A 136,999-nucleotide genomic window follows, 5' to 3' on the forward strand; every position below is an offset into this window, starting at 1 on the left:
ACAAACTGTTAGAGCTAAACTGCGGCCTTTTGATATTACGGCACCCATTGACTGTAGTTCCCTCCATACAAGGCATCTTTATAAATTCTTAACTTAAGCCTGCCACCAGCCACACTAACGTCTGAAAGCTCATATCCCAACCTTTCTGGGCTACAGAAGCAGCATGGCAGATGTGCACCATGGAGCTGGCACACACAATGGTTTAAGAACCAACAAAAAATTCTGCAAGAAGCTCTCACTGAAACTCCTGGGATAAATGTGCCAATGAGCTAAAGATGCCAGTACAAGAACAACAGACATCCTGCAACACCATCCTTTGCCCTGCCCACATTTTTTTTTTTCCTCCCCCACGCTTCTTTTTTTAAAGCTACTTCCCCTAGCTAGAAACAAAAAATTGTTGATGGCACATTAATGATCATTAGACGTGTGCAACACGTGTTGCACATATACAATGTATTTAGCATTCCTACTGTCTAAACAACGTACATTCAATGTGCATTCTTGGGTCAAAAACACTAAAATACAGCCTGTTAAATAACATACAGTATTCTCCTGAATACTTAGGAGAATGGAGTGCTAGCGTCAAGTACGTATAGGCCACCGGTTCAGCTGTACACACACTCCTGGCAGAATGGGCCTTCACATAAAGGTGGACTGTTATGCTTATAAAAATCTCTTTTGAACACTAATGAGAAACCAAAATCGAATTTCCTGCACATTCTAGACATACTTTATTTCCATCTTTATAATGCAGGGAAATTTCATCCACCAGCTCGAAATTAAGGGGGGGCAGGGGGAGGAGGAGCAGGGGGTGGCACCAACCAAAATCCAGATCTCTGAAATGCAGTAGAAACTAGAATCGATAACTGAGTTCATTTATACTTTGATCAATTCCACTGCAGCAGAAAGTTGATTCGGCTCCCAGGGGAATCACAAGAAGGAAAAACACAAAAGATACGTTCCATAGTTATTGCATACGATTTCCACTGAAATAAAACAGTAAGTTCAAAAGAAGTCTCACTGTATCACTTGCAGGAGGATGTACAAACAACAAGTACAGCCTTTGGAAATCCCAGGTTCCAGAAACCAGCTGGAAAGACTGAAGCAAGGAAGATGTACCCTTGGTGGAAGAGGGGCAGGTCAGGGAATACTTCAGCAAACTGGACATACCTAAGTCCCTGGGCCCTGATGGGATGCACCCACAAGAGAGAGATGGACATACTGGAGACAGTCCAACAAAGGGCCATGAAGATGGTTAAGGGACTGGAGCATCTCTCCTAAGAGGAGAGGCTGAGAGAGCTGGCACTGTTCAGCCTGCAAGAGAAAGGCTCGGGGGAAGCTCATCAATGGATATTAAATACCTGAAGGGAGGGTCCAAAGAGGACAGACACAGGCTCTTTTCAGCGGTGCCCAGTGACAGGCCAGGAGGCAACGGGCACAAACTGAAACACAGGGTCCCTCTGAACATCACGAAACACTTTTTGACTGTGAGGCTGACTGAGCGCTGGCACAGGTTGCCCAAGGAGGTGGTGGAATCTCCCTCTTTAGAGCTATTCAAAAACTAGCTAGGCACGGTCCTGGCCACCTGGCTGTAGGTGGCCCTGCTGAAGCAGGGGGTTTGGAGAAGATGACCTCCAGAGGTCCCCTCCAGCCTCAATCCTTTCGTGATTCTCAGAATTTTATTCTTATTTCTCATTCCAGATGGCACAAGGCTACTCCAGGACTGCATTTTGAAGAGCTCAGCTTCTATTTAGGTAATTAAGGCGAAGCAGACAATTTTTCAGAAATGTTTTACACATACAAGCTGAAGTAACAGGAACCATTTTTCCAGTCTGATTACTCCATTAATCAATATCTCAGTCATAACTGATTTCTAGAGAAAGTTTGTCTAGGGCAAGAAATCTGCCCAGGATTTATTGTTCATTATCACTACATTTTATCAACACTATTTTACTCATTTTTATCTTGTATTCAAATTTTACACTATGAGACAATGAGAACTTCCACCTTATTTTTAGAAGCTGACAGTGCACACAAGATACGAGCAAAGCAACAAGATAGGGTTGATGGAAGAATTTACCTGTCACTTGGGGGATCATCGTCTGCCTGAGTATTTTTTTGTGAATTGCGTTTTCGCACTTTTGGAAAAACATTCTTTCTTACAAACTGCCGATCACGTGGCTTCAAGTCTTCTGCTGACACAGTGTCTTCAATAGCTTCAAGCACTGGTTCACAGGCAGCAGGCATCTTCAAGAAGCATTAGAGAAGACTGGTATTAGCAAGCATTTGAATACAAAGCCAAGGCCTAGTATCTACTGCATATGTTCTCATAAAGAAAAGTCAGATGTATTTCTACATATACCTGCGACAGATCATATAGATGAGGGAAGGTGAGCACATAAAAACAATCAACTACCCAGAGATATTTCCTGAGGCCCTCTTCCCCCGAGATCTCAAACACAGCCAGGGAGAAAGCCACAAACCAGAGAGAGTTTTTTAATTTTTTTTTTAATAATCTGTACCTTGCCATCTTCTAACTCAAAAACCCTGCAGCTCCTCTGACGTGACATATCCAAGATACAAGTATTCTTAACCATGTCAGGCAGCACAGTGGAATACTGAGTTCATGTTATGCGATAGATATGCTTCCACTCACATCACAGAAGAATGAAAGACACAGCATTCAAGCGCCTCCTTCAGAGGTTGTTCTGGCTCTTTTATTTGTGTGCTGAAAACAGGTGCACAGTATTTCAATGTCTTCATAGTCCTTTTGAAAAGAAACCAAACTATTCCTAGAATTCCCGATCCCACAGGACTTTCATCTGAATTACTTCATCCATTAGGACAGCAAAAGAAAAATTCCTGTCCTCAGGTACAAGGTGTTAAACAACTACACCTAGCTAACATCAAATAGCCAATTACCATCTGGCTCATATAATACACGAGAAAATCATTACAATCTATTTATATTTTCCACAAGAAAATAAATATACACGCATCTATAGCTCCCAGCAGATCTCAAGATCCAGATCAGTTGTCAGGAAAGGAAAAAAAAGTTATTTACTAAAGGAGCCTGTGAAAAACAAAACAAAGCTATGCATTAATTACACGCCTCACACTGTGCTGTGTGTAATTCTTCATCAGAATAATGTCTGATTTAGCATTGGAAACTTGGTTTTGTACATGTCTCAACAGTTTACTAAGGAAATCACACAGGGGCATTTCACACAGTTTACAGGGAAAACACAACACTTTCCTAACTGGCAGTGAAGAACAAAAGAAACAAGGCTTTCATTTCTTTAAAACCAGATTTCAGGAACAGAAATCTCAGGCTACTGGCAACACCTCAAAGTATTTTGTACACAACTGAATTACTCAAGGACATAAGAAGTTAAACACCTGTGCATTTTCCCCCGGTGTGAGTCCTTCAGTCCATCTTGCAAAGTACACTTCAAAATCAAACTTCATATAACTTTTATAACATTTAACTTAAAAAGGAATATGATGATGTCACAAAGAGGATGCATCTGACAAAGATATAGAAGCGTTTAGCATTCTTCTAGATCAAAAATCCCAGGATCGCTAAAAATGCCACAAAGGATGAACCAAAATAAAAAGCTGTGGAAAGTCTAGCAATAAAGAATACTGGGGGGGGGGGGGGGTGAGGCGACATCTCTTACACCACTTTATACTGTTGTAAATATTCTGATTTTTTACATCAAAATATGATTATATACTTTATACCACTAACAGTATGTACAAATAGGTAAAGTTATCTACTCAATACAGGGAAGGAAAAAAGGTTTTGATTTGTTGTTTTTTCTCTCTTCCAGAAAAATACCTGCTATAATGGAGCAGCTGCAAAACAAAGCAGCTTAGTTTATTTCCGTGGCCCCCAAAAGAACGAATACAGCCAAAAGAAAAGTCATACCTTCTGAAGCAAGGTCTAAATCCTCTTGGAGAATAATCCTGGGGAAAAAAAAGAACACAAAGCCATGGCAGGAACGAGCAGAACTAGCGGACAGAGAACCATGAGTTCGTGTTCTTGTCCAACAAGCATTCATGCCCCCTTTGCAGAAACGCGTTTCTTGCTCACTCTGACCTCCTTCAGACCGGGTACACACGCTGACTCGCTGACGGCACCCGACCCCCGGGCAGCAACCCGGCCGCCAGAACCTCTGGAGGCTCCCGCCAAAGGGGCCACCCCCCCCCGGCTTTAACGCGCAGCCCAGAGGAGGCCCCGCAGAGGACGGGAGCATCGCGCGGGGGGGGGTGGGGAGAAGGAGCGGGGGAGGGAGTGGGGGAGGGAGAGGGGGGAGAGAGTGGGGGGAGAGAGAGGGGGGAGAGAGTGGGGGGAGGGAGTGGGGGGAGGGAGGGGGGGAGAGAGTGGGGGGAGGGAGTGGGGGGAGGGAGAGGGGGGAGGGAGAGGGGGGAGGGAGAGGGGAGGGAGAGGGGAGGGAGAGGGGGGAGAGAGTGGGGGGAGAGAGTGGGGGGAGAGAGAGGGGGGAGAGAGTGGGGGGAGAGAGAGGGGGGAGAGAGTGGGGGGAGGGAGAGGGGGGAGGGAGAGGGGAGAGGGAGAGGGGAGAGAGTGGGGGGAGGGAGAGGGGAGAGAGTGGGGGGAGGGAGTGGGGGGAGAGAGTGGGGGGAGGGAAAGGGGAGAGAGTAGGGGGAGGGAGAGGGGGGAGGGGAGAGAGTGGGGAAGGGGAAGGGGCCTCCACGGCGAGCCCCGGCTCTCACCCCGCCGGGCCCCGCACGCCCTCAGCAGGGCTCCGCCATCGCGGCCGCCGCGCCCCGCCTCAAGCCCCCGCGCGCGCGCAGCAGCGCCGCGACGGCGGTCGGCAGCGGCCAAACCGGTGCACGCGCTCTGGGACGCAGCCTCGCGAGAGAGAGCGCGGCTGCGCCGCCCGGCGGGGTGGGCAGCGGCAGCGGCGCGGCAGCGCGGGCCTGCCCGTCCCGCTGCGCGACCGCCGAGGGGTTTGTCCGCATGGTTAGCTGTGAAAATTGGCCATTTTATTGGAAGAACTGTCAGTTTTAGCACTTGCGTGCACTCGGAGGCTGCTAGGAAGCAGTGGCACAAGCCCAGCCTTCTCCTGAGCAGTCTGTCAGCTGGGCCCTGGAGTGCCCAGGCACGGGGCGTGCTGCAAGGGAACGGGACGGGACGGGAGTAGCACATGGTGCCGTGCACAGGGCACCTGCTAGTGCTGTGGGGATACCCCCATTCCCTGCTCCTCCTTATCTGGCCTCAGTGAAGAGGTGGGCTGCCGCGAGGACCCACTGTGGGCTGATGAGGGACCCTCCGCACAGATGCCCTGTGCCCGTTTTCCAGGGATGCTGGATGCCGATGATCCAGGAGGGGCCAGGTCGCTGGCTGGGCATCTGTGCCACCCACGACGCGTGACATGCCGTAGTGAGAAGCCATGGGCCGGAGCGCACAGGTCCCTCTGGAAACAGAAACTCCTTACTGTCCTGCTCGAGGGCTTGCTGCTCTTCAGGCTACGAGTCAGCCGTCTTCCCGCTCCACATGCCGTTGCGTGGACAGCAAGGCCAGGGAACCCCGTGGGGCGTGCGTGCATCCACCCCTGTTTCTGCTTTGTCCCCGCAGGCCAGTTGTGCCAGCAGCATGGGTGCTGGCAAGGAACTGAGGTTCCCAGGTGGGGTTCAGGAAGCTGTGGCGAGGCTCAAGGGAACGAGCAGGCACCCTCCAGTGACCCCCATAAGGGTTGCCCAAGTTCCCAGTCAGAGCCTCGGGCCACTTACCCACATGTGCTGTGTGCAGGCCAGCACAGGGCCAGCAGGACGAGGAGGGGGAGCAAATTCATCGCTGCCAGCAACACGTGGCAGCTGCAAGAACGGAGAGCTCGTCGCCACCAGTGCGGCAACCTTGGTTCCGGGGCTGATGTCACAGAGTCGCTGGTTCCGGGTGCTGGGCGTGGTGGCCTCCAAGCATGAGGGGAGGCAGAAGCTGGCATCGGACACCCCCGACAGACCCTCCCCCTGCCAAATGCTGTGCTTGTGGGATGAGGGCGTGCAGGCCCCGTGGCAGGCAGCAGCGCCTGGGTCCAAGCACTGCCTGCTAGTAGCTGGCAGGAAATAAGTGGGGCATCATAGCCTCTTTGGGAAGTTCACTGCCACCCTGCTCCCTGCAGCCGTTTGCCACCAGCTCCTTCCCAAAAAGCATACGCCAGAGAACAGAACTGCTCCAGGCAGTAGGCACATGTCTGGACATTGAAGAGCCGGTCTGGTTATAGCCGCGGCACGCAAGCAGAGATGTGCAAGCCAACTAAGGCAGGCGTACCCAAGCAGTGTCAGCCTTCCGGCACAAAGCCCAGTGAAACGCAGACGCAGCACAGGCCACCCTGAAGATTTCTTCAGTGCTGTACCTTCAATATAAATTTAATTTCTAAGTTACCTCCAGCAATTATTCCACAAGTGGTAGTGATGTTTTACAGGAATAATATATGGAAGTGGTAAGAAAATCTAACTACTTCAAAAGAGGGGATTGATACCAAAGATTTAAACAATTTAGCTGTAAGACAAACCCTTTTGGATAAACCTTATCAGAGAGGGAAGTTACCAAACCTTAAACGGTGATCATCTATGCCCTAACTACATTGCTGAATTGTTACAATGAACACAGACTGAACTCATGTCTCAACTACTGGAAAGGTCCTGGATCTACTATGCATGAGTTAACCAACTCCTCCGTCAGAGTTTGACAACAACAAGAAGAGAACCATTTCAACAGGACTCTTAAAGGCTGTATTATTGCATAATCAAGTTAAATTTGAAATATTATCTATTTCTGTTTCTTTTCCAGGTTGTAAGAAGATGGGATAGATTTGAGGCCTAATTAGAAAAGTGACAAATGCCACCACCTTCTGTCTAAGTGGTGGAACCTAAGTAAAGGGAGATTGAGACTTATGGTGTCGCGTTAAAGGAATGCAGTTTCGAAATTTGTCTGTCAGAGTCCCAGGGCTTTCACTGACCCATTTATCAGAGCCCCAGCAAGAGGACTTGCACTGAGCAGATGCACAAAAATTGAAATGAGTTATTTTATTGAAAGCGACAGAAACAGATTCGAGATTGCCGTTGATAAATTCACTAACTACAACAGAGCTACTAATTAAGGGTAATATTGCTAGCAGACTTGATAGTAATACAAGAACCCGGGGATAACTGTCACCCAGAGGGTGAGAGGCGCAGCGCTTACCCAGAGAGGCGTCCCTGCCTGGGGTGGAGGGAGAGAACACAGCCCATCGACTGGTCCGTCAGGTATCGAGGTTCTTCTCTCCCACCTTAACAATCATTTTCTCTTGACTGTTATCCCCAAAACGACGAGGTGTCCCCCCCATGTGTGACGTGTAGCATGATTTGGGTGGAGAGACGAGTGCTATAGTCATATATGTTTAGCATGACCTCTATAATCTTCATTAGCATATGCAGGGGTGTGAGTTGTAATGTGCATTTCACAGGTAATGAGGCAAAGGTCAGTTATCGGACACGAAGCCTTTTCAAAGAACAAAGGACCTCTCACATTCCTGTTATCTTACTGTCTTTGCTGACCATAAGCAGGGCTGTCCTGCCTCCACAGGACCCCCTCCTTATCTGCATCCTGTGTTAGCCAGGCAAGTCTCCATTCCCCCGGGTCGCACAAGAGATAGCAAGGGCAGTCTTAACAGCTCTTTGTGCCCAGGAATCCCACCTCATTATCCAAATTCCACATATGGGAATTATAAAATATATCCAGAAGTCTCCAGGGGGGAAATGTTAGAGAACAGCTTGAAACACAAGGTCAAAAACAAGTGAAAAAGAATGGAAAGAGTGGAAGGAAGATACTTCCTAACGCATGCACCTGGTATTTAGACATGTTAAAGATAAAAACTGTCTCCACTAACTTTCCACTAACTAGCAGTAACGATTAACACAAGGACCAATTTGAGAAAAATAGAACAGAGTGCCAAAATAGTGCCCTGAAGTTAACTTGCCTCATTATAATCTCACGCTCATGTGAAAACCACACCTCCTAGCTAGAAAAAGCCCCCAACCCAAAGAAGGCCGCTACTCTCTGAGCATGCGTAGAGAATTCAAAGAGAACTGTAGCTTTAAGATAAAGTAAGAAAAGTAGTAACCAATAGTTAATTAAGGGGTAGCACCAGGAAGCGTGACTAACGTTGTTAACTGTTTTAAATACCTGTTACGATTTTAAGCCAGTGTGCATGTTAGGAGGAGAAATCCCTCATGCACCCAGCGCTGCAATGAACCAATGTCAGCTTTCTAAACTATCATTTGGTCTGGAGAGTTTTCTTCGTTACAGTTTTGGGTAACAGTTGGCTTATGTGTGACTAGCTCCTCGATCCCCTTGATCCAGTGTTTCCCCGGGAGATTTAGGAACCTTTGTGATCTAACGCATTTGTATCCAGGCTACATTACTCATATTCTTGCTATTTGTACCACCTTTGTGGGCAGTAGTTCTATCACCGGCAATCCAAAAGAGCTTCTGCATCTGTTCCTTTAATAAACTACACTATTCATTAATCTAGCCAGAAGAGTTCTCATTACACACAACCAAATTCCTTAAGGGTGGCCGTGATAGTTCAGGCAACGTGGTTAGACTGAAAGTGTATGGAGTTACAAGTGCATCTGTAATTGTTGGCATTATATATATGTGTGTGTGTGTCTGTGTATATATGTGTGTATATATATATTTTGAACACGATCGGTCTTGTAATAGAGGAAATTGGGCATCACTCAGAATCTAAGCCTAGCTGCCCCCAGCCCCTCTGATATCTGAGGACAAGCTGGAAGCTTTAACGTGACAAACATACACACACATCACTGCCCAGATTCGCAAGCACAGCATGTTCATGGATCCCTTAAATATTAGCATGGGAATTAAGTTCAATTAAAATCCGTGGCTGGCTGTCACACTACTTACCCCGTAATTGGCACAGACCTTGGGTCTTTCCAGAGCTGTATCTCCTCTTGCTCGTGAAGTGGTGCAGCTTCAAGTTCCCAAGTGAATTGCACACGCACACAGCGCTCCCACCAGTAGCTGGCCCTCGACACTCGGTGTCTCCAGCTGCTGGGTCCCTAGGACCTGTGTTCCCTTCTGCCATGGCTAGCAGGCAGGCCTCGGGACCCACCTCCCCACCCGGTACAGAGTGGGGCCACACAGAAAAGGATTTGGGAGCGCTCTCAGAAAGAAGGTAGGACAGACGGCGGGGATTAGGCGCAGGGCTCAGGCAAACAAGCAAATCAACCAGCGGTTGGCTTATGTGTGACTAGCTCCTTCATCCCCGTCTTCTCTCCATTTTCCATGCTTATACATCCCCCTCATCTTCCTCAGCTCCTCTCTTTCTCTGCCCTTGGCTGCTCCCAAGCAAGGGACCTACCCCCCGTTATTTTTCCCCCCTTGCTCCCAGGTTTGCTACATCCGTAAACAGATTTGGTGTTGCAGGTGCTCTTAGCTAGGTCACCCTGGACTTCCATGGCATTACTGATGCGGTTTCCTGGGCACTGCTGGCCCTGGCAGATCCCTCTCCCCAGGATGACGCCAACTCTTTGTTCAACTACCTGTGAAGTGTAGCATCTCTCCCATCAAGCCCCCTCAACTACCCGTGAAATGTGGCTCTTCCTCATGGCCCTGTAACTGCTGTCAGCTTCTCAGTCTGTTTGCTCTGCTCAGCAATTTCTCTTGCCATGCTCAGGCGTTTCCCACAGGCTGTTCAGGGAGCTAAGGCTTACGCCAGGCCCTAGGCATCAGCCTGTGTGCCTTAATGCCTACCCCCAAAGTTGGCTGCATGTCCCATCATTTTTTCCTCTCCCTGTTCTAACTTCAACGTGCCAGTCTTCTCCACCCCATGGTGGCTCTGAGCACCCTCCTCTCTGACCAGGCCCGGTTTCAGCCCTTTTGAGTGGCTCTTTCCCTTTGTGCCCTACTTGACCGCCTGCAGCCTCGTTTTGCAGGCGCCGGGCGTGGAAGTCCTTGCCTCGCACGGGAGACTGAAAGGGACTGAAGCATGGTTTGCTGTGAAAATTGGCAACTTTATTTCAAGCGCTAAGTCACCTTCAGCATTTGTGTGTCCTCGGACGAGCATGGACAGGACAGAGCAGGCCTTTGACACTGAGGCTGCCTTTGGATGAGCAGCCATTGCCGGAGAAGGATCCAGTGCTGCTATGCTGCAGCCTCCACTGGATCCTGCTCAGCCTGCTGCTCAAGCCTTTCTTCCTCTCAGGACCTGCAGGAGCTCCTGCACCCAAGTGAAGAACTCCACCAGCCTCTGGAGTGGAAATGGGCAGGAGCTAAACCTGCCCGACTGTGTTGGTATTGGGCTTGGCCTCTGAAAGGGAGTTGAGGCGGTGAGAAAATGACTCCATGCCCGTGATGTTGGACTGCCCCTTCCTGCTGGGCGCAGTCCCATCTGTAGCAGGATCCAGTCGTAAAAGTGCTGAGCGGAGGTGTAGACTCCGGGCTATTTTGCTCTCGCACAGCCTTTCCTCCAGCTGGTCACTCCAACGAGCCAGAAGTAGTCAGCGTTGTTATCTTTGCAGGTGAGAGGACCACCGCCGTCACCCTGCAGCGGAGGAGAGAGGATTAAGTTCTTCTTGGGTGGCCTCTGTCAGCACTAGATTTCTCTGAGTTACCAAAATATAGACAATAGAAATAGCTACTAGTGTTAGTAGATACATTTTCAGAATGCTTTCTCTTGCCACACCAATCGGGCTAGAGAGGTTGTTAAAGCATTCTATTAAAGGAAATAATCCCTAGATTTGGGATTCCTGCAGTGCTATCTTCTGACAATGGGCCTCATTTTGTTTCAGAGGTGGTCCAGGGAGCATCAAAATTTCTCCAATTTGAATGGGATTTACATACCCCATGGAGGCCACAGCCTAGTGGGAAAGGAAGGAATAAAATGAACCAGACTCTTAAAAGGCACATCTCAAAATTATGCCGAGAAACTCGACTTCCATGGGTGGATGTTTTACCAACTGCTTTAATGAGGAACAGTAGGGAAAGTGAGATGGTTAAATAAAATACTTCACGGGATGGGGTTCTCCTTAATGGGTTGGTTACAGAGCTTAGTTCAAACTCTGATTGTGTTTCTAATACTGATTGTAGTAGTTTGTATCGTTTTTGGATGTATCGAGAGTATAATCGTTCGGGCTGTAATGTCACGATCCTCACCCCTAATGATAACCACAACTCAGGAAAGAAAAAAGCCCCTTCCTCACAGGATATGCGCAGGAAAAAGAGAGGATGCTGTGACTTCAAGTGAAGACGAGGCACCTAAGAGGCAATGGGAACGAAGGCAACTAAGCTCAACTGTAAAAAGTACTGGTAACTGTTGCTGGGAACGTAGAAATGCTGAACCGTGTGTTTACCGAGGGGTGCTAGCCTTGTGGAGTTACCACCTAGCACCCATCTCTGCGCAAACATGAAATAAACTCGCCTCTGTGTGTGTATCGGCCTCTTGCACACCGGGTAAAGAACCCAACTGCTGGGACAACACTGGGAGCCAGCAGCTCCCCCCCACAGGCGAGCATCTCTGCTGCAGGGCCGGTGGCCCCACAGCCACCCCTGGGCCTGAAGCGCTGGGGGCTGCCTAGTCTGAAGAAAATAAAGGGAAAGTCCGGTGAGAGTCTGCACGCGAGGAAGAGGGTGGCAGGAACGTGATCTCTGCCTCTCTAGTACCACACACCTCTCTCCAGCTTCCGCCTGACGTTGCTCAGACACGGTCTCTCTCACTTGTTTGGGTTTCTGCCTGTCGCTTGCAATATTTGTCTCTTCTTCTGATTTGCTCTTGAGAAGCGATGGGTTTTCTTGAGAGACATTGCCTTTTTTCCCCTCACGCCCATGAAGCTTTCTCCAAACAGAGATAACATCCAGCCAACACTTTGGCTCCTCGAGACAAGGCTCGAGGGGGGAGGGAGAGAGGGGAGGGAGAGGGGGGAGGGAGAGGGGGGAGAAAAGAAAGCTTTATCCTGATAGAAGGTGTTTTGGACGATTGCTTGGAGCAAAGTGTTAGAATGGAAGGTGGGAGAAGAAAAATACTGCTGCTCTGTGACAGTGAAATCAGCCAGCAGGAAAGGAAAAGGATAATGAATACTCACATGCATTGTATGTTGGTTTTGGATTTTTTCTTAATGAGATGGATGCCTTCCAGTCCATTGGTGATACCGTAAATCCTCCTTTTTTGCACCTTGAGGACCTCTGCCGCTCTGTTCAAATCTAAGACCCCATCAGGAGATTGGCTCAGCAACTGAATGAACTTCTTTGTTAGAAGGGCAAGTGATGTATCATACCGAGTCTTTTCTGAAGGAGATTTTGGAGCTTGGCAAGAAAAGAGAAAAAAAACCAAAACAGGGAAATCAGTTTTCTCATTTTGGTTCCGAAAGCAGCATCCAGAAATGAAAGGATACATATTACAGATATTTCTTTCATTTTTACTACAGAAATCTCTCAAACCTCTGCATTAAGACACAGCTTACCACTGGGTATTTATTTGTATTTCAAGCTGCACTTTTCCAAAAGTCACAGGTACATGAGCAAAGCCATACATTTTTTTAAATGCAAGTATTTCCATGATGGATACATATATGCAATATTCTACTTAGGTTTTCACTATGTGAAGTCTTAAGAGTATTTTTAGTATCTATTTATTCTGGCAGCAATACCAAAAATTCCCCTATGACTCTCCTCCATCAGGCTGATAGCCAGCTTTCATCAGGGTTTGATTTTCCCCTCTTGTAAGACGAGTGTTTCACATGCAATTAAGCAGGACTTGGGTGTACTTCAGTGGGTGAACACAACGACAGATTCCATCAGCGCCAGACTCCACGGCACGGCGTACAGAAAACTCAAGTGAATTAGAGGAGATTGACGCAAGACACAATGTATAATCATCATTTCCCCATAACCAAACAATGCTCAAACTGGGCAAGAGTCTCCCTCCACTTCTTTTAAATTAGAAGTCAGCACACGGCTTGGATCTTACTAGACAACGCGCTCTTTTCACGCACAAATGTAGCAACAGATGAGCTGTTAAAGAGTTTAAATATGGAGATCAGAATAATTTTTAACTCTAAATGTTTGAGGACTTTGTGTCAAGGGAAATGAGCCAGCCATTATTAGAAGTCTGCTGGGCTGGTACATCTCAAACCTTTCATTTGCTTCAAGTATTACGCAGGATGGATCTTAGGCTGATCTGGTGGTCATTTTCATGTTTTCAAGGTTCAGGTCCCCCACTTGATTGCAGAAGTCAGTCAAAACTGAAATCCTACCCGAAAGCAAACCTTTAGGCTACCCTGAAACATTTTGAAGGAAATGATGGCTTTTCAGTGAAAACCAATTCATTGCCTCTTTGCAAAGAGAACCTGCTGTATCTCATTCTTTGGTAGCTTCAGGGCTTGTCTGCATGGGGAACTGGAGGAAAATTCCTATCAATTAGGCGACATTCTGAATTTAGACCAGCATGATTGTTGTTTGTTTGTTTTAATTTGGGGTTTGGAAAAGAATGAGAGGGTCAGAGTGAGAAGGGCAAGAGGCTACTTGACCCCCAGCTAAACGGGGATGTGCTCCTGGTCATGCAGCAAGGGGGTTCTCTGTACGGCCTTAGCAACACTGCAGCAGCACCCTATGCACCGAATGGTACTGAACTTCTGCGAGAACGCACTTCGGTTTAAAACGGACTTCATTTAGCTTAACGAAGTTCAGTTTAATGAAGACAACTGTGCTTGTGTAACTTGTCCGCATTAAGTTCGTCTCTTCAGCTAATTTCACTTTTCCCATCTGCCTCAGCAGAAACAAGACTTAGACTGGTGAGGAGGGACAAGCACCCTCCACACCTCTTGCTCTCCCATCACTACCACTGCTGCCCCAGTCCTCCTCTTTCCCCATTCCCCTCCCTCTGCAAGCCTAACTCTCCTGCTGAAATCCCCCAAACAAGATGGCAAGGCTACACCCCCAGCGCCTGTTGCAAGAAACCTACTGCCCGAGGCAACGCAGGCGTGCAAAAATGAAGACTTGCAGCAACTAAGCAGCGGCAGTAGTAATCTAGTCGTACCGCAGGGAGAGAAGGCAGCTCACAAAAAGCAGGCAGCGTGCAACGCTGCTGGGGCACAGCTACCGCTCTTTGCAAATCCCTGCCTGGGGGAATAAGCCCTGCCCATCAGCTGCTGTAACTCCAGTGAGGAAGGAGGCGGCTGGCCCGATTAGCCCTGCCTAATAACTGTGCGTTTGAGCCCGTCGCAGTATCTTGATTCCTCAGCATCTACCTCTCCTAAGCATCCCCCGCTTCGTGTCCTTGGGTGAAGAGGAGGCCCTGGATGGCGAGGCTGCAGGCTGCCCGGCGGGCGGAGGGACAGAGCTGGCAGCCAGGAGCCTCTGCGGCCTCTCAGCGGCTCTGCACCAACCGATCGACGCACGCCGCAAACCCGTTGCGTGCTGCTGGCTGCGGGGGCGAGGATGTTGCACACACATCCGGGCGAGGACAGTAATAAACACGCGTCTTTAGCTAGGTAACGCAGCCTGTCGTGCTGGTTCACACTGATCTCAAGCTAGTAAAATCAAAAACTCTGTGCCATACAGCGTGTTACCAGTTCCCTTACTTGTTGGACTATCTGGACTTCTTGTCGCAGCTCTTCCTTTCCCCTTTGGAGTCTTTAGTCCTTCAGCCAGATACTGGTGGCCACTTCCTCCTAGCTCCAGCCTTCGTTTTGCCTGTTTAAAAAGAAAAAAACAGTAATTTTTTTTTAATTGATGGGTTGTTAAGAAGTGTATTTTGCTTTATCAAACACAATATTGGGCTTACAGGAAAGGTGGACAGCAGTGAACTTTTCGCAGCAAAGTTCTGTATCAGTACAGGTTCATACCTCATATTCATCACAAGGGAATCTGAATATTTATGGGAACCCAAAGGCAGGCTTCAATGTTTCACTCTCAGAGGCTAGGTTGATGGTTTTGTTTGGAAAATTTAGCAATTTTTTTTAATTTGAAAAGCTGAGTGACAGTTGTATGACCCGCTTCAGTCCAGTCTGGACCTTTTCAAATACATATGAAAAATGTCTACCTCCACTTGAGTTGAGAACGTTTCGGTTAAGAAAACCAAAGACAAACGCTCAAGCACACAGGTATGCACCCAGAAATCTACATTTCTTCTGAAAAACTCCTTACGTCCACTGAAGTTTGGGCACAGGTAGTGTAAGTGCAAGGGGAAGGAAAAATGTAACTTGAAAGGATGGCTTTGAGAGGACGAGTAACTTCCACTACTGTAAGCTTTCCATCAATGACATACGAGACGTTACATCAAGAGCAGCATTGGACAACTGTTCTCCTCTGCTCGTCAAGAATTCTTGTCCTCATTGAAAGCACAACCACTACATTTATTTCATATTAACTAGCACGTTTGCATTAAAGCTGCCTACATAAAAGCAAGGTGGAGCAAAAGTAGTATCAGAAAGACGATGCCTGAAAATCAGCTAAATGTTGCATTCAGCTCAATGGAAAGCTGTGTACACCTTGAATAATAAAAATCACGAATGACACTGTTAAACTGTGCAACACACAAACTGCAATCAAAACCACCACCAATATGAATTTTGTTCCTAGACAGAAACACAATCTACTATCTTTGGAAACAATTCTATACCCTGCCGTGCTACTCGGGTTACTGAAACTAAACCTGGGGATACTTGTTATCCTAACAATAGGAAGGACATTACCTGGGAAGACACAGGAAAAAAAAGACAAAGAAGTTTTATGTCTAATGAAGTTTAGCCAAATAACTGTTTCCAAAGAACGTTGTTTATTCAATTAGGTAGAATAATTCAGAGTATTTTATTTGCTTGCTCTTTAGACTTGCCCCAAAGGGCTGGATCATATTCTGCTCCTCAGTGAGCCAAGATAAAATAATACATTCCGCCATGGAGTTGGAGACAGATATTTCCATATTGTGGATTTAGCTTGTGTGTTTTACTTAGGGTCTGTGACCAAGAGAAGGCTCTAAATAAATTAATTTATATGCGTTATTTATGGATAGCTCACTAACATCTTTGTACTGGACTCCGTTCGCAAACCTCAAACTTATTAAAAGGTGAGTTAAAGCACATGAAATGTGTACAAGCCCTCGGTGTAAAAGCATGTACAGAGTGCTCAAGCCACTCTTCTGTATATTTTGTGCGAAGGGGCAGGGCACTAATTCCTCGGTGACAGAGCAAAACTGAACTAACTGCATCCTTCTAACCAGCACAGGCACTGGGCGCCGGGCAGCCCATGGGTGGCAGCTTCTCACGGCGCACAACACCTCTGCTCCGCTCCCCGAGGCATTGGCTCCGCCATCCAAGGACACAGATTTTAAAAAGCCGGCTGTTAACAAAAGCGTCCAGCTAATGTGTTTAGCCAACGTAATTGGATTAAATTACGATTACAGCTATTCCAGACAGAGAAATACATTTCACACTTTTTTTAAAGTAAGTGTTTTTCCACCCTGAACACTGTAAGAGCAAAGGCTCCTGTGAACTTCAAATAATCACGTTTGGTAGTGAGAGAAGACAAACAGCACCTTTCAGCTGTGCGCAGCAGCCCAAGCCTGTCCGAGTGTGTCGGGCTGTTACAAACAACCTGCTCTCGCCGGTCTCACCAGCGCGCCGTAGCTACGGGCAGTACCGGACTACTGAGCGGCTTCTGCAAAAATACCCAACGGCAGAGACAGCACTACAGGATAGTTATTGTGTAGGGCACAAAGCATATGGCAAACCTGAGAGAGAGATACAGAGCAAAATATTTTAGAAGAGTTTAAAAGAGCTTGGTGAAGTTACCGAGAGGCGATTTTAGCAAACCCCAGGGGATGTTTAATTTCTGGCCAGATGCTACACGTCACTCAGCAAGTGCCTTCTTCCCCTTCCTGTTTTACAAACTTCATAACAAGATGCAGGATTGAAGTGGCATATTCTCTCAATTTCTTCTTCCCCGACTGTGCTGGTTTTGGCTGGGGTAGCGTTAGTTTTCTTCATAGTAGCTAGTATGGGGCTGTGTTTTGGATTTGTGCTGGAAACAGTGTTGATAAAGCAGGGATGTTTTCATTACTGCTGAGCAGTGCTTACACAGAGTCAAGGCCTTTTCTGCTTCTCACACCGCCTCACCAGCGAGTAGGCTGGGGGTGCACAAAAAGTTGGGAGGGGACACAGCTGGGACAGCTGACCCCAACTGACCAAAGGGATATGCCATACCATATGACGTCATGCTCAGCATATAAAGCTGGGGGAAGAAGAAGGAAGGGGGGGACATGCGGGGTGATGGCGTTTGTCTTCCCAAGTAACCGTTACGCGTGATGGAGCCCTGCTTTCCTGGAGATGGCTGAACACCTGCCTGCCGGTGGGAAGTAGTGAGCGAATTCCTTGTTTTGCTTTGCTTGCCTGCGCAGCTTTTGCTTCACCTATTGAACTGTCTTTATCTCAAGCCGCGAGTTTTCTCACTTTACCCTTCCGATTCTCTCCCCCATCCCACCTGGGGGGAGTGAGCGAGTGGCTGGGTGGTGCTTAGTTGCCAGCTGGGGCTAAAGCACGACATCCATGGCTTTGGTAAATCCTGTATCAGCCTCATCTCCTCAGTCTACCTTCTAGAGCTGTATGGTGGAGCCTTGCTCCCATGCTGGAGTGCGGGGCAGTCACGGGAGGAAAGAAGGAACCAGCCCCGTGCGTTGCATTTGCTGAGCAGGGCTAGGTCCCTGGAGGATAGAGAGCATTGGATTGAAGAATGACAGTCTCAAAGCTCATGATAGGTGCGGGGGCTTCCCGCTGCCATTCTCTGGAACAGCTTTTCTCCCAGCTGGTGATTCTAACGAGCCAGAAGTAGTCTGCCTTGTTGTCTTTGCAGACGAGAGGACCACCGCTGTCACCCTGCAGCGGAGGAGAGAGGACAAAGGTGTTGTTGTTGGGTGGCCTCTGTCAGCACTACGGCTGGCTCCTTCTCTCCCACAGCACCGGCCAGAGCTGTACTCTGCGGCACAGAAAAGCCCCGCTTAGGTGCCAGGGCGTACAGAAGCTTGTGTGGGAGGGGGTCATGGGCCTGTAAGGTAGGGTTCTCTCTCATCTCTGCAGAGTGACCCTGCACGTGTGGAACGCAGATGTTCCAGGCTTGGGCTGTGGACCTGTGGGCTGCCAAGAGCACTGGATGGGCTTTGTGGGCAGAGTCGCAGGCCTCTGGGGCAAGGGGGGCACTGGGCAAGGAGCTGCAGGTGGGGAAGGGGAGGTCAGCCCCAGCAGCGGTGGGAGGGTGACTTGCCAGGCAAAGCACGCGCTGGGGTCTGCGTGGGACGGTTGTGAGAGGGCTGCCCGTGCTGCTGGGGCTTGACTCGTAGCACGCTCCTACCTGGCAGGTGTCGATGCCACCCTGCGCATAGCCAGCACACAGGTTGTGGGTGTGGATGGCCCCTCTGTACCACCCGCTGCTGTTACAGAGGTTGACATCAATGAGGCGGACCTTGGCCTCCTGCAGGACATCAGTTGATCCTCCAGCTGCGAGCACAGAAAGGAATTAACACCAGGCAGCTCGTTGCCATTTCTCCTCCCCTGTCTGGGTGAAGCCCTTCCCTAGGGCTTGGCTTTGCACCTTGAAGGCACTGTACCGGTGGTCCCCTTGTGCCTCCCTTTGGGGAATGGCTCAGGCCCATCTCTCTAGAGGCATGCGTCCCCGCAGCCTGACTCTGGCTTTCGCCTCTGCTCTCAGGAAGGCCAACCCGTCTCCCCTGCGTGCCAAACTTGCGCTCAGGACACGAGTACTTTTTGGGAACTCACATCTTGCAGTCGTGGAACCCCAGCCGCTGGCGTAGCAGGTTGTCAGCTCCGACACTCTCAGCGAGGCGTCGGGCACACAGGCAAGCTGGATGGAGTAGCTGCACTGCACAGGCTGGTCCAGTTCCAGCAGGGCGATGTCGTTCCTCTGCGTGATGTTACTGTAGTGCTTGTGAACCAGTAGCCGCTTGATATTGCGCACTTGGGCCTCAGGGCCCAGCTGAGGCAACCGGGTGGCCCCGATCACCACGCGCCACATGGTGATGTGCCTGGAAGGCAGAGGGAGAGAGGGGTGAGAGGGAGCGGAGCCATGTGCTGCAGCAGCCCTGCAGTTGCCTGTCTTCTGCTTCATAATGGAAAGGGGAAAGCAGCGCTACGGAGGGCGTGACTGCCATAAAGGGCTCCTATAAAAAAAATGGTGAACCACTGCAAACAAGCCCAAGGGTGAAGCGCTCCGAAAGCCCCCCAGCGTGGAGCGCTCCCAAAATAATACCAAACACTGCAGGGATCCCCCACACACAAAAAAAAGAATGGTACAGGATTCCCCCAAAAAGGTAATGGTGACAAGCTCCCAAAAGCCACAATGGTGAGGCACTCCTGCGGGGCTGCACTCCAGAAATCCTAGGTATTGTAATGTTCCAAAAAACAGCAAAACCATAAAGAGCTCCCAAAAAGCAAGATCGTGAAGCCCTCCAGCAAGCCCCAGGGTGCTAAGTTCCAAAAAAGTACCAGGCTGCAGAGCTCCAAACAAGGTCCAGGATTCCCGACTCCCGAAAATACCAAACGCACATTGCAGAATCTCCCCCCAGAAAAACCCCAAATGGTGCAGGGACGCCTTCCAAAACACCACCAAACGGTGCAGGACTCCCCCCAAAAAACACCCAACAGTGAAGGACTCCCGCAAAAAAACACCCAAAGGTGCAGGACTCCCCCCCAAAAATTAACGGTGAACGGCTCCCAAAAATCCAAATGGTGCTGCACTCCCCCGGAGCAGTGACATGAAGGCCTCAAAAAATCCCGCGTTTTGTAATATTCCAAAACATAGCAAAACCATGAAGGCCTCCAAAACACACAATGGTGAAGCCCTCCAAACAAGCCCCAGGGTGCAGAGCTCAAAAAAAGTGCCGGGTTGGAGACTCCCAAACACCCCAAATGATGCAGAACTCCCTGAAAAACATGCAAATGGTGCAGGAGTCCCCCCCAAAAAAAACCCTACATGGTGCAAGACTTACCAGGAAAACAAAAAATAAACAGTTTGCCCTCCTCTGGGGTGGAACAGTGAAGCACTCCAAGAATTCCCCGTTTTGTAATATTCCCCAAAATAGCAAAGCCATAAAGGGCTCCAAAAAACAAAATGGTGAACCACTGAAAACATGCCTGTCACGTTACAAGGACTGAGCAATTTGGCAGAAAATAAACCCCCGTGCGTTCCAGCTTGTCCTCAGATATCAGAGGGGCTGGGGGCGGCTAGGCTTAGATTCTGGGTGGTGCCCATTTCCTGTATTACAAGTCCGATCGTGTTCTGTATAAACATATACACACACACACAGAGTCATGTATAGATAGATAGATATAATCTTAACGATTACGGATGCACTTGTAACTCCATACACTTTCAGTCTAGCCACGTTGCATGAACTAGCACGGCCACCCTTAAGGAATTTAACTGCGTTCAATGAGAACTCTTACTGCCCACAAAGGTGGTACAAATAGTTTGAATATGAGTAATACAGCCTGGCTACAAGCGCGCTAGATCACAAAACACGTGGTATAGCCAAGTGTTAGTATGCGAAAGATAGCCACCTACAAGCGCATTAAATCACAAAACAACTCTACAGAGGTTGCCAAATCTCCCGGGGGGGGACACACTTGGTATAGCCAAGTGTCCAAATCTTACTCAGAGGCATCCCTCTGGGGGGGAAGAGAGGTTCAGCCCGTCGACTGATCCCAGATGTCAGAGCAGGTCTGCGATGGTATCTTCCCTAACATCCCTCCTCTCTTAAGCTTTTATACTATTCTTACTTTACAGGTGGAGCTTGAGTGACTCTAGTCATATTTGTCTTTGTTGTAATTGGTGTAAAAGTTTCTCGCTTTGCTTTTAAAGGTAGAGACCAAGAAAAATTCAGAGCGCAGGCTCAGTGAGGGGTGGTCGCACCTTGGAGGTGGGTAGCTTTGGGATGGAGGTGCGTTTTTTAGTATTATAATGAGATTATAATGAGTATTTTGTCAAAAGGTGAGAGACTGTCGGCCCATTCCCAGGCACTCCGCTACACACCATTACACGCACTAAATAGGTTATTGTATCTTTGTACAATAGCATTGTCTTTGACCAGGTACCTATCCTAGTTATCAGGGTGAGTCTCCATCGCATTGTTCCATAGCACCTTCCAGTTCCTGTCTTATCACAGAGCCTGGCCGCGGTGTCTCTACTCTGCTCCACCCTCTGTACAGTTTCTCTTAGAGTCAGCACACCAAGCTCCCCTGGCATTGCCAACACCTAAGGTTGCCTAGGGAACTTCTGCGGGATGGAACTCTTGCATGACCACCCCGAAAGTTTCTTCAGTGCTGTACCTTTCCTAAAAATGCAAATATACATTTAATTTCCAAGTCACCTCCAGCAATAATTCCACAATGCCCAAGGGTGAAGAGCTCCGAAAACCCACCAGGGTGGAGTGCTCCTAAAACAATACCAAACACTGCAGGAGTCCCACCAAAAAAAAGATGCAGGAATCCCCCAAAAAGGTAACGGTGACCAGCTCCCAAAACCCAAAATGGTGAGGCACTCCTGCGGGGCAGCAGGCTGAGGCACTCCAGAAACCCCGGCTTTTGTAATGTTCCAAAAACCAGCAAAGCCCTAAAGGGCTCCAGAAAACAAAACAGTGAACCCTTCAAACAAGCCCCATGGTGCAGAGTCCCAAAAAAGTACCGGGCTGGAGAGCTTCAAAACAGACCCAGGGTGCAGGACTCCACAAAATACACCAAACAGTTCAGAAACTGCCCCCAAAGGGTGCAGGAGTCCCCCAGAAAAACACCAAACGCTGCAGGACTCCCCCAGAAAGATAAGTGAATGATTCCCAAAAAACAAATCGTCAGGCACTCCTGCCGGGTGGCGCGGTGAGGCACTCCAAACATCCCGGGTTTTGTAATATTCCAAAACGTAGCAAAACCATAGAAGGCTCCAAAACCCAAAATGGTAAAGTCCTCCAAACAAGCCTCAGGGGGCAGAGCTCCAAAAAGGACCGGCTTGGAGAGCTCCAAAAAAGCCCCAGGCTGCAGGACTCCCAAAAAACCCACCAAACTGTGCAGAATTTCCCCCAAAATAACCTTAAAATGGTACACTACTCCCTCCAAAAAAACACCAAACGCTGCAAGACTCCTCCAGAAAATACTAACTGGGAATGGCTCTGAAAAACCAAATGGTGAGGCACTCCTCCAGGGCGGCGTTGTGAAGGCCTTCAGAAATCTTGGGTTCTGCAATATTCCAAAAAATACCAAAACCGCAAAAGGCCGCCGAAAAACAAAACTGTGAAGCACTCCAAACAAGCCCCAGGGTGCAGAGCCCCCAGACACACAGAGGGTGCAGGACTCCCCAAAAGAATACCAAATGGTGAACAGCTCCCAAAACACCAAATGGGGATGCACTCCTCCGGGGCAGCGCAGGGAGGTGAAGCACTCCAAAAAATCCCGGGTTTGGTAAAATTTCAAAAAATAGCAAAACTGTGAAGGGCTCCCTCCCAAAACAAATAAAATGGTGAAGCCCTTGAAAAAAGCCCCAGTGTGCAGGGCTCCCCCCTAAAAAAAACCCAAATTGTGAAGGACTCCCAAAAGCCCCAAACTGTGAAGGACGCCCAAAAAAACAAATGGTGATGCAGTCCTCCAGGACGGCGCGGTGAAGCACTCCAAAAAATGCCAGGTCTCCTACTATTCCATAGAATAGCAAAACTGTAAAGGGTTCCCAAAATACAAAATGGTGAAGCCCTCCAAACAAGCCACAGGGTGCAGAGCTCCAAAAAAACACCAGGTTGGACTGCTCCCAAAAAGCCCCAGGGTGGAGAGCTCCAAACACCACTACGAGGGAGGACTCTGAAAAAGCCCAGGATGGAGCACTCTTAAAAAGCACCGGGGTTAAGCGCTCCAAAATATCCAACTGGTGAAGCAAACCAAAAAAGCCCCGCAAAGAGGGCTCCCAAAAAGCCAAACAGTGACAGACTCCCAGAAAAACCAAATGGTGAAGCACTCCTCTGGGGTGGCGCAGTGATGCACTCCAGAAATGCCGGGTCCTGTAGCATTCCAGAAAATAGTGAAACCATGAAGGGCTTCCAAAAAAACGAAATGGTGAAGCATTCCAAAAAAGCCCCGGGGTGCAGAGCTCCAAAACACCCAAGTGATGGAGCGCTCCCAAAAAGCCCCATGGTGAAGCGCTCCCAAAAAGCCCCCGACAGAAAGCTCCAAAAGCGCCACACAGTGCAGGACTGCGAGAAAAGCCCCACGGTGCAGTAAAGCACTCCTCCAGAGCCATATGGTGATGTGCTCCTCACATGCTTCAAAACTAGCGTGGGCAATCCTAGATTGGGGGCAATCCTAGAAAACAGCAGTGGAATAGGTATTTTTATTCCCTTTCGGAAATTCCCAGCCAACAACTCTACAATGCTCCTGCCAATCTCCTAAAGACAGTCATTCCTAGCAAGTCCTGTCAAAGTCCTTGAATGCATCCCAATTCTTCATCTCCTAGGGGTTCCTGGGAAATTCCTCATTTCTCCCTCCTTTTGCTGTGCCAGAGAGCCACGCTACACATTTCCACAACGGAAAGGCTGCCTGCACAGAGCCAGACTGCACCTGAGGGGGACACAAATGCCACACCTCTTCCCAGACCCCTGCTATTTATTGCACAGGGATTAGTCCATTCTGTGGCCAACTGCTCTTCATGCTTCCTAGAGAGCTTTCACCCTTCACAGGTGGCACCTCCACAGGGGCACAACCCACTTCTCTGCCTTTGAGGAAACCCGCAACCCACAGGCGGCCCTTTCTCGCTGAGATACAAGGTGGCCCCCAAAACATTCCCCTCAGCCCCTTCAAATGACCACCTGCAGAGCTCCCAGTTCACCTGGGAGCCACCTCTCTGCTCCTCTGGTCACTCTCACCTCGCCCTCGCTGTTCACCTGCTACCCAAGCAGCACAAAGTCCACGTCCGTGGCAATGCAGAAGGCTCAGCCGAGCTCCCCAGGCTGAAGCTAGAAGACATTCAGACAGCAGAGCCTCGGCGGATGGACAAAAGGGTTGGGACTATGTCCCTGCTTGCCATCTATAGCTTGACTAGAACTTGACAGTATGTTACCTGCCTACACTCAGAAGAGTCTGGCTGAGGGGTTTGCATCCGTGAACGGGGCATAAACAAGACAGTATGTATTTTACACGGAAACAAAAGAGCCTCACCTTGCTTAGCTGAAGCTTGCTTCATTTCCTTTACATTGTCTGTACATTGCATATATTCTACATACGGAACAAGTCCTGCATTGCCCAAGCGAGGCAACTTCTGCCTGCATGTAAAATACACACAGCTAGGACACCATCTAGGTACCTTCATACGCATAGAATATACACAGAAAACATGCAGCAAGTATAAACAGAATATAGATGGAGAGACACAGAGAGATGCATCCAAATACATGTCTTTCGTCAACACAGAGAAACACCCCCACCCCCCCCGCACGGTCTATACAGAACATCCACAGACATGATACACTATCTGCAGGAAGAGAAGCCTCAGCTGACCTCATCTCACTGAGGCTTTTTTCCTCTCTCTATTCAGAAGACAGAGTATCTACACATAAAAATAGTATACAGACACAGGAAGCACAACCATGTAGATGCACTCTCTGCACAGAACACACACATAGAACGTGCAGAATAGACGTACAGTGTGTCAGCTGCATACGGACTGCACAAAGCAGACAGACAGGTGAGGGGAAGTTACGCTTTATGTCCAGCATGAATGTTGATGTCTTTATGTGGAGTCAATACTGTCTCTACATGGAACGCAGCCATTTTCAAGGCCAACGGAGGAAGGGCATTTCTCTCTGTGTGTGGAGCGTATGCTGTCCTGACTTGGAACACATGCACATGGATACACATACTTTACGCATACACGGAATATACGCACACAAGGTGATGAGAGGCTTTTCTGTCTGCACAGAGACTATATGGGCTAAATGTAATACACGTACATAGAAAAGCAGTGCCTCGCCTACCTCGACATCGAATACCAACCATCTGCGTACACGCAACATACCTGCAACAAGGGGAAGCTTTTCTGTTGCTATACAGACTACATACTGTCTTCCTCACCACTGCGCATGGACAGGCAAAGCCAGGCTTGCTTTCTCAGCATGTATCAGGCTATACTCTGCCTATCAGAAAAGAGACAGGGAGGCTTTTCTCTCCAGATACAGACTGTATTTTGTCTGTAGATAGACTGTATGCAGGCAAAGCATGTCTAGTCATAGACTAGATACTGCCAAGGCAGGGCTTTTTGGTCTGCTTATACAGTGTACGCCGGCCGTATAGAGGACAGAAACCAACAGAAGGGTGAGGTGGGGCGATAGCTTTCTCTCACCGTACAGACTGTAAAAATGGCTGTACGGAGAATACACATGGAGAGCACCGCACTCCACTGCCCTGTCAGGACACAGACCGTATGCCGGTTACGGAGCAGAGACGGGCCAGGTGAGGCAGGGCTTGCCCACCCACCCGCACAGGAAATCTGGGGAGGCTGGGGGTGGAGGGGGAGCGTCTCTGTACATCAGGCACGCTCTGCCTACAGAAGCACACAAACAGGGGAGGTGAGGCTTTTCTCTTTGCAGAGCAAACACTCGGTGCACACCGGTAGTAAGTACGGGGCTCTCTGCCTGTATGGGGAATAGAGGCTGTTTATGGAGTAGAGACGCCTCTGTACTTAGAACATGCACTGCTCATCTGCACAACAGACCCAGAGAGGCAGGGGAAGGGGGGGGGCTCCTGCCCCTACACAGGTGATGCCCTCTTTGTAGAGCACAGGCAGAAGGGTGAGGCAAGGCAAGGCTGCAAGAGGGCTGTCAGTTATCAGAGCCCTCCTCTTGCAGCTACGGAGAGGCATCCTTCTGCCAACCTGACCTGAAGTCTCAAGTGGCTGCAGCTCACTGGGTGCTCAGGGCCATGCTGCTCCAGGGAGGCTGATGAAGCTCATCAGGCCCTCATCCCCACAACATCCAGGGGGAAGAGCCCCTCACCCTGGCAGGGCTGTCCTCAGGAAGGCTCAAGTAGGAGCAAACACATCCTGCTGCTTAGCACCATCGGGCTGGTGGCACAGTCAGGACTTCGGCTCCTATGACCACAGGACCCTTCTTTGAGGAGCACAAGGAATAAGGACTGCTGGCCCAGGGACAGGGCTTCCTTGACTGAGCAGGCAAGAGAGTCTCTGCTAGCATATGCTTTGCCCAGCAATACCTCAGCGCAAAAGGCAGAGCTGACAGCCTTGACGAAGGCGTTAGAACTGAGCGAAGGAAAGAGAGTAAACATTTGGACTGACTCAAAGGATGCTTTTGGTGTAGTACGTGTCCATGGGATATTATGGAAAGAAAGAGGACTATTATCCTCTCAAAGGGGCAAACATCAAATACAAAGAGGAAATACTGGAATTGTTCCAAGCAGTCCAGAGACCGATCAAAGTGGCAGTCATGCACTGTAAAGCACATCAATCAGGAAACACGAAAGAAGCTACAGGGAACAATTAGCTGATAGAACAGCTAAAGGAATAGCACAAAGGAATGCCTTACAAATGGCATTAATTCCTACAAAGAACATTACATTACCAAAAGAGAAACCTCAATATTCGGAGGAAGATGAGAAACTAGGGAAGTTATTAGACGCAAAAAGGAATTTAGCAGGATGGTGGGTCACAGTTCAGGGACAGGTAGTAATTCCCCCACTTCCGATGAGAGAAATATTACAAACAAAACATAAAGAGTGCCATTGGGGTCCAGAAGCATTAGTCACCTTTTTAAAGAGATATGTGGTGTCTCTAAGAATGTTAGAAGTGGCTCAAATGATTTCTGCCAAGTGTGAGATTTGTTTGCGAAACAATCCGGTGGTAAAGAGAAGACTTCCAATGGGAACCTTGAAATCGGGAGTACAACCTGGAGATTATTGGCAACTTGATTTTTCAAAATTACCCAGACAAAAAGGGTATCGATACATTCTGGTGGGGGTTGATACTTTTACAGAATGGCCTCAAGCTTTTCCTTGTCAGACCAATCAAGCAAAGAAAATCATTAAATGGTTGTTACAAAAAATAATTCCAAGATTTGGAGCACCTATTGGAATATCTTCTGATAGAGGCCCACATTTTGTTGCAGATGTAGTACAAAATCTTAGCAAAGTTCTGGGAATTACCTGAAATTTACGTACCCCCTGGAGGCCTCAATCGAGTGGAAAAGCAGAAAGAATGAATCAGACATTAAAAAGGCAAATTAGCAAAATACATCGGGAGACAAATTGGCTACTACAACTAGTGAACTGGCTAAATTGCAACAGCCTTTGCAATCTTCCCTATTGGCTTTAGAAACTAATCAGTGGCTGTTGTCAAACATAGTACCAAAATGGGAAAAGGTGAATGGAGACGACCAGGAAATGATTGTAGATGGACTCGGTGTGGTCCAAGATAACCTATCTTTGGCTCCCAGTTGTATCCAGGCTCAACTGTGGGCGCAATCAGTAGCTGCTTCAATCATAAGAGAGGGTGAAGAAGGCACTCTCCCCACCAAGATTCGAAAAATAATCTGCGAGAGTGCCACTAATTTAGAGAAAAAACTCCAGTCCTGGTGGAATTTGGTAAACTTTACCTACGATCCCGTCACAAGTACAGCCACAACTTTTGTATGAACTATACACAATGCTTCAATATATTCGACTTACCCTGTTATTGCATTAGGATTGAATCACAATGGAACCATACTCTATCCATTTGAGCACAGAATATGAGCCCAAAAAGTGGGACAGAAATGACAAACTCTAGATTTTGAACAACAAGGGTTGTTGTACGAGAACAACAAGGGTTCATCTGTGAAGGTAATGCAATCACAGGTCGGGATATCTGTTTAGATACTGAACAAAATGTTTGCCATTTTGAGACTCGCCCTGACGAAAACCCTGAAACACTGTTTATATATATATATATTGGTAAGGGCTGTGTATGTTTGAGAACAGCTTGTGATTTTATATCCGTAGATGATGTAGTTATAGATACTAGGAATCACTCAGATTTTTGCGTTTGTAATTTCACTGAAATCATGGGACGTGATTTTTAAAAAAATAAAATTAAAAAAATAATCACAATATGATCATATAGAAAGGTTAAATTTGATTAATAAATAAAATAAATAAAATAATAAAATACAAATGCATAAGTTAGGATTCTTAAGTTAGAAACAATAACCAGAGGAACCTCACCAGGGAGTCGCTGTTCTGTACTAAGGAACCAACAGTGACGAGATGGAACGATGAAGAATCGAATAGAAAAGTCTTGTTTGAGTCCTGTGACAATGTGACCTGATACGCACCAGTGATGTGGCTTGGAAAATTCCTTACCTTTCCCATCTTGATTCGAATATCAAGAATGCCAATCAATAAATATTAATAGAAATAACCACTGATTAATTTAAGTATGGATATTGAGAGAATAGTATAATCCAGAGAGCGATTAATAAAAATTAAATTATATATATTCTGTATGAAGGTAACCAGGTATGATTTATCTGTGATTCAATCATAAACTAACTGTTGAACAATGTAGCATTGTGAATAGGTAGAATTTGCCTGTCAAGAGAACGATAAGTTACAGGCCTGGCCCCTAAACCGAGGAAAACTTAAGAAGATTCCAAGAATGGGATTTAGCATGCGCAAAGATGGGGTTCAACTAGAGGACACCATGAGGAAGACTATGGACGACCACCAGAGGACCTTAGACGACCACCTGCGTACCTGAAGGCGCATGCGTCACGAGCATTTACATAGACTAACGAGTTCTCGGAAACTCCATGAATATGTTAACTGTTTCTTGGAAATATGATGAATATGTATCCTTTGATTGTCTATAACTTTTGTAGCAGAGAAACTAAACACGCACACTAGGTGGTGCGATCCCCTGTGCGTCCAGCGCTGCACTAAAGAAGTGCCTGCTCACCTACATACACTGTGTAGATGAGTTTTTATATTACAGATTTGTAACAGGCTGGCTAACCCAGGGAGGAACTGCAACCACATACACCAGCATAGGCTTCTCAGACTCTGCAGGCAGGGTGCCGGGGGCAGTGAGGAGGCGTCCAGGGGACAGCAGCATGGAGCAACATCATCTCACACCCCGTGTGTGAAAGCAGAATGACGGGGCACCCGTCTCCACCCTCCGCTGGACTCCTTGCCCACAGACATGGAAAAAACTGATCGAGGACGCAAAGTTCAAGGGCACGCTGGGCTGCAGCCACCATTCGGTTGTAGAATTTAAAAACCAGAGAGAAGCGAGCAAACCAGCAGAATCACAATGCTGGACTTCAGCAGAGCAGACTGCTGCTTCCTGAAGAGCTTCTAGGCAGGAGCCAACAGGAGACTGGCCTGGAGGGCAAAGGGGAGCAGGGCAACGGGTTGAACTTCAAGGACAACAGCCCCCACCTCCCCAGACACCAGAAGGGTCCATGCCAAGACACAGAGTTGGTCACAAGTAGCAGAAGGCCAGCACTGACAGACAGGAAACTCCTGACCCAGCTCAAACACCAAAAAGGAAGAACACCCAAGGCGCACGCAGAGATGGGACACCCAGGACGAACAGAGAGACACTGCGCAAGCATGCAGGGATGGACTGTGGAAAGCCACAGCTTAGCTGGAGACAAACCAGGAAGAGAGGAAGGACAACAGGAAGGGCTTCTGGAAGCAGAAGGAAGCCTAAGGGAAACACAAGCCACTGCTCAACAGGAAGGGAACTTACTGGCAAAGGACAGGGGAAAAGCTAGAAAAGATGCTACCCGGGGCAGGGATGTGTGGGCAGGGGGGGTGTGGGGGTGTTTCTGGGTGGGATTCTGACTCAAGACAAGGAAAGGTGCTCACCACGAGGGTGCCCAAGCACTGGAACAAGTTGCCAGAGACGATGCTGAATCTGCCTCCTTGGAGATACCCCAAACAGGACTGCACGCAGCACGGAGCAACATGATCTGACTGGACCTGCTCTGAGCAGGAAATCAGACCAGATGGCAGCGGGAGGACCCCCCCGGCCTACCCCAGTCTACGAATCCCCAGTGATTTCTCATGTCACTCCAGTATTCCCCAAATTCATCACCAGCAACTGCTCATGTTAAGAGCTCTACAAAAGCGTTTGCAGAGCACTATACTTGCTCCTAGGACACCCGGGGACTTGCTGAAGACAGCAACCCTTGCCTTCCATCGCTTCTAGAGAACCAAAGCACAGCAAGCCTAGGGCACACTAAAGCCATTGCAGACAGGCAACAGAAACGAAGGCAGAGTTTAAAGGCTAGGTCTTCCCATCTGAAGCCATCTGAGGCCACACGGGGGCAAGTAAAGCAGTTCTAGAAAGCACAGGGCTGGCAGGCACATGAGAAGACACAGGAGAGTTCCTCCTGGGGAAAGCTGGCCATGTTCAGCTCAAGTTCCTCCCCCCACCTTTCTCTCCCTGGGGAGGAAGAAGAAACCACATTCAGCTAAACTTGCTTTCACCCTGTTGTGGAGGGCACCCAGTAACTCAATGAACTGGTCAGACTCTTGGGCGGTATCTGATACAGAGACATCCCCCTTCGGGCTCAATAGAAAAGTCTTTATAGCTAGACAATAGAAATCTACATACAGGTATCAGTATTTACAGACTTCTAAACTATCAGTACTTTTACAGAAATAGCATCCATAAAAACATTCCCATTTAAGTATAACTGCGGGCAGGACTACGCTTCAAGCACAGAGAACCACACAGAGCAAAGGGAAAGCACGTTGACCCACGACAGCTATCTCAGGATGGCTCAGGAGCGATATTACTCTGCAAGGGTCCACAACAACTAGAAACCTTGCTACTGGCCTCCCCACAGGGAACAAGTGTTCCACGCTTGCTTTTCCCAAATGCAAGATGCTACCACAAGTGCCAGCCATGACGCCGTCTTTACCAAGCAGAAAGGGGAATCCCTCCACCCTACTAAGTGAATTCCCCTTGGGAAGGCAGAGAGGAAGGAACCAAGGAGATTGCCCTTCAGGAATGCAATAAGCCTTGGACAGAACAGGCTGATCTAAGAACAGACAGGAATTTTTATGAAATACGTCAAGTGGAAGGTGGTTTGGCCTTGGCCTTTTCCCACTTGCTAGCAAGAAGTAATGCATTTCAAAGCAAAGGCTATTCTAGAATAATCTGAGGTGCTGCTGCTAAACGTCCCCATTTCGCGTGGCTGGGTGCAAGCGGACCTGTCAGACAGACAGACAGGAGCTGTCAGGTACCGGTACTTGGAGGATACGCATATAGGAAAAGCTAGGAGAAGGCAGAACAGGCTACACGTGGCTTTCAGTCGGGTCAAAGCATTCCGCACCATCACTAAGCACGAGTGGGAACACGAGCTACCACTACACTAGCTTGTGAAATCTGGACTAGGTGTCAGCTAAACAAGGCATTCCTTTCTACCAGGTTTTGCTTCCATTCAACTTCTCACCTCCAGAATACTCTTTCTTTGCAACTCGTGTTTCTTACCATCAAGCTTGAAAGACATCTAAGAGCGGATCCCTGCCCTGTATCGCAGAGAAGCCGACTTGGTGACCAGTCTGCTCTAGTCTCCTCACCTTAGTTTCAAGCTTGTCAGAAGATCCTGCAAGAGACGAGCGGCATTACTACACTGTGATACAGAAGAACAATAACACAGAGCGACTCACTTCTGGGTTGCCAAACGTAACGGTTCTTTGAATTAGAGGTGGATTTTTCTTTTTTAAAAGTACAGATACTCCTGCGACAGCTCTTTAGAATACAATACATCATCAACTAGCTGTCCCTACCTGTATTTCCTTGTTGTTAGTTTAGACAAGATCTTTCAAAACTCAGAGAAAAAAAGGAAGATGAAAAAAACCAAACCCCAAACCCTAAAAAACTCTCAAAATCCCAAACTACAAGCCCAAAGAATCTGTTTCTTCAAGTCATAATAAAGTATTGAAACAAAATGTTATCTTACCTTCCAAAGTCCTACTACGAGTCCTGGATTCAGACTGAAGAGCTGGACAAGCTCATCAGCACCAACGGCTACACTACTTTCAGTCAGGTTAGCAAGATGGTATTCAGCAATTAAGGAACGTCGACGAGGTCTTTGAAAAGAAGAGACAGAATGTAGCAACAAGACTATGTCTCCTTATTTATGTAAAAGTTCAGCCCAATTTCATTTTTCACTCTGAAGTCTGACCAACAGCACATGATGGAAACAGTTTGGAAAGCATTCAGCATGCACAGCCATAAAATCACTTTTAAACAACTACAGCATACGAGCAGGATCTCAACACCTAACAACTGAAATGCACAAAGGTGAACAACATTTCACAAAGGTGAACAACAATTCTCTCTTTTCAGAGCTCTACTGCTAGGGGGTTTGTGTAAGCAGCATGTAGCCAATACTGTATGTATTAAAATGACACGTAAGACAGAGACATGTGGAAAACTCCTTGACAGCAACCTGTGGAGGAATGGCTTAGTAACAAGGGACACGATCTGGTTCCCATGAGCAACTCAGTCTCTGATGAGAGGAAAGGCTCAGAGGGAACCGCTAACTGTCCTTGAAAGCCTGATGTGATAAGAGACAGTGGAATGGTAAACAAGAAGAAGGAGCTACATCCACGAAGAGGAGAAGTGCTCCTGTGCGTGCACAAGAGCACTGTACCAATCACACTCGCCACCCTGGCGCGTGAACAGAGGCTGTAAGCCAATTATACAACTGTTGCGGACGCGTGTTCTTGGCATCTGTCTATATATACTCTGTAAACTTGAATAAAGGGGAGAACGACTATACTCATATTGAGATTTCATCGTTACTCCGGGTGGTTCTCCCTCTCCAACATCTGGTAGCAGAGGATGGTTCAGTTCGACTGAGGTCTCCGTGACTGCGGTAAGCAGCTAGAGGAGGGGAGTGGGAAACCACGGCTGAGGGAGGTGCTGCTCGGGCACAAGAAGTGCGGCAGACACTGGTGTGTGAGGTCGCTCCTCATCCCTCAGGCGCAGCTATGGAAATAGAAGCTGCGGCCACCTTGCTTGCAGGAATCCTCTCCAAGAGAGGGATTGAAGCACCTGTAAAGCGGCTGGTTAAGTTAATTAGATTGGGACAGCGATGGGGTCATTTTTCTGACACGCATGTGCTGTTTTCTGTCTCGGAATGGCGGGACTTTGGAGGGACAATGTGGCAAAAAACGATTGAGGGGAATGAAAAAGATGAATAAGAAATAAAGATTGTCCGTGGACTGTGGAATGACGTGTTAGCAACATTGAAAGCGATGAAAGCAGAGCGGGAAATAGCCTGTGCCGCCGCTCAAATGCTAGGCTCAGGAACGGCTGCTCTGAAACCGCAAAGTAAGCCGGGACCTATTGCGCGGTTCTTTGGTATGCCTGTGGTGAAGGGCATGTCCGGGACTGTTTGCAAAACTGTTGCTGATATTCAAACTTATGAGACCCCTGACCCTCCTGAGGAAAGAAAAAGCCTGCCGCGGAGCCCCGTGCAAGACGCGGGAAAAGCGGAAGTGAGCGGTTCTAAGCCAAAACGGAGAAATAATACGCATGCGGAAGTGCCTCCTCAGAAAACTCTGACGGAGGAGGGACCTGGGCCACCTACTGAGCTCATCGATTTGGGACATTAGGCATTCGGGAAGAAAAAATCCGCGCCAGCACGTGGCGCGAAGTGGGGAGCGGGGAGGGGGTGAACAACTGTCTGCCGCAGCCCGGGCCCGGTTGTGCCGCCGCCGCGCGTGCGCCCGTCCTGCCCTGCGTGCGCCCGGCGCCCCCCGCCTCCCCGCCCTCCCTCCCTGCCTCCGGCCCCCGCCCTCCCTCCCCCGAAAAAAACCCCTCAATTCAGAAGTTGCAGCATTCTCAACCCCCCCAGTCTCTTCCGCACTCAAGGAAAGCATCACCTTCGTGCTTCTGAACACAAACAGGCAGAAGCAATAGATAAAGTTAGTTATAAAGGGTTACTGCTCAAAATTTTATTTGACAAAATAGACTTATAGAAAGCAATTTGTATTAAGAGGTTTGAAAAGTAACTGAAGTGTTTTCTCCAGGAGAAATCACGAACAACTCCATCAGGAGCTTATGTGAAACAAAGAATGAACCAGTCTGTCAAGTATTTATCCCAAACTTCAAGTTCTCCCACATACTTCAGACATCACAAATCTTGGTTTCTTCCAGCAACAGGTACGAAGGACAGGCTTGGCCTGGTTCAAGGATCCACACATCCTCTAAGCTTAAGTTTAGACAGTTCCTGCTCGTGTATCATTACATGGATGATGTTTTGGTTGCGGGGAAAGATTTAGATGTTGGAAAAACATTGCAAGATTTGACAGTTACGGTAGAGAGAAAAGGTTTAAAAATTGCACCTGAAAAGGTTTAAAAGGGTCCTCCATGGCATTATTTGGGTTGGATCATCACACAAAGTACTGTGAGGCCACAGAAAATACAGCTGACCACGCAGATAACAACATTAACAGATGTGCAGAAATTATTGGGGGACATTCGGAGGAATGGCTTTTGTCTTCCCAAGTAACCGTTACGCGTGATGGAGCCCTGCTTTCCTGGAGATGGCTGAACACCTGCCTGCCGACGGGAAGTGGTGAATGAATTCCTTCTTTTGCTTTGCTTGCCTGCGCGGCTTTTGCTTTAATGCCTCTGTTAGGGACTTCTGCATCTGCTGATGCATCGAGAACTTTGTCGATGCAGCAACAGCAAGCTTTGCAAAAGATAACCGAGAAATTAGTCGACAGGGTGTCACAACGATTCATTACAGACCTACCTATACACTTATTTATTGTTAATTCCAGTAAAAGTAGGAACCATGTTTTAGGTCTCCTAATCCAGCAATCACCAAAAAGTGTCATACTATTAGAATGGCTTTTCTTGTCGTATCAGCCTAAGACAACAGTGTGTACTAGAATAGAACTGCTTGCAAATATCATCATAAAGGGAAGGCGTCGCAGTATTGATTTAAGAGGGCAGGATCCAGAACGAATTTGTATTCTTATTAAGCAATCCTATTTAGATTGGCTTTTGTCCTCTTCTGATATTTTACAACACGCTTTTGCGGAATATACTGGTCAGATTACTAATGCTTACCCACCTACAAGACTTTTACCGTTGTTACAGGACCAAGCGTTTGAAGAATCTCTGCAATTATCAGAAACGCCTGTCCCAGGGCTTACTGTTTTTACCGATGCAGGAAAAAAGTCAAAACGAGCCGCTATTACTTGGTGTGTTCAGGGACAATGGCATTCCCAATTGCTTACAGGTTATCCGCAAGATTCATTGCAAATGTTGGAGCTGAAGGCCGAGGTTTGGGCTTTTCAGAATTGGACAACTCAACCTGTTAACATTGTCTCTGATTCCTTGTACGTAGTGGGTACTGTTAAACGGATTGAGCGATCTATGGTACGTGAGGTGAAAAACCCAGTATTATACCAGTTGTTGTTACAGATGTTGCATTTGTTAAATCAGCAAGCCAATCCTTATTTTATTACACATATTCGCAGCCATCAGTTTGACTCTGGTCTGGCCATTGGCAATAACAGAGCAGATGACTTAGTTGCTGCCACTTCGGAAATCGCCAAACTAACCTGTTTGAGCAAGCCCGGAGTTCCCATGAATTTTTTCACCAATCGGCTAAAGTTTTAGCGAGACAATTTATTCTTTCTATTTCTGATGCCCTTGGCATTGTACAATCATGTCCGGACTGCCAAATTACAGGTCTGGGATTGGGTTTAGGAGTCAATCCTCGTGGATTGCATGCTTTACAATTGTGGCAGATGGACGTCACTCATATTCCTGAATTTGGGCGTCAAATCTATGTTCATGTAAGCATTGACACATATTCTCTGGCTATGTGGGCAACGGCTCACACAGGTGAAATGGCAAGACATGTGATTAGACAGATGTGCGCATCCGTCGCTGTGTTAGGTGTACCTAATGAAATTAAAACCGATAACGGTCCTGCTTATGTTTCGCAACGCTTCGCACATGTTTGTATCCAGTGGGATATCCGTAGGTCTACGGGTATTCCACATTCCCTGACGGAACAGACCATAGTAGAACGTGCTCATGCTACGCTGAAATCGCTTTTGCAAAAACAAAAAGGGGGAGACTCATCCCTGTGTCCAGCTGAACGGCTTGCAAAAGCGCTGTATGTGTTAAATTTTTTACACTTAACGGGCGACCGCGAGTCCCCCCCAATAGTGATACATCATTTATGGCTGAAATCTGGCCTGCAGCCCTCGACACCTGTGTGGGTACAGTTCAAGGACCCAATATCCGGGGAATGGAAAGGTCCTGATGAAGTTAAAATGACTCGGAGAGGTTATGCTTGTATCTTAACAGATCAGGGTCCACAGTGGGTCCCAGCGCAGTGGATTAGACCATGGAAAGAACCTCCTCCTTCGATTGACCCCGTTCCAGTTGAATGACAACTGAATACGTGCACTGTGCCACCTGCGGACAACAAGAATTTCGTTGTCGAGGATTAGCGGGACATTGGTGTCATGACTGTTTAGAAGGACAATACCAAATCGGTTCGCAATGCTTCTCGCATCGTGGTAGCAACAGGTCACGAGCCTGAGGCCAACTCTGACAGACTGCTCCAGCAGTCTTGGTTATGGTATACGTGGATCTGGTAGTAAAAGAGTTCCGGGAACTCATCCACATAAGACTGCCCTTTTGAGAATCCTGATGAATATGTATGATTTGTTTCTGTATATGAACTGAGGTGTTTTGCTAACCCGTTGGAGCACTCATGGTGGACAAATCCCCAGTGCTGCCCAGCGCTGTATTAAAGAATGCCTGCTTAATAACAAACTAGTTGTTATTAGGTTATTAATCTCGGAAAACCGTCCTGATCGCAGGCTCGGTACCGACTTTGTTGTTTCAGTTTTAGATGGGACAATCTCTGTCTGGCTGCAGGAACCTCTGAATCGGCGACTCTCTAGGCCGGCCCCGGAGATTTCTCTGGAGGGACTCACCGATTCAGCGGATCCTCGCGGGGACAGACAAGGACCTCTGGTAAGAATAAGGCATTCATTTTTGTTAGGGACCGGTTATTTGAAGCTGCTCATAACTTGTGGTTTGTGAGAACCCCGCCTGGTGACATACAATTGCATGTATGATTTGTATTAATCACTTGGTTACTACGTTGCATGATTTGTATTGATCATTTGGTTAGTATGGTCATTTGGTTGTGCATGAATGGGAACAAACTAAATCAAAGTGTGCTGATTTGTTTAAATATAATCTCTTAATTATAATAGTTATAATTACTGTTTTAGTATGCTTAAGCTGTGCTACATCTTGTATAAAAAGGTTAATTTTGCAGCTCGCTCACCAAGCCTGAATTGCTCAAAAACAAGAAGGGGGAATTGTGGAGGAATGGCTTAGTAACAAGGGACACGATCTGGTTCCCATGAGCAACTCAGTCTCTGATGAGAGGAAAGGCTCAGAGGGAACCGCTAACTGTCCTTGAAAGCCTGATGTGATAAGAGACAGTGGAATGGTAAACAAGAAGAAGGAGCTACATCCACGAAGAGGAGAAGTGCTCCTGTGCGTGCACAAGAGCACTGTACCAATCACACTCGCCACCCTGGCGCGTGAACAGAGGCTGTAAGCCAATTATACAACTGTTGCGGACGCGTGTTCTTGGCATCTGTCTATATATACTCTGTAAACTTGAATAAAGGGGAGAACGACTATACTCATATTGAGATTTCATCGTTACTCCGGGTGGTTCTCCCTCTCCAACAGCAACCTAATACGTACATACCTCAAATACACACTTTTAATTTAAACATCTTTGCTCAGAATATAATGCCAGAAGAATACAGTACACACTTAAGTTACAAAACAACAGCTATCCCACATTGTGCTGTGGGCTATTTTTTTTATATGCATACACTTATATTGTACACGCAGCCAAACACCAAGTTCCCTACATTCACATACACACCTCTCCAACAGAAAAAAATAAACCTTAGTAACAGAGATCACCCCATTGTAGCCATCAACAGTTCCACTCTCAATGTCTCACATTAAATTCTCCTAGATTTACATGTTTGTTTCATGCTCATTTCGAGCTATGCCTTAGATTCAGCTTGCCAAGGCAGGACCTATCAGTCTGTATCTTGCATGCCAGTAGCTACATTAACCTATGAATTCATGTCAGAGCTTGCTGCATTATACCTATCTCTTGCTAAAAAGCCCTACCAATGAAGAGAAGGACACAGGCTTTGGAAGAAATATTACAGAGAAGCTTTCTAAGAAACAGTTAACTTGTTAAGTCAAACCAAGGCCAGATAGCTCCTACAGACACATTATCAACCAGTTACACCAAAACCCCCTCAAAAATCCTCTATTAACACTCGCCCATTCTTGCTGGGAGCTCTGCTTTGGTCCTGAGAACCCTCCTCTCTGACCAGGCACGGTTTCAGCCCTTTTGAGTGGCTCTTTCCCTTTGTGCCCTACTTGACTGCCTGCAGCCTCGTTTTGCAGGCGCCGGGCGTGGAAGTCCTTGCCTTGCCCGGGAGACTGAATCGGACTGAAGCATGGTTAGCTGTGAAAATTGGCAAGTTTATTGGAAGAACTGAGTCAGCTTCAGCCCTTCAGCACTGCCAAGGAAATGGCGGTGGTACGCTGCCGGCTGCACTGGATCCTCTCCATCCTGCTGCTCAGGCCTTTGTCCCCCTTAGGAACTGCAGGAGCTCCTGCAGCAGTTTAAAGAATTGCACCAGCCTCTGGAGTGGAAATGGGCAGGGTGTAAATGTGCCCGATTGAGTTGGTATCGGTCTTGGCCTCTGAAAGGGGCTTGAGGTGAAGCCTGGCTGTGGCGTTGGAGTAGCCGTTACTGCTGGGCGCAGTCCCATCTGTGCCATGATCCAGTCGTAAAAGTGCTGCGTGGAGGTGTAGACTCCGGGCCGTCTTGCTCTCGGCACAGCCTTTCCCCCAGCTGGTGACTCCAACGAGACAGAAGTAGTCTGCATCGTTATCTTTGCAGACGAGAGGACCACCGCTGTCACCCTGCAGCGGAGGAGAGAGGACAAAGGCGGTGTTGGGTGGCCTCTGTCAGCACTACGGCTGGCTCCTTCTCTCTCACAGCACCGGCCAGAGCTGTGCTCTGAGGCACAGAAAGGCCCCGCTCGGGTGCCGGGGCCTAGAGGAGCTTGTGTGGGAGGGGGTGGTGGGCCTGTAAGGTAGGGCTCTGTGGAGGAATGGCTTAGTAACAAGGGACACGATCTGATTCCCATGAGCAACCCAGTCTCTGATGAGGGGAAAGGCTCAGAGGAAACCGTTAACTGTCCTTGAAAGCCTGTTGTGATAAGAGACAGTGGAATGGTAAACAAGAAGAAGGAGCTACATTCGCGGAGAGGTGCTCTTGTGCGCGCACAAGAGCACTGTACCAATCTCACTCGCCGCCTTGGCGCGTGAACAGAGGCTGTAAGCCAATCAGACAACTGTTGCGGACGCGTGTTCTTGGCATCTGTCTATATATACTCTGTAAGCTTGAATAAAGGGGAGAACGACTATACTCATATTGAGATTCCATCGTTACTCCGGGTCCGTCTCCCACTCCAACAGGGCTCTCTCTCATCTCTGCACAGCGATCCTGCGTGTGTGGAACGCACATGCTCCAGGCTTGGGATGTGGAGCTGCGTGCTGCCAAGAGCACTGGATGGGCTTTGTGGGCAGAGTCGCAGGCCTCTGGGGGAAGGGGGGCACTGGGCAAGGAGCTGCAGGTGGGGAAGGGGAGGTCAGCCCCAGCAGCGGTGGGGACCCAGCGGTGGGAGGGTGACTTGCCAGGCAAAGCACGCACTGGGGTCTGCGTGGGACAGTTGTGAGAGGGCTGCCCGTGCTGCTGGGGCTTGACTCGTAGCACGCTCCTACCTGGCAGGTGTCGATGCCACCCTGCGCATAGCCAGCACGCAGGTTGTGGGTGTGGATGGCCCCTCTGTACCACCCGCTGCTGTTACAGAGGTTGACATCAATGAGGCGGACCTTGGCCTCCTGCAGGACATCAGTTGATCCTCCAGCTGCGAGCACAGAAAGGAATTAACACCAGGCAGCTCGTTGCCATTTCTCCTCCCCTGTCTGGGTGAAGCCCTTCCCTAGGGCTTGGCTTTGCACCTTGAAGGCACTGTACCGGTGGTCCCCTTGTGCCTCCCTTTGGGGAATGGCTCAGGCCCATCTCTCTAGAGGCATGCGGCCCCGCAGCCTGACTCTGGCTTTCGCCTCTGCTCTCAGGAAGCCCAACCCGTCTCCCCTGCGTGCCAAGCTTGCGCTCAGGACACGAGTACTTTTTGGGAACTCGCATCTTGCAGTCGTGGAACCCCAGCCGCTGGCGTAGCAGGTTGTCAGCTCCGACACTCTCAGCGAGGCGTCGGGCACACAGGCAAGCTGGATGGAGTAGCTGCACTGCACAGGCCGGTCCAGTTCCAGCAGGGCGATGTCGTTCCTCTGCGTGATGTTACTGTAGTGCTCGTGAACCAGTAGCCGCTTGATATTGCGCACTTGGGCCTCAGGGCCCAGCTGAGGCAACCGGGTGGCCCCGATCACCACGCGCCACATGGTGATGTGCCTGGAAGGCAGAGGGAGAGAGGGGTGAGAGGGAGCGGAGCCATGTGCTGCAGCAGCCCTGCAGTTGCCTGTCTTCTGCTTCATAATGGAAAGGGGAAAGCAGCGCTACGGAGGGCGTGACTGCCATAAAGGGCTCCTATAAAAAAAATGGTGAACCACTGCAAACAAGCCCAAGGGTGAAGCGCTCCGAAAGCCCCCCAGCGTGGAGCGCTCCCAAAATAATACCAAACACTGCAGGCATCCCACACACACAAAAAAAAGAATGGTACAGGATTCCCCCAAAAAGGTAATGGTGACAAGCTCCCAAAAGCCACAATGGTGAGGCACTCCTGCGGGGCTGCACTCCAGAAATCCTAGGTATTGTAATGTTCCAAAAAACAGCAAAACCATAAAGAGCTCCCAAAAAGCAAGATCGTGAAGCCCTCCAGCAAGCCCCAGGGTGCTAAGTTCCAAAAAAGTACCAGGCTGCAGAGCTCCAAACAAGGCCCAGGATGCCCGACTCCCGAAAATACCAAACGCACACTGCAGAATCTCCCCCCAGAAAAACCCCAAATGGTGCAGGGACGCCTTCCAAAACACCACCAAACGGTGCAGGACTCCCCCCAAAAAACACCCAACAGTGAAGGACTCCCGCAAAAAAACACCCAAAGGTGCAGGACTCCCCCCCAAAAATTAACGGTGAACGGCTCCCAAAAATCCAAATGGTGCTGCACTCCCCCGGAGCAGTGACATGAAGGCCTCAAAAAATCCCGCGTTTTGTAATATTCCAAAACATAGCAAAACCATGAAGGCCTCCAAAACACACAATGGTGAAGCCCTCCAAACAAGCCCCAGGGTGCAGAGCTCAAAAAAAGTGCCGGGTTGGAGACTCCCAAACACCCCAAATGATGCAGGACTCCCCAGAAAAACATGCAAATGGTGCAGGAGTCCCCCCCCAAAAAAACCCTAAATGGTGCAAGACTTACCAGGAAAACAAAAAAGAAACGGTTTGCCCTCCTCTGGGGTGGAACAGTGAAGCACTCCAAGAATTCCCCGTTTTGTAATATTCCCCAAAATAGCAAAGCCATAAAGGGCTCCAAAAAACAAAATGGTGAACCACTGAAAACATGCCTGTCACGTTACAAGGACTGAGCAATTTGGCAGAAAATAAACCCCCGTGCGTTCCAGCTTGTCCTCAGATATCAGAGGGGCTGGGGGCGGCTAGGCTTAGATTCTGGGTGGTGCCCATTTCCTGTATTACAAGTCCGATCGTGTTCTATATAAACATATACACACACACACAGAGTCATGTATAGATAGATAGATATAATCTTAACGATTACGGATGCACTTGTAACTCCATACACTTTCAGTCTAGCCACGTTGCATGAACTAGCACGGCCACCCTTAAGGAATTTAACTGCGTTCAATGAGAACTCTTACTGCCCACAAAGGTGGTACAGATAGTTTGAATATGAGTAATACAGCCTGGCTACAAGCGCGCTAGATCACAAAACACGTGGTATAGCCAAGTGTTAGTATGCGAAAGATAGCCACCTACAAGCGCATTAAATCACAAAACAACTCTACAGAGGTTGCCAAATCTCCCGGGGGGGGACACACTTGGTATAGCCAAGTGTCCAAATCTTACTCAGAGGCATCCCTCTGGGGGGGAAGAGAGGTTCAGCCCGTCGACTGATCCCAGATGTCAGAGCAGGTCTGCGATGGTATCTTCCCTAACATCCCTCCTCTCTTAAGCTTTTATACTATTCTTACTTTACAGGTGGAGCTTGAGTGACTCTAGTCATATTTGTCTTTGTTGTAATTGGTGTAAAAGTTTCTCGCTTTGCTTTTAAAGGTAGAGACCAAGAAAAATTCAGAGCGCAGGCTCAGTGAGGGGTGGTCGCACCTTGGAGGTGGGTAGCTTTGGGATGGAGGTGCGTTTTTTAGTATTATAATGAGATTATAATGAGTATTTTGTCAAAAGGTGAGAGACTGTCGGCCCATTCCCAGGCACTCCGCTACACACCATTACACACACTAAATAGGTTATTGTATCTTTGTACAATAGCATTGTCTTTGACCAGGTACCTATCCTAGTTATCAGGGTGAGTCTCCATCGCATTGTTCCATAGCACCTTCCAGTTCCTGTCTTATCACAGAGCCTGGCCGCGGTGTCTCTACTCTGCTCCACCCTCTGTACAGTTTCTCTTAGAGTCAGCACACCAAGCTCCCCTGGCATTGCCAACACCTAAGGTTGCCTAGGGAACTTCTGCGGGATGGAACTCTTGCATGACCACCCCGAAAGTTTCTTCAGTGCTGTACCTTTCCTAAAAATGCAAATATACATTTAATTTCCAAGTCACCTCCAGCAATAATTCCACAATGCCCAAGGGTGAAGAGCTCCGAAAACCCACCAGGGTGGAGTGCTCCTAAAACAATACCAAACACTGCAGGAGTCCCACCAAAAAAAAGATGCAGGAATCCCCCAAAAAGGTAACGGTGACCAGCTCCCCAAACCCAAAATGGTGAGGCACTCCTGCGGGGCAGCAGGCTGAGGCACTCCAGAAACCCCGGCTTTTGTAATGTTCCAAAAACCAGCAAAGCCCTAAAGGGCTCCAGAAAACAAAACAGTGAACCCTTCAAACAAGCCCCATGGTGCAGAGTCCCGAAAAAGTACCGGGTTGGAGAGCTTCAAAACAGACCCAGGGTGCAGGACTCCACAAAATACACCAAACAGTTCAGAAACTGCCCCCAAAGGGTGCAGGAGTCCCCCAGAAAAACACCAAACGGTGCAGGACTCCCCCAGAAAGATAAGTGAATGATTCCCAAAAAACAAATCGTCAGGCACTCCTGCCGGGTGGCGCGGTGAGGCACTCCAAACATCCCGGGTTTTGTAATATTCCAAAACATAGCAAAACCATAGAAGGCTCCAAAACCCAAAATGGTAAAGTCCTCCAAACAAGCCTCAGGGGGCAGAGCTCCAAAAAGGACCGGCTTGGAGAGCTCCAAAAAAGCCCCAGGCTGCAGGACTCCCAAAAAACCCACCAAACTGTGCAGAATTTCCCCCAAAATAACCTTAAAATGGTACACTACTCCCTCCAAAAAAACACCAAACGCTGCAAGACTCCTCCAGAAAATACTAACTGGGAATGGCTCTGAAAAACCAAATGGCGAGGCACTCCTCCAGGGCGGCGTTGTGAAGGCCTTCAGAAATCTTGGGTCCTGCAATATTCCAAAAAATACCAAAACCGCAAAAGGCCGCCGAAAAACAAAACTGTGAAGCACTCCAAACAAGCCCCAGGGTGCAGAGCCCCCAGACACACAGAGGGTGCAGGACTCCCCAAAAGAATACCAAATGGTGAACAGCTCCCAAAACACCAAATGCGGATGCACTCCTCCGGGGCAGCGCAGGGAGGTGAAGCACTCCAAAAAATCCCGGGTTTGGTAAAATTTCAAAAAATAGCAAAACTGTGAAGGGCTCCCTCCCAAAACAAATAAAATGGTGAAGCCCTTGAAAAAAGCCCCAGTGTGCAGGGCTCCCCCCTAAAAAAAACCCAAATTGTGAAGGACTCCCAAAAGCCCCAAACTGTGAAGGACGCCCAAAAAAACAAATGGTGATGCAGTCCTCCAGGACGGCGCGGTGAAGCACTCCAAAAAATGCCAGGTCTCCTACTATTCCACAGAATAGCAAAACTGTAAAGGGTTCCCAAAATACAAAATGGTGAAGCCCTCCAAACAAGCCACAGGGTGCAGAGCTCCAAAAAACCACCGGGTTGGACTGCTCCCAAAAAGCCCCAGGGTGGAGAGCTCCAAACACCACTACGAGGGAGGACTCTGAAAAAGCCCAGGATGGAGCACTCTTAAAAAGCACCGGGGTTAAGCGCTCCAAAATATCCAACTGGTGAAGCAAACCAAAAAAGCCCCGCAAAGAGGGCTCCCAAAAAGCCAAACAGTGACAGACTCCCAGAAAAACCAAATGGTGAAGCACTCCTCTGGGGTGGCGCAGTGATGCACTCCAGAAATGCCGGGTCCTGTAGCATTCCAGAAAATAGTGAAACCATGAAGGGCTTCCAAAAAAACGAAATGGTGAAGCATTCCAAAAAAGCCCCGGGGTGCAGAGCTCCAAAACACCCAAGTGATGGAGCGCTCCCAAAAAGCCCCATGGTGAAGCGCTCCCAAAAAGCCCCCGACAGAAAGCTCCAAAAGCGCCACACAGTGCAGGACTGCGAGAAAAGCCCCACGGTGCAGTAAAGCACTCCTCCAGAGCCATATGGTGATGTGCTCCTCACATGCTTCAAAACTAGCGTGGGCAATCCTAGATTGGGGGCAATCCTAGAAAACAGCAGTGGAATAGGTATTTTTATTCCCTTTCGGAAATTCCCAGCCAACAACTCTACAATGCTCCTGCCAATCTCCTAAAGACAGTCATTCCTAGCAAGTCCTGTCAAAGTCCTTGAATGCATCCCAATTCTTCATCTCCTAGGGGTTCCTGGGAAATTCCTCATTTCTCCCTCGTTTTGCTGTGCCAGAGAGCCACACTACACATTTCCACAACGGAAAGGCTGCCTGCGCAAAGCCAGACTGCACCTGAGGGGGACACAAATGCCACACCTCTTCCCAGACCCCTGCTATTTACTGCACAGGGATTAGTCCATTCTGTGGCCAACTGCTCTTCATGCTTCCTAGAGAGCTTTCACCCTTCACAGGTGGCACCTCCACAGGGGCACAACCCACTTCTCTGCCTTTGAGGAAACCCGCAACCCACAGGCGGCCCTTTCTCGCTGAGATACAAGGTGGCCCCCAAAACATTCCCCTCAGCCCCTTCAAATGACCACCTGCAGAGCTCCCAGTTCACCTGGGAGCCACCTCTCTGCTCCTCTGGTCACTCTCACCTCGCCCTCGCTGTTCACCTGCTACCCAAGCAGCACAAAGTCCACGTCCGTGGCAATGCAGAAGGCTCAGCCGAGCTCCCCAGGCTGAAGCTAGAAGACATTCAGACAGCAGAGCCTCGGCGGATGGACAAAAGGGTTGGGACTATGTCCCTGCTTGCCATCTATAGCTTGACTAGAACTTGACAGTATGTTACCTGCCTACACTCAGAAGAGTCTGGCTGAGGGGTTTGCACCTGTGAACGGGGCATAAACAAGACAGTATGTATTTTACACGGAAACAAAAGAGCCTCACCTTGCTTAGCTGAAGCTTGCTTCATTTCCTTTACATTGTCTGTACATTGCATATATTCTACATAGGGAACAAGTCCTGCATTGCCCAAGCGAGGCAACTTCTGCCTGCATGTAAAATACACACAGCTAGGACACCATCTAGGTACCTTCATACGCATAGAATATACACAGAAAACATGCAGCAAGTATAAACAGAATATAGACGGAGAAACACAGAGAGATGCATCCAAATACATGTCTTTCGTCAACATAGAGAAACACCCCCACCCCCCCCGCACGGTCTATACAGAACATCCACAGACATGATACACTATCTGCAGGAGGAGAAGCCTCAGCTGACCTCATCTCACTGAGGCTTTTTTCCTCTCTCTATTCAGAAGACAGAGTATCTACACATAAAAATAGTATACAGACACAGGAAGCACAACCATGTAGATGCACTCTCTGCACAGAACACACACATAGAACGTGCAGAATAGACGTACAGTGTGTCAGCTGCATACGGACTGCACAAAGCAGACAGACAGGTGAGGGGAAGTTACGCTTTATGTCCAGCATGAATGTTGATGTCTTTATGTGGAGTCAATACTGTCTCTACATGGAACGCAGCCATTTTCAAGGCCAACGGAGGAAGGGCATTTCTCTCTGTGTGTGGAGCGTATGCTGTCCTGACTTGGAACACATGCACATGGATACACATACTTTACGCATACACGGAATATACGCACACAAGGTGATGAGAGGCTTTTCTGTCTGCACAGAGACTATATGGGCTAAATGTAATACACGTACATAGAAAAGCAGTGCCTCGCCTACCTCGACATCGAATACCAACCATCTGCGTACACGCAACATACCTGCAACAAGGGGAAGCTTTTCTGTTGCTATACAGACTACATACTGTCTTCCTCACCACTGCGCATGGACAGGCAAAGCCAGGCTTGCTTGCTCAGCATGTATCAGGCTATACTCTGCCTATCAGAAAAGAGACAGGGAGGCTTTTCTCTCCAGATACAGACTGTATTTTGTCTGTAGATAGACTGTATGCAGGCAAAGCATGTCTAGTCATAGACTAGATACTGCCAAGGCAGGGCTTTTTGGTCTGCTTATACAGTGTACGCCGGCCGTATAGAGGACAGAAACCAACAGAAGGGTGAGGTGGGGCGATAGCTTTCTCTCACCGTACAGACTGTAAAAATGGCTGTACGGAGAATACACATGGAGAGCACCGCACTCCACTGCCCTGTCAGGACACAGACCGTATCAGGCACACTCTGCCTACAGAAGCACACAAACAGGGGAGGTGAGGCTTTTCTCTTTGCAGAGCAAACACTCGGTGCACACCGGTAGTAAGTACGGGTGCTCAGGGCCATGCTGCTCCAGGGAGGCTGATGAAGCTCATCAGGCCCTCATCCCCACAACATCCAGGGGGAAGAGCCCCTCACCCTGGCAGGGCTGTCCTCAGGAAGGCTCAAGTAGGAGCAAACACATCCTGCTGCTTAGCACCATCGGGCTGGTGGCACAGTCAGGACTTCGGCTCCTATGACCACAGGACCCTTCTTTGAGGAGCACAAGGAATAAGGACTGCTGGCCCAGGGACAGGGCTTCCTTGACTGAGCAGGCAAGAGAGTCTCTGCTAGCATATGCTTTGCCCAGCAATACCTCAGCGCAAAAGGCAGAGCTGACAGCCTTGACGAAGGCGTTAGAACTGAGCGAAGGAAAGAGAGTAAACATTTGGACTGACTCAAAGGATGCTTTTGGTGTAGTACGTGTCCATGGGATATTATGGAAAGAAAGAGGACTATTATCCTCTCAAAGGGGCAAACATCAAATACAAAGAGGAAATACTGGAATTGTTCCAAGCAGTCCAGAGACCGATCAAAGCGGCAATCGTGCGCTGTAAAGCACATCAATCAGGAAACAGGAAAGAAGCTATAGGGAACAATTAGCTGATAGAACAGCTAAAGGAATAGCACAAAGGAATGCCTTACAAATGGCATTAATTCCTACAAAGAACATTACATTACCAAAAGAGAAACCTCAATATTCGGAGGAAGATGAGAAACTAGGGAAGTTATTAGACGCAAAAAGGAATTTAGCAGGATGGTGGGTCACAGTTCAGGGACAGGTAGTAATTCCCCCACTTCCGATGAGAGAAATATTACAAACAAAACATAAAGAGTGCCATTGGGGTCCAGAAGCATTAGTCACCTTTTTAAAGAGATATGTGGTGTCTCTAAGAATGTTAGAAGTGGCTCAAATGATTTCTGCCAAGTGTGAGATTTGTTTGCGAAACAATCCGGTGGTAAAGAGAAGACTTCCAATGGGAACCTTGAAATCGGGAGTACAACCTGGAGATTATTGGCAACTTGATTTTTCAAAATTACCCAGACAAAAAGGGTATCGATACATTCTGGTGGGGGTTGATACTTTTACAGAATGGCCTCAAGCTTTTCCTTGTCAGACCAATCAAGCAAAGAAAATCATTAAATGGTTGTTACAAAAAATAATTCCAAGATTTGGAGCACCTATTGGAATATCTTCTGATAGAGGCCCACATTTTGTTGCAGATGTAGTACAAAATCTTAGCAAAGTTCTGGGAATTACCTGAAATTTACGTACCCCCTGGAGGCCTCAATCGAGTGGAAAAGCAGAAAGAATGAATCAGACATTAAAAAGGCAAATTAGCAAAATACATCGGGAGACAAATTGGCTACTACAACTAGTGAACTGGCTAAATTGCAACAGCCTTTGCAATCTTCCCTATTGGCTTTAGAAACTAATCAGTGGCTGTTGTCAAACATAGTACCAAAATGGGAAAAGGTGAATGGAGACGACCAGGAAATGATTGTAGATGGACTCGGTGTGGTCCAAGATAACCTATCTTTGGCTCCCAGTTGTATCCAGGCTCAACTGTGGGCGCAATCAGTAGCTGCTTCAATCATAAGAGAGGGTGAAGAAGGCACTCTCCCCACCAAGATTCGAAAAATAATCTGCGAGAGTGCCACTAATTTAGAGAAAAAACTCCAGTCCTGGTGGAATTTGGTAAACTTTACCTACGATCCCGTCACAAGTACAGCCACAACTTTTGTATGAACTATACACAATGCTTCAATATATTCGACTTACCCTGTTATTGCATTAGGATTGAATCACAATGGAACCATACTCTATCCATTTGAGCACAGAATATGAGCCCAAAAAGTGGGACAGAAATGACAAACTCTAGATTTTGAACAACAAGGGTTGTTGTACGAGAACAACAAGGCTTCATCTGTGAAGGTAATGCAATCACAGGTCGGGATATCTGTTTAGATACTGAACAAAATGTTTGCCATTTTGAGACTCGCCCTGACGAAAACCCTGAAACACTGCTTATATACATATATTGGTAAGGGCTGTGTATGTTTGAGAACAGCTTGTGATTTTATATCCGTAGATGATGTAGTTATAGATACTAGGAATCACTCAGATTTTTGCGTTTGTAATTTCACTGAAATCATGGGACGTGATTTTTTTTTCTTATTTGACTCCAGTCACACCTCACCAGCTCTTGCAATCTAATTATACATCAATTCAGGAACTGTTGCCTACACCCATTGGATTGAATCTCACTTTAGTGAAACAATTGCTACAACACCAGGATTTAATCAAAATTTTGAAAAAGGTCAAGGAAAATGGACAAAGAACTTTAATAACTCTTCATCACAATGTAGAAGAAATACACCGTGTTTTAGGGAGGGTGGAAAAGGATGCGGAACATAAATGGCGGGACACTCTTTTCGGGTGGTCACCTACTGCTACAGGCATCCTAAATAAGTTATGCCACCCTATCGTTGTTCTCCTGATATTGATTTTTAATCAGTCTGGTTTTATCAAGAATATATTATAAACTGGAGGATGATGAATCGATTAACTCGTTTGGCATCTATACTTGATGCACATAATCTACTTAACTGATTAAAATCAAACTACTGAAATCATTTTCAAAACTTTCAAAGGGGGGAATTGTTGTAAATACTCTGATTTTTCTAAAATAATCACAATATGATCATATAGAAAGGTTAAATTTGATTAATAAATAAAATAATAAAATACAAATGCGTAAGTTAGGATTCTTAAGTTAGAAACAATAACCATAGGAACCTCACCAGGGAGTCGCTCTTCTGTACTAAGGAACCAACAGTGACGAGATGGAACGATGAAGAATCAAATAGAAAAGTCTTGTTTGAGTCCTGTGACAATGTGACCTGATACGCACCAGTGATGTGGCTTGGAAAATTCCTTACCTTTCCCATCTTGATTCGAATATCAAGAATGCCAATCAATAAATATTAATAGAAATAACCACTGATTAATTTAAGTATGGATATTGAGAGAATAGTATAATCCAGAGAGCGATTAATAAAAATTAAATTATATATATTCTGTATGAAGGTAACCAGGTATGATTTATCTGTGATTCAATCATAAACTAACTGTTGAACAATGTAGCATTGTGAATAGGTAGAATTTGCCTGTCAAGAGAACGATAAGTTACAGGCCTGGCCCCTAAACCGAGGAAAACTTAAGAAGATTCCAAGAATGGGATTTAGCATGCGCAAAGATGGGGTTCAACTAGAGGACACCATGAGGAAGACTATGGACGACCACCAGAGGACCTTAGACGACCACCTGCGTACCTGAAGGCGCATGCGTCACGAGCATTTACATAGACTAACGAGTTCTCGGAAACTCTATGAATATGTTAACTGTTTCTTGGAAATATGATGAATATGTATCCTTTGATTGTACACAACTTCTGTAGCAGAGAAACTAAACACGCACACTAGGTGGTGCGATCCCCTGTGCGTCCAGCGCTGCACTAAAGAAGTGCCTGCTCACCTACATACACTGTGTAGATGAGTTTTTATATTACAGATTTGTAACAGTTATCACAAAAAACCAAGCATACTTAACTGCTTCATCCATCAAAATACATTCAAGAAGCTTGGGCCAAATCCCATCCACTCCACAGAACCAGAAACCTATAGATGCCAACAAATGCTGATATGACTACCCGCTTCACAAGTCAATTCCTTCTATGTCTGACTATACACGTTCGGTTCCATTTTTTGGAGAGAAAGTACTGTTAGGTGGCACACATACTGAATTCCCTTCCCAAACAAACATTTGGCTCGCGGTATTTGAGAGCTCCCAGCTCGCCTGATTCCTCTTTTTCACAGGAGGCATTACTTGTCTGTACCATGGGAGTTGCTTCCTCCAGGGTGTATCTGAAAGGGAGCACTCTAGCAGGTCTGCAGGCATATCTAAACTATACAGGGAGTCACGCTGCCAAGAAACCAAAACCAGTTTTAGAACCAATAAAGCCACCATCAGCTATCTAGTTTTCAGAACATGAACAAGTGCCATGGTACAGCCCTAGGCTGATTGCATCTGGTCCACACATTTCTGCATGGCTCACACTAACAAAGGAGCTTTGTGTTCCCACAGGATGGTATGCAAGATTTGTTGAGAACACTGCCTACCTTCACACTGTAAAAGCAGATACAAAAATAGGTTCAGCTCTTCTGCTGGTTTCCCTTTGCCTGTTTTTAAGCTGATGCAGTTCCTGATTTTTAATCAGCACCGCTGTTACCGCACGCTCTGTATATTGCAGATTCACGCTGCGCTCTCCCCCCAGACAGAGGTAGTCTTTGCTGTGAAAAACTGTAGCACAGCCCTCAGTTTTCACCTTTGGATAGAGCCACTCTTGAAAGCAACAAAGGGTTCTTGTACAGAAAGAACATTTTTGAAACAGGTGAAAGAAAGGCAAGGAAAAAAAGAAAAGAAAAAAGACTTCCGCGTCTCTTGAACAGAGTTCAAATCAAGAACAGGGTAGAAAATCCGCGCAATAAACAGCGATAAGGAATAATATTAGAATAAGATTTTTGCAACAAGTCACAAAAACTTATTTCTATCATTAGAAGACATCATTATACCTATGCCCAGTTTCAGCTAAGCCAACTTACAAGGCAGGTTGCATTGTTACAACTTCTAGTTCGCAATAAAAGACTATCCGATGTGTCTTTTCTACCCTCTTTTTTTCTTCAATCTTGCAGTTAGATAGAAGACACTAGAAACAGTGCTCGACCATTTCCCTTATAGTGAAGCAGTAACTGCAAGTAAAGGTCACATTTTATTTACTAGAACCAGAACTTCACTCCAGCATCTCTTCAACAAGTGTGGTTGACTCTAAAGCTTAGGAACATACAGGAAACAGGCTAATCAAAACACTTACTTAGGTAATAGCTGTCCAAGATGCTGTGACAACAGACAGTCTTTCACCTTAGTGAGTATTTCTATCTTTTCCTCAAGTTTATAACAGTTTTACATTAAACTAACAAATTCTAGCAACAGAGAGAGGCATCGATTTAGGAAATAGCTCTTGCAAAACTTTTTTTTTGGTTATTTTGTGCATAGTGCAAACAACGTTAATTTCAAGAAATGGTTGAAATTTGGATTACGTAAGCAATACCTACTGAGTAACTACTTCACTGTATAGTACAAAAAAGATTAAATCCCTTCTTGACATTCTAGCTGAACTTCCCAGATGACTCACTGTAAAAAAAATAACATGCTTCCTTAAAAAGGGACTGATGAGAGATACTCGAGAAATGTTGGAAAACTTTCTATATTGGCATTTCCTCTATCAAAGGCATGAGCATGAGCAATAAGTTACGCACTGGATGCTAAAAATCTTAACTGCCACCTTGTCAAGGGCAAGACTCTGCTGTCCTTTGTTTCACTGCACACCTTTGACAAGTGATTGACTCCATTTTCTCTGTACCTTCCTACTGGCTATTCCTATCTGCAACTAGGATCTTCCATGAGCTCTCTCTTCTTAAGGCTGAAGAAACCCGGTCTCTCCTCATACATCGTGTGCTCCCAAACCATCTTGGTGGCCCTCCGTCGGACTCGCTCCACTACATCAACCTCTCTCGTTTTGGGGAGCCCAAAACTGGGCGCAAGCTGGCTCACTGGACACAGCACTCCAAACGCTGTCTCACAAGTACCACTAGAGCTGAAGGATCACTTTCCCAGACCTGCTGGCTACACTCTTGCTAGCACAGCCCAGGATGCAGTTTGCCTTTTTTTGCCTCAAGAATACATTGCTGACTCATGTTCAATTCTTGGCTACCTGAATCCCAAAATCTTTTTCTGTAAGTTACACAAAAGCATTCAGACAATAATTCTCCACTGAAACACAACATCAATCTGTGTTTTCAGCTTTCGGCAAGCTTTTCTTTCAACACATTTTTCATTAAGGAGATGAAACGTGGCCAGCACAACCACAAGTTTGGGGGGTTTTTTTAGGGTTGGGGAGGTGGAACAAGACGACAGGGAGTGTTTTAAAGTATTTGGAAGGAAAGGAAAAATAGCATCTTCAGCCCTTTCAAATGTACAAGATACAATCCTAGATCATCCCGCCTCCATCATACTGATCATCCCTCCCAAAACAAAGGATCGTTCACATGGAGTAGTTCACCTCTGCTCCAGCAGCAAACACACTCATCACTAAGTGACAACACTTCTCCTTCCTCTCTCTCTCTCTCTCTCGCACTTGGGTTCCACCAGTTACAATCAGACAACCAGCTAGATTCTGCCCAAGAATTAAGATCTTTCCCTTCCACTCCTACGGAAACTTTTCAATTCAGTTTAGCAAGCAAAATGCCCACAAAAGGCACTGCATGACATCTATCAGATGGCTGCCCTGTCAGGAAAACCTAACCATTCTGAAAGCCCTCATCTTGTAATCATTCTCCTTAATGCCAGGAAAACACTTTACCTCCTCACCTTCAAATCAGAAAGGGATCAAAGGGGCATTTTAAAAAAGTGTAATTAAGACTAAAAACATTCAACAACAGCTTGACAGCTCTGAACATTCACCCCAAAAAACTGAATTATGCGACTTGTCCCATATTGTTACCTGTAATTTCGTATCCATATGCAGCCAGCTGTCCAGCCATATATGCACCATCTGAATTATTGTGAGAACATCCCCATGTACGAATCCACATTTTCTGAGCACCAGGAATAACGCTGTTAAGGAAAAATTAACGAAGAAGTTAAAAGATGAACAAGCTTCCCCATCAGGCCCACTGAACAGACTCAATTAATTGTAGTTCTTCAACTATAAAATAAGCAACACAAACAGTAACAACTCCAAAACAGGCAGGGAAAAACATTATAATTATGCGAGTTTAGTGTAGCGGGTAATAGATCTGGCTGGGATAGAGTTAACTTTCTCCACAGCAACCCGTATGATGCTGTGTTGTGTATTTATGACTCAAACAGTGGTGATAACACACCTGTGGTTTAGCTATTGTGGAACAGTGCTTGCACAGCATCACAACCTCCTGTTGCCCACCGTGCTCCACCCCGCCACAAGCAGGCTGGAGATGGACAAGAGGCTGGGAGGGAACATGGACAGAATAGCTGACCCAAACTGACCAAAAGGATAATCCATACCAGATGACATCATGCTCAGCAATAAAAACTGGTGGTTTGGTCTTCCCAAACTAACCATTGTTCTGAGACTGATTGGGCATCAGTCTGCTTGTGGGAGGTGGTGAGCAATTGCTTTTGCATCCCTTGAAGTTTATCCTTACTCTTGCCTTCACTTAAACTGTCTTTACCCCAACCCACAAGTTTTCTCGCTTTTGCTCTTCCAGTTAGCTCCCTCAGCCTACTGAGAGGAGGGCTGAGCAAGTGGCTGGGTGGCTGCTCAGTTGTTGGCCAGGGTCAAGCCACCACAAGTGGCAAGAAAAGAGTTTTAGAACGGAGAATGTACAAGAGCTGTAGGATAAGAAGAGATTCAGTACGCTGCAGTTGTATTTGAAAAAACAAACCAAACAACTCACTTTCTGAAAATTATCATTTAACAAGGGACCTTCAAGTGACTGCACTGAAATGAGGCCACCAGCAAACAAACTGTTAGAGCTAAACTGCGGCCTTTTGATATTATGGCACCCATTGACTGTACTTCCCTCCATACAAGGCATCTTTATAAATTCTTAATTTAAGCCTGCCACCAGCCACACTAACGTCTGAAAGCTCATATCCCAACCTTTCTGGGCTACAGAAGCAGCATGGCAGATGTGCACCACGGAGCTGGCACACACAATGGTTTAAGAACCAACAAAAAATTCTGCAAGAAGCTCTCACTGAAACTCCTGGGATAAATGTGCCAATGAGCTAAAGATGCCAGTACAAGAACAACAGACATCCTGCAACACCATCCTTTGCCCTGCCCACATTTTTTTTTTTTCCTCCCCCACGCTTCTTTTTTTAAAGCTACTTCCCCTAGCTAGAAACCAAAAATTGTTGATGGCACATTAATGATCATTAGACGTGTGCAACACGTGTTGCACATATACAATGTATTTAGCATTCCTACTGTCTAAACAACGTACATTCAATGTGCATTCTTGGGTCAAAAACACTAAAATACAGCCTGTTAAATAACATACAGTATTCTCCCGAATACTTAGGAGAATGGAGTGCTAGCGTCAAGTACGTATAGGCCACCGGTTCAGCTGTACACACACTCCTGGCAGAATGGGCCTTCACATAAAGGTGGACTGTTATGCTTATAAAAATCTCTTTTGAACACTAATGAGAAACCAAAATCGAATTTCCTGCACATTCTAGACATACTTTATTTCCATCTTTATAATGCAGGGAAATTTCATCCACCAGCTCAAAATTAAGGGGGGGCAGGGGGAGGAGGAGCAGGGGGTGGCACCAACCAAAATCCAGATCTCTGAAATGCAGTAGAAACTAGAATCGATAACTGAGTTCATTTATACTTTGATCAATTCCACTGCAGCAGAAAGTTGATTCGGCTCCTAGGGGAATCACAAGAAAGAAAAACACAAAAGATACGTTCCATAGTTATTGCATACGATTTCCACTGAAATAAAACAGTAAGTTCAAAAGAAGTCTCACTGTATCACTTGCAGGAGGATGTACAAACAACAAGTACAGCCTTTGGAAATCCCAGGTTCCAGAAACCAGCTGGAAAGACTGAAGCAAGGAAGATGTACCCTTGGTGGAAGAGGGGCAGGTCAGGGAATACTTCAGCAAACTGGACATACCTAAGTCCCTGGGCCCTGATGGGATGCACCCACAAGAGAGAGATGGACATACTGGAGACAGTCCAACAAAGGGCCATGAAGATGGTTAAGGGACTGGAGCATCTCTCCTAAGAGGAGAGGCTGAGAGAGCTGGCACTGTTCAGCCTGCAAGAGAAAGGCTCGGGGGAAGCTCATCAATGGATATTAAATACCTGAAGGGAGGGTCCAAAGAGGACAGACACAGGCTCTTTTCAGAGGTGCCCAGTGACAGGCCAGGAGGCAACGGGCACAAACTGAAACACAGGGTCCCTCTGAACATCACGAAACACTTTTTGACTGTGAGGCTGACTGAGCGCTGGCACAGGTTGCCCAAGGAGGTGGTGGAATCTCCCTCTTTAGAGCTATTCAAAAACTAGCTAGGCACGGTCCTGGCCACCTGGCTGTAGGTGGCCCTGCTGAAGCAGGGGGTTTGGAGAAGATGACCTCCAGAGGTCCCCTCCAGCCTCAATCCTTTCGTGATTCTCAGAATTTTATTCTTATTTCTCATTCCAGATGGCACAAGGCTACTCCAGGACTGCATTTTGAAGAGCTCAGCTTCTATTTAGGTAATTAAGGCGAAGCAGACAATTTTTCAGAAACGTTTTACACATACAAGCTGAAGTAACAGGAACCATTTTTCCAGTCTGATTACTCCATTAATCAATATCTCAGTCATAACTGATTTCTAGAGAAAGTTTGTCTAGGGCAAGAAATCTGCCCAGGATTTATTGTTCATTATCACTACATTTTATCAACACTATTTTACTCATTTTTATCTTGTATTCAAATTTTACACTATGAGACAATGAGAACTTCCACCTTATTTTTAGAAGCTGACAGTGCACACAAGATACGAGCAAAGCAACAAGATAGGGTTGATGGAAGAATTTACCTGTCACTTGGGGGATCATCGTCTGCCTGAGTATTTTTTTGTGAATTGCGTTTTCGCACTTTTGGAAAAACATTCTTTCTTACAAACTGCCGATCACGTGGCTTCAAATCTTCTGCTGACACAGTGTCTTCAATAGCTTCAAGCACTGGTTCACAGGCAGCAGGCATCTTCAAGAAGCATTAGAGAAGACTGGTATTAGCAAGCATTTGAATACAAAGCCAAGGCCTAGTATCTACTGCATATGTTCTCATAAAGAAAAGTCAGATGTATTTCTACATATACCTGCGACAGATCATATAGATGAGGGAAGGTGAGCACATAAAAACAATCAACTACCCAGAGATATTTCCTGAGGCCCTCTTCCCCCGAGATCTCAAACACAGGCAGGGAGAAAGCCACAAACCAGAGAGAGTTTTTTAATTTTTTTTTTTAATAATCTGTACCTTGCCATCTTCTAACTCAAAAACCCTGCAGCTCCTCTGACGTGACGTATCCAAGATACAAGTATTCTTAACCATGTCAGGCAGCACAGTGGAATACTGAGTTCATGTTATGCGATAGATATGCTTCCACTCACATCACAGAAGAATGAAAGACACAGCATTCAAGCGCCTCCTTCAGAGGTTGTTCTGGCTCTTTTATTTGTGTGCTGAAAACAGGTGCACAGTATTTCAATGTCTTCATAGTCCTTTTGAAAAGAAACCAAACTATTCCTAGAATTCCCGATCCCACAGGACTTTCATTTGAATTACTTCATCCATTAGGACAGCAAAAGAAAAATTCCTGTCCTCAGGTACAAGGTGTTAAACAACTACACCTAGCTAACATCAAATAGCCAATTACCATCTGGCTCATATAATACACGAGAAAATCATTAAAATCTATTTATATTTTCCACAAGAAAGTAAATATACACGCATCTATAGCTCCCAGCAGATCTCAAGATCCAGATCAGTTGTCAGGAAAGGAAAAAAAAGTTATTTACTAAAGGAGCCTGTGAAAAACAAAACAAAGCTATGCATTAATTACACGCCTCACACTGTGCTGTGTGTAATTCTTCATCAGAATAATGTCTGATTTAGCATTGGAAACTTGGTTTTGTACATGTCTCAACAGTTTACTAAGGAAATCACACAGGGGCATTTCACAGAGTTTACAGGGAAAACACAACACTTTCCTAACTGGCAGTGAAGAACAAAAGAAACAAGGCTTTCATTTCTTTAAAACCAGATTTCAGGAACAGAAATCTCAGGCTACTGGCAACACCTCAAAGTATTTTGTACACAACTGAATTACTCAAGGACATAAGAAGTTAAACACCTGTGCATTTTCCCCCGGTGTGAGTCCTTCAGTCCATCTTGCAAAGTACACTTCAAAATCAAACTTCATATAACTTTTATAACATTTAACTTAAAAAGGAATATGATGATGTCACAAAGAGGATGCATCTGACAAAGATATAGAAGCGTTTAGCATTCTTCTAGATCAAAAATCCCAGGATCGCTAAAAATGCCACAAAGGATGAACCAAAATAAAAAGCTGTGGAAAGTCTAGCAATAAAGAATACTGGGGGGGGGGGGGGGGGGTGTGAGGCGACATCTCTTACACCACTTTATACTGTTGTAAATATTCTGATTTTTTACATCAAAATATGATTATATACTTTATACCACTAACAGTATGTACAAATAGGTAAAGTTATCTACTCAATACAGGGAAGGAAAAAAGGTTTTGATTTGTTGTTTTTTCTCTCTTCCAGAAAAATACCTGCTATAATGGAGCAGCTGGCAAAACAAAGCAGCTTAGTTTATTTCCGTGGCCCCCAAAAGAACGAATACAGCCAAAAGAAAAGTCATACCTTCTGAAGCAAGGTCTAAATCCTCTTGGAGAATAATCCTGGGGAAAAAAAAGAACAAAAAGCCATGGCAGGAACGAGCAGAACTAGCGGACAGAGAACCATGAGTTCGTGTTCTTGTCCAACAAGCATTCATGCCCCCTTTGCAGAAACGCGTTTCTTGCTCACTCTGACCTCCTTCAGACCGGGTACACACGCTGACTCGCTGACGGCACCCGACCCCCGGGCAGCAACCCGGCCGCCAGAACCTCTGGAGGCTCCCGCCAAAGGGGCCACCCCCCCCCGGCTTTAACGCGCAGCCCAGAGGAGGCCCCGCAGAGGACGGGAGCATCGCGCGGGGGGGGGTGGGGAGAAGGAGCGGGGGAGGGAGTGGGGGAGGGAGAGGGGGGAGGGAGTGGGGGGAGGGAGTGGGGAGGGGGAGAGAGAGGGGAAGGGGAGAGAGTGGGGAAGGGGAGGGAGTGGGGAAGGGGAAGGGGCCTCCACGGCGAGCCCCGGCTCTCACCCCGCCGGGCCCCGCACGCCCTCAGCAGGGCTCCGCCATCGCGGCCGCCGCGCCCCGCCTCAAGCCCCCGCGCGCGCGCAGCAGCGCCGCGACGGCGGTCGGCAGCGGCCAAACCGGTGCACGCGCTCTGGGACGCAGCCTCGCGAGAGAGAGCGCGGCTGCGCCGCCCGGCGGGGTGGGCAGCGGCAGCGGCGCGGCAGCGCGGGCCTGCCCGTCCCGCTGCGCGACCGCCGAGGGGTTTGTCCGCATGGTTAGCTGTGAAAATTGGCCATTTTATTGGAAGAACTGTCAGTTTTAGCACTTGCGTGCACTCGGAGGCTGCTAGGAAGCAGTGGCACAAGCCCAGCCTTCTCCTGAGCAGTCTGTCAGCTGGGCCCTGGAGTGCCCAGGCACGGGGCGTGCTGCAAGGGAACGGGACGGGACGGGAGTAGCACATGGTGCCGTGCACAGGGCACCTGCTAGTGCTGTGGGGATACCCCCATTCCCTGCTCCTCCTTATCTGGCCTCAGTGAAGAGGTGGGCTGCCGCGAGGACCCACTGTGGGCTGATGAGGGACCCTCCGCACAGATGCCCTGTGCCCGTTTTCCAGGGACCCTGGATGCCGATGATCCAGGAGGGGCCAGGTCGCTGGCTGGGCATCTGTGCCACCCACGACGCGTGACATGCCGTAGTGAGAAGCCATGGGCCGGAGCGCACAGGTCCCTCTGGAAACAGAAACTCCTTACTGTCCTGCTCGAGGGCTTGCTGCTCTTCAGGCTACGAGTCAGCCGTCTTCCCGCTCCACATGCCGTTGCGTGGACAGCAAGGCCAGGGAACCCCGTGGGGCGTGCGTGCATCCACCCCTGTTTCTGCTTTGTCCCCGCAGGCCAGTTGTGCCAGCAGCATGGGTGCTGGCAAGGAACTGAGGTTCCCAGGTGGGGTTCAGGAAGCTGTGGCGAGGCTCAAGGGAACGAGCAGGCACCCTCCAGTGACCCCCATAAGGGTTGCCCAAGTTCCCAGTCAGAGCCTCGGGCCACTTACCCACATGTGCTGTGTGCAGGCCAGCACAGGGCCAGCAGGACGAGGAGGGGGAGCAAATTCATCGCTGCCAGCAACACGTGGCAGCTGCAAGAACGGAGAGCTCGTCGCCACCAGTGCGGCAACCTTGGTTCCGGGGCTGATGTCACAGAGTCGCTGGTTCCGGGTGCTGGGCGTGGTGGCCTCCAAGCATGAGGGGAGGCAGAAGCTGGCATCGGACACCCCCGACAGACCCTCCCCCTGCCAAATGCTGTGCTTGTGGGATGAGGGCGTGCAGGCCCCGTGGCAGGCAGCAGCGCCTGGGTCCAAGCACTGCCTGCTAGTAGCTGGCAGGAAATAAGTGGGGCATCATAGCCTCTTTGGGAAGTTCACTGCCACCCTGCTCCCTGCAGCCGTTTGCCACCAGCTCCTTCCCAAAAAGCATACGCCAGAGAACAGAACTGCTCCAGGCAGTAGGCACATGTCTGGACATTGAAGAGCCGGTCTGGTTACAGCCCCGGCACGCAAGCAGAGATGTGCAAGCCAACTAAGGCAGGCGTACCCAAGCAGTGTCAGCCTTCCGGCACAAAGCCCAGTGAAACGCAGACGCAGCACAGGCCACCCTGAAGATTTCTTCAGTGCTGTACCTTCAATATAAATTTAATTTCTAAGTTACCTCCAGCAATTATTCCACAAGTGGTAGTGATGTTTTACAGGAATAATATATGGAAGTGGTAAGAAAATCTGACTACTTCAAAAGAGGGGATTGATACCAAAGATTTAAACAATTTAGCTGTAAGACAAACCCTTTTGGATAAACCTTATCAGAGAGGGAAGTTACCAAACCTTAAACGGTGATCATCTATGCCCTAACTACATTGCTGAATTGTTATAATGAACACAGACTGAACTCATGTCTCAACTACTGGAAAGGTCCTGGATCTACTATGCATGAGTTAACCAACTCCTCCGTCAGAGTTTGACAACAACAAGAAGAGAACCATTTCAACAGGACTCTTAAAGGCTGTATTATTGCATAATCAAGTTAAATTTGAAATATTATCTATTTCTGTTTCTTTTCCAGGTTGTAAGAAGATGGGATAGATTTGAGAATGTGTGAAAAGGCCTAATTAGAAAAGTGACAAATGCCACCACCTTCTGTCTAAGTGGTGGAACCTAAGTAAAGGGAGATTGAGACTTATGGTGTCGCGTTAAAGGAATGCAGTTTTGAAATTTGTCTGTCAGAGTCCCAGGGCTTTCACTGACCCATTTATCAGAGCCCCAGCAAGAGGACTTGCACTGAGCAGATGCACAAAAATTGAAATGAGTTATTTTATTGAAAGCGACAGAAACAGATTCGAGATTGCCGTTGATAAATTCACTAACTACAACAGAGCTACTAATTAAGGGTAATATTGCTAGCAGACTTGATAGTAATACAAGAACCCGGGGATAACTGTCACCCAGAGGGTGAGAGGCGCAGCGCTTACCCAGAGAGGCGTCCCTGCCTGGGGTGGAGGAAGAGAACACAGCCCGTCGACTGGTCCGTCAGGTATCGAGGTTCTTCTCTCCCACCTTAACAATCATTTTCTCTTGACTGTTATCCCCAAAACGACGAGGTGTCCCCCCCAGGTGTGACGTGTAGCATGATTTGGGTGGAGAGACGAGTGCTATAGTCATATATGTTTAGCATGACCTCTATAATCTTCATTAGCATATGCAGGGGTGTGAGTTGTAATATGCATTTCACAGGTAATGAGGCAAAGGTCAGTTATCGGACACGAAGCCTTTTCAAAGAACAAAGGACCTCTCACATTCCTGTTATCTTACTGTCTTTGCTGACCATAAGCAGGGCTGTCCTGCCTCCACAGGACCCCCTCCTTATCTGCATCCTGTGTTAGCCAGGCAAGTCTCCATTCCCCCGGGTCGCACAAGAGAGAGCAAGGGCAGTCTTAACAGCTCTTTGTGCCCAGGAATCCCACCTCATTATCCAAATTCCACATATGGGAATTATAAAATATATCCAGAAGTCTCCAGGGGGGAAATGTTAGAGAACAGCTTGAAACACAAGGTCAAAAACAAGTGAAAAAGAATGGAAAGAGTGGAAGGAAGATACTTCCTAACGAATGCACCTGGTATTTAGACATGTTAAAGATAAAAACTGTCTCCACTAACTTTCCACTAACTAGCAGTAACGATTAACACAAGGACCAATTTGAGAAAAATAGAACAGAGTGCCAAAATAGTGCCCTGAAGTTAACTTGCCTCACTATAATCTCACGCTCATGTGAAAACCACACCTCCTAGCTAGAAAAAGCCCCCAACCCAAAGAAGGCCGCTACTCTCTGAGCATGCGTAGAGAATTCAAAGAGAACTGTAGCTTTAAGATGAAGGAAGAAAAGTAGTAACCAATAGTTAATTAAGGGGTAGCACCAGGAAGCGTGACTAACGTTGTTAACTGTTTTAAATACCTGTTACGATTTTAAGCCAGTGTGCATGTTAGGAGGAGAAATCCCTCATGCACCCAGCGCTGCAATGAACCAATGTCAGCTTTCTAAACTATCATTTGGTCTGGAGAGTTTTCTTCGTTACAGTTTTGGGTAACAGTTGGCTTATGTGTGACTAGCTCCTCGATCCCCTTGATCCAGTGTTTCCCCGGGAGATTTAGGAACCTTTGTGATCTAACGCATTTGTATCCAGGCTACATTACTCATATTCTTGCTATTTGTACCACCTTTGTGGGCAGTAGTTCTATCACCGGCAATCCAAAAGAGCTTCTGCATCTGTTCCTTTAATACACTACACTATTCATTAATCTAGCCATAAGAGTTCTCATTACACACAACCAAATTCCTTAAGGGTAGCCGTGATAGTTCAGGCAACGTGGTTAGACTGAAAGTGTATGGAGTTACAAGTGCATCTGTAATTGTTGGCATTATATATATATGTGTGTCTGTGTCTGTGTATATATGTGTGTATATATATATTTTGAACACGATCGGTCTTGTAATAGAGGAAATTGGGCATCACTCAGAATCTAAGCCTAGCTGCCCCCAGCCCCTCTGATATCTGAGGACAAGCTGGAAGCTTTAACGTGACAAACATACACACACATCACTGCCCAGATTCGCAAGCACAGCATGTTCATGGATCCCTTAAATACTACCATGGGAATTAAGTTCAATTAAAATCCGTGGCTGGCTGTCACACTACTTACCCCGTAATTGGCACAGACCTTGGGTCTTTCCAGAGCTGTATCTCCTCTTGCTCGTGAAGTAGTGCAGCTTCAAGTTCCCAAGTGAATTGCACACGCACACAGCGCTCCCACCAGTAGCTGGCCCTCGACACTCGGTGTCTCCAGCTGCTGGGTCCCTAGGACCTGTGTTCCCTTCTGCCATTGCTAGCAGGCAGGCCTCGGGACCCACCTCCCCACCCGGTACAGAGTGGGGCCACACAGAAAAGGATTTGGGAGCGCTCTCAGAAAGAAGGTAGGACAGACGGCGGGGATTAGGCGCAGGGCTCAGGCAAACAAGCAAATCAACCAGCGGTTGGCTTATGTGTGACTAGCTCCTTCATCCCCGTCTTCTCTCCATTTTCCATGCTTATACATCCCCCTCATCTTCCTCAACTCCTCTCTTTCTCTGCCCTTGGCTGCTCCCAAGCAAGGGACCTACCCCCCGTTATTTTTCCCCCCTTGCTCCCAGGTTTGCTACATCCGTAAACAGATTTGGTGTTGCAGGTGCTCTTAGCTAGGTCACCCTGGACTTCCATGGCATTACTGATGCGGTTTCCTGGGCACTGCTGGCCCTGGCAGATCCCTCTCCCCAGGATGACGCCAACTCTTTGTTCAACTACCTGTGAAGTGTAGCATCTCTCCCATCAAGCCCCCTCAACTACCCGTGAAATGTGGCTCTTCCTCATGGCCCTGTAACTGCTGTCAGCTTCTCAGTCTGTTTGCTCTGCTCAGCAATTTCTCTTGCCATGCTCAGGCGTTTCCCACAGGCTGTTCAGGGAGCTAAGGCTTACGCCAGGCCCTAGGCATCAGCCTGTGTGCCTTAATGCCTACCCCCAAAGTTGGCTGCATGTCCCATCATTTTTTCCTCTCCCTGTTCTAACTTCAACGTGCCAGTCTTCTCCACCCCATGGTGGCTCTGAGCACCCTCCTCTCTGACCAGGCACGCTTTCAGCCCTTTTGAGTGGCTCTTTCCCTTTGTGCCCTACTTGACCGCCTGCAGCCTCGTTTTGCAGGCGCCGGGCGTGGAAGTCCTTGCCTCGCACGGGAGACTGAAAGGGACTGAAGCATGGTTTGCTGTGAAAATTGGCAACTTTATTTCAAGCGCTAAGTCACCTTCAGCATTTGTGTGTCCTCGGACGAGCATGGACAGGACAGAGCAGGCCTTTGACACTGAGGCTGCCTTTGGATGAGCAGCCATTGCCGGAGAAGGATCCAGTGCTGCTATGCTGCAGCCTCCACTGGATCCTGCTCAGCCTGCTGCTCAAGCCTTTCTTCCTCTCAGGACCTGCAGGAGCTCCTGCACCCAAGTGAAGAACTCCACCAGCCTCTGGAGTGGAAATGGGCAGGAGCTAAACCTGCCCGACTGTGTTGGTATTGGGCTTGGCCTCTGAAAGGGAGTTGAGGCGGTGAGAAAATGACTCCATGCCCGTGATGTTGGACTGCCCCTTCCTGCTGGGCGCAGTCCCATCTGTAGCAGGATCCAGTCGTAAAAGTGCTGAGCGGAGGTGTAGACTCCGGGCTATTTTGCTCTCGCACAGCCTTTCCTCCAGCTGGTCACTCCAACGAGCCAGAAGTAGTCAGCGTTGTTATCTTTGCAGGTGAGAGGACCACCGCCGTCACCCTGCAGCGGAGGAGAGAGGATTAAGTTCTTCTTGGGTGGCCTCTGTCAGCACTAGATTTCTCTGAGTTACCAAAATATAGACAATAGAAATAGCTACTAGTGTTAGTAGATACATTTTCAGAATGCTTTCTCTTGCCACACCAATCGGGCTAGAGAGGTTGTTAAAGCATTCTATTAAAGGAAATAATCCCTAGATTTGGGATTCCTGCAGTGCTATCTTCTGACAATGGGCCTCATTTTGTTTCAGAGGTGGTCCAGGGAGCGTCAAAATTTCTCCAATTTGAATGGGATTTACATACCCCATGGAGGCCACAGCCTAGTGGGAAAGGAAGGAATAAAATGAACCAGACTCTTAAAAGGCACATCTCAAAATTATGCCGAGAAACTCGACTTCCATGGGTGGATGTTTTACCAACTGCTTTAATGAGGAACAGTAGGGAAAGTGAGATGGTTAAATAAAATACTTCACGGGATGGGGTTCTCCTTAATGGGTTGGTTACAGAGCTTAGTTCAAACTCTGATTGTGTTTCTAATACTGATTGTAGTAGTTTGTATCGTTTTGGGATGTATCGAGAGTATAATCGTTCGGGCTGGAATGTCACGATCCTCACCCCTAATGATAACCACAACTCGGGAAAGAAAAAAGCCCCTTCCTCACAGGATATGCGCAGGAAAAAGAGAGGATCCTGTGACTTCAAGTGAAGACGAGGCACCTAAGAGGCAATGGGAACGAAGGCAACTAAGCTCAACTGTAAAAAGTACTGGTAACTGTTGCTGGGAACGTAGAAATGCTGAACCGTGTGTTTACCGAGGGGTGCTAGCCTTGTGGAGTTACCACCTAGCACCCATCTCTGCGCAAACATGAAATAAACTCGCCTCTGTGTGTGTATCGGCCTCTTGCACACCGGGTAAAGAACCCAACTGCTGGGACAACACTGGGAGCCAGCAGCTCCCCCCCACAGGCGAGCATCTCTGCTGCAGGGCCGGTGGCCCCGCAGCCACCCCCGGGCCTGAAGCGCTGGGGGCTGCCTAGTCTGAAGAAAATAAAGGGAAAGTCCGGTGAGAGTCTGCACGCGAGGAAGAGGGTGGCAGGAACGTGATCTCTGCCTCTCTAGTACCACACACCTCTCTCCAGCTTCCGCCTGACGTTGCTCAGACACGGTCTCTCTCACTTGTTTGGGTTTCTGCCTGTCGCTTGCAATATTTGTCTCTTCTTCTGATTTGCTCTTGAGAAGCGATGGGTTTTCTTGAGAGACATTGCCTTTTTTCCCCTCACGCCCATGAAGCTTTCTCCAAACAGAGATAACATCCAGCCAACACTTTGGCTCCTCGAGACAAGGCTCGAGGGGGGAGGGAGAGAGGGGAGGGAGAGGGGGGAGAAAAGAAAGCTTTATCCTGATAGAAGGTGTTTTGGACGATTGCTTGGAGCAAAGTGTTAGAATGGAAGGTGGGAGAAGAAAAATACTGCTGCTCTGTGACAGTGAAATCAGCCAGCAGGAAAGGAAAAGGATAATGAATACTCACATGCATTGTATGTTGGTTTTGGATTTTTTCTTAATGAGATGGATGCCTTCCAGTCCATTGGTGATACCGTAAATCCTCCTTTTTTGCACCTTGAGGACCTCTGCCGCTCTGTTCAAATCTAAGACCCCATCAGGAGATTGGCTCAGCAACTGAATGAACTTCTTTGTTAGAAGGGCAAGTGATGTATCATACCGAGTCTTTTCTGAAGGAGATTTTGGAGCTTGGCAAGAAAAGAGAAAAAAAACCAAAACAGGGAAATCAGTTTTCTCATTTTGGTTCCGAAAGCAGCATCCAGAAATGAAAGGATACATATTACAGATATTTCTTTCATTTTTACTACAGAAATCTCTCAAACCTCTGCATTAAGACACAGCTTACCACTGGGTATTTATTTGTATTTCAAGCTGCACTTTTCCAAAAGTCACAGGTACATGAGCAAAGCCATACATTTTTTTAAATGCAAGTATTTCCATGATGGATACATATATGCAATAGTCTACTTAGGTTTTCACTATGTGAAGTCTTAAGAGTATTTTTAGTATCTATTTATTCTGGCAGCAATACCAAAAATTCCCCTATGACTCTCCTCCATCAGGCTGATAGCCAGCTTTCATCAGGGTTTGATTTTCCCCTCTTGTAAGACGAGTGTTTCACATGCAATTAAGCAGGACTTGGGTGTACTTCAGTGGGTGAACACAACGACAGATTCCATCAGCGCCAGACTCCACGGCACGGCGTACAGAAAACTCAAGTGAATTAGAGGAGATTGACGCAAGACACAATGTATAATCATCGTTTCCCCATAACCAAACAATGCTCAAACTGGGCAAGAGTCTCCCTCCACTTCTTTTAAATTAGAAGTCAGCACACGGCTTGGATCTTACTAGACAACGCGCTCTTTTCACGCACAAATGTAGCAACAGATGAGCTGTTAAAGAGTTTAAATATGGAGATCAGGATAATTTTTAACTCTAAATGTTTGAGGACTTTGTGTCAAGGGAAATGAGCCAGCCATTATTAGAAGTCTGCTGGGCTGGTACATCTCAAACCTTTCATTTGCTTCAAGTATTACGCAGGATGGATCTTAGGCTGATCTGGTGGTCATTTTCATGTTTTCAAGGTTCAGGTCCCCCACTTGATTGCAGAAGTCAGTCAAAACTGAAATCCTACCCGAAAGCAAACCTTTAGGCTACCCTGAAACATTTTGAAGGAAATGATGGCTTTTCAGTGAAAACCAATTCATTGCCTCTTTGCAAAGAGAACCTGCTGTATCTCATTCTTTGGTAGCTTCAGGGCTTGTCTGCATGGGGAACTGGAGGAAAATTCCTATCAATTAGGCGGCATTCTGAATTTAGACCAGCATGATTGTTGTTTGTTTGTTTTAATTTGGGGTTTGGAAAAGAATGAGAGGGTCAGAGTGAGAAGGGCAAGAGGCTACTTGACCCCCAGCTAAACGGGGATGTGCTCCTGGTCATGCAGCAAGGGGGTTCTCTGTACGGCCTTAGCAACACTGCAGCAGCATCCTCTGCACCGAATGGTACTGAACTTCTGCGAGAACGCACTTCGGTTTAAAACGGACTTCATTTAGCTTAACGAAGTTCAGTTTAATGAAGACAACTGTGCTTGTGTAACTTGTCCGCATTAAGTTCGTCTCTTCAGCTAATTTCACTTTTCCCATCTGCCTCAGCAGAAACAAGACTTAGACTGGTGAGGAGGGACAAGCACCCTCCACACCTCTTGCTCTCCCATCACTACCACTGCTGCCCCAGTCCTCCTCTTTCCCCATTCCCCTCCCTCTGCAAGCCTAACTCTCCTGCTGAAATCCCCCAAACAAGATGGCAAGGCTACACCCCCAGCGCCTGTTGCAAGAAACCTACTGCCCGAGGCAACGCAGGCGTGCAAAAATGAAGACTTGCAGCAACTAAGCAGCGGCAGTAGTAATCTAGTCGTACCGCAGGGAGAGAAGGCAGCTCACAAAAAGCAGGCAGCGTGCAACGCTGCTGGGGCACAGCTACCGCTCTTTGCAAATCCCTGCCTGGGGGAATAAGCCCTGCCCATCAGCTGCTGTAACTCCAGTGAGGAAGGAGGCGGCTGGCCCGATTAGCCCTGCCTAATAACTGTGCGTTTGAGCCCGTCGCAGTATCTTGATTCCTCAGCATCCACCTCTCCTAAGCATCCCCCGCTTCGTGTCCTTGGGTGAAGAGGAGGCCCTGGATGGCGAGGCTGCAGGCTGCCCGGCGGGCGGAGGGACAGAGCTGGCAGCCAGGAGCCTCTGCGGCCTCTCAGCGGCTCTGCACCAACCGATCGACGCACGCCGCAAACCCGTTGCGTGCTGCTGGCTGCGGGGGCGAGGATGTTGCACACACATCCGGGCGAGGACAGTAATAAACACGCGTCTTTAGCTAGGTAACGCAGCCTGTCGTGCTGGTTCACACTGATCTCAAGCTAGTAAAATCAAAAACTCTGTGCCATACAGCGTGTTACCAGTTCCCTTACTTGTTGGACTATCTGGACTTCTTGTCGCAGCTCTTCCTTTCCCCTTTGGAGTCTTTAGTCCTTCAGCCAGATACTGGTGGCCACTTCCTCCTAGCTCCAGCCTTCGTTTTGCCTGTTTAAAAAGAAAAAACGAGTAATTTTTTTTAATTGATGGGTTGTTAAGAAGTGTATTTTGCTTTATCAAACACAATATTGGGCTTACAGGAAAGGTGGACAGCAGTGAACTTTTCGCAGCAAAGTTCTGTATCAGCACAGGTTCATACCTCATATTCATCACAAGGGAATCTGAATATTTATGGGAACCCAAAGGCAGGCTTCAATGTTTCACTCTCAGAGGCTAGGTTGATGGTTTTGTTTGGAAAATTTAGCAATTTTTTTTAATTTGAAAAGCTGAGTGACAGTTGTATGACCCGCTTCAGTCCAGTCTGGACCTTTTCAAATACATATGAAAAATGTCTACCTCCACTTGAGTTGAGAACGTTTCGGTTAAGAAAACCAAAGACAAACGCTCAAGCACACAGGTATGCACCCAGAAACCTACATTTCTTCTGAAAAACTCCTTACGTCCATTGAAGTTTGGGCACAGGTAGTGTAAGTGCAAGGGGAAGGAAAAATGTAACTTGAAAGGATGGCTTTGAGAGGACGAGTAACTTCCACTACTGTAAGCTTTCCATCAATGACATACGAGACGTTACATCAAGAGCAGCATTGGACAACTGTTCTCCTCTGCTCGTCAAGAATTTTTGTCCTCATTGAAAGCACAACCACTACATTTATTTCATATTAACTAGCACGTTTGCATTAAAGCTGCCTACATAAAAGCAAGGTGGAGCAAAAGTAGTATCAGAAAGACGATGCCTGAAAATCAGCTAAATGTTGCATTCAGCTCAATGGAAAGCTCTGTACACCTTGAATAATAAAAATCACGAATGACACTGTTAAACTGTGCAACACACAAACTGCAACCAAAACCACCACCAATATGAATTTTGTTCCTAGACAGAAACACAATCTACTATCTTTGGTAACAATTCTATACCCTGCCGTGCTACTCGGGTTACTGAAACTAAACCTGGGGATACTTGTTATCCTAACAATAGGAAGGACATTACCTGGGAAGACACAGGAAAAAAAAGACAAAGAAGTTTTATGTCTAATGAAGTTTAGCCAAATAACTGTTTCCCAAGAACGTTGTTTATTCAATTAGGTAGAATAATTCAGAGTATTTTATTTGCTTGCTCTTTAGACTTGCCCCAAAGGGCTGGATCATATTCTGCTCCTCAGTGAGCCAAGATAAAATAATACATTCCGCCATGGAGTTGGAGACAGATATTTCCATATTGTGGATTTAGCTTGTGTGTTTTACTTAGGGTCTGTGACCAAGAGAAGACTCTAAATAAATTAATTTATATGCGTTATTTATGGATAGCTCACTAACATCTTTGTACTGGACTCCGTTCGCAAACCTCAAACTTATTAAAAGGTGAGTTAAAGCACATGAAATGTGTACAAGCCCTCGGTGTAAAAGCATGTACAGAGTGCTCAAGCCACTCTTCTGTATATTTTGTGCGAAGGGGCAGGGCACTAATTCCTCGGTGACAGAGCAAAACTGAACTAACTGCATCCTTCTAACCAGCACAGGCACTGGGCGCCGGGCAGCCCATGGGTGGCAGCTTCTCACGGCGCACAACACCTCTGCTCCGCTCCCCGAGGCATTGGCTCCGCCATCCAAGGACACAGATTTTAAAAAGCCGGCTGTTAACAAAAGCGTCCAGCTAATGTGTTTAGCCAACGTAATTGGATTAAATTACGATTACAGCTATTCCAGACGGAGAAATACATTTCACACTTTTTTTAAAGTAAGTGTTTTTCCACCCTGAACACTGTAAGAGCAAAGGCAGGAGGGGTGAAAAGGGAACAATCCAGGGCGTGGGAAGACTAGGCCAAAGGGATACAATTAAAGATAAAAGAGAATCTCAAAACCAGGTGTGAGAAGGAGGGGAAATCCTAAAGACTTAAAATCCAGAGATTTGCAGCAGCTCTCTCCATCAGAAGAGGAACTCCGGTTTGGACTACACATCAACACTTTTTGTCTCAACTTGTTTGCAAGACAAGACCCAATGGTACTTCGCCCCTGCTTTTGTCGTTAAACACTTACAACTTTCTCCTGTGAACTTCAAAGAATCACGTTTGGTAGTGAGAGAAGACAAACAGCACCTTTCAGCTGTGCGCAGCAGCCCAAGCCTGTCCGAGTGTGTCGGGCTGTTACAAACAACCTGCTCTCGCCGGTCTCACCAGCGCGCCGTAGCTACGGGCAGCTACCTTGAGGTCACAAGGAAACTCCCCAGTCTGGTACGGCCCACCGATTACTACCCGCTGGTAGTTTTGCAGGTTGGCAGCGAGGAGATTGAGCAAAGAAGCGTGAAAGGGATGAAGAAGGACTTTAAGGCGCTGGGGAGACTGATTGACGGATCGGGTGCGCAGGTGGTGTTTTCTGCAATCCCTTCAGTGGCGGGGAGGAACACTGAAAGGAATAAGAAAGCAAACATGGTCAACGCGTGGCTCAGAGACTGGTGCCACCAGAGGAATTTTGGATTCTTTGACCATGGGGTGGTCTCCGTGGCACCGGGCCTGCTGAGTGCAGACGGTGTTCAGCTGTCCCCAAGGGGGAAAAGAATCCTTGCCCGTAAGTTGGCAAACCTCATCAGGAGGGCTTTAAACTAGACTCGAAGGGGGAAGGGGATGAAGCCAGGCTACCCAGAGGTGAGCCTAGGGGTGACATGCCATTGTCGGGGGCAAGACCGATAGCCCAGCTCAAGTGCATCTACTCCAATGCACGCAGCATGGGCGGCAAACAGGAGGAGCTGGAAGCCATCGTGCGGCGGGGCAGCTATGACGTGGTCGCCATCACAGAAACATGGTGGGACGACTCGCATGGCTGGAGTGCTGCGATGGAGGGCTATAAGCTCTTCAGGAGGGATAGGCAAGGAAGGAGAGGCGGTGGGGTGGCTCTGTACGTCAAGGGGTGCTTTGATTGTATAGAGCTGGATGATTGTCACGATGGGGTTGAATGCTTATGGGCAAGGATGAGGGGGAAGGCCAACAAGCCGGATATCCTGCTGGGGGTCTGTTATAGACCACCCGACCAGGGCGCAGAAGCTGATGAAGCGTTCTACAAGCGACTGGCAGAAGTCTCACAGTCGCAAGCCCTTGCTCTTGTGGGGGACTTCAACTTACCGGATGTCTGCTGGAAGTACAACACAGCTAAGAGGAAACAGTCCCGGAGGTTCCTCGAGTGTGTGGAAGATAACTTCCTGACGCAGCTGGTAAGGGAGCCTACAAGGGAAGGTGCCCTGCTTGACCTGCTGTTTACGAACAGAGAGGGTCTGGTGGGAGAAGTGAAGGTCGGAGGCCGTCTTGGGCTTAGCGACCATGAAATGATAGAGTTTGCAATTTTTAGCCAAGTAAGGAGGCGGGTGAGCAATACCGCTACCATGGACTTCCGGAGGGCAGACTTTGCCCTGTTCAGGACACTGGTCGGGAGGGTCCCTTGGGAGACGGTCCTGAAGGGCAAAGGGGCCCAGGAAGGCTGGACCTTCTTCAAGAAGGAAATCTTGAAGGCGCAGGAGCAGGCAGTGCCCCTGTGCCGTAAGAAGAGCCGGCGGGGAAGACGGCCGGCCTGGCTGAACAAGGAGCTTATGCTGAGGCTCGGGGAAAAAAAGAGAACTTACCACCTCTGGAAAAAGGGGAAGGCAAGTGAAGAAGAATACAAGGACCTCGTTAGGTCATGCAGGGAGGGAATTAGGAAGGCGAAAGCCCAGCTAGAGCTCAACCTGGCCACGGTCGTGAGGGACAACAAAAAAAGCTTCTATAAATACATTAACAACAAAAAGGGGGCCAAGGAGGATCTCCATCCTCTACTGGATGCGGCGGGGAACATTGTCACGAAGGATGAGGAAAAGGCTGAGGTACTTAATGCCTTCTTCGCCTCAGTCTTTAACAGCCACACCAGGTATCCTCAGGGTATCCGTCTCCCTGAGCTGGATGACAGGGATGGAGAGCAAAATAGGCTCCCCATGATCCAGGAGGAAGGAGTTAACGACCTGCTATGCCACCTGGAGACTCATAAGTCTATGGGGCCTGATGGCATCCACCCAAGGGTGCTGAGGGAGCTGGCGGAGGAGCTTGCCAAGCCGCTCTCCATCATTTATCAACAGTCCTGGTCAACGGGGGAGGTCCCGGATGACTGGAGGCTTGCCAACGTGACGCCCATCTACAAGAAGGGTCGGAAGGAGGATCCGGGGAACTACAGGCCTGTCAGCCTGACCTCGGTGCCGGGGAAGGTTATGGAGAGGCTCATCTTGAGGGCGCTCACGGGACACGTGCAGAATACCCAAGGGATCAGGCCAAGCCAGCACGGGTTCATGAAAGGCAGGTCCTGCTTGACCAACCTGATCTCCTTCTATGACCAGGTGACCCGCCTAGTGGACGAGGGGAAGGCTGTTGATGTTGTCTACCTGGACTTCAGCAAAGCCTATGAAATGAGCCAGCAGTGTGCCCAGGAGGCCAAGAAGGCCAACGGCATCCTGGCTTGTATCAGAAATGGTGTGGCCAGCAGGAGCAGGGAGGTGATCATGCCTCTGTACTCGGCTCTGGTAAGGCCGCACCTCGAATACTGTGTTCAGTTTTGGGCCCCTCACTACAAGAAAGACATGGAGGTGCTGGAGCGTGTCCAGAGAAGGGCGACGAAGCTGGTGAGGGGTCTGGAACACAAGTCTTATGAGGAGCGGCTGAGGGAGCTGGGGTTGTTTAGCCTGGAGAAGAGGAGGCTGAGGGGAGACCTTATCGCTCTCTACAACTACCTGAAGGGGGGTTGCAGAGAGGTGGGTGTTGGTCTCTTCTCCCAAGTGACTAGTGACAGGACTAGAGGAAATGGCCTCAAGTTGCACCAGGGGAGGTTTAGACTGGATATTAGGAAAAATGTCTTTCCTGAGAGAGTGGTGAAACATTGGAATAGGCTGCCCAGGGAGGTGGTAGAGTCACCCTCCCTGGAGGTATTCAAGGAGCGTGTGGATGTGGCATTGTGGGATGGATGGACATGGTGCTGTGTGGTGTTGGGTGGGTTGGTTTTTGGTCTGTTGTGCCTTGTTGTTGTTGTGTGGTGGTTGGCTTGCGTGGGTTGTTTGTGTGGGGTTTTTTTTTGTTTTGTTTTTGGTTTGGGTTTTTTTTTTTTTCAGGTTGGACTTGATGATCTTACAGGTCTTTTCCAACCGTAGTGATTCTGTGATTCTGTGAGTACCGGACTACTGAGCGGCTTCTGCAAAAATACCCAACGGCAGAGACAGCACTACAGGATAGTTATTGTGTAGGGCACAAAGCATATGGAAAACCTGAGAGAGAGATACAGAGCAAAATATTTTAGAAGAGTTTAAAAGAGCTTGGTGAAGTTACCGAGAGGCGATTTTAGCAAACCCCAGGGGATGTTTAATTTCTGGCCAGATGCTACACGTCACTCAGCAAGTGCCTTCTTCCCCTTCCTGTTTTACAAACTTCATAACAAGATGCAGGATTGAAGTGGCATATTCTCTCAATTTCTTCTTCCCCGACTGTGCTGGTTTTGGCTGGGGTAGCGTTAGTTTTCTTCATAGTAGCTAGTATGGGGCTGTGTTTTGGATTTGTGCTGGAAACAGTGTTGATAAAGCAGGGATGTTTTCATTACTGCTGAGCAGTGCTTACACAGAGTCGAGGCCTTTTCTGCTTCTCACACCGCCCCACCAGCGAGTAGGCTGGGGGTGCACAAAAAGTTGGGAGGGGACATAGCTGGGACAGCTGACCCCAACTGACCAAAGGGATATGCCATACCATATGACGTCATGCTCAGCATATAAAGCTGGGGGAAGAAGAAGGAAGGGGGGGACATGCGGGGTGATGGCGTTTGTCTTCCCAAGTAACCGTTACGCGTGATGGAGCCCTGCTTTCCTGGAGATGGCTGAACACCTGCCTGCCGGTGGGAAGTAGTGAGCGAATTCCTTGTTTTGCTTTGCTTGCCTGCGCAGCTTTTGCTTCACCTATTGAACTGTCTTTATCTCAAGCCGCGAGTTTTCTCACTTTACCCTTCCGATTCTCTCCCCCATCCCACCTGGGGGGAGTGAGCGAGTGGCTGGGTGGTGCTTAGTTGCCAGCTGGGGCTAAAGCACGACATCCATGGCTTTGGTAAATCCTGTATCAGCCTCATCTCCTCAGTCTACCTTCTAGAGCTGTATGGTGGAGCCTTGCTCCCATGCTGGAGTGCAGGGCAGTCACGGGAGGAAAGCAGGAGCCGGCCCCGTGCGTTGCATTTGCTGAGCGGGGCTAGGTCCCTGGAGGCTAGAGGGCATTGGCCGGTCCGGTTCCAGCAGGGCGATGTCGTTCCTCTGCGTGATGTTACTGTAGTGCTCGTGAACCAGTAGCCGCTTGATATTGCGCACTTGGGCCTCAGGGCCCAGCTGAGGCAACCGGGTGGCCCCGATCACCACGCGCCACATGGTGATGTGCCTGGAAGGCAGAGGGAGAGAGGGGTGAGAGGGAGCGGAGCCATGTGCTGCAGCAGCCCTGCAGTTCCCTGCCTTCTGCTCCACAAGGCAGAGAGGCAAGCAGCGCTAGGGAGGGGGCGAGTGCCCTGGCACGCCTTAGGCACAAGGAATGTCGAGCTGGAGGCTGCTAGGAAGCAGTGGCACAAGCCCAGCCTTCTCCCAGTGCCTTAAATATTAGCAAGGGAAGTTAAGTTCAACTAAAATCCGTGGCTGGATGTCAAACTACTTACCCAGTGGTTGGCACAGACCTTGGGTCTTTCCAGCTCTGTATCTCCTCTTGCTCGTGAACTAGTCCAGCTTCAAGCTCAAGAGCAACTTGCCCGCGCAGTCAGTGCTCCCACCAGTAGCTGGCCCTAGACACTTGGTGTCTCCAACCGCTGGGTCCCTGTGACCAGAGTTCCCTTCTGCCATTGCTAGCAGCCAGGCCCCTGGACCCACCCCCACCCCCCCACTGGGTACAGAGTGAGGCCACACAGAAAAGGATTTGGGAGCGCTCTCAGAAAGAAGGTAGGACAGACTGTGGGGATTAGGCGCTGGGCTGAGTCAAAGAAGCAAACAAGTTGGCTTAAGCGCGACTAGCTCCTGGATTCCCCACCCCCACCCCCTTCTCTCCATTTTCCGTGCTTATACAGCCCCCTCAGCTTCCTCAACTCCTCTTTCTCTGCCCTTGTCTCCTCCCAAACAAGGGACCTAGCCCCGCTTCTTTTTCCCCCCTTGCTCCCAGGTTTGCTACATCTGTGAATGGATTTGGTGTTGCAGGTGCTCTTAGCTAGGTCACCTTGGACTTCCACGCCATTACTGATGGGGTTTCCTGGGTACTGCTGGCCCTGCCAGATTCCTCTCCCCAAAATGAGCCCAACTCTCCCTTCAATTATCTGTGAAGTGGGGCCACCTCTCACATCAATCCCCCTCAACTGCCCGTGAAATCTGGCTCTTCCTCATGGCACTGTAACTCCTGTCAGCTGCTCAGTCTGTTCTCTACGGTCAGCAATTTCGCTTGTCACGCTCAGGAGTTTTGCACAGGCCGTTCAGTGAGCTAAGGCTTACGCCAGGCCCTAGTCGGCAGCTTGTGTGCCTTAATGCACACCCCCAAAGTCGTCTGCATGTCCCATCATTTTTTCCCTATCCTCGTTCTAGCCACAGTGTGCCAGTCTTCTCATCTCACGCTGGCTCTGAGAACCCTCCTCTCTGACCAGGGACGGTTTCAGCCCTTTTGAGTGGCTCTTTCCCTTTGTACCCTACTTGACTGCCTGCAGCCTCGTTTTGCAGGCGCCGGGCGTGGAAGTCCTTGCCTTGCCCAGGAGACTGAATTGGACTGAAGCATGGTTAGCTGTGAAAATTGGCCATTTTATTGGAAGAACTGTCAGTTTTAGCACTTGCGTGAACTCGGAGGCTGCTAGGAAGCAGTGGCACAAGCCCAGCCTTCTCCTGAGCAGTCTGTCAGCTGGGCCCTGGAGTGCCCAGGCACGGGGCGTGCTGCAAGGGAACGGGACGGGAGTAGCACATGGTGCCGTGCACAGGGCACCTGCTAGTGCTGTGGGGATACCCCCATTCCCTGCTCCTCCTTATCTGGCCTCAGTGAAGAGGTGGGCTGCCGCGAGGACCCACTGTGGGCTGATGAGGGACCCTCCGCACAGATGCCCTGTGCCCGTTTTCCAGGGATGCTGGATGCCGATGATCCAGGAGGGGCCAGGTCGCTGGCTGGGCATCTGTGCCACCCACGACGCGTGACATGCCGTAGTGAGAAGCCATGGGCCGGAGCGCACAGGTCCCTCTGGAAACAGAAACTCCTTACTGTCCTGCTCGAGGGCTTGCTGCTCTTCAGGCTACGAGTCAGCCGTCTTCCCGCTCCACATGCCGTTGCGTGGACAGCAAGGCCAGGGAACCCCGTGGGGCGTGCGTGCATCCACCCCTGTTTCTGCTTTGTCCCCGCAGGCCAGTTGTGCCAGCAGCATGGGTGCTGGCAAGGAACTGAGGTTCCCAGGTGGGGTTCAGGAAGCTGTGGCGAGGCTCAAGGGAACGAGCAGGCACCCTCCAGTGACCCCCATAAGGGTTGCCCAAGTTCCCAGTCAGAGCCTCGGGCCACTTACCCACATGTGCTGTGTGCAGGCCAGCACAGGGCCAGCAGGACGAGGAGGGGGAGCAAATTCATCGCTGCCAGCAACACGTGGCAGCTGCAAGAACGGAGAGCTCGTCGCCACCAGTGCGGCAACCTTGGTTCCGGGGCTGATGTCACAGAGTCGCTGGTTCCGGGTGCTGGGCGTGGTGGCCTCCAAGCATGAGGGGAGGCAGAAGCTGGCATCGGACACCCCCGACAGACCCTCCCCCTGCCAAATGCTGTGCTTGTGGGATGAGGGCGTGCAGGCCCCGTGGCAGGCAGCAGCGCCTGGGTCCAAGCACTGCCTGCTAGTAGCTGGCAGGAAATAAGTGGGGCATCATAGCCTCTTTGGGAAGTTCACTGCCACCCTGCTCCCTGCAGCCGTTTGCCACCAGCTCCTTCCCAAAAAGCATACGCCAGAGAACAGAACTGCTCCAGGCAGTAGGCATACCTCTGGGTGTTGAAGAGCCGGTCTGGTTACAGCCGCGGCACGCAAGCAGAGATGTGCAAGCCAACTAAGGCAGGCGTACCCAAGCAGTGTCAGCCTTCCGGCACAAAGCCCAGTGAAACGCAGACGCAGCACAGGCCACCCTGAAGATTTCTTCAGTGCTGTACCTTCAATATAAATTTAATTTCTAAGTTACCTCCAGCAATTATTCCACAAGTGGTAGTGATGTTTTACAGGAATAATATATGGAAGTGGTAAGAAAATCTGACTACTTCAAAAGAGGGGATTGATACCAAAGATTTAAACAATTTAGCTGTAAGACAAACCCTTTTGGATAAACCTTATCAGAAAGGGAAGTTACCAAACCTTAAACGGTGATCATCTATGCCCTAACTACATTGCTGAATTGTTATAATGAACACAGACTGAACTCATGTCTCAACTACTGGAAAGGTCCTGGATCTACTATGCATGAGTTAACCAACTCCTCCGTCAGAGTTTGACAACAAGAAGAGAACCATTTCAACAGGACTCTTAAAGGCTGTATTATTGCATAATCAAGTTAAATTTGAAATATTATCTATTTCTGTTTCTTTTCCAGGTTGTAAGAAGATGGGATAGATTTGAGGCCTAATTAGAAAAGTGACAAATGCCACCACCTTCTGTCTAAGTGGTGGAACCTAAGTAAAGGGAGATTGAGACTTATGGTGTCGCGTTAAAGGAATGCAGTTTCGAAATTTGTCTGTCAGAGTCCCAGGGCTTTCACTGACCCATTTATCAGAGCCCCAGCAAGAGGACTTGCACTGAGCAGATGCACAAAAATTGAAATGAGTTATTTTATTGAAAGCGACAGAAACAGATTCGAGATTGCCGTTGATAAATTCACTAACTACAACAGAGCTACTAATTAAGGGTAATATTGCTAGCAGACTTGATAGTAATACAAGAACCCGGGGATAACTGTCACCCAGAGGGTGAGAGGCGCAGCGCTTACCCAGAGAGGCGTCCCTGCCTGGGGTGGAGGAAGAGAACACAGCCCGTCGACTGGTCCGTCAGGTATCGAGGTTCTTCTCTCCCACCTTAACAATCATTTTCTCTTGACTGTTATCCCCAAAACGACGAGGTGTCCCCCCCATGTGTGACGTGTAGCATGATTTGGGTGGAGAGACGAGTGCTATAGTCATATATGTTTAGCATGACCTCTATAATCTTCATTAGCATATGCAGGGGTGTGAGTTGTAATATGCATTTCACAGGTAATGAGGCAAAGGTCAGTTATCGGACACGAAGCCTTTTCAAAGAACAAAGGACCTCTCACATTCCTGTTATCTTACTGTCTTTGCTGACCATAAGCAGGGCTGTCCTGCCTCCACAGGACCCCCTCCTTATCTGCATCCTGTGTTAGCCAGGCAAGTCTCCATTCCCCCGGGTCGCACAAGAGATAGCAAGGGCAGTCTTAACAGCTCTTTGTGCCCAGGAATCCCACCTCATTATCCAAATTCCACATATGGGAATTATAAAATATATCCAGAAGTCTCCAGGGGGGAAATGTTAGAGAACAGCTTGAAACACAAGGTCAAAAACAAGTGAAAAAGAATGGAAAGAGTGGAAAGAAGATACTTCCTAACGCATGCACCTGGTATTTAGACATGTTAAAGATAAAAACTGTCTCCACTAACTTTCCACTAACTAGCAGTAACGATTAACACAAGGACCAATTTGAGAAAAATAGAACAGAGTGCCAAAATAGTGCCCTGAAGTTAACTTGCCTCATTATAATCTCACGCTCATGTGAAAACCACACCTCCTAGCTAGAAAAAGCCCCCAACCCAAAGAAGGCCGCTACTCTCTGAGCATGCGTAGAGAATTCAAAGAGAACTGTAGCTCTAAGATGAAGGAAGAAAAGTAGTAACCAATAGTTAATTAAGGGGTAGCACCAGGAAGCGTGACTAACGTTGTTAACTGTTTTAAATACCTGTTACGATTTTAAGCCAGTGTGCATGTTAGGAGGAGAAATCCCTCATGCACCCAGCGCTGCAATGAACCAATGTCAGCTTTCTAAACTATCATTTGGTCTGGAGAGTTTTCTTCGTTACAGTTTTGGGTAACAGTTGGCTTATGTGTGACTAGCTCCTCGATCCCCTTGATCCAGTGTTTCCCCGGGAGATTTAGGAACCTTTGTGATCTAACGCATTTGTATCCAGGCTACATTACTCATATTCTTGCTATTTGTACCACCTTTGTGGGCAGTAGTTCTATCACCGGCAATCCAAAAGAGCTTCTGCATCTGTTCCTTTAATAAACTACACTATTCATTAATCTAGCCATAAGAGTTCTCATTACACACAACCAAATTCCTTAAGGGTGGCCGTGATAGTTCATGCAACGTGGTTAGACTGAAAGTGTATGGAGTTACAAGTGCATCTGTAATTGTTGGCATTATATATATATGTGTGTGTGTGTCTGTGTATGTATGTGTGTATATATATATTTTGAACACGATCGGTCTTGTAATAGAGGAAATTGGGCATCACTCAGAATCTAAGCCTAGCTGCCCCCAGCCCCTCTGATATCTGAGGACAAGCTGGAAGCTTTAACGTGACAAACATACACACACATCACTGCCCAGATTCGCAAGCACAGCATGTTCATGGATCCCTTAAATATTAGCATGGGAATTAAGTTCAATTAAAATCCGTGGCTGGCTGTCACACTACTTACCCCGTAATTGGCACAGACCTTGGGTCTTTCCAGAGCTGTATCTCCTCTTGCTCGTGAAGTAGTGCAGCTTCAAGTTCCCAAGTGAATTGCACACGCACACAGCGCTCCCACCAGTAGCTGGCCCTCGACACTCGGTGTCTCCAGCTGCTGGGTCCCTAGGACCTGTGTTCCCTTCTGCCATTGCTAGCAGGCAGGCCTCGGGACCCACCTCCCCACCCGGTACAGAGTGGGGCCACACAGAAAAGGATTTGGGAGCGCTCTCAGAAAGAAGGTAGGACAGACGGCGGGGATTAGGCGCAGGGCTCAGGCAAACAAGCAAATCAACCAGCGGTTGGCTTATGTGTGACTAGCTCCTTCATCCCCGTCTTCTCTCCATTTTCCATGCTTATACATCCCCCTCATCTTCCTCAACTCCTCTCTTTCTCTGCCCTTGGCTGCTCCCAAGCAAGGGACCTACCCCCCGTTATTTTTCCCCCCTTGCTCCCAGGTTTGCTACATCCGTAAACAGATTTGGTGTTGCAGGTGCTCTTAGCTAGGTCACCCTGGACTTCCATGGCATTACTGATGCGGTTTCCTGGGCACTGCTGGCCCTGGCAGATCCCTCTCCCCAGGATGACGCCAACTCTTTGTTCAACTACCTGTGAAGTGTAGCATCTCTCCCATCAAGCCCCCTCAACTACCCGTGAAATGTGGCTCTTCCTCATGGCCCTGTAACTGCTGTCAGCTTCTCAGTCTGTTTGCTCTGCTCAGCAATTTCTCTTGCCATGCTCAGGCGTTTCCCACAGGCTGTTCAGGGAGCTAAGGCTTACGCCAGGCCCTAGGCATCAGCCTGTGTGCCTTAATGCCTACCCCCAAAGTTGGCTGCATGTCCCATCATTTTTTCCTCTCCCTGTTCTAACTTCAACGTGCCAGTCTTCTCCACCCCATGGTGGCTCTGAGCACCCTCCTCTCTGACCAGGCACGCTTTCAGCCCTTTTGAGTGGCTCTTTCCCTTTGTGCCCTACTTGACCGCCTGCAGCCTCGTTTTGCAGGCGCCGGGCGTGGAAGTCCTTGCCTCGCACGGGAGACTGAATTGGACTGAAGCATGGTTAGCTGTGAAAATTGGCCATTTTATTGGAAGAACTGTCAGTTTTAGCACTTGCGTGAACTCGGAGGCTGCTAGGAAGCAGTGGCACAAGCCCAGCCTTCTCCTGAGCAGTCTGTCAGCTGGGCCCTGGAGTGCCCAGGCACGGGGCGTGCTGCAAGGGAACGGGACGGGACGGGAGTAGCACATGGTGCCGTGCACAGGGCACCTGCTAGTGCTGTGGGGATACCCCCATTCCCTGGTCCTCCTTATCTGGCCTCAATGAAGAGGTGGGCTGCCGTGAGGACCCACTGTGGGCTGATGAGGGACCCTCCGCATATATGCCCTGTGCCCGTTTTCCAGGGATGCTGGATGCCGATGATCCAGGAGGGGCCAGGTCGCTGGCTGGGCATCTGTGCCACCCACGACGCGTGACATGCTGTAGTGAGAAGCCATGGGCCGGAGCGCACAGGTCCCTCTGGAAACAGAAACTCCTTACTGTCCTGCTCGAGGGCTTGCTGCTCTTCAGGCTACGAGTCAGCCGTCTTCCCGCTCCACATGCCGTTGCGTGGACAGCAAGGCCAGGGAACCCCGTGGGGCGTGCGTGCATCCACCCCTGTTTCTGCTTTGTCCCCGCAGGCCAGTTGTGCCAGCAGCATGGGTGCTGGCAAGGAACTGAGGTTCCCAGGTGGGGTTCAGGAAGCTGTGGCGAGGCTCAAGGGAACGAGCAGGCACCCTCCAGTGACCCCCATAAGGGTTGCCCAAGTTCCCAGTCAGAGCCTCGGGCCACTTACCCACATGTGCTGTGTGCAGGCCAGCACAGGGCCAGCAGGACGAGGAGGGGGAGCAAATTCATCGCTGCCAGCAACACGTGGCAGCTGCAAGAACGGAGAGCTCGTCGCCACCAGTGCGGCAACCTTGGTTCCGGGGCTGATGTCACAGAGTCGCTGGTTCCGGGTGCTGGGCGTGGTGGCCTCCAAGCATGAGGGGAGGCAGAAGCTGGCATCGGACACCCCCGACAGACCCTCCCCCTGCCAAATGCTGTGCTTGTGGGATGAGGGCGTGCAGGCCCCGTGGCAGGCAGCAGCGCCTGGGTCCAAGCACTGCCTGCTAGTAGCTGGCAGGAAATAAGTGGGGCATCATAGCCTCTTTGGGAAGTTCACTGCCACCCTGCTCTCTGCAGCCGTTTGCCACCAGCTCCTTCCCAAAAAGCATACGCCAGAGAACAGAACTACTCCAGGCAGTAGGCATATCTCTGGGTGTTGAAGAGCCGGTCTGGTTACAGCCACGGCACGCAAGCAGAGATGTGCAAGCCAACTAAGGCAGGCGTACCCAAGCAGTGTCAGCCTTCCGGCACAAAGCCCAGTGAAACGCAGACGCAGCACAGTCCACACTGGCTACGTCAGCCACAGCAACACCCTCTGGCAGGCTTCCTGTCCTTGCTGTCTGTGAGTTACGTTGCTGTTCTGGGCCAACACCGACAAGGGCAGTTGTGGCCCCTGGTACACGTGGCCAAGGACATGCAATTTTTGGCTCTAGCCAGAGAAGGATGCTCCTGCTCTCAGCCCCACATGCCATTCTCCACGGCTTTGGTAAATCCTGTGTCAGCCTCATCTCCTCAGTCTACCTTCTAGAGCTGTATGGTGGAGCCTTGCTCCCATGCTGGAGTGCGGGGCAGTCATGGGAGGAAAGAAGGAACCAGCCCCGTGCATTGCATTTGCTGAGCAGGGCTAGGTCCATGCAGGCTAGAGAGCATTGGCTTGAAGAATGACAGTCTCAAAGCTCATGATAGGTGCGGGGGCTTCCCGCTGCCATTCTCTGGAACAGCCTTTCCCCCAGCTGGTGATTCTAACGAGCCAGAAGTAGTCTGCCTTGTTGTCTTTGCAGACGAGAGGACCACCACTGTCACCCTGCAGCGGAGGAGAAAGGACAAAGGTGGTGTTGTTGGGTGGCCTCTGTCAGCACTACGGCTGGCTCCTTCTCTCCCACAGCACCTGCCAGAGCTGTACTCTGCGGCACAGAAAAGCCCCGCTTAGGTGCCAGGGCATACAGAAGCTTGTGTGGGAGGGGGTCATGGGCCTGTAAGGTAGGGTTCCCTCTCATCTCTGCAGAGTGACCCTGCACGTGTGGAACGCAGATGTTCCAGGCTTGGGCTGTGGACCTGTGGGCTGCCAAGAGCACTGGATGGGCTTTGTGGGCAGAGTCGCAGGCCTCTGGGGCAAGGGGGGCACTGGGCAAGGAGCTGCAGGTGGGGAAGGGGAGGTCAGCCCCAGCAGCGGTGGGAGGGTGACTTGCCAGGCAAAGCACGCGCTGGGGTCTGCGTGGGACGGTTGTGAGAGGGCTGCCCGTGCTGCTGGGGCTTGACTCGTAGCACGCTCCTACCTGGCAGGTGTCGATGCCACCCTGCGCATAGCCAGCACACAGGTTGTGGGTGTGGATGGCCCCTCTGTACCACCCGCTGCTGTTACAGAGGTTGACATCAATGAGGCGGACCTTGGCCTCCTGCAGGACATCAGTTGATCCTCCAGCTGCGAGCACAGAGAGGAATTAACACCAGGCAGCTCGTTGCCATTTCTCCTCCCCTGTCTGGGTGAAGCCCTTCCCTAGGGCTTGGCTTTGCACCTTGAAGGCACTGTACCGGTGGTCCCCTTGTGCCTCCCTTTGGGGAATGGCTCAGGCCCATCTCTCTAGAGGCATGCGGCCCCGCAGCCTGACTCTGGCTTTCGCCTCTGCTCTCAGGAAGGCCAACCCGTCTCCCCTGCGTGCCAAGCTTGCGCTCAGGACACGAGTACTTTTTGGGAACTCACATCTTGCAGTCGTGGAACCCCAGCCGCTGGCGTAGCAGGTTGTCAGCTCCGACACTCTCAGCGAGGCGTCGGGCACACAGGCAAGCTGGATGGAGTAGCTGCACTGCACAGGCTGGTCCAGTTCCAGCAGGGCGATGTCGTTCCTCTGCGTGATGTTACTGTAGTGCTCGTGAACCAGTAGCCGCTTGATATTGCGCACTTGGGCCTCAGGGCCCAGCTGAGGCAACCGGGTGGCCCCGATCACCACGCGCCACATGGTGATGTGCCTGGAAGGCAGAGGGAGAGAGGGGTCAGAGGGAGCGGAGCCATGTGCTGCAGCAGCCCTGCAGTTGCCTGTCTTCTGCTTCATAATGGAAAGGGGAAAGCAGCGCTACGGAGGGCGTGACTGCCATAAAGGGCTCCTATAAAAAAAATGGTGAACCACTGCAAACAAGCCCAAGGGTGAAGAGCTCCGAAAGCCCACCAGCGTGGAGCGCTCCCAAAATAATACCAAACACTGCAGGGATCCCACACACACAAAAAAAAGAATGGTACAGGATTCCCCCAAAAAGGTAATGGTGACAAGCTCCCAAAAGCCACAATGGTGAGGCACTCCTGCGGGGCTGCACTCCAGAAATCCTAGGTATTGTAATGTTCCAAAAAACAGCAAAACCATAAAGAGCTCCCAAAAAGCAAGATCGTGAAGCCCTCCAGCAAGCCCCAGGGTGCTAAGTTCCAAAAAAGTACCAGGCTGCAGAGCTCCAAACAAGGCCCAGGATGCCCGACTCCCGAAAATACCAAACGCACACTGCAGAATCTCCCCCCAGAAAAACCCCAAATGGTGCAGGGACGCCTTCCAAAACACCACCAAACGGTGCAGGACTCCCCCCAAAAAACACCCAACAGTGAAGGACTCCCGCAAAAAAACACCCAAAGGTGCAGGACTCCCCCCCAAAAATTAACGGTGAACGGCTCCCAAAAATCCAAATGGTGCTGCACTCCCCCGGAGCAGTGACATGAAGGCCTCAAAAAATCCCGCGTTTTGTAATATTCCAAAACATAGCAAAACCATGAAGGCCTCCAAAACACACAATGGTGAAGCCCTCCAAACAAGCCCCAGGGTGCAGAGCTCCAAAAAAGTGCCGGGTTGGAGACTCCCAAACACCCCAAATGATGCAGAACTCCCTGAAAAACATGCAAATGGTGCAGGAGTCCCCCCCAAAAAAACCCTAAATGGTGCAAGACTTACCAGGAAAACAAAAAAGAAACGGTTTGCCCTCCTCTGGGGTGGAACAGTGAAGCACTCCAAGAATTCCCCGTTTTGTAATATTCCCCAAAATAGCAAAGCCATAAAGGGCTCCAAAAAACAAAATGGTGAACCACTGAAAACATGCCTGTCACGTTACAAGGACTGAGCAATTTGGCAGAAAATAAACCCCCGTGCGTTCCAGCTTGTCCTCAGATATCAGAGGGGCTGGGGGCGGCTAGGCTTAGATTCTGGGTGGTGCCCATTTCCTGTATTACAAGTCCGATCGTGTTCTATATAAACATATACACACACACACAGAGTCATGTATAGATAGATAGATATAATCTTAACGATTACGGATGCACTTGTAACTCCATACACTTTCAGTCTAGCCACGTTGCATGAACTAGCACGGCCACCCTTAAGGAATTTAACTGCGTTCAATGAGAACTCTTACTGCCCACAAAGGTGGTACAGATAGTTTGAATATGAGTAATACAGCCTGGCTACAAGCGCGCTAGATCACAAAACACGTGGTATAGCCAAGTGTTAGTATGCGAAAGATAGCCACCTACAAGCGCATTAAATCACAAAACAACTCTACAGAGGTTGCCAAATCTCCCGGGGGGGGGACGGGGACACTTGGTATAGCCAAGTGTCCAAATCTTACTCAGAGGCATCCCTCTGGGGGGGAAGAGAGGTTCAGCCCGTCGACTGATCCCAGATGTTAGAGCAGGTCTGCGATGGTATCTTCCCTAACATCCCTCCTCTCTTAAGCTTAAGCACCAGGGTGGAGTGCTCCTAAAACAATACCAAACACTGCAGGAGTCCCACCAAAAAAAAGATGCAGGAATCCCCCAAAAAGGTAACGGTGACCAGCTCCCAAAACCCAAAATGGTGAGGCACTCCTGCGGGGCAGCAGGCTGAGGCACTCCAGAAACCCCGGCTTTTGTAATGTTCCAAAAACCAGCAAAGCCCTAAAGGGCTCCAGAAAACAAAACAGTGAACCCTTCAAACAAGCCCCATGGTGCAGAGTCCCAAAAAAGTACCGGGCTGGAGAGCTTCAAAACAGACCCAGGGTGCAGGACTCCACAAAATACACCAAACAGTTCAGAAACTGCCCCCAAAGGGTGCAGGAGTCCCCCAGAAAAACACCAAACGCTGCAGGACTCCCCCAGAAAGATAAGTGAATGATTCCCAAAAAACAAATCGTCAGGCACTCCTGCCGGGTGGCGCGGTGAGGCACTCCAAACATCCCGGGTTTTGTAATATTCCAAAACATAGCAAAACCATAGAAGGCTCCAAAACCCAAAATGGTAAAGTCCTCCAAACAAGCCTCAGGGGGCAGAGCTCCAAAAAGGACCGGCTTGGAGAGCTCCAAAAAAGCCCCAGGCTGCAGGACTCCCAAAAAACCCAAACTGTGCAGAATTTCCCCCAAAATTACCTTAAAATGGTACAGTACTCCCTCCAAAAAAACACCAAACGCTGCAAGACTCCTCCAGAAAATACTAACTGGGAATGGCTCTGAAAAACCAAATGGTGAGGCACTCCTCCAGGGCGGCGTTGTGAAGGCCTTCAGAAATCTTGGGTCCTGCAATATTCCAAAAAATAACAAAACCGCAAAAGGCCGCCGAAAAACAAAACTGTGAAGCACTCCAAACAAGCCCCAGGGTGCAGAGCCCCCAGACACACAGAGGGTGCAGGACTCCCCAAAAGAATACCAAATGGTGAACAGCTCCCAAAACACCAAATGGGGATGCACTCCTCCGGGGCAGCGCAGGGAGGTGAAGCACTCCAAAAAATCCCGGGTTTGGTAAAATTTCAAAAAATAGCAAAACTGTGAAGGGCTCCCTCCCAAAACAAATAAAATGGTGAAGCCCTTGAAAAAAGCCCCAGTGTGCAGGGCTCCCCCCTAAAAAAAACCCAAATTGTGAAGGACTCCCAAAAGCCCCAAACTGTGAAGGACGCCCAAAAAAACAAATGGTGATGCAGTCCTCCAGGACGGCGCGGTGAAGCACTCCAAAAAATGCCAGGTCTCCTACTATTCCACAGAATAGCAAAACTGTAAAGGGTTCCCAAAATACAAAATGGTGAAGCCCTCCAAACAAGCCACAGGGTGCAGAGCTCCAAAAAACCACTGGGTTGGACTGCTCCCAAAAAGCCCCAGGGTGGAGAGCTCCAAACACCACTACGAGGGAGGACTCTGAAAAAGCCCGGGATGGAGCACTCTTAAAAAGCACCGGGGTTAAGCGCTCCAAAATATCCAACTGGTGAAGCAAACCAAAAAAGCCCCGCAAAGAGGGCTCCCAAAAAGCCAAACAGTGACAGACTCCCAGAAAAACCAAATGGTGAAGCACTCCTCTGGGGTGGCGCAGTGATGCACTCCAGAAATGCCGGGTCCTGTAGCATTCCAGAAAATAGTGAAACCATGAAGGGCTTCCAAAAAAACGAAATGGTGAAGCATTCCAAAAAAGCCCCGGGGTGCAGAGCTCCAAAACACCCAAGTGATGGAGCGCTCCCAAAAAGCCCCATGGTGAAGCGCTCCCAAAAAGCCCCCGACAGAAAGCTCCAAAAGCGCCACACAGTGCAGGACTGCGAGAAAAGCCCCACGGTGCAGTAAAGCACTCCTCCAGAGCCATATGCTGATGTGCTCCTCACATGCTTCAAAACTAGCGTGGGCAATCCTAGATTGGGGGCAATCCTAGAAAACAGCAGTGGAATAGGTATTTTTATTCCCTTTCGGAAATTCCCAGCCAACAACTCTACAATGCTCCTGCCAATCTCCTAAAGACAGTCATTCCTAGCAAGTCCTGTCAAAGTCCTTGAATGCATCCCAATTCTTCATCTCCTAGGGGTTCCTGGGAAATTCCTCATTTCTCCCTCCTTTTGCTGTGCCAGAGAGCCACACTACACATTTCCACAACGGAAAGGCTGCCTGCGCAGAGCCAGACTGCACCTGAGGGGGACACAAATGCCACACCTCTTCCCAGACCCCTGCTATTTATTGCACAGGGATTAGTCCATTCTGTGGCCAACTGCTCTTCATGCTTCCTAGAGAGCTTTCACCCTTCACAGGTGGCACCTCCACAGGGGCACAACCCACTTCTCTGCCTTTGAGGAAACCCGCAACCCACAGGCGGCCCTTTCTCGCTGAGATACAAGGTGGCCCCCAAAACATTCCCCTCAGCCCCTTCAAATGACCACCTGCAGAGCTCCCAGTTCACCTGGGAGCCACCTCTCTGCTCCTCTGGTCACTCTCACCTCGCCCTCGCTGTTCACCTGCTACCCAAGCAGCACAAAGTCCACGTCCGTGGCAATGCAGAAGGCTCAGCCGAGCTCCCCAGGCTGAAGCTAGAAGACATTCAGACAGCAGAGCCTCGGCGGATGGACAAAAGGGTTTGGACTATGTCCCTGCTTGCCATCTATAGCTTGACTAGAACTTGACAGTATGTTACCTGCCTACACTCAGAAGAGTCTGGCTGAGGGGTTTGCATCTGTGAATGGGGCATAAACAAGACAGTATGTATTTTACACGGAAACAAAAGAGCCTCACCTTGCTTAGCTGAAGCTTGCTTCATTTCCTTTACATTGTCTGTACATTGCATATATTCTACATACGGAACAAGTGCTGCATTGCCCAAGCGAGGCAACTTCTGCCTGGATGTAAAATACACACAGCTAGGACACCATCTAGGTACCTTCATACGCATAGAATACACAGAAAACATGCAGCAAGTATAAACAGAATATAGACGGAGAGACACAGAGAGATGCATCCAAATACATGTCTTTCGTCAACACAGAGAAACACCCCCACCCCCCCCGCACGGTCTATACAGAACATCCACAGACATGATACACTATCTGCAGGAGGAGAAGCCTCAGCTGACCTCATCTCACTGAGGCTTTTTTCCTCTCTCTATTCAGAAGACAGAGTATCTACACATAAAAATAGTATACAGACACAGGAAGCACAACCATGTAGATGCACTCTCTGCACAGAACACACACATAGAACGTGCAGAATAGACGTACAGTGTGTCAGCTGCATACGGACTGCACAAAGCAGACAGACAGGTGAGGGGAAGTTACGCTTTATGTCCAGCATGAATGTTGATGTCTTTCTGTGGAGTCAATACTGTCTCTACATGGAACGCAGCCATTTTCAAGGCCAACGGAGGAAGGGCATTTCTCTCTGTGTGTGGAGCGTATGCTGTCCTGACTTGGAACACATGCACATGGATACACATACTTTACGCATACACGGAATATACGCACACAAGGTGATGAGAGGCTTTTCTGTCTGCACAGAGACTATATGGGCTAAATGTAATACACGTACATAGAAAAGCAGTGCCTCGCCTACCTTGACATCGAATACCAACCATCTGCGTACACGCAACATACCTGCAACAAGGGGAAGCTTTTCTGTTGCTATACAGACTACATACTGTCTTCCTCACCACTGCGCATGGACAGGCAAAGCCAGGCTTGCTTTCTCAGCATGTATCAGGCTATACTCTGCCTATCAGAAAAGAGACAGGGAGGCTTTTCTCTCCAGATACAGACTGTATTTTGTCTGTAGATAGACTGTATGCAGGCAAAGCATGTCTAGTCATAGACTAGATACTGCCAAGGCAGGGCTTTTTGGTCTGCTTATACAGTGTACGCCGGCCGTATAGAGGACAGAAACCAACAGAAGGGTGAGGTGGGGCGATAGCTTTCTCTCACCGTACAGACTGTAAAAATGGCTGTACGGAGAATACACATGGAGAGCACCGCACTCCACTGCCCTGTCAGGACACAGACCGTATGCCGGTTACGGAGCAGAGACGGGCCAGGTGAGGCAGGGCTTGCCCACCCACCCGCACATGAAATCTGGGGAGGCTGGGGGTGGAGGGGGAGCGTCTCTGTACATCAGGCACGCTCTGCCTACAGAAGCACACAAACAGGGGAGGTGAGGCTTTTCTCTTTGCAGAGCAAACACTCGGTGCACACCGGTAGTAAGTACGGGGCTCTCTGCCTGTATGGGGAATAGAGGCTGTTTATGGAGTAGAGACGCCTCTGTACTTAGAACATGCACTGCTCATCTGCACAACAGACCCAGAGAGGCAGGGGAAGGTGGGGGGCTCCTGCCCCTACACAGGTGATGCCCTCTTTGTAGAGCACAGGCAGAAGGGTGAGGCAAGGCGAGGCTGCAAGAGGGCTGTCAGTTATCAGAGCCCTCCTCTTGCAGCTACGGAGAGGCATCCTTCTGCCAACCTGACCTGAAGTCTCAAGTGGCTGCAGCTCACTGGGTGCTCAGGGCCATGCTGCTCCAGGGAGGCTGATGAAGCTCATCAGGCCCTCATCCCCACAACATCCAGGGGGAAGAGCCCCTCACCCTGGCAGGGCTGTCCTCAGGAAGGCTCAAGTAGGAGCAAACACATCCTGCTGCTTAGCACCATCGGGCTGGTGGCACAGTCAGGACTTCGGCTCCTATGACCACAGGACCCTTCTTTGAGGAGCACAAGGAATAAGGACTGCTGGCCCAGGGACAGGGCTTCCTTGACTGAGCAGGCAAGAGAGTCTCTGCTAGCATATGCTTTGCCCAGCAATACCTCAGCGCAAAAGGCAGAGCTGACAGCCTTGACGAAGGCGTTAGAACTGAGCGAAGGAAAGAGAGTAAACATTTGGACTGACTCAAAGGATGCTTTTGGTGTAGTACGTGTCCATGGGATATTATGGAAAGAAAGAGGACTATTATCCTCTCAAAGGGGCAAACATCAAATACAAAGAGGAAATACTGGAATTGTTCCAAGCAGTCCAGAGACCGATCAAAGCGGCAATCGTGCACTGTAAAGCACATCAATCAGGAAACAGGAAAGAAGCTATAGGGAACAATTAGCTGATAGAACAGCTAAAGGAATAGCACAAAGGAATGCCTTACAAATGGCATTAATTCCTACAAAGAACATTACATTACCAAAAGAGAAACCTCAATATTCGGAGGAAGATGAGAAACTAGGGAAGTTATTAGACGCAAAAAGGAATTTAGCAGGATGGTGGGTCACAGTTCAGGGACAGGTAGTAATTCCCCCACTTCCGATGAGAGAAATATTACAAACAAAACATAAAGAGTGCCATTGGGGTCCAGAAGCATTAGTCACCTTCTTAAAGAGATATGTGGTGTCTCTAAGAATGTTAGAAGTGGCTCAAATGATTTCTGCCGAGTGTGAGATTTGTTTGCGAAACAATCCGGTGGTAAAGAGAAGACTTCCAATGGGAACCTTGAAATCGGGAGTACAACCTGGAGATTATTGGCAACTTGATTTTTCAAAATTACCCAGACAAAAAGGGTATCGATACATTCTGGTGGGGGTTGATACTTTTACAGAATGGCCTCAAGCTTTTCCTTGTCAGACCAATCAAGCAAAGAAAATCATTAAATGGTTGTTACAAAAAATAATTCCAAGATTTGGAGCACCTATTGGAATATCTTCTGATAGAGGCCCACATTTTGTTGCAGATGTAGTACAAAATCTTAGCAAAGTTCTGGGAATTACCTGAAATTTACGTACCCCCTGGAGGCCTCAATCGAGTGGAAAAGCAGAAAGAATGAATCAGACATTAAAAAGGCAAATTAGCAAAATACATCGGGAGACAAATTGGCTACTACAACTAGTGAACTGGCTAAATTGCAACAGCCTTTGCAATCTTCCCTATTGGCTTTAGAAACTAATCAGTGGCTGTTGTCAAACATAGTACCAAAATGGGAAAAGGTGAATGGAGACGACCAGGAAATGATTGTAGATGGACTCGGTGTGGTCCAAGATAACCTATCTTTGGCTCCCAGTTGTATCCAGGCTCAACTGTGGGCGCAATCAGTAGCTGCTTCAATCATAAGAGAGGGTGAAGAAGGCACTCTCCCCACCAAGATTCGAAAAATAATCTGCGAGAGTGCCACTAATTTAGAGAAAAAACTCCAGTCCTGGTGGAATTTGGTAAACTTTACCTACGATCCCGTCACAAGTACAGCCACAACTTTTGTATGAACTATGCACAATGCTTCAATATATTCGACTTACCCTGTTATTGCATTAGGATTGAATCACAATGGAACCATACTCTATCCATTTGAGCACAGAATATGAGCCCAAAAAGTGGGACAGAAATGACAAACTCTAGATTTTGAACAACAAGGGTTGTTGTACGAGAACAACAAGGGTTCATCTGTGAAGGTAATGCAATCACAGGTCGGGATATCTGTTTAGATACTGAACAAAATGTTTGCCATTTTGAGACTCGCCCTGACGAAAACCCTGAAACACTGCTTATATACATATATTGGTAAGGGCTGTGTATGTTTGAGAACAGCTTGTGATTTTATATCCGTAGATGATGTAGTTATAGATACTAGGAATCACTCAGATTTTTGCGTTTGTAATTTCACTGAAATCATGGGACGTGATTTTTTTTTCTTATTTGACTCCAGTCACACCTCACCAGCTCTTGCAATCTAATTATACATCAATTCAGGAACTGTTGCCTACACCCATTGGATTGAATCTCACTTTAGTGAAACAATTGCTACAACACCAGGATTTAATCAAAATTTTGAAAAAGGTCAAGGAAAATGGACAAAGAACTTTAACAACTCTTCATCACAGTGTAGAAGAAATACACCGTGTTTTAGGGAGGGTGGAAAAGGATGCGGAACATAAATGGCAGGACACTCTTTTCGGGTGGTCACCTACTGCTACAGGCATCCTAAATAAGTTATGCCACCCTATCGTTGTTCTCCTGATATTGATTTTTAATCAGTCTTGTTTTATCAAGAATATATTATAAACTGGAGGATGATGAATCGATTAACTCGTTTGGCATCTATACTTGATGCACATAATCTACTTAACTGATTAAAATCAAAGTATTGAAATCATTTTCAAAACTTTCAAAGGGGGGAATTGTTGTAAATACTCTGATTTTTAAAAAAATAATCACAATATGATCATGTAGAAAGTTTAAATTTGATTAATAAATAAAATAAAATAATAAAATACAAATGCGTAAGTTAGGATTCTTAAGTTAGAAACAATAACCATAGGAACCTCACCAGGGAGTCGCTGTTCTGTACTAAGGAACCAACAGTGACGAGATGGAACGATGAAGAATCGAATAGAAAAGTCTTGTTTGAGTCCTGTGACAATGTGACCTGATACGCACCAGTGATGCGGCTTGGAAAATTCCCTACCTTTCCCATCTTGATTCAAATATCAAGAATGCCAATCAATAAATATTAATAGAAATAACCATTGATTAATTTAAGTACGGATAGTGATAGAATAGTATAATCCAGAGAGCGATTACTAAAAAATTAATTTATATATTCTGTATGAAGGTAACTAGGTACGATTTAGCTGTGATTTGATCATAAACTAACCGTTGAACAATGTAGCATTGCGAATAGGTAGAATTGGCTTGTCAAGAGAATGATAAGCTGTAGGCCTGGTCAGTAAACCAAGGAAAACTTAAGAAGATTCCAAGAATGGGATTTAGCATGCGCAAAGATGGGGTTCAACTAGAGGACACCATGAGGAAGACTATGGACGACCACCAGAGGACCTTAGACGACCACCTGCGTACCTGGAGGCGCATGCGTCACGAGCATTTACATAGACTAACGAGTTCTCGGAAACTCTATGAATATGTTAACTGTTTCTTGGAAATATGATGAATATGTATCCTTTGATTGTCTATAACTTTTGTAGCAGAGAAACTAAACACGCACGCTAGGTGGAGTGATGCCCTGTGCGTCCAGCGCTGCACTAAAGAAGTGCCTGCTCACCTACATACATTGTGTAGATGAGTTTTTATATTACAGATTTGTAACAGGCTGGCTAACCCAGGGAGGAACTGCAACCACATACACCAGCATAGGCTTCTCAGACTCTGCAGGCAGGGTGCCGGGGGCAGTGAGGAGGTGTCCAGGGGACAGCAGCATGGAGCAACATCATCTCACACCCCGTGTGTGAAAGCAGAATGACGGGGCACCCGTCTCCACCCTCCGCTGGACTCCTTGCCCACAGACATGGAAAAAACTGATCGAGGACGCAAAGTTCAAGGGCACGCTGGGCTGCAGCCACCATTCGGTTGTAGAATTTAAAAACCAGAGAGAAGCGAGCAAACCAGCAGAATCACAATGCTGGACTTCAGCAGAGCAGACTGCTGCTTCCTGAAGAGCTTCTAGGCAGGAGCCAACAGGAGACTGGCCTGGAGGGCAAAGGGGAGCAGGGCAACGGGTTGAACTTCAAGGACAACAGCCCCCACCTCCCCAGACACCAGAAGGGTCCATGCCAAGACACAGAGTTGGTCACAAGTAGCAGAAGGCCAGCACTGACAGACAGGAAACTCCTGACCCAGCTCAAACACCAAAAAGGAAGAACACCCAAGGCGCAGGCAGAGATGGGACACCCAGGACGAACAGAGAGACACTGCGCAAGCATGCAGGGATGGACTGTGGAAAGCCACAGCTTAGCTGGAGACAAACCAGGAAGAGAGGAAGGACAACAGGAAGGGCTTCTGGAAGCAGAAGGAAGCCTAAGGGAAACGCAAGCCACTGCTCAACAGGAAGGCAACTTACTGGCAAAGGACAGGGGAAAAGCTAGAAAAGATGCTACCCGGGGCAGGGATGTGTGGGCAGGGGGGGTGTGGGGGTGTTTCTGGGTGGGATTCTGACTCAAGACAAGGAAAGGTGCTCACCACGAGGGTGCCCAAGCACTGGAACAAGTTGCCAGAGACGATGCTGAATCTGCCTCCTTGGAGATACCCCAAACAGGACTGCACGCAGCACGGAGCAACATGATCTGACTGGACCTGCTCTGAGCAGGAAATCAGACCAGATGGCAGCGGGAGGACCCCCCCGGCCTACCCCAGTCTACGAATCCCCAGTGATTTCTCATGTCACTCCAGTATTCCCCAAATTCATCACCAGCAACTGCTCATGTTAAGAGCTCTACAAAAGCGTTTGCAGAGCACTATACTTGCTCCTAGGACACCCGGGGAGTTGCTGAAGACAGCAACCCTTGCCTTCCATCGCTTCTAGAGAACCAAAGCACAGCAAGCCTAGGGCACACTAAAGCCATTGCAGACAGGCAACAGAAACGAAGGCAGAGTTTAAAGGCTAGGTCTTCCCATCTGAAGCCATCTGAGGCCACACGGGGGCAAGTAAAACAGTTCTAGAAAGCACAGGGCTGGCAGGCACATGAGAAGACACAGGAGAGTTCCTCCTGGGGAAAGCTGGCCATGTTCAGCTCAAGTTCCTCCCCCCACCTTTCTCTCCCTGGGGAGGAAGAAGAAACCACATTCAGCTAACCTTGCTTTCACCCTGTTGTGGAGGGCACCCAGTAACTCAATGAACTGGTCAGACTCTTGGGCGGTATCTGATACAGAGACATCCCCCTTCGGGCTCAATAGAAAAGTCTTTATAGCTAGACAATAGAAGTCTACATACAGGTATCAGTATTTACAGACTTCTAAACTATCAGTACTTTTACAGAAATAGCATCCATAAAAACATTCCCATTTAAGTATAACTGCGGGCAGGACTACGCTTCAAGCACAGAGAACCACACAGAGCAAAGGGAAAGCACGTTGACCCACGACAGCTATCTCAGGATGGCTCAGGAGCGATATTACTCTGCAAGGGTCCACAACAACTAGAAACCTTGCTACTGGCCTCCCCACAGGGAACAAGTGTTCCTCGCTTGCTTTTCCCAAATGCAAGATGCTACCACAAGTGCCAGCCATGACGCCGTCTTTACCAAGCAGAAAGGGGAATCCCTCCACCCTACTAAGTGAATTCCCCTTGGGAAGGCAGAGAGGAAGGAACCAAGGAGATTGCCCTTCAGGAATGCAATAAGCCTTGGACAGAACAGGCTGATCTAAGAACAGACAGGAATTTTTATGAAATACGTCAAGTGGAAGGTGGTTTGGCCTTGGCCTTTTCCCACTTGCTAGCAAGAAGTAATGCATTTCAAAGCAAAGGCTATTCTAGAATAACCTGAGGTGCTGCTGCTAAACGTCCCCATTTCGCGTGGCTGGGTGCAAGCGGACCTGTCAGACAGACAGACAGGAGCTGTCAGGTACCGGTACTTGGAGGATACGCATATAGGAAAAGCTAGGAGAAGGCAGAACAGGCTACACGTGGCTTTCAGTCGGGTCAAAGCATTCCGCACCATCACTAAGCACGAGTGGGAACACGAGCTACCGCTACACTAGCTTGTGAAATCTGGACTAGGTGTCAGCTAAACAAGGCATTCCTTTCTACCAGGTTTTGCTTCCATTCAACTTCTCACCTCCAGAATACTCTTTCTTTGCAACTCGTGTTTCTTACCATCAAGCTTGAAAGACATCTAAGAGCGGATCCCTGCCCTGTATCGCAGAGAAGCCGACTTGGTGACCAGTCTGCTCTAGTCTCCTCACCTTAGTTTCAAGCTTGTAAGAAGATCCTGCAAGAGACGAGCGGCATTACTACACTGTGATACAGAAGAACAATAACACAGAGCGACTCACTTCTGGGTTGCCAAACGTAACGGTTCTTTGAATTAGAGGTGGATTTTTCTTTTTTAAAAGTACAGATACTCCTGCGACAGCTCTTTAGAATACAATACATCATCAACTAGCTGTCCCTACCTGTATTTCCTTGTTGTTAGTTTACACAAGATCTTTCAAAACTCAGAGAAAAAAAGGAAGATGAAAAAACCAAACCCCAAACCCTAAAAAACTCTCAAAATCCCAAACTACAAGCCCAAAGAATCTGTTTCTTCAAGTCATAATGAAGTATTGAAACAAAATGTTATCTTACCTTCCAAAGTCCTACTACGAGTCCTGGATTCAGACTGAAGAGCTGGACAAGCTCATCAGCACCAACGGCTACACTACTTTCAGTCAGGTTAGCAAGATGGTATTCAGCAATTAAGGAACGTCGACGAGGTCTTTGAAAAGAAGAGACAGAATGTAGCAACAAGACTATGTCTCCTTCGGCAGCCCTGGGCCAGGCCCGACTGGGCCAGGCCGAGCCACCCAGTGCTGCCCACCCTGACACAGCCCTGACGCGGGGGTAGCCAGAGGGCTCAGGGGGCTCAGGGAGGGCTGAGGCTGCGCGCAGCTCGGTGCAGGAGTGGCAAGGCCCAGCCGACACTGGCTTTGGTTCCCCCTCAGCTTTTCCCCCCCCAGAGAGGAGCCTCTTCCCAACAACAAGACGGGCACACAGCCAGTCAAAGCACATGGCCTGGGCGTGGCAGAGGGCACCACAGCCACAAAGTCCTCCTCGCCCTTGACCGGGGATTTCGCCAAGCCCCGTAACGCTCTTCCACCTCAGTATCAACAACCTTCATCTTGGAACAAAACATCAAGGAATAAACTGGGAATACACTTGGTAAAACTCCGTAGTTGAGTGTGCGGAAAGCTCTTCTTCCCTTCTTGTCCAGACACAGCTTGGGTTCAGCACAGGCAAAATACGTGTCGCGGCATCCACAACGACAGTGTCTCGTGGAGGCCTTCTTTAAGAGACATATTACTAACCAGTTACAGTGTGAGAGGAAACACTACATCTCCAGAAGCCATCTGCTCATCTCTAAAACACCCCACAGATATAAATGATGGTCTTTGTCGAGCACTTTGAGGTCCGCCCATTACAAGCACAACAGCAAAGTTCAGCATTTCACTGTTTCAGCAACTACTCTGAGTCCTTGAGCACTGACACAGGGAAAATACTCCTCAAAATTCCCACTGATGGGTTTGCTTCAGCTTCGTGCATAACGGGATCTTCAGTTCTTCCAGAAACAGCTCTGGAAAGCTCTCACATTCTGGTATTTCCCAGGTTTTGATCTTTCCCAGTGCAGACGTGCCCTTTGGCAGTGCCGAGCATAGAACAGGCCTGAGGAAAACCCGGGAGCAAACCCCGGCTGTCCGAGGGGTTGCCGCAAAGAGCAAGGCCTTTCCTCAGGGCCCAATTTAACAGGGTGACTTCATGGCAGTTTGTCCAGTAGTTACTCCAGGCACGGGTTGGCAGGGAAGGGTGACCAGAAGGGCTTCTGCCAAACTGGGAAAGCCTGAACAACAAAGTGGAAATCATGGGTATTCTCTTCTTTTGAGGGCGCAACCATAACTTGGGCTGCATCTTGCTAAAATGGAAGCTATTGGACCTGGAAGAGCTGGGTGGGGCTGGTTAAAACTTGCAGCCTCCTGAGAGAGAGAGAGATGCAGGTCTGGCTCCGTGGCGGAGGGGTTTAGGGCATCAGCATCGCAGCAGGAAGACACGAAATGCACCACCCGCCTCTCTCCCCTCCTCTTGACTGCTGGAGGTGCCTTATGAAGACAGCAGTGAGGCTGGGCACTCAACTCTGAGCTCATCTGACGTATGAATGACTGTCTCTGACGTCAGGCATTTGTTTCTTGCCTGACCACCACAAAGGGAGAGGGACCCCACTTTGATAACTGGCCCTCACTAAACACAGACGAGAACAGGCACAATAAAAGCTGCAGGAATCATGAAAACAAACGCTCGTGCTGAACGCACTCAGGCCGGTTTCTGAAAAGGAAAGTGCGTCTGTGGTCCAAGAACGTGCACCAGCCCCACTGGCCCCGCATGGTTCAACCGTGTCCCCAGAGCAACACAGTTTGTCACGGCAGGATGGTGAAGAATTGATAAGAAGCGGGAGGAGGAGCAAAGAAAAATTAAAACAAACTGAAAATTCATTAATTTCATTGGAAAATGAAATCATGTTATTTCAACTCGTGAGTTAAATTTCCATTCCCACCCAAAAAAATACTTGAAAAAAGAAATGATCCAATAGTTTGGGTGTATTCAGGCAACCACAACAAAAAATGACAACAAAGAGGGGGCTGTGCAAAAAGAGCAACAAATCAGTTTCCTTCTCTGACAGCGGAACAGCTTGTCAAGGGCAGGTACCTGGATGTGGACTCCAGAAAGCCTCCACACCCTCGCACCTGGTGTTCCCATAAGCAGGCTAACGGAGGTTAGTCTCCATCAAATCACTGAGGGCTGATGCAATACTGCTCCCAGAGTCATGCCTGGGCTGGGGTCTCTGCTGACACAGTGTCCGTTTCTGAGGATCACCGTTCCAAAGAGATACATGCCTATCAGAGGCACCTGGAGAATACGACTAAGAAGGATGAGGGGTTTGGAAAACATGGTCTCTGAAGAAGGATTAATCACAGGGTGAATGGACTTGTTGTTTAAGGTCAGGAAGAGAAGGCAGAAGAGAGCTGTGTAAGGGCCTCTAGATGTCTCAAAGGATGCTGCAAAGAAACAGGGAATTGACTTCTCCCCATGCACCGTGTTGAGGACAAGGAGGAACGGGCTGAAAATGAAGCAAAGGAAATGCAGTTGAGGTGTTATGGAAGGAGAATTCAGAGGCAGGTGGAAAAAGATCTATGGTATCATGAGGGAAGAGAAGGAGAGAAGAAGGAATTACCGTTTGCGCCTCATCATGCAAGAAACAGAGAACTTTAAATGAAATTCACACTTGGCAGATTGAAAGGAAACAAAGGGATGTGGTTCTTCACACCTCAGGCAGTCGAGCTGTAGAACGGACTGCAGGTGTTGTAGGTGCCAAGCGCAGGTAAATTTGCTTTTGCGATTACATATCTGACTGGGAGCCCGCAGTGATAAAAAGGTCTTGCTACTTTCAAAGAAAAGGCTAGTAGCTCCTGAGGCCTGCTTCAAGAGCCATTCACAGGATACCCCCACAGCATACCGAGTGTTTGTGCTTGGGGAAGGTTACGGTCACAGAAATCATCAGACCCTGTAAAAAACACCAACTGGATTCTTTCTGTATGAAACTGCTTTGGCAAACAGTAAGCCACCGGCCAGCAGAAGCTGATATTCTCTGAATGCAGAACAGCTGCCCATCGTGAATGTTTCGATTTTCAATATGTACAATTTTTGAGAGAAACTTCTGACACACAATTGGCAAAAGATTATCCTGCAGCCAAAAGCAGCCCAATGCCAGCTTGCAGCAATGTCCGCTTTATTTGAAGCGGAGAACATTTGGCACCCAACCGAAAAGCTTGACTGCCCAAAGAAGTGCCAAATTCACATGGCTCCAGTCATCTGCCCGTCTTATACTAAAACGTTTTAACTCAACACAGGCCAGATTTCTTTCTGGAAAGCTCAGGAAAGTGGTGAACACGCTGAAGCCAAGATCTTCCAACAAAGTCTTTAGAAACCACAGAGACACAGTTACAGGTTTTTCCCACAGTCTGTTTGTTACACGTGTGCAAAAATACAGTCATCAGCTGTATTTGAGCTCTTTTTCAGCTTTGTGGTGAACTGAACACATTTCCAGTGATGTACATGCATGGAAAGAGGTACTACTGCAATTACAGCCAATATACCGTAACTGTTGCTGCAACGTTACCAGTGGTTCGCTACGGTTAGACTGTTCTCAAGTGATTTAGACAACCTGTACTTAACTACTGTACATCAAGAGAATCAAAGAAATGACACCTAAAAGGAAAGTTGGTAGCAGACTAATGAAGTCTGAGACTGCTCTAACTCAGAAGAACATTAAAAAAATTTTAACATTATTACACCCGTCTACAGTTAACTGTCTAATGTTACTCTGCCCACAGAGAGAACAAGAACAGCTGTTCACAAAAGTAAGCAGGAAAAATATACTGGAGTGAGGCACTCAGTGCTTAACAACTTTGTGGAACTTCATGATGGCGGAACCATTTCCAGATGCTGAAAGAGTTCTCTTTCCAAGCACGGGAAGGGGTAACGCGCTAGCAGGACCATAGGGACACCAACGCAGGGACACCATTCTACTAAACTTTTGAAGATATGAAAGAAACGGCTCTTCACTGATCAGAGCTTTTCATAGATTGAGGCAACCCATAATAGGCTCATGCAGGTCAGCCAGGCTCAAGTTTTCTAGGAAATGGACACCTTTAAGGAAGAGTGAAACAAATATCCCTTCTGTGGTTTTAAACAACTCCTCTGCTGATTGTGCACATTTGAGGTAGCAAGAGTTTCCCGATGGAAACGAGACACAGCTCACAGCAACTGTTCACAGGTTCCCTGAGGGTAGTTCCTTGCCAGGGCCAAATAATACAAGTCTATGTCAGTAACATGGCTGGGGGAGGAAGAAAGAGCTGCCACCTCCGAATTCAGTCCAAGAGCAGAGCACCCGAGGCAGGCTTCCATAGCATCCAACCGTATGCGACTTCAGGCAGACACCTAGGGCTCTGGGTATCCAGTGCAATGACGCAGATTCCTTTAGAGTAGAAGTCTACTTCAGATGTTCTGCATTGCTCTCTAAAGACATTCATCTCTACACACAGCCTGCAGAGACTAACCCCTTAACTTAGACACTGAATACCAAGAATTGAGTATCCCCAAAAGGGCTCAATTTACAGCATTCCTACTGCGGGAGCAGGATACGACTACCCGGTGATGTAGATTAAAGGAAACCACTAGCAAAGTTGCCTTGTGGGAATTCATCACTTTGAGTGATGGGGACAGGGCAAGGCATGAGTCAGGGGAAGAAACACATCTCTCCTCAAACCATTCTACTTAAAATATCTTTAGGATGTCAAACTCTGTGGGAAAACAAGATGCAAGCCCCTGGGGTAGTTCTGTGCAGCTGATGGATCAGAGCTTGTTCTGAGAGAGACAAAGACGGGCTTGCTCAGCATAACAGGGAGTGGAAAATTACAAACGAAGCAATAAATAAGGGCTACGTGACAAGGACTGGGCGTCCTTGAGAAATGAGGATGTAGATAACAAGAAGTTATGATCAAAGTAGAAGGGAGTTATACAGCTGCTCAAACTGCAAGTAGAAGAATATAAACAAAAGTAACTTTTAGGCTCAGCCAATTAGGATCTGGCAAGTAGGCGTGTATTAGGTCTAACTGTATAAATATGTGATGCTTGAATAATAAAGACGAACTATGCTTTATCACTCATATTGAGTCGGACGCATCTGTTCCTTCAGCCGCGAACCGTCGGTCAACTCCTGGCATCGGGGAACTCCCGACATCTTCGGGAAACTCCCGACAAAACGCTGGCATGTGAAGACTGCAAAATAAATACAGTTGAACACAGAAGTAAGACGAGTACAGTATCTAATACACTATGACACATAACGGTTCTTTGAATTAGAGGTGGATTTTTCTTTTTTAAAAGTACAGATACTCCTGCGACAGCTCTTTAGAATACAATACATCATCAACTAGCTGTCCCTACCTGTATTTCCTTGTTGTTAGTTTAGACAAGATCTTTCAAAACTCAGAGAAAAAAAGGAAGATGAAAAAAACCAAACCCCAAACCCTAAAAAAACTCTCAAAATCCCAAACTACAAGCCCAAAGAATCTGTTTCTTCAAGTCATAATAAAGTATTGAAACAAAATGTTATCTTACCTTCCAAAGTCCTACTACGAGTCCTGGATTCAGACTGAAGAGCTGGCCAAGCTCATCAGCACCAACGGCTACACTACTTTCAGTCAGGTTAGCAAGATGGTATTCAGCAATTAAGGAACGTCGACGAGGTCTTTGAAAAGAAGAGACAGAATGTAGCAACAAGACTATGTCTCCTTATTTATGTAAAAGTTCAGCCCAATTTCATTTTTCACTCTGAAGTCTGACCAACAGCACATGATGGAAACAGTTTGGAAAGCATTCAGCATGCACAGCCATAAAATCACTTTTAAACAACTGCAGCATACGAGCAGGATCTCAACACCTAACAACTGAAATGCACAACGGTGAACAACATTTCACAAAGGTGAACAACAATTCTCTCTTTTCAGAGCTCTACTGCTAGGGGGTTTGTGTAAGCAGCATGTAGCCGATACTGTATGTATTAAAATGACACGTAAGACAGAGACATGTGGAAAACTCCTTGACAGCAACCTAATACGTACATACCTCAAATACACACTTTTAATTTAAACATCTTTGCTCAGAATATAATGCCAGAAGAATACAGTACACACTTAAGTTACAAAACAACAGCTATCCCACATTGTGCTGTGGGCTATTTTTTTTATATGCATACACTTATATTGTACACGCAGCCAAACACCAAGTTCCCTACATTCACATACACACCTCTCCAACAGAAAAAAATAAACCTTAGTAACAGAGATCACCCCATTGTAGCCATCAACAGTTCCACTCTCAATGTCTCACATTAAATTCTCCTAGATTTACATGTTTGTTTCATGCTCATTTCGAGCTATGCCTTAGATTCAGCTTGCCAAGGCAGGACCTATCAGTCTGTATCTTGCATGCCAGTAGCTACATTAACCTATGAATTCATGTCAGAGCTTGCTGCATTATACCTATCTCTTGCTAAAAAGCCCTACCAATGAAGAGAAGGACACAGGCTTTGGAAGAAATATTACAGAGAAGCTTTCTAAGAAACAGTTAACTTGTTAAGTCAAACCAAGGCCAGATAGCTCCTACAGACACATTATCAACCAGTTACACCAAAACCCCCTCAAAAATCCTCTATTAACACTCACCCATTCTTGCTGGGAGCTCTGCTTTGGTCAGGAAGCAATGGCATAACTCCGAACAGTTTCAGGCTTGACAGGATGTCTAAGCATGGCCAATTTGTACTATACCAAAGTATAGTAACAGATGTGTCCTTAAACGATAGGTTTGCCTTCTCCATTACGTGTTCCTTTCCCTTTTTGTCCTTTAGAACAATTATCCACCTCAAGCCAGAGGCTCTGTTATTTAGGAATCGAGAAGGGAGAGGGGTGTTTAAAAAAAAGATTCTCAAAGTGACAAAACTTAAACTATGCTTCCAACAAAATTTTAAAATTTCTACTAACTGCTACTTCCTTATGTTTCTCAGGCTAGGTCATTTATAGGCTATCATCGTATCTTCCCATTATGATACATAGTTTATAGCTCTACTTCCCTATCCCCCCAGCATTTTCCAAGTCATTAATAGTCTGTACATTGTTCTCAAGTCAACATCATCTGTGACAAGGCATTGCTTACTTCATCGCTTCTTTGTTTTTACATGGAAGACCTGTAGAAGGATCTACAGGTTTAACAAGTCGCCTTACTCTCATTTTGACAGCAGCTATTTGTTTGAAGAGGTATTCTTTCTTCCAGTACCCACGCTTTCTATCACGTAGAGCAGCGCAGACCAAGGAAACAGTTTCTGTTGGTTCAGACTTCATTTTCCAAATTGTCCTTTTTGGCTGAAAACAACCAGAATAGATTTTCAGCCAGATTCCACTGAAAATAAAAAGAGAATAAAGAGGAAAACCACATTCATGTCAAGAAGAGTTACTTAATTATTCTTACATGCATGTCTCAGCTACCACTGAGCACAATGTTAGCAGAAAAATAATTTAAAAAAAAGTTATTCAGTTAATTCTTACAATATGCCAGCAAGGTTGATAAACATCTCAACCACATACACAGAAAATGTTTGACTAGTGCTCTAGAAAGTAGGATCATCAGATATTGGGAACTTCCCGCTCTTTTATGCCTCTCAATAGCACACTACAGTACGTGGTTTTTAAAAAGCCTTCCTTCCCCTTGTACTGCTACTTCCTTCATGGACATTCACTGAAGCAGATTTAAAAAAAAAAACCAACAACAACAAAAAACCCCAACAAAACAAACCAGTACATATCCGAGAGAAAGCTATCATGAGGAAACAAAGAAGAAGTAAGTCTTGGCTGTCTTCCTGAAAATACAGCATCCAGGATGAAGCTCTGAGACAGCATAGCCATAAGAGAACATGAAGAACGGTCCCACGAGTAAAACAAAGATTGAAGATACTTCAATTTTGAGACCAGAAAAGACAAGACAACCCACTTATCAGATAGTATAAAACATTTCTGACGGAGGAAGGAAATTCTTATTTAACTCCAAAACAGCTAAGAATTGCGGAATGATGACAATGGACGAGAGATGTCCTTGACACACCATCATCAGCGGAAACTGAGCTGCGTTATCATCCAACTGGTCTTATTCGGCCTAAAAAGTCCCCTAAGATGTCCTCCTATAACCCTCCCCAGACAGACATCCTTTCTTACATGGAGAGAGATACTCAGCATCTGGCTGCAGGATGCTGAAAGGACAGGGATTAGTAGCAGGCATTTCCCACATTTTGAAAGTACAGTCTCAGGCAACGTAAGCTGAAAGCAGACAGACTTGCCACCAATACCTACCACCCTTCTCCTCACTCTCAGTTACACATTGCTTCTTCCTTCCCCAAAACAGCATTGTGCAAGCAGGTGAGAAATCAGTTCAAGAAGCTCAACAATTCAGTCAGGGTAGGGAGGCAGAGGAGAAAAAAAGGGGGACTTGGAATCACAAGTGTTTAGGGAGCTATCACTGCCCCTTTGTCCTCAACTGCTGAAGAATTCATGGCAGACAAATCCAAAAGGCATCCAACAGGGAAGCACCAATTTGCCTCTTTCACAGCAGAACACGTGCCGCTTTTGCCTCAACGAGGTAAGTATAATATTCATCTCAAGGTCTCTTATTGGACGTTGTTACAATAAGCCAACCCAACCTCTTACTGCTAACTCAAATGCCAGAAGCAGACAGGCACCATTGTCAGTCATCGCTTGACCACAAGGGCAAAAACATCTGGGCAAGGCAAAACAATCTTCCCCTGTGCTCCGGCTTCTCACTTCATCTTATACAAGCACTTTCTGCTGGTCATCAAAAGCCTCGGGCTTTCAGAAAGACCATCTATGTGAACTTCCCACACTGCATGACAGGAAGGCTGGAAGAATCATAGAATCCCAGAATGGTCTGGGTTGGACGGGACCTTAAAGATCTTCTAGTTCCAATCCCCCTGCCATGAGCAGGGACACCTTCCACTAGACCAAGCTGCTCAAAGCCCCATCCAACCCGGCCTTGAACACTTCCAGGGATGGGGCATCCACAACTTCTCTGGGCAACCCGTTCCAGTGCCTCACCACCCTCATGGTGAAGAATTTCTTCCTTAGATCTAATCTAAATCTACCCTCTTTCAGCTTAAAGCCATTACCCCTTGTCCTAGCACTACAGGCCCTCACCAGCTTTCTTGTAGGCCCCCTTCAGGTACTGGAAGGCTGCTAGAAGGTCTCCCCAGAGCCTTCTCTTCTCCAGGCTGAACAACCCCAACTCTCGCAGCCTGTCCTTAGAGGACAGCTGCTCCAGCCCTAGGATCATCTTCGTGGCCCTCCCCCGAACCCGCCTCAACGGGTCCACGTCCTTCTCATGTCGGGGGCCCCAGAGCTGAACACAGTACTCCAGGTGGGGTCTCACGAGAGTGGAGTGGAGGGGGAGAATCACCTCCCCTGACCTGCTGGTCACGCTTCTTTTCATGCAGCCCAGGATACGGTTGGCCGCCTGGGCTGCAAGCGCGCGCTGCCGGCTCACGTTGAGCTTCCGGTCAACCAACACCCCCAAGTCCTTCTCCTCAGGGCTGCTCTCAATCCATTCTCCTCCCAGCCTCTATTTGTGCTTGGGATTGCCACGACCCATGGGCAGGACCTTACACTTGGCCTTGCTGAACTTCATGAGGTTCGCATGGGCCCACCTCTCAAGCCTCTCAAGATCCCTCTGGATGGCATCCCTTCCCTCCAGCGTGTCAACCGCACCACACGGCTTGGTGTTGTCGGCAAACTTGCTGAGGGTTCACTCAATCCCACTGTCCATGTCACCGACAAAGATGTTAAACAGGGCCAATCCCAAGACCACATGCTGGGGCAAGGGGGATGCAGAAAGGGCTGTCAGAAACATTTCCTTGCCTTCAACAGTTACATTGAAGACATCAGTGCCAAGGAACTGTTAAAGCACGGTCATTATTGGAAGAGCCCAAAGACAAAGCACTGCATTAGGCAACACAGATATGTCACAACGAAAGGCTGATGCTCCTGTTGCATCAAGGACAGCATCCTGTACCTCCAGGACAGCAGAAATACCCTCAAAAAGATACTCTGCCTAAAAACGAGGTCAGATTTGCCACAGTGATATGCAGGGACTTCAATTAAAACTTCTCTTCATTCACCACAACATTCAGGGACACAAGAAGGTCCACGGAAATCCAGCAGGAAGAAGTGACCTGGTCCCACTGAACCAGTCGGTCTCCTAGAGAAGGGAAAGTATCTCCTTCCTTGAATCCGATTTGTGCACATACACTAATCTCTGTCAAAATCAGAAGATGGAAACAGACATTGTTGAGATGGAGACAGATGAATCGGCTTCCCTTCAACAGCCACAATGACTTTATCCTACCTCACTATCCTGAAGTGGGAAACGCATATTAAGATACATCACTTGTCTCAACTACGCAATTTTTATCTACGTGCACCTGCTGACAGCCTCAAAAAATACATCTGGATTATGGTCTTCCCTTTAAATTCATCAGTTCTAAAGGTGTCAATGCCAACGTTAACCCATTCACTGGACAAGTTTTGGCAAGTAAGTGACAAGTGGATGACTGCCACTGTCGTGGTTTAGTCCCAGCCGGACTAATCACCACACAGCCGCTCACTCACTCCCCTTCCTCAGCTGGACAGGAGAGAGAAAATATGACGAAAGGCTCGTAGGTCGAGACAAGGACATAGGGAGATCACTCACCAATTATCATCATGGGCAAAATAGACTTGACTTGGGGAAATTAGTTTAATTTATTACCAATCAAAATCAGAGTAGGAGAATGAGAAATAAAACCAAATCTTAAAAAAACAACACCTTCCCCCCACCCCTCCCTTCTTCCCGGGCTCAGCTTCACTCCCGATTTTCTCTACCTCTTCCCCCCGAGCGGCGCAGGGGGACGGGGAATGGGGGTTGCGGTCAGTTCATCACACGTTGTTTTTGCCACTCCTTCCTCCTCACACTCTTCCCCTGCTCCAGCGTGGGGTCCCTCCCACGGGAGACAGTTCTCCACAAACTTCTCCAACGTGGGTCCTTCCCACGGGCTGCAGTTCTTCACGAACTGCTCCAGCATGGGTCCTTTCCACGGGGTGCAGTTCTTCAGGAACAGACTGCTCCAGCGTGGGTCCCCCGTGGGGTCGCAAGTCCTGCCAGCAAACCTGCTCCAGCGTGGGCTCCTCTCTCCACGGCTCCACAGGTCCTGCCAGGAGCCTGCTCCAGCAGGGGCTTCCCACAGGATCACAGCCTCCTTCGGGCATCCACCTGCTCCAGCGTCGGGTCCTCCATGGGCTGCAGGTGGATATCTGCTCCACCGTGGACCTCCATGGGCTGCAGGGGGACAGCCTGCTTCACCATGGTCTTCACCACGGGCTGCAGGGGAAATCTCTGCTCCGGCGCCTGGAGCCTCTCCTCCCCCTCCTTCTGCACTGACCTTGGTGTCTGCAGAGTTGTCTCTCTCACATACTCTCACTCCTCTCTTCCCCGGCTGCCATTTCCCAGTTTTGCCCCCTCTTCTTCAATAGGTTATCACAGAGGCGCTACCACTGTTGCTGATTAGTTTGGCCTTAGCCAGTGGCAGGTCCGTCTTGGAGCCGGCTGGCATTGGCTCTATCAGACGTAGGGGAAGTTTCTAGCAGCTTCTCACAGAAGCCACCCCTGTAGCCCCCCCTCCCGCTACCAAAACGCTGCCATGCAAACCCAATACAGAGGGCTAAGGAGACTCTTCATCCTTTACTGGACGCAGTGGGAAACATAGCGACAAAGGATGAGGAAAAGGCTGAGGTACTTCATGCCTTCCTTGCCTCAGTCTTTAACAGTAAGACCAGTTGTTCTCTGAGGACCCAACTCCCCGAGCTGGAAGACAGGGATGGGGAACAGCATAAAGCCCCCACAATCCAAGGGGAAATGGTTAGCAACCTGCTACACCGCTTAGACACACACGAGTCTATGGGGCCGGATGGGATGCACCCAAGGGCACTGAGGGAGCTGGCGGAAGTGCTCACCAAGCCCCTTGCCATCATCTACCAGCAGTCCTGGCTAAGCTGGGAGGTCCCAGCAGACCGGACATTAGCAAATGTGACACCCATCTTCAAGAAGGGCCGGAAGGAGGATCTGGGGAACTACAGGCCTGTCAGGCTGACCTTGGTGCCAGGGAAGGTTATGGAGCAGATAGTCTCGAGCGCCGTCACGCGGTATGTACAGAACAACCAGACGATCAGGCCCAGTCAGCGTGGGCTTAGGAAAGGCAGGTCCTGCCTGACTAACCTGACCTTCTTCTACAACAAGGTGACCCGCTTAGTGGATGAGGGAAAGGCTGTGGATATAGTCTACCTAGACTTTAGTAAAGCCTTTGACACTGTTTCCCACAGCAGTCTCCTGGAGAAACTGGCTGCTCAGGGCTTGAACAGGAATACGCTTTGCTGGGTAAAAAACTGGCTGGATGGCCGGGCCCAAAGGGTTGTGGTGAATGGAGTTAAACCCAGTTGGCGGCCAGTCACAAGCGGTGGTCCTCAGGGCTCAGTATTGGGGCCAGCTCTGTTTAACATCTTTACTGATGATCTGGATGAGGGGATCGAGTGCGCCCTCAGGAAGATCCACCTGGATCACAACAACCCCATGCAACGCTACAGGCTTGGAGAAGAGTGCTGATCTGCTTGAGTGGCCGGAAAGCTGCCCAGTGGAAAAGGACCTGGGGGTGCTGGTCAACAGCCGCCTGAAGATGAGCCAGCAGTGTGCCCAGGTGGCCAAGGCGGCCAACAGCATCCTGGCCTGTATCAGAAACAGTGGGGCCAGCACGAGTAGGGCGGTGATTGTGCCCCTGGATTCGGCGCTGGTGAGGCCGCACCTCGAATACTGTGTGCAGTTTTGGGCCCCTCACTACAAGAAGGACAGTGAGGTGCTCGAGCGTGTCCAAAAAAAGCAACGAAGCTGGTGAGGGGTCTGGAGCACAAGTCTTATGAGGAGCAGTTGAGAGAACTGGGGTTGTTTAGTCTGGAGGAGGCTGAGGGAAGACCTTATCACTCTCTACAACTACCTGAAAGGAGGTTGTAGAGAGGTGGGTGTCAGCCTCTTTTCCCAGGTGACAAGCGATAGGACAAGGGGAAATGGCCTCAAGTTGCGCCAGGGGAGGTTTAGACTCGATATTAGGAAAAATTTCTTCACCAAAAGGGTTGTCAGACACTGGAACAGGCTGTCCAGGGAGGTGGTTGAGTCACCATCCCTGGAGGTATTTAAAAGATGTGTGGATGAGGCGCTTAGGGACATGGCTTAGTGGTGGACTTGGCAGTGTTAGATTCACAGTTGGATTTGATGATCTTAAAGGTCTTTTCCAACCTAAATGGTTCTCTGATTCTAAATCTTGATCATCTACATTCATGCAATACCATCTGTTCCATCCCATGAATACCACCTCTCATTTTTCTTTTATGTACCATTTCACCCCCTCTCCTCATCCTCTTAACCATCTCACCACAAAAGTTTCAGATTCTAAACAAATGACAAGAGCTCTTAGAGCTCCTTGGAAGATGGGTCTTGATATGTCCAACTGTAACAATGATTTCAGCAGCAGTGAAAGAACGAGACTAAACATAACAAAACCCACCACACCCACATCCCAAGCTTTCACATACTAACTGCACATGACAGAGCAGGGTTTTCAGGGCAGAGCACCAAGAACCAAAACACAAAGCAAACTTGTGACAAGCAGCAGCTGAGACCTTCTGAAAGCAGGAGACCATATTGCTGGAACTGTTAAGACAATTACCTCACTTTAACAACAGGTACAAAAATAAGTTACTTTACTGCCTCTCTCAGTATAAACAACCAAAAGCTTTCTGTCCAGATTATCAATCAGTTTGAATTTGAAAATTAAATCTGTTGCAGTAGTAGTTAGGCAGGTGTGCAAGGTTATCAAGCAATGCAAAAATCAGACAGGACTGTGATTCTACAAGTGACAGGCAATGGGGGAATTCTTCAGCAACGCTACAAAACAGCACAGCATTTACACCTCAGTTCACTTTTCTTCATTGCTCAGCTGGTTCACAGAGAACGCCAGTTTCATGACTGCAGTGTTGTCAGAGAAAACAGAAACACCTCTCATCACCAGAAAAGCAGTTTGGGTTATTTTGTGTATTTAAACCTCCCCACCCTCCCCCCCAAAAAAAAGGTTGTAAAGGATCTTTTTTTCTAAATTGGCACTGCAATCACAACCAAAAGCAAAGACTAAACTTGAATTCTCTGATTGAGAAGGCTAGAGATTTATCTTTTAGCTTAAAAAAGAATACTACAAATACCTCACTGCAGATGGGTAATAGCAACCCAAAATTACACGGTAATCACTACCGTTTGTTTTGCATGATGCTTACGAAGCAACAGAGAAGCATTATCAGCAGGGTGGAAAGAGGAAAAAAATGGAAAGATCAACTACTGATTCTGGGCAACTAAAAGCATACACCAGAAACCAGCAGAAATCTTCGTCAAAACACTTCATCAACCGCTACACAGGCTGCAGAGAGCTTATTTAAGTTAACAAATGTATAGAATACAGTAAGCTGTTTAAGAGACCTTACTTTAGGACAACAAAATAATTAAAAATCTAGAATCATTGAAATTTTATTGTGCATTAGAAAAGTTCTTTTAAACAACACTTAAAGCACCAGATTCTGAACTGTGATTCACAAACCATGAGTCAATACCTGTACACTCTTAGTCATCTTCTTTATTTTCCACTTGGATGAATAAAATGGATGCTGCAGCATGCTTTGCTGTATGTGTATGGGGATGGCCAAAGTCTAAGAAAGCATGGTTTATGCACCAATGAACACCAGGCAATGCCTTTGAACATCAAAGTCTACATTAGTTTGTAGCACCTCATCTGCTTTTTCAACAGCAGACTAAGTATGTTTCCTTTTACATCGTCTTCCTTTCAACATGAGGTCTTAAGCAGATCAGAGCATTTGCTCTGCCTTGTCTTTTTCCTCCTTTCTTCTACTCAAATTTGCTGTTTGAGCAGATGGAAAGTCTTAAGGATATCTCAGCTATATCCACCGGTATACAAAACTGATAAGTGTTTAGAAAATCAACAAGTAGAAGAGGCATTAAAGAACAGAGAACTTCTTTAACAGTATTTCAGAATATTATTTGAGATTTGCTTTAGAGAAATGCATAGATTCTCTGCACAGTGAATTTCAGAGTTGTAAGACATATAACATGGACTATGAACATTAAGCTTCAACAGGAATTGGCAAATCTCACAGATAGAAGTCCTGCCAACAAATACGATAGTCACAGTAAAAGAGTGAGCTCTTTAAGAGGCACAGGAAGGAACCCATGAAAAATACAGCATCTTTCCATCCAACAAACTTGCAGGAAAATTGCGCAAGACAGTAAAAAGGATGCTTGAACAAAGACTAGTCTAAAATTGCACAAGTAAAGCTAAGGGTCTATAATAGAACCTAGTTTCTATGTGCTAAATCAAAGCTAAGCCCACTGAATTAGCAACAAAACAACTCCACCCCTTTTTGCTTCTGGAATCTCATGCTACAGGAAGAGAAAGTTCCATGCTAACATTTATTTCTAAAGAAAAAAAAGCATAGTGCAGATAAGCTGTTGCTGGTTTAGCTTTGCTGAATGTTTAATAACAGGTTTTGCTTCCTCTTCATAAAAGGAAAAGTTACAAATGCCACAAGAACGAACAGTCATTAGTCATGTCTTCACCTCCCCAGCACGTTTTACAATGACTGAGGAGGGAATGACCTGAACAGCCTCAAGCCAAATTAGCAGTTCTGTTGTAAATACTCTGATTTTTCTAAAATAATCACAATATGATCATATAGAAAGGTTAAATTTGATTAATAAATAAAATAATAAAATACAAATGCATAAGTTAGGATTCTTAAGTTAGAAACAATAACCATAGGAACCTCACCAGGGAGTCGCTGTTCTGTACTAAGGAACCAACAGTGACGAGATGGAACGATGAAGAATCGAATAGAAAAGTCTTGTTTGAGTCCTGTGACAATGTGACCTGATACGCACCAGTGATGCGGCTTGGAAAATTCCTTACCTTTCCCATCTTGATTCGAATATCAAGAATGCCAATCAATAAATATTAATAGAAATAACCATTGATTAATTTAAGTACGGATAGTGATAGAATAGTATAATCCAGAGAGCGATTACTAAAAAATTAAATTATATAGTCTGTATGAAGGTAACTAGGTACGATTTAGCTGTGATTTGATCATAAACTAACCGTTGAACAATGTAGCATTGCGAATAGGTAGAATTGGCTTGTCAAGAGAATGATAAGCTGTAGGCCTGGTCAGTAAACCAAGGAAAACTTAAGAAGATTCCAAGAATGGGATTTAGCATGCGCAAAGATGGGGTTCAACTAGAGGACACCATGAGGAAGACTATGGACGACCACCAGAGGACCTTAGACGACCACCTGCGTACCTGAAGGCGCATGCGTCACGAGCATTTACATAGACTAACGAGTTCTCGGAAACTCCATGAATATGTTAACTGTTTCTTGGAAATATGATGAATATGTATCCTTTGATTGTCTATAACTTTTGTAGCAGAGAAACTAAACACGCACACTAGGTGGAGTGATCCCCTGTGCGTCCAGCGCTGCACTAAAGAAGTGCCTGCTCACCTACATACATTGTGTAGATGAGTTTTTATATTACAGATTTGTAACAGGCTGGCTAACCCAGGGAGGAACTGCAACCACATACACCAGCATAGGCTTCTCAGACTCTGCAGGCAGGGTGCCGGGGGCAGTGAGGAGGCGTCCAGGGGACAGCAGCATGGAGCAACATCATCTCACACCCCGTGTGTGAAAGCAGAATGACGGGGCACCCGTCTCCACCCTCCGCTGGACTCCTTGCCCACAGACATGGAAAAAACTGATCGAGGACGCAAAGTTCAAGGGCACGCTGGGCTGCAGCCACCATTCGGTTGTAGAATTTAAAAACCAGAGAGAAGCGAGCAAACCAGCAGAATCACAATGCTGGACTTCAGCAGAGCAGACTGCTGCTTCCTGAAGAGCTTCTAGGCAGGAGCCAACAGGAGACTGGCCTGGAGGGCAAAGGGGAGCAGGGCAACGGGTTGAACTTCAAGGACAACAGCCCCCACCTCCCCAGACACCAGAAGGGTCCATGCCAAGACACAGAGTTGGTCACAAGTAGCAGAAGGCCAGCACTGACAGACAGGAAACTCCTGACCCAGCTCAAACACCAAAAAGGAAGAACACCCAAGGCGCAGGCAGAGATGGGACACCCAGGACGAACAGAGAGACACTGCGCAAGCATGCAGGGATGGACTGTGGAAAGCCACAGCTTAGCTGGAGACAAACCAGGAAGAGAGGAAGGACAACAGGAAGGGCTTCTGGAAGCAGAAGGAAGCCTAAGGGAAACGCAAGCCACTGCTCAACAGGAAGGCAACTTACTGGCAAAGGACAGGGGAAAAGCTAGAAAAGATGCTACCCGGGGCAGGGATGTGTGGGCAGGGGGGGTGTGGGGGTGTTTCTGGGTGGGATTCTGACTCAAGACAAGGAAAGGTGCTCACCACGAGGGTGCCCAAGCACTGGAACAAGTTGCCAGAGACGATGCTGAATCTGCCTCCTTGGAGATACCCCAAACAGGACTGCACGCAGCACGGAGCAACATGATCTGACTGGACCTGCTCTGAGCAGGAAATCAGACCAGATGGCAGCGGGAGGACCCCCCCGGCCTACCCCAGTCTACGAATCCCCAGTGATTTCTCATGTCACTCCAGTATTCCCCAAATTCATCACCAGCAACTGCTCATGTTAAGAGCTCTACAAAAGCGTTTGCAGAGCACTATACTTGCTCCTAGGACACCCGGGGACTTGCTGAAGACAGCAACCCTTGCCTTCCATCGCTTCTAGAGAACCAAAGCACAGCAAGCCTAGGGCACACTAAAGCCATTGCAGACAGGCAACAGAAACGAAGGCAGAGTTTAAAGGCTAGGTCTTCCCATCTGAAGCCATCTGAGGCCACACGGGGGCAAGTAAAGCAGTTCTAGAAAGCACAGGGCTGGCAGGCACATGAGAAGACACAGGAGAGTTCCTCCTGGGGAAAGCTGGCCATGTTCAGCTCAAGTTCCTCCCCCCACCTTTCTCTCCCTGGGGAGGAAGAAGAAACCACATTCAGCTAAACTTGCTTTCACCCTGTTGTGGAGGGCACCCAGTAACTCAATGAACTGGTCAGACTCTTGGGCGGTATCTGATACAGAGACATCCCCCTTCGGGCTCAATAGAAAAGTCTTTATAGCTAGACAATAGAAATCTACATACAGGTATCAGTATTTACAGACTTCTAAACTATCAGTACTTTTACAGAAATAGCATCCATAAAAACATTCCCATTTAAGTATAACTGCGGGCAGGACTACGCTTCAAGCACAGAGAACCACACAGAGCAAAGGGAAAGCACGTTGACCCACGACAGCTATCTCAGGATGGCTCAGGAGCGATATTACTCTGCAAGGGTCCACAACAACTAGAAACCTTGCTACTGGCCTCCCCACAGGGAACAAGTGTTCCACGCTTGCTTTTCCCAAATGCAAGATGCTACCACAAGTGCCAGCCATGACGCCGTCTTTACCAAGCAGAAAGGGGAATCCCTCCACCCTACTAAGTGAATTCCCCTTGGGAAGGCAGAGAGGAAGGAACCAAGGAGATTGCCCTTCAGGAATGCAATAAGCCTTGGACAGAACAGGCTGATCTAAGAACAGACAGGAATTTTTATGAAATACGTCAAGTGGAAGGTGGTTTGGCCTTGGCCTTTTCCCACTTGCTAGCAAGAAGTAATGCATTTCAAAGCAAAGGCTATTCTAGAATAATCTGAGGTGCTGCTGCTAAACGTCCCCATTTCGCGTGGCTGGGTGCAAGCGGACCTGTCAGACAGACAGACAGGAGCTGTCAGGTACCGGTACTTGGAGGATACGCATATAGGAAAAGCTAGGAGAAGGCAGAACAGGCTACACGTGGCTTTCAGTCGGGTCAAAGCATTCCGCACCATCACTAAGCACGAGTGGGAACACGAGCTACCACTACACTAGCTTGTGAAATCTGGACTAGGTGTCAGCTAAACAAGGCATTCCTTTCTACCAGGTTTTGCTTCCATTCAACTTCTCACCTCCAGAATACTCTTTCTTTGCAACTCGTGTTTCTTACCATCAAGCTTGAAAGACATCTAAGAGCGGATCCCTGCCCTGTATCGCAGAGAAGCCGACTTGGTGACCAGTCTGCTCTAGTCTCCTCACCTTAGTTTCAAGCTTGTCAGAAGATCCTGCAAGAGACGAGCGGCATTACTACACTGTGATACAGAAGAACAATAACACAGAGCGACTCACTTCTGGGTTGCCAAACGTAACGGTTCTTTGAATTAGAGGTGGATTTTTCTTTTTTAAAAGTACAGATACTCCTGCGACAGCTCTTTAGAATACAATACATCATCAACTAGCTGTCCCTACCTGTATTTCCTTGTTGTTAGTTTAGACAAGATCTTTCAAAACTCAGAGAAAAAAAGGAAGATGAAAAAAACCAAACCCCAAACCCTAAAAAACTCTCAAAATCCCAAACTACAAGCCCAAAGAATCTGTTTCTTCAAGTCATAATAAAGTATTGAAACAAAATGTTATCTTACCTTCCAAAGTCCTACTACGAGTCCTGGATTCAGACTGAAGAGCTGGACAAGCTCATCAGCACCAACGGCTACACTACTTTCAGTCAGGTTAGCAAGATGGTATTCAGCAATTAAGGAACGTCGACGAGGTCTTTGAAAAGAAGAGACAGAATGTAGCAACAAGACTATGTCTCCTTATTTATGTAAAAGTTCAGCCCAATTTCATTTTTCACTCTGAAGTCTGACCAACAGCACATGATGGAAACAGTTTGGAAAGCATTCAGCATGCACAGCCATAAAATCACTTTTAAACAACTACAGCATACGAGCAGGATCTCAACACCTAACAACTGAAATGCACAAAGGTGAACAACATTTCACAAAGGTGAACAACAATTCTCTCTTTTCAGAGCTCTACTGCTAGGGGTTTTGTGTAAGCAGCATGTAGCCAATACTGTATGTATTAAAATGACACGTAAGACAGAGACATGTGGAAAACTCCTTGACAGCAACCTGTGGAGGAATGGCTTAGTAACAAGGGACACGATCTGGTTCCCATGAGCAACTCAGTCTCTGATGAGAGGAAAGGCTCAGAGGGAACCGCTAACTGTCCTTGAAAGCCTGATGTGATAAGAGACAGTGGAATGGTAAACAAGAAGAAGGAGCTACATCCACGAAGAGGAGAAGTGCTCCTGTGCGTGCACAAGAGCACTGTACCAATCACACTCGCCACCCTGGCGCGTGAACAGAGGCTGTAAGCCAATTATACAACTGTTGCGGACGCGTGTTCTTGGCATCTGTCTATATATACTCTGTAAACTTGAATAAAGGGGAGAACGACTATACTCATATTGAGATTTCATCGTTACTCCGGGTGGTTCTCCCTCTCCAACATCTGGTAGCAGAGGATGGTTCAGTTCGACTGAGGTCTCCGTGACTGCGGTAAGCAGCTAGAGGAGGGGAGTGGGAAACCACGGCTGAGGGAGGTGCTGCTCGGGCACAAGAAGTGCGGCAGACACTGGTGTGTGAGGTCGCTCCTCATCCCTCAGGCGCAGCTATGGAAATAGAAGCTGCGGCCACCTTGCTTGCAGGAATCCTCTCCAAGAGAGGGATTGAAGCACCTGTAAAGCGGCTGGTTAAGTTAATTAGATTGGGACAGCGATGGGGTCATTTTTCTGACACGCATGTGCTGTTTTCTGTCTCGGAATGGCGGGACTTTGGAGGGACAATGTGGCAAAAAACGATTGAGGGGAATGAAAAAGATGAATAAGAAATAAAGATTGTCCGTGGACTGTGGAATGACGTGTTAGCAACATTGAAAGCGATGAAAGCAGAGCGGGAAATAGCCTGTGCCGCCGCTCAAATGCTAGGCTCAGGAACGGCTGCTCTGAAACCGCAAAGTAAGCCGGGACCTATTGCGCGGTTCTTTGGTATGCCTGTGGTGAAGGGCATGTCCGGGACTGTTTGCAAAACTGTTGCTGATATTCAAACTTATGAGACCCCTGACCCTCCTGAGGAAAGAAAAAGCCTGCCGCGGAGCCCCGTGCAAGACGCGGGAAAAGCGGAAGTGAGCGGTTCTAAGCCAAAACGGAGAAATAATACGCATGCGGAAGTGCCTCCTCAGAAAACTCTGACGGAGGAGGGACCTGGGCCACCTACTGAGCTCATCGATTTGGGACATTAGGCATTCGGGAAGAAAAAATCCGCGCCAGCACGTGGCGCGAAGTGGGGAGCGGGGAGGGGGTGAACAACTGTCTGCCGCAGCCCGGGCCCGGTTGTGCCGCCGCCGCGCGTGCGCCCGTCCTGCCCTGCGTGCGCCCGGCGCCCCCCGCCTCCCCGCCCTCCCTCCCTGCCTCCGGCCCCCGCCCTCCCTCCCCCGAAAAAAACCCCTCAATTCAGAAGTTGCAGCATTCTCAACCCCCCCAGTCTCTTCCGCACTCAAGGAAAGCATCACCTTCGTGCTTCTGAACACAAACAGGCAGAAGCAATAGATAAAGTTAGTTATAAAGGGTTACTGCTCAAAATTTTATTTGACAAAATAGACTTATAGAAAGCAATTTGTATTAAGAGGTTTGAAAAGTAACTGAAGTGTTTTCTCCAGGAGAAATCACGAACAACTCCATCAGGAGCTTATGTGAAACAAAGAATGAACCAGTCTGTCAAGTATTTATCCCAAACTTCAAGTTCTCCCACATACTTCAGACATCACAAATCTTGGTTTCTTCCAGCAACAGGTACGAAGGACAGGCTTGGCCTGGTTCAAGGATCCACACATCCTCTAAGCTTAAGTTTAGACAGTTCCTGCTCGTGTATCATTACATGGATGATGTTTTGGTTGCGGGGAAAGATTTAGATGTTGGAAAAACATTGCAAGATTTGACAGTTACGGTAGAGAGAAAAGGTTTAAAAATTGCACCTGAAAAGGTTTAAAAGGGTCCTCCATGGCATTATTTGGGTTGGATCATCACACAAAGTACTGTGAGGCCACAGAAAATACAGCTGACCACGCAGATAACAACATTAACAGATGTGCAGAAATTATTGGGGGACATTCGGAGGAATGGCTTTTGTCTTCCCAAGTAACCGTTACGCGTGATGGAGCCCTGCTTTCCTGGAGATGGCTGAACACCTGCCTGCCGACGGGAAGTGGTGAATGAATTCCTTCTTTTGCTTTGCTTGCCTGCGCGGCTTTTGCTTTAATGCCTCTGTTAGGGACTTCTGCATCTGCTGATGCATCGAGAACTTTGTCGATGCAGCAACAGCAAGCTTTGCAAAAGATAACCGAGAAATTAGTCGACAGGGTGTCACAACGATTCATTACAGACCTACCTATACACTTATTTATTGTTAATTCCAGTAAAAGTAGGAACCATGTTTTAGGTCTCCTAATCCAGCAATCACCAAAAAGTGTCATACTATTAGAATGGCTTTTCTTGTCGTATCAGCCTAAGACAACAGTGTGTACTAGAATAGAACTGCTTGCAAATATCATCATAAAGGGAAGGCGTCGCAGTATTGATTTAAGAGGGCAGGATCCAGAACGAATTTGTATTCTTATTAAGCAATCCTATTTAGATTGGCTTTTGTCCTCTTCTGATATTTTACAACACGCTTTTGCGGAATATACTGGTCAGATTACTAATGCTTACCCACCTACAAGACTTTTACCGTTGTTACAGGACCAAGCGTTTGAAGAATCTCTGCAATTATCAGAAACGCCTGTCCCAGGGCTTACTGTTTTTACCGATGCAGGAAAAAAGTCAAAACGAGCCGCTATTACTTGGTGTGTTCAGGGACAATGGCATTCCCAATTGCTTACAGGTTATCCGCAAGATTCATTGCAAATGTTGGAGCTGAAGGCCGAGGTTTGGGCTTTTCAGAATTGGACAACTCAACCTGTTAACATTGTCTCTGATTCCTTGTACGTAGTGGGTACTGTTAAACGGATTGAGCGATCTATGGTACGTGAGGTGAAAAACCCAGTATTATACCAGTTGTTGTTACAGATGTTGCATTTGTTAAATCAGCAAGCCAATCCTTATTTTATTACACATATTCGCAGCCATCAGTTTGACTCTGGTCTGGCCATTGGCAATAACAGAGCAGATGACTTAGTTGCTGCCACTTCGGAAATCGCCAAACTAACCTGTTTGAGCAAGCCCGGAGTTCCCATGAATTTTTTCACCAATCGGCTAAAGTTTTAGCGAGACAATTTATTCTTTCTATTTCTGATGCCCTTGGCATTGTACAATCATGTCCGGACTGCCAAATTACAGGTCTGGGATTGGGTTTAGGAGTCAATCCTCGTGGATTGCATGCTTTACAATTGTGGCAGATGGACGTCACTCATATTCCTGAATTTGGGCGTCAAATCTATGTTCATGTAAGCATTGACACATATTCTCTGGCTATGTGGGCAACGGCTCACACAGGTGAAATGGCAAGACATGTGATTAGACAGATGTGCGCATCCGTCGCTGTGTTAGGTGTACCTAATGAAATTAAAACCGATAACGGTCCTGCTTATGTTTCGCAACGCTTCGCACATGTTTGTATCCAGTGGGATATCCGTAGGTCTACGGGTATTCCACATTCCCTGACGGAACAGACCATAGTAGAACGTGCTCATGCTACGCTGAAATCGCTTTTGCAAAAACAAAAAGGGGGAGACTCATCCCTGTGTCCAGCTGAACGGCTTGCAAAAGCGCTGTATGTGTTAAATTTTTTACACTTAACGGGCGACCGCGAGTCCCCCCCAATAGTGATACATCATTTATGGCTGAAATCTGGCCTGCAGCCCTCGACACCTGTGTGGGTACAGTTCAAGGACCCAATATCCGGGGAATGGAAAGGTCCTGATGAAGTTAAAATGACTCGGAGAGGTTATGCTTGTATCTTAACAGATCAGGGTCCACAGTGGGTCCCAGCGCAGTGGATTAGACCATGGAAAGAACCTCCTCCTTCGATTGACCCCGTTCCAGTTGAATGACAACTGAATACGTGCACTGTGCCACCTGCGGACAACAAGAATTTCGTTGTCGAGGATTAGCGGGACATTGGTGTCATGACTGTTTAGAAGGACAATACCAAATCGGTTCGCAATGCTTCTCGCATCGTGGTAGCAACAGGTCACGAGCCTGAGGCCAACTCTGACAGACTGCTCCAGCAGTCTTGGTTATGGTATACGTGGATCTGGTAGTAAAAGAGTTCCGGGAACTCATCCACATAAGACTGCCCTTTTGAGAATCCTGATGAATATGTATGATTTGTTTCTGTATATGAACTGAGGTGTTTTGCTAACCCGTTGGAGCACTCATGGTGGACAAATCCCCAGTGCTGCCCAGCGCTGTATTAAAGAATGCCTGCTTAATAACAAACTAGTTGTTATTAGGTTATTAATCTCGGAAAACCGTCCTGATCGCAGGCTCGGTACCGACTTTGTTGTTTCAGTTTTAGATGGGACAATCTCTGTCTGGCTGCAGGAACCTCTGAATCGGCGACTCTCTAGGCCGGCCCCGGAGATTTCTCTGGAGGGACTCACCGATTCAGCGGATCCTCGCGGGGACAGACAAGGACCTCTGGTAAGAATAAGGCATTCATTTTTGTTAGGGACCGGTTATTTGAAGCTGCTCATAACTTGTGGTTTGTGAGAACCCCGCCTGGTGACATACAATTGCATGTATGATTTGTATTAATCACTTGGTTACTACGTTGCATGATTTGTATTGATCATTTGGTTAGTATGGTCATTTGGTTGTGCATGAATGGGAACAAACTAAATCAAAGTGTGCTGATTTGTTTAAATATAATCTCTTAATTATAATAGTTATAATTACTGTTTTAGTATGCTTAAGCTGTGCTACATCTTGTATAAAAAGGTTAATTTTGCAGCTCGCTCACCAAGCCTGAATTGCTCAAAAACAAGAAGGGGGAATTGTGGAGGAATGGCTTAGTAACAAGGGACACGATCTGGTTCCCATGAGCAACTCAGTCTCTGATGAGAGGAAAGGCTCAGAGGGAACCGCTAACTGTCCTTGAAAGCCTGATGTGATAAGAGACAGTGGAATGGTAAACAAGAAGAAGGAGCTACATCCACGAAGAGGAGAAGTGCTCCTGTGCGTGCACAAGAGCACTGTACCAATCACACTCGCCACCCTGGCGCGTGAACAGAGGCTGTAAGCCAATTATACAACTGTTGCGGACGCGTGTTCTTGGCATCTGTCTATATATACTCTGTAAACTTGAATAAAGGGGAGAACGACTATACTCATATTGAGATTTCATCGTTACTCCGGGTGGTTCTCCCTCTCCAACAGCAACCTAATACGTACATACCTCAAATACACACTTTTAATTTAAACATCTTTGCTCAGAATATAATGCCAGAAGAATACAGTACACACTTAAGTTACAAAACAACAGCTATCCCACATTGTGCTGTGGGCTATTTTTTTTATATGCATACACTTATATTGTACACGCAGCCAAACACCAAGTTCCCTACATTCACATACACACCTCTCCAACAGAAAAAAATAAACCTTAGTAACAGAGATCACCCCATTGTAGCCATCAACAGTTCCACTCTCAATGTCTCACATTAAATTCTCCTAGATTTACATGTTTGTTTCATGCTCATTTCGAGCTATGCCTTAGATTCAGCTTGCCAAGGCAGGACCTATCAGTCTGTATCTTGCATGCCAGTAGCTACATTAACCTATGAATTCATGTCAGAGCTTGCTGCATTATACCTATCTCTTGCTAAAAAGCCCTACCAATGAAGAGAAGGACACAGGCTTTGGAAGAAATATTACAGAGAAGCTTTCTAAGAAACAGTTAACTTGTTAAGTCAAACCAAGGCCAGATAGCTCCTACAGACACATTATCAACCAGTTACACCAAAACCCCCTCAAAAATCCTCTATTAACACTCGCCCATTCTTGCTGGGAGCTCTGCTTTGGTCCTGAGAACCCTCCTCTCTGACCAGGCACGGTTTCAGCCCTTTTGAGTGGCTCTTTCCCTTTGTGCCCTACTTGACTGCCTGCAGCCTCGTTTTGCAGGCGCCGGGCGTGGAAGTCCTTGCCTTGCCCGGGAGACTGAATCGGACTGAAGCATGGTTAGCTGTGAAAATTGGCAAGTTTATTGGAAGAACTGAGTCAGCTTCAGCCCTTCAGCACTGCCAAGGAAATGGCGGTGGTACGCTGCCGGCTGCACTGGATCCTCTCCATCCTGCTGCTCAGGCCTTTGTCCCCCTTAGGAACTGCAGGAGCTCCTGCAGCAGTTTAAAGAATTGCACCAGCCTCTGGAGTGGAAATGGGCAGGGTGTAAATGTGCCCGATTGAGTTGGTATCGGTCTTGGCCTCTGAAAGGGGCTTGAGGTGAAGCCTGGCTGTGGCGTTGGAGTAGCCGTTACTGCTGGGCGCAGTCCCATCTGTGCCATGATCCAGTCGTAAAAGTGCTGCGTGGAGGTGTAGACTCCGGGCCGTCTTGCTCTCGGCACAGCCTTTCCCCCAGCTGGTGACTCCAACGAGACAGAAGTAGTCTGCATCGTTATCTTTGCAGACGAGAGGACCACCGCTGTCACCCTGCAGCGGAGGAGAGAGGACAAAGGCGGTGTTGGGTGGCCTCTGTCAGCACTACGGCTGGCTCCTTCTCTCTCACAGCACCGGCCAGAGCTGTGCTCTGAGGCACAGAAAGGCCCCGCTCGGGTGCCGGGGCCTAGAGGAGCTTGTGTGGGAGGGGGTGGTGGGCCTGTAAGGTAGGGCTCTGTGGAGGAATGGCTTAGTAACAAGGGACACGATCTGATTCCCATGAGCAACCCAGTCTCTGATGAGGGGAAAGGCTCAGAGGAAACCGTTAACTGTCCTTGAAAGCCTGTTGTGATAAGAGACAGTGGAATGGTAAACAAGAAGAAGGAGCTACATTCGCGGAGAGGTGCTCTTGTGCGCGCACAAGAGCACTGTACCAATCTCACTCGCCGCCTTGGCGCGTGAACAGAGGCTGTAAGCCAATCAGACAACTGTTGCGGACGCGTGTTCTTGGCATCTGTCTATATATACTCTGTAAGCTTGAATAAAGGGGAGAACGACTATACTCATATTGAGATTCCATCGTTACTCCGGGTCCGTCTCCCACTCCAACAGGGCTCTCTCTCATCTCTGCACAGCGATCCTGCGTGTGTGGAACGCACATGCTCCAGGCTTGGGATGTGGAGCTGCGTGCTGCCAAGAGCACTGGATGGGCTTTGTGGGCAGAGTCGCAGGCCTCTGGGGGAAGGGGGGCACTGGGCAAGGAGCTGCAGGTGGGGAAGGGGAGGTCAGCCCCAGCAGCGGTGGGGACCCAGCGGTGGGAGGGTGACTTGCCAGGCAAAGCACGCACTGGGGTCTGCGTGGGACAGTTGTGAGAGGGCTGCCCGTGCTGCTGGGGCTTGACTCGTAGCACGCTCCTACCTGGCAGGTGTCGATGCCACCCTGCGCATAGCCAGCACGCAGGTTGTGGGTGTGGATGGCCCCTCTGTACCACCCGCTGCTGTTACAGAGGTTGACATCAATGAGGCGGACCTTGGCCTCCTGCAGGACATCAGTTGATCCTCCAGCTGCGAGCACAGAAAGGAATTAACACCAGGCAGCTCGTTGCCATTTCTCCTCCCCTGTCTGGGTGAAGCCCTTCCCTAGGGCTTGGCTTTGCACCTTGAAGGCACTGTACCGGTGGTCCCCTTGTGCCTCCCTTTGGGGAATGGCTCAGGCCCATCTCTCTAGAGGCATGCGGCCCCGCAGCCTGACTCTGGCTTTCGCCTCTGCTCTCAGGAAGCCCAACCCGTCTCCCCTGCGTGCCAAGCTTGCGCTCAGGACACGAGTACTTTTTGGGAACTCGCATCTTGCAGTCGTGGAACCCCAGCCGCTGGCGTAGCAGGTTGTCAGCTCCGACACTCTCAGCGAGGCGTCGGGCACACAGGCAAGCTGGATGGAGTAGCTGCACTGCACAGGCCGGTCCAGTTCCAGCAGGGCGATGTCGTTCCTCTGCGTGATGTTACTGTAGTGCTCGTGAACCAGTAGCCGCTTGATATTGCGCACTTGGGCCTCAGGGCCCAGCTGAGGCAACCGGGTGGCCCCGATCACCACGCGCCACATGGTGATGTGCCTGGAAGGCAGAGGGAGAGAGGGGTGAGAGGGAGCGGAGCCATGTGCTGCAGCAGCCCTGCAGTTGCCTGTCTTCTGCTTCATAATGGAAAGGGGAAAGCAGCGCTACGGAGGGCGTGACTGCCATAAAGGGCTCCTATAAAAAAAATGGTGAACCACTGCAAACAAGCCCAAGGGTGAAGCGCTCCGAAAGCCCCCCAGCGTGGAGCGCTCCCAAAATAATACCAAACACTGCAGGCATCCCACACACACAAAAAAAAGAATGGTACAGGATTCCCCCAAAAAGGTAATGGTGACAAGCTCCCAAAAGCCACAATGGTGAGGCACTCCTGCGGGGCTGCACTCCAGAAATCCTAGGTATTGTAATGTTCCAAAAAACAGCAAAACCATAAAGAGCTCCCAAAAAGCAAGATCGTGAAGCCCTCCAGCAAGCCCCAGGGTGCTAAGTTCCAAAAAAGTACCAGGCTGCAGAGCTCCAAACAAGGCCCAGGATGCCCGACTCCCGAAAATACCAAACGCACACTGCAGAATCTCCCCCCAGAAAAACCCCAAATGGTGCAGGGACGCCTTCCAAAACACCACCAAACGGTGCAGGACTCCCCCCAAAAAACACCCAACAGTGAAGGACTCCCGCAAAAAAACACCCAAAGGTGCAGGACTCCCCCCCAAAAATTAACGGTGAACGGCTCCCAAAAATCCAAATGGTGCTGCACTCCCCCGGAGCAGTGACATGAAGGCCTCAAAAAATCCCGCGTTTTGTAATATTCCAAAACATAGCAAAACCATGAAGGCCTCCAAAACACACAATGGTGAAGCCCTCCAAACAAGCCCCAGGGTGCAGAGCTCAAAAAAAGTGCCGGGTTGGAGACTCCCAAACACCCCAAATGATGCAGGACTCCCCAGAAAAACATGCAAATGGTGCAGGAGTCCCCCCCCAAAAAAACCCTAAATGGTGCAAGACTTACCAGGAAAACAAAAAAGAAACGGTTTGCCCTCCTCTGGGGTGGAACAGTGAAGCACTCCAAGAATTCCCCGTTTTGTAATATTCCCCAAAATAGCAAAGCCATAAAGGGCTCCAAAAAACAAAATGGTGAACCACTGAAAACATGCCTGTCACGTTACAAGGACTGAGCAATTTGGCAGAAAATAAACCCCCGTGCGTTCCAGCTTGTCCTCAGATATCAGAGGGGCTGGGGGCGGCTAGGCTTAGATTCTGGGTGGTGCCCATTTCCTGTATTACAAGTCCGATCGTGTTCTATATAAACATATACACACACACACAGAGTCATGTATAGATAGATAGATATAATCTTAACGATTACGGATGCACTTGTAACTCCATACACTTTCAGTCTAGCCACGTTGCATGAACTAGCACGGCCACCCTTAAGGAATTTAACTGCGTTCAATGAGAACTCTTACTGCCCACAAAGGTGGTACAGATAGTTTGAATATGAGTAATACAGCCTGGCTACAAGCGCGCTAGATCACAAAACACGTGGTATAGCCAAGTGTTAGTATGCGAAAGATAGCCACCTACAAGCGCATTAAATCACAAAACAACTCTACAGAGGTTGCCAAATCTCCCGGGGGGGGACACACTTGGTATAGCCAAGTGTCCAAATCTTACTCAGAGGCATCCCTCTGGGGGGGAAGAGAGGTTCAGCCCGTCGACTGATCCCAGATGTCAGAGCAGGTCTGCGATGGTATCTTCCCTAACATCCCTCCTCTCTTAAGCTTTTATACTATTCTTACTTTACAGGTGGAGCTTGAGTGACTCTAGTCATATTTGTCTTTGTTGTAATTGGTGTAAAAGTTTCTCGCTTTGCTTTTAAAGGTAGAGACCAAGAAAAATTCAGAGCGCAGGCTCAGTGAGGGGTGGTCGCACCTTGGAGGTGGGTAGCTTTGGGATGGAGGTGCGTTTTTTAGTATTATAATGAGATTATAATGAGTATTTTGTCAAAAGGTGAGAGACTGTCGGCCCATTCCCAGGCACTCCGCTACACACCATTACACACACTAAATAGGTTATTGTATCTTTGTACAATAGCATTGTCTTTGACCAGGTACCTATCCTAGTTATCAGGGTGAGTCTCCATCGCATTGTTCCATAGCACCTTCCAGTTCCTGTCTTATCACAGAGCCTGGCCGCGGTGTCTCTACTCTGCTCCACCCTCTGTACAGTTTCTCTTAGAGTCAGCACACCAAGCTCCCCTGGCATTGCCAACACCTAAGGTTGCCTAGGGAACTTCTGCGGGATGGAACTCTTGCATGACCACCCCGAAAGTTTCTTCAGTGCTGTACCTTTCCTAAAAATGCAAATATACATTTAATTTCCAAGTCACCTCCAGCAATAATTCCACAATGCCCAAGGGTGAAGAGCTCCGAAAACCCACCAGGGTGGAGTGCTCCTAAAACAATACCAAACACTGCAGGAGTCCCACCAAAAAAAAGATGCAGGAATCCCCCAAAAAGGTAACGGTGACCAGCTCCCAAAACCCAAAATGGTGAGGCACTCCTGCGGGGCAGCAGGCTGAGGCACTCCAGAAATCCCGGCTTTTGTAATGTTCCAAAAACCAGCAAAGCCCTAAAGGGCTCCAGAAAACAAAACAGTGAACCCTTCAAACAAGCCCCATGGTGCAGGGTCCCAAAAAAGTACCAGGTTGGAGAGCTTCAAAACAGACCCAGGGTGCAGGACTCCACAAAATACACCAAACAGTTCAGAAACTGCCCCCAAAGGGTGCAGGAGTCCCCCAGAAAAACACCAAACGCTGCAGGACTCCCCCAGAAAGGTAAGTGAATGATTCCCAAAAAACAAATCGTGAGGCACTCCTGCTGGGTGGCGCGGTGAGGCACTCCAAACATCCCGGGTTTTGTAATATTCCAAAACATAGCAAAACCATAGAAGGCTCCAAAACCCAAAATGGTCAAGTCCTCCAAACAAGCCTCAGGGGGCAGAGCTCCAAAAAGGACCGGCTTGGAGAGCTCCAAAAAAGCCCCAGGTTGCAGGACTCCCAAAAAACCCACCAAACTGTGCAGAATTTCCTCCAAAATAACCTTAAAATGGTACACTACTCCCTCCAAAAGAACACCAAACGCTGCAAGACTCCTCCAGAAAATACTAACTGGGAATGGCTCTGAAAAACCAAATGGTGAGGCACTCCTCCAGGGCCGCGTTGTGAAGGCCTTCAGAAATCTTGGGTTTTGCAATATTCCAAAAAATACCAAAACCGCAAAAGGCCGCCAAAAAACAAAACTGTGAAGCACTCCAAACAAGCCCCAGGGTGCAGAGCCCCCAGACACACAGAGGGTGCAGGACTCCCCAAAAGAATACCAAATGGTGAACAGCTCCCAAAACACCAAATGGGGATGCACTCCTCCGGGGCAGCGCAGGGAGCTGAAGCACTCCAAAAATCCCGGGTTTGGTAAAATTTCAAAAAATAGCAAAACTGTGAAGGGCTCCCCCCGCAAAAAAAATAAAATACTGAAGCCCTTGAAAAAAGCCCCAGTGTGCAGGGCTCCCCCCAAAAAAAACGCAAATTGTGAAGGACTCCAAAAAGCCCCAAACTGTGAAGGACACCCAAAAAAACAAATGGTGATGCAGTCCTCCAGGACAGCGCGGTGAAGCACTCCAAAAAATGCCAGGTCTCGTCCTATTCCATATAATAGCAAAACTGTAAAGGGTTCCCAAAATACAAAATGGTGAAGCCCTCTAAACAAGCCACAGGGTGCAGAGCTCCAAAAAACCACCGGGTTGGACTGCTCCCAAAAAGCCCCAGGGTGGAGAGCTCCAAACACCACTACGAGGGAGGACCCTGAAAAAGCCCGCGATGGAGCACTCTTAAAAAGCACCGGGGTTAAGCGCTCCAAAATATCCAACTGGTGAAGCAAACCAAAAAAGCCCCGCAAAGAGGGCTCCCAAAAAGCCAAACAGTGACAGACTCCCAGAAAAAACAAATGGTGAAGCACTCCTCTGGGGTGGCGCGGTGATGCACTCCAGAAATGCCGGGTCCTGTAGCATTCCAGAAAATAGTGAAACCATAAAGGGCTTCCAAAAAAACAAAATGGTGAAGCATTCCAAAAAAGCCCCGGGGTGCAGAGCTCCAAAACACCCAAGTGATGGAGCGCTCCCAAAAAGCCCCATGGTGAAGCGCTCCCAAAAAGCCCCCGACAGAAAGCTCCAAAAAAGCCACACAGTGCAGGACTGCGAGAAAAGCCCCACGGTGCAGTAAAGCACTCCTCCAGAGCCATATGGTGATGTGCTCCTCCCATGCTTCAAAACTAGTGTGGGCAACCCTAGATTGGGGGCAATCCTAGAAAACAGCAGTGGAATAGGTATTTTTATTCCCTTTCGGAAATTCCTAGCCAACAACTCTACAATGTTCCTGCCAATCTCCTAAAGACAGTCATTCCTAGCAAGTCCTGTCAAAGTCCTTGAATGCATCCCAGTTCTTCATCTCCTAGGGGTTCCTGGGAAATTCCTCATTTCTCCCTCCTTTTGCTGTGCCAGAGAGCCACGCTACACATTTCCACAACGGAAAGGCTGCCTGCGCACAGCCAGACTGCACCTGATGGGGACACAAATGCCACACCTCTTCCCAGACCCGTGCTATTTATTGCACAGGGATTAGTCCATTCTGTGGCCAACTGCTCTTCATGCTTCCTAGAGAGCTTTCACCCTTCACAGGTGGCACCTCCACAGGGGCACAACCCACTTCTCTGCCTTTGAGGAAACCCGCAACCCACAGGCGGCCCTTTCTCGCTGAGATACAAGGTGGCCCCCAAAACATTCCCCTCAGCCCCTTCAAATGACCACCTGCAGAGCTCCCAGTTCACCTGGGAGACACCTCTCTGCTCCTCTGGTCACTCTCACCTCGCCCTCGCTGTTCACCTGCTACCCAAGCAGCACAAAGTCCACGTCTGTGGCAATGCAGAAGGCTCAGCCGAGCTCCCCAGGCTGAAGCTAGAAGACATGCAGACAGCAGAGCCTCCGCGGATGGACAAAAGGGTTTGGACTATGTCCCTGCTTTCCATCTATAGCTTGACTAGAACTTGACAGTATGTTACCTGCCTACACTCAGAAGAGTCTGGCTGAGGGTTTTGCATCTGTGAACGGGGCATAAACAAGACAGTATGTGTTTTACAGGGAAACAAAAGAGCCTCACCTTGCTTAGCTGAAGCTTGCTTCATTTCGTTTACATTGTCTGTACATTGCATATATTCTACATAGGGAACAAGTCCTGCATTGCCCAAGCGAGGCAACTTCTGCCTGCATGTAAAATACACACAGCTAGGACACCATCTAGGTACCTTCATACGCATAGAATACACACAGAAAACATGCAGCAAGTATAAACAGAATATATACGGAGAGACACAGAGAGATACATCCAAATACATGTCTTTCGTCAACATAGATACCCACCCCCCCACCCCTGCCTGGTCTATACAGAACATCCACAGACATGATACAGTATCTGCAGGTAGAGAAGCCTCAGCTGACCTCATCTCACTGAGGCTTTTTTCCTCTCTCTATTCAGAAGACAGAGTATCTACACAGAAAAAAGTATACAGACACAGGAAGCACAACCATGTTTTTCTCTCCGTAGATGCACTCTCTGCACAGAACACACACATAGAACGTGCGGAATAGACGTACAGTGTGTCAGTTGCATACGGACTGCACAAAGCAGACAGACAGGTGAGGGGAAGCTACGCTTTATGTCCAGTATGAATGTTGATGTCTTTATGTGGAGTCAATACTGTCTCTACATGGAACACAGCCATTTTCAAGGCCAACGGAGGAAGGGCATTTCTCTCTGTGTGTGGAGCGTATGCTGTCCTGACTTGGAACACATGCACATGGATACACATACTTTACGCATACATGGAATATACGCACACAAGGTGATGAGAGGCTTTTCTGTCCGCACAGAGACCATATGGGCTAACTGTAATACACGTACATAGAAAAGCAGTGCCTCACCTACCTCGACATCGAATACCAACCATCTGCGTACACGCAACATACCTGCAACAAGGGGAAGCTCTTCTGTTGCTATACAGACTACATACTGTCTTCCTCACCACTACGCACGGACAGGCAAAGCCAGGCTTGCTTGCTCAGTATGCAGTGTCTATCAGGCTATACTCTGCCTATCAGAAAAGAAACAGGGAGGCTTTTCTCTCCAGATACAGACTGCATTTTGTCTGTAGATAGACTGTATGCAGGCAAAGCATGTCTAGTCATAGACTAGGTACTGCCAAGGCAGGGCTTTTTGGTCTGCTTATACAGTGTGCGCTGGCTGTATAGAGGACAGAAACCAACAGAAGGGTGAGGTGGGGCAATAGCTTTCTCTCACCAGACAGACTGTAAAAATGGCTGTACGGAGAATACACATGGAGAGCACCGCACTCCACTGCCCTGTCAGGACACAGACCGTATGCCGGTTACGGAGCAGAGACGGGCCAGGTGAGGCAGGGCTTGCCCACCCACCCGCATAGGAAATCTGGGGAGGCTGGGGGTGCAGGGGGAGCGTCTCTGTACATCAGGCACGCTCTGCCTACAGAAGCACACAAACAGGGGAGGTGAGGCTTTTCTCTTTGCAGAGCAAACACTCGGTGCACACCGGTAGTAAGTACGGGGCGCTCTGCCTGTATGGGGAATAGAGGCTGTTTATGGAGTAGAGACGTCTCTGTACTTAGAACATGCACTGCTCATCTGCACAACAGACCCAGAGAGGCAGGGGAAGGTGGGGGGCTCCTGCCCCTACACAGGTGATGCCCTCTTTGTAGAGCACAGGCAGAAGGGTGAGGCAAGGCAAGGCTGCAAGGGGGCTGTCAGTTATCAGAGCCCTCCTCCTGCAGCTAGGGAGAGGCATCCTTCTGCCACCCTGACCTGAAGTCTCAAGTGGCTGCAGCTCACTGGGTGCTCAGGGCCATGCTGCTCCAGGGAGGCTGATGAAGCTCATCAGGCCCTCATCCCCACAACATCCAGGGGGAAGAGCCTGTCACCCTGGCAGGGCTGTCCTCAGGAAGGCTCAAGTACGAGCAAACACATCCTGCTGCTTAGCACCATCGGGCTGGTGGCACAGTCAGGACTTTGGCTCTATGACCACAGGACCCTTCTTTGAGGAGCACAAGGAATAAGGACTGCTGGCCCAGGGACAGGGCTTCCTTGACTGAGCAGGCAAGAGAGTCTCTGCTAGCATATGCTTTGCCCAGCAATACCTCAGCGCAAAAGGCAGAGCTGATAGCCTTGACGAAGGCGTTAGAACTGAGTGAAGGAAAGAGAGTAAATAGTTGGACTGACTCAAAGGATGCTTTTGGTGTAGTACGTGTCCATGGGATATTATGGAAAGAAAGAGGACTATTATCCTCTCAAAGGGGCAAACATCAAATACAAAGAAGAAATACTGGAATTGTTACAAGCAGTCCAGAGACCGATCAAAGTGGCAATCATGCACTGTAAAGCACATCAATCAGGAAATATGAAAGAAGCTATAGGGAACAATTAGCTGATAGAACAGCTAAAGGAATAGCAAAAAGGAATGCCTTACAAATGGCATTAATTCCTACAAAGAACATTACATTACCAAAAGAGAAACCTCAATACTCGGAAGATGAGAAACTAGGGAAGTTATTAGATGCAAAAAGGAATTTCGCAGGATGGTGGGTCACAGTTCAGGGACAGGTAGTAATTCCCCCACTTCCGATGAGAGGAATATTACAAACAAAACATAAAGAGTGCCATTGGGGTCCAGAAGCATTAGTCACCTTTTTAAAGAGATATGTGGCGTCTACAAGAATGTTAGAAAAGGCTAAAATGATTTCTGCCAAGTGTTTGATTTGTTTGCGAAACAATCCGGTGGTAAAGAGAAGAGTTCCAATGGGAACCTTGAAATCGGGAGTACAACCTGGAGACTATTGGCAAATTGATTTTTCAGAATTACCCAGACAAAAAGGGTATCGATACATTCTGGTGGGGATTGATACTTTTACAGGATGGCCTAAAACTTTTCCTTGTCAGACCAATCAAGCAAAGAAAATCATTTAATGGTTGTTACAGAAAATATTTCCAAGATTTGGAGTACCTATTGGAATATCTTCTGATAGAGGCCCACATTTTATTACAGAAATAATACAAAATATTAGTAAAATTCTGGGAATTACCTGAAATTTACGTACCCTCTGGAGGCCTCAATCAAGTGGAAAAACAAAAAGAATGAATCAGACATTAAAAAGGCAAATTAGCAAAATACATCGGGAGACAAACTGGCTACTACAACTAGTGAACTGGCTAAATTGCAACAGCCTTTGCAATCTTCCCTATTGGCTTTAGAAACTAATCAGTGGCTGTTGTCAAACATATTACCAAAATGGGAAAAGGTGAATGGAGACGACCAGGAAATGATTGTAGATGGACTCGGTGTGGTCCAAGATAACCTATCTTTGGCTCCCAGTTCTATCCAGGCTCAACTGTGGGCGCAATCAGTAGCTGCTTCAATCATAAGAGAGGGTGAAGAAGGCACTCTCCCCACTGAAGTTCGGAAAATAATTTGGGATAGTGCCACGGATTTAGAGAAAAAACTCCAGTCCTGGTGGAATTTGGTAAACTTTACCTGCGATCCCATCACAAGTACAGCCACAACTTTTGTATGAACTATACACAATGCTTCAATATATTCGACTTACCCTGTTATGGCATTAGGATTGAATCACAATGGAACCATACTCTCTCCATTTGAGCATCAAGTATGGGCCCAGAAAATAGGACAGAAATGACAAACTGTAGATTTTGAACAACAAGGGTTGTTGTACGAGAACAACAAGGCTTCATCTGTGAAGGTAATGCAATCAGAGGTCAGGATATCTGTTTAGATACTGAACAAAATGTTTGTCATTTTGAGACTCGCCCTGACGAAAACCCTGAAACAGTGCTTATATGTATATTGGTAAGGGCTGTGTATGTTTGAGAACAGCTTGTGATTTTATATCCGTAGATGATGTAGTTATAGATCCTAGGAATCACTCAGATTTTTGTGTTTGTAATTTCACTGAAATCATGGGACGTGATTTTTTTTCTTATTTGACTCCAGTCACACCTCACCAGCTCTTGCAATCTAATTATACATTAATTCAGGAACTGCTGCCTACACCCATTAGATTGAATCTCACTTTAGTGAAACAATTGCTACAACACCAGGATTTAATCAAAATTTTGAAAAAGGTCAAGGAAAATGGACAAAGAACTTTAATAACTGTTCATCACAGTGTAGAAGAAATACACCGTGTTTCAGGGAGGGTGGAAAAGGATGCGGAACATAAATGGTGGGACACTCTTTTCGGGTGGTCACCTACTGCTACAGGCATCCTAAATAAGTTATGCCACCCTATCGTTGTTCTCCTGATATTGATAGAAAGTTTAAATTTGATTAATAAATAAAATAATAAAATACAAAGGCATAAGTTAGGATTCTTAAGTTAGAAACAATAACCATAGGAACCTCACCAGGGAGTTGCTATTCTGTTCTAAGGAACTAATAGTAACGAGATGGAACGATGAAGAATCGAATAGAAAAGTCTTCTTTGAGTCCTGTGACAATGTGACCTGATATGCACCAGTGATGCTGCTTGGAAAATTCCTTACCTTTCCCATCTTGATTCGGATATCAAGAATGCCAATCAATAAATATTAATAGAAATAACCATGGATTAATTTAAGTATGGATATTGATAGAATAGTATAATCCAGAGAGCGATTACTAAAAAATTAAATTATATATCCTGTATGAAGGTAACCAGGTATGATTTATCTGTGATTCAATCATAAACTAACTGTTGAACAATGTAGCATTGCGAATAGGTAGAATTTGCCTGTCAAGAGAATGATAAGTTGTAGGCTTGGTCAGTAAACCGGGAATAACTTAAGAAGATTCCAAGAATGGAATTTTGCAACCAAGCTGAGCATGCGCAAAGATGGGGTTCAACTAGAGGACACCATGAGGAAGACTACGGACGACCACCAGAGGACCTTAGACGACCACCTGTGTACCTGAAGGCGCATGCGTCAGGAGCATTTACATATACTAATGAGTTCTCGGAAACTGTATGAATATGTTAACTGTTTCTTGGAAATATAATGACTATGTATACTTTGATTGTATACAACTTTTGTAGCAGAGAAACTAAGCATGCACACTAGGTGGAGTGATCCCCTGTGTGTCCAGCGCTGCAATAAGGAAGTGCCTGCTCACCTACATACACTGTGTAGATGAGTTTTTATATTACAGATTTGTAACAGGCTGCCTAACCCAGGGAGGAACTGCAACCACATACACCAGCATAGGCTTCTCAGACTCTGCAGGCAGGGTGCCGGGGGCAGTGAGGAGGTGTCCAGGGGACAGCAGCATGGAGCAACATCATCTCACACCCCGTGTGTGAAAGCAGAATGATGGGGCACCCGTCTCCACCCTCCGCTGGACTCCTTGTCCACAGACATGGAAAAAACTGATCAAGGATGCAAAGTTCAAGGGCACGCTGGGCTGCAGCCACCATTCGGTTGTAGAATTTAAAAACCAGAGAGAAGTGAGCAAACCAGCAGAATCACAATGCTGGACTTCAGCAGAGCAGACTGCTGCTTCCTGAAGAGCTTCTAGGCAGGAGCCAACAGGAGACTGGCCTGGAGGGCAAAGGGGAGCAGGGCAACGGGTTGAACTTCAAGGACAACAGCCCCCACCTCCCCAGACACCAGAAGAGTCCATTCCAAGACA

At 47.9% G+C, this 136,999-nt stretch overlaps 2 protein-coding genes and 1 long non-coding RNA gene across 3 annotated transcripts; all 3 read right to left on the reverse strand.

The window, feature by feature from the left end:
- Nucleotides 1-10,210: 10,210 nt before the first annotated feature.
- Nucleotides 10,211-60,295, reverse strand: LOC132321701 (acrosin-like). Its single transcript, XM_059835146.1, is given in 7 exon segments — nucleotides 10,211-10,574; nucleotides 18,368-18,513; nucleotides 18,793-19,051; nucleotides 40,403-40,667; nucleotides 59,713-59,825; nucleotides 59,827-59,917; nucleotides 60,234-60,295. Coding segments are annotated over 7 exon segments (1,296 nt in total). The 3' UTR covers nucleotides 10,211-10,214.
- LOC132321734 (uncharacterized) lies at nucleotides 56,838-59,248 on the reverse strand. The gene is made up of 3 exons (XR_009484860.1): nucleotides 59,214-59,248; nucleotides 58,715-58,752; nucleotides 56,838-57,023 (listed from the first exon to the last, which is right to left on the reverse strand). It is a non-coding gene; the product is annotated as an uncharacterized LOC132321734 (long non-coding RNA).
- A 4,410-nt stretch (nucleotides 60,296-64,705) lies between the features above and the next one.
- LOC132321755 (acrosin-like) lies at nucleotides 64,706-85,050 on the reverse strand (the record flags this gene model as incomplete). The annotated part of the gene is given in 3 exon segments (XM_059835193.1): nucleotides 64,706-65,065; nucleotides 84,370-84,515; nucleotides 84,780-85,050. Coding segments are annotated over 3 exon segments (777 nt in total), but the record flags the coding sequence as incomplete, so codon positions are not given.
- Nucleotides 85,051-136,999: the final 51,949 nt, after the last annotated feature.

This window comes from Gavia stellata, unplaced genomic scaffold, assembly GCF_030936135.1.
Source record: "Gavia stellata isolate bGavSte3 unplaced genomic scaffold, bGavSte3.hap2 HAP2_SCAFFOLD_44, whole genome shotgun sequence".
In the NCBI taxonomy this organism is placed as follows: Eukaryota; Metazoa; Chordata; class Aves; order Gaviiformes; family Gaviidae; genus Gavia; species Gavia stellata.